General features: G+C 42.5%; 1 protein-coding gene across 3 annotated transcripts; it reads right to left on the bottom strand.

Moving 5' to 3' along the window:
- Window positions 1-34,377: 34,377 nt before the first annotated feature.
- Window positions 34,378-115,767, bottom strand: LOC135512445 (kinase non-catalytic C-lobe domain-containing protein 1-like). 3 transcript variants are annotated; one of them, XM_064934475.1, is made up of 30 exons: window positions 115,134-115,767; window positions 108,882-109,080; window positions 98,612-98,670; window positions 96,820-96,966; window positions 96,144-96,261; window positions 95,250-96,031; window positions 92,907-93,021; window positions 92,573-92,644; window positions 92,299-92,360; window positions 92,038-92,196; window positions 91,510-91,587; window positions 80,480-80,567; window positions 80,156-80,348; window positions 79,237-79,976; window positions 78,809-78,947; window positions 76,981-77,252; window positions 75,046-75,398; window positions 63,362-63,455; window positions 63,164-63,261; window positions 62,004-62,233; window positions 61,316-61,432; window positions 59,838-59,985; window positions 59,435-59,605; window positions 58,863-59,078; window positions 53,742-53,824; window positions 53,395-53,548; window positions 50,753-50,875; window positions 42,271-42,330; window positions 40,022-40,179; window positions 34,378-37,923 (listed from the first exon to the last, which is right to left on the bottom strand). In XM_064934475.1, exons 1-30 carry the CDS (start codon window positions 115,227-115,229, stop codon window positions 37,692-37,694), a joined length of 5,556 nt encoding a protein of 1,851 aa, XP_064790547.1. In that variant the 5' UTR covers window positions 115,230-115,767; the 3' UTR covers window positions 34,378-37,691. The 3 variants fall into 3 exon arrangements, with proteins under 3 accessions (XP_064790547.1, XP_064790548.1, XP_064790546.1); XM_064934476.1 differs by having other exon boundaries at window positions 62,004-62,203; XM_064934474.1 differs by lacking the exon at window positions 115,134-115,767 and adding an exon at window positions 110,704-111,183.
- Between the last annotated feature and the right edge of the window lie 28,412 nt (window positions 115,768-144,179).

The following is a 144,179-nucleotide window of genomic DNA, read 5'->3' as shown; positions in this document are numbered from 1 at the left end:
TCCTTTGTTTATGGTGATAATGCATAATGCATGATGATAATGTACATTTCGTAGCTGTCCAAGCTGTTGCTGCATTGCTGACTTTTGATATTGATTCATGTTTTGCAGTGTTTGTTGTCCACCTAGTGGGTGGAATTGTCTGTCTGTTGTTGTTCAGTAACAAAGTGTGTAAAATAAATAAACATGAATGATCTTCAAATGTTTGTCTTACTTTCTATTATAGGACAAATGTATCCCTTAAACTGAATGACTATGAATAGTTGGTGATAATAACATCTTTAAAAGATTTACATTGAAGTTATTCTATGACTTAAAATTAAATACCAGCATACCACCATACGACCTTGTATTCACAAGATGCCACTGTTGAGCTTTACTTATTTGGATTGCACTCTCAGACCAGCCGCTCTCATTCATAGACCCTGATTTATTACATGATCAATTATAGTAGCCCTAATATCACCTGAGACTACAGCTCTTGATCTTCCTCTCAGTCTTCTTCCACCACGGATACGTACTCCTCTCCCTCCCTCTCCCAGCCACTCTTCTCCCCCTGTCAGTCTATCTCTGGCTGGGTCCATGTTTACATTACAGTACAGCATTATTCCTAAGATATCCCCTTTTGTACAGATGGTAATGAAATTGAAAGACTAACACCTGGGTAGGTTTTCAGCTACAATGGGAATCAGCCGTGGTTGGTCTAATTGTTTTGGTAGTATTTCATTTTTTAGATTTGGATATATTTCAATATGGGTTTACTGTAGAAATGTAGCCGATTGCTGTCTTATTCAATGTTGTGTTATGTTAGGTTTTGAACTTAAGTTGAATAGTTTTGAAAATAGTATGTAAACATGTACAAATTAGCATGTAGGTACATAGAGTTTTGGTGGTGGTGTGTCTGAGTGAGAGAAGAATTCATGAAATTTGAAAGATGTAGTCATGAATGCATTTTGTGCAAAGCAATGAAAAAGGATCCACGGTTTAGCTCAGATAGACTGCTGTTGTGCTCGCTGTGTGAAGAGTTTTGAAAAAGTGACATAAGTATTGAGAAATGGGTCCTAGCGATTAAAAAAAAAAAAAAAAAAAAAAAAACTGGAATGCTGCAGTTTTTCCAGAGAATTTAACACTCGGCATAAGAGCAATGCTGTTATCCAGGGCTTGAAACTGCTGCCCCCCAGTGGTGATTGTGGAAAGCTGTGTCAAAGGTTGAACATTGCGAATGGTGGAGATTGAGTTCAGCCAAGTGGTTTTCACAACATGGTATATGTGTCTTATCATGGGTCTTATTAAGTTTCTGAGTAGACTGACACATTCATATCTGACACATTCAGATACAATGTAGGCGTATTATTCTATATGGGGATATTTTCCCAACTTGTCATGATACACACAAATGTCCACCGTGAAATCAAATATATCTACACATCACAACAATAGGCCTTAATATATTGACTTCAAGTCATGATATGCCCATAACTGTTTAAACCCTGTTCTTAGTCTGACAGAGTTCATTCTAAAGAGTTCCCCACACTGCGATTCAGAAGCTAAACTTGGACATACTTTACTAGACTGGTTAGGCAAGGATATGGTCATGTATATGGTCATGTATGACAGGACTCCCTTTACTTACTCCTACGATACATGACCACCTCTCTTAGTGGAAAATCAGAAGAGGAGTGTGGTTTCACACAGTTTAATTTCTAGCTGGTAAGAGGGTTTGAAACTGGCCTCTGGCCTTGGCGTGCCAGAACATCCCACTTTTACAGTGTGTGCGTGAGAGCCTCAGTGCGTGTGCAATGCATGTGTGTCTGTGTATGCTGGAGTGTACATTTGTCTGTGTGTGTCTGTGTACGCTTGTGTGTACTAAGTTGGTGCGTGAATGTCTCACTTCAGCACACCCTGAGAGTCCTTGTGTGAAGACCTTGAGGAGGCTAAAGCATGGGGCCCCTCCTGGGAGAGGGAGAGAAAGAGACCCTGAACCGATAAGAAACTTTTCCATGGTAGGAACTAGGTGTTCTAACTTTTTCCCTCTTTCCTCGCTGTGCTGTTGACATCTGAGAAGAAGATGGCAGCTTATTATGTAGCAAGTTCACCGTACGCTACAATAGTTTGCAACGACAGCCAATCAACCTTAGCCAAGACACTGAGGCTTTGTCATGCTTGTTGCTGGTTACTTTAATGTTTGGTTGTTTTTTTTAGAGGTTTGCGCCGGCCCCTGCAAGTGCATGTTATGCCATGGCCTGAAACCAAGGAGGTGGGCTGAGTGCTGACAGAGAACGAAAAAACAGATACTCTGTCTTTCTCAAACATCTTCAAGGTCTCTGGGGAGGAATAAAGGTGCATCAGTAGGTGATGGGTTTAGGGAGACAACTCTGGAGCTGTACAGGGTAAGTCCGTTGTTTTCTTATAGGATCTTCACCTGATACATTTCATCGAACTATAACCCCAAACAGGCTCACGCAGAATATAAAGTCTCTTTAATGTTTTTCACATTTTCTGTTTAGCAAATCATTTTTTTTAAGTAAGAATTTGTCAGTTGCAGTTATTGTCTTAGCCAAATGATTGAAGTCCTGAAAATATTGTTTTGTGTATTCTAAAGTATAAGTTACATGTGCAAAATCAGCTATACATGATAAAATAGGAATCACTTGTTTTTATGTTTTTCTTTAAATACCATTGTGTAAGGTTTAATATTCAAAGTGTTCATTCTGTGAGGTTGTCTGTGTCTCTCCCTTCCAGGTCCACAGAGCAGTGGACTCGAGAGGGGTATCTGCACTCGCTGTTCCTTTTTCCTATGCATATACCGCTTTGAGATCTAGCTTTAAAGAGGCATAGGGCATGGGAAAATGGGGCTGCAGAGGTATTTCTCCGACCAAACTACCCCTGGTTGTTCAACTACCACAGCCCTGAGTTCTCCCTGTTTCCCCATTTTGGACCTCGATCTAGAGAACCTCAACAAGACCACACCCTGAACTCAGTGGAGAGACCATACCTCGTAAGGAGAGACTGGATTTTACAATGTCCTGATGGCTCCTTTGTTTATGATGATAATGCATAATGCATGATGATAATGTACATTTCGTAGCTGTCCAAGCTGTTGCTGTATTGCTGACTTTTGATATTGATTCATGTTTTGCAGTGTTTGTTGTCCACCTAGTGGGTGGAATTGTCTGTCTGTTGTTGTTCAGTAACAAAGTGTGTAAAAAAATAAAATAAATAAACATGAATGATCTTCAAATGTTTGTCTTACTTTCTATTATAGGACAAATGTATCCCTTAAACTGAATGACCATGAATAGTTGGTGATAATAACATCTTTAAAAGATTTACATTGAAGTTATTCTATGACTTAAAATTAAATACCACCATACGACCTTGTATTTAAAGCATGCAGGAATTACGATATAAGGTTTTTAAGAGAACATTTCACCGAACAAGATTTCAAAGAATGGCAACCCTTTTAAGGTCAAGGGCTTTGCGAAAGATGGTTTAGAGCCCAGTAAAGTCTCCCAGTTGTTATTCAAACATGCCTAATGCATGCCTTCATACATGTGGATGGGAAATAGGGATTACTGTACCTTTTTTTTCTTCAGTGAGTGGCAATCAGGTGAGGATGTGCTAACTGCCCTGCTAAGAGCTCTGTGGCTGAGTGGCTGCAGACAGAGTGGAGCTGACAGGACTGAGGAGGGGCAAAATAAAAGGCCTAATGGCTCTTTGCTGCATAATGTGCACTTTTGTCCTTTTCCCATCATTCACTCTTCCATCTTATCCTAGGCGACAGATGCTCTGATACAGGAGACATTCTTCAAGTACAATCAACTTGTTCCATCGGAATTATCAGAATCAAAAGGCAAGATTCTTAGAACCCATGCATAGTTCTTAGGGCCTCGCATAGTTCTTAGGGCCTCGCATAGTTCTTAGAACTTCACATCATTTTGACAAATCACTGAAATTCCTGTTTTGTGGGAAATGTGACTGATAAGATCAGAATCACACTATTCCAAACCTGTCTCTTTACCATTACCTCTTTATGTGGATATGCTTCCTAAAATCTCATAGGATTGAGGAAAAATGTTTAATTATTCAAGTGTAACCTTTCCATAGCTAAGCTAATGGGGGACTTTACTGGGATCTAAACCATCTTTTGCCAAGCCCTTGACCTTAAAAGGTTTGCCATTCCTCAATCTCAAATAATATGTCAATGTTAAAAACCTTAAGGTCATTTCTGCATGCTTTAAGTACAAGGTGGTATGGTGGTATTTTAACTACAATGTATTGTCTGATTACTCCCTAACTATGGATCCCTGAAATAGTTGTTATTCAAACATGCCCAATGCACGCCTTCATACATGTGGATGGGAAGTACGGACTACCATATATTTTATTCAGTGTATGGCTGTGCACTAATCTGTCAATGAGTTATGTAAAATTGTGGTCAACATGTCCCTGCTTGGGGGGGTGGAGGGCAGTTTGTTGTATCTGTCATTTACTTCACTATATTGTAACGTGTGTGCAGGGTTGGGGAGTAATGGATTATGTGTAAGGGATTATTTATTCTGCAATAGTTTGTGTCGGGGGGGCTAGAGTCAGTCTGTTATATCTGGAGTATTTCTCCAGTCTTATCCGGTGTCCTGTGTGGATTTAAGTATGCTTCCTCTACTTTTCTCTCTCTTTCTCTTTCTGATTCTTTCTCTTGGAGGACCTGAGCCCAAGGACCATGCCTCGGGACTACCTGGCCTGATGACTTCTTGCCGTCCCCAGTCCACCTGGTCATGCTGCTGCTCCAGTTTCAACTGTTCTGCCTGCGGCTATGGAACCCTGACCTGTTCACTGGACGTGCTCCCTTGTCCCGGACCTGCTGTTTTGGATTCTCTCTACCACAGCTGCTGTCTCCTACCCTGAATGATCGGCTATGAAAAGCCAACTGACATTTACTCCTGGCGTGCTGACATGTTGCACCCTCTACAACCACTGTGATTATTATTATTTGACCCTGCTGGCATCTATTTTGAACGTTTGAACATCTTGGCCATGTTCTGTTATAATCTCTACCTGGCACAGCCAGAAGAGGACTGGCCACCCCGCAGAGCCTAGTTCCTCTCTAGGTTTCTTCCTAGGTTCCGGCCTTTCTAGGGAGTAATTCCTAGCCAACGTGCTTCTACATCCGCATTGCTTGCGGTTTTAGGCTGGCTTTCTGTACAGCACTTCTGTACAGTGACTTTGTAACATTGGCTGATGTAAAAGGGCTTTATAAATACATTTGATTGATTGATTGATTGATTGATAGATAGAAAAATACGGTAACTGTATCCGTTACGTTACCAGCATAATGTTGGTAATGTTGGAACTTCCGGTTCCGGTTGGAGCGAGCGGTCGCATCTACACTTCGGTCCGCAGGTAGTATAACTTTTCATTACATTACATTTTTCATTACATTTCGTTATAGTACAACGGTTTGATTTGTCTAATCTTAGCAATTTCTTCTTAGCTAGCTACATAGCCGTCTTTGTATCAACGATAATTGCATAATTATCGTATTTCGTCGTCCTAACGTATCTGCCCAGCAGCTAGCTAAGCAGCTAGCTAACATCCACTGTCCACCAGCACTGTAGAAACTATTACACTCAACTGAACGACTCGATTAGCGTAGTGTCAGCTAGCTACATAGTTGTCTTCGCTGTCTTCGTATCCAAGATAATTGTGCAGTTTAGAGTGTGTAGACTTAGAGTGATTATCTTAATTTACCGAGGTTAGCTAGCCAGCTATTTGTCGTCCTTAACGTAGGAAATGCTGCTAGCTAGCTAGCCAACAGCTAGCCAACCTCTACCGAATTGAACTCCAACTACCCGGTCAACATTCCGCGTCGCTCCACAGGTTGTATCACATTTTCATTTCACTTCATTACAGTACAACGGTTTGATTTGTTTGATCGTAGCTAGCCAGCTACATAGCCGTCTTTGTATCTAAGACAATTGTGTAGTCTAGAGCGATTTTCTAGGTTAGCTGGCCAGCTATTGTCGTTCTTTTAACGTAGCTAGCCAGCTAGCCCCCGAATAGCAGCACTGTAGTAACTATTACAGTACAACGGTTTGTTTTGTTTGATCGTAGCTAGCTAGCTACATAGCCGTCTTTGTATCTAAGACAATTGTGTAGCCTAGAGCGATTTTCTAGGTTAGCTGGCCAGCTATTGTCGTTCTTTTAACGTAGCTAGCCAGCTAGCCCCCGAATAGCAGCACTGTAGTAACTATTACAGTACAACAGTTTGTTTTGTTTGATCGTAGCTAGCTAGCTACATAGCCGTCTTTGTATCTAAGACAATTGTGTAGCCTAGAGCGATTTTCTAGGTTAGCTGGCCAGCTATTGTCGTTCTTTTAACGTAGCTAGCCAGCTAGCCCCGAATAGCAGCACTGTAGTAACTATTACAGTACAACGGTTTGTTTTGTTTGATCGTAGCTAGCTAGCTACATAGCCGTCTTTGTATCTAAGACAATTGTGTAGCCTAGAGCGATTTTCTAGGTTAGCTAGCCAGCTATTGTCGTTCTTTTAAGGTAACGTAACGCAATCAACCTGCTAGCTAGCCAGCTAGCCCCGAATAGCAGCACTGTAGAAACTATTACACTCGACGGAACGACTTGATTAGTGTAGTGTCAACATCGCAGCCACTACCAGCTAGCCTACTCCAGAAGTACTGTATCATTTCAATCATTTTAGTCAATAAGATTCTTGCTACGTAAGCTTAACTTTCTGAACATTCGAGACGTGTAGTCCACTTGTCATTCCAATCTCCTTTGCATTAGCGTAGCCTCTTCTGTACCCTGTCAACTATGTGTCTATCTATCCCTGTTCTCTCCTCTCTGCACAGACCATACAAACGCTCCACACCGCGTGGCGCGCCACCCTAATCTGGTGGTCCCAGCGCGCCGACCCACGTGGAGTTCCAGGCCTCCGGTAGCCTCTGGAACTGCCGATCTGCGGCCAACAAGGCAGAGTTCATCTCAGCCTATGCCTCCCTCCAGTCCCTCGACTTCCTGGCACTGACGGAAACATGGATCACCACAGATAACACTGCTACTCCTACTGCTCTCTCTTCGTCCGCCCACGTGTTCTCGCACATCCCGAGAGCTTCTGGTCAGCGGGGTGGTGGCACCGGGATCCTCATCTCTCCCAAGTGGTCATTCTCTCTCTCTCCCCTTACCCATCTATCTATCGCCTCCTTTGAATTCCATGCTGTCACAGTTACCAGCCCTTTCAAGCTTAACATCCTTATCATTTATCGCCCTCCAGGTTCCCTCGGAGAGTTCATCAATGAGCTTGATGCCTTGATAAGCTCCTTTCCTGAGGACGGCTCACCTCTCACAGTCCTGGGCGACTTTAACCTCCCCACGTCTACCTTTGACTCATTCCTCTCTGCCTCCTTCTTTCCACTCCTCTCCTCTTTTGACCTCACCCTCTCACCTTCCCCCCCCTACTCACAAGGCAGGCAATACGCTCGACCTCATCTTTACTAGATGCTGTTCTTCCACTAACCTCATTGCAACTCCCCTCCAAGTCTCCGACCACTACCTCGTATCCTTTTCCCTCTCGCTCTCATCCAACACTTCCCACACTGCCCCTACTCGGATGGTATCGCGCCGTCCCAACCTTCGCTCTCTCTCCCCCGCTACTCTCTCCTCTTCCATCCTATCATCTCTTCCCTCTGCTCATACCTTCTCCAACCTTTCTCCTGATTCTGCCTCCTCAACCCTCCTCTCTTCCCTTTCTGCATCCTTTGACTCTCTATGTCCCCTATCCTCCAGGCCGGCTCGGTCCTCCCCTCCCGCTCCGTGGCTCGATGACTCATTGCGAGCTCACAGAACAGAGCTCCGGGCAGCCGAGCGGAAATGGAGGAAAACTCGCCTCCCTGCGGACCTGGCATCCTTTCACTCCCTCCTCTCTACATTTTCCTCCTCTGTCTCTGCTGCTAAAGCCACTTTCTACCACTCTAAATTCCAAGCATCTGCCTCTAACCCTAGGAAGCTCTTTGCCACCTTCTCCTCCCTCCTGAATCCTCCTCCCCCTCCCCCCTCCTCCCTCTCTGCAGATGACTTCGTCAACCATTTTGAAAAGAAGGTCGACGACATCCGATCCTCGTTTGCTAAGTCAAACGACACCGCTGGTTCTGCTCACACTGCCCTACCCTGTGCTCTGACCTCTTTCTCCCCTCTCTCTCCAGATGAAATCTCGCTTCTTGTGACGGCCGGCCGCCCAACAACCTGCCCGCTTGACCCTATCCCCTCCTCTCTTCTCCAGACCATTTCCGGAGACCTTCTCCCTTACCTCACCTCGCTCATCAACTTATCCCTGACCGCTGGCTACGTCCCTTCCGTCTTCAAGAGAGCGAGAGTTGCACCCCTTCTGAAAAAACCTACACTCGATCCCTCCGATGTCAACAACTACAGACCAGTATCCCTTCTTTCTTTTCTCTCCAAAACTCTTGAACGTGCCGTCCTTGGCCAGCTCTCCGCTATCTCTCTCAGAATGACCTTCTTGATCCAAATCAGTCAGGTTTCAAGACTAGTCATTCAACTGAGACTGCTCTTCTCTGTATCACGGAGGCGCTCCGCACTGCTAAAGCTAACTCTCTCTCCTCTGCTCTCATCCTTCTAGACCTATCGGCTGCCTTTACTGTGAACCATCAGATCCTCCTCTCCACCCTCTCCGAGTTGGGCATCTCCGGCGCGGCCCACGCTTGGATTGCGTCCTACCTGACAGGTCGCTCCTACCAGGTGGCGTGGCGAGAATCTGTCTCCTCGCCACGCGCTCTCACCACTGGTGTCCCCCAGGGCTCTGTTCTAGGCCCTCTCCTATTCTCGCTATACACCAAGTCACTTGGCTCTGTCATAACCTCACATGGTCTCTCCTATCATTGCTATGCAGACGACACACAATTAATCTTCTCCTTTCCCCCTTCTGATGACCAGGTGGCGAATCGCATCTCTGCATGTCTGGCAGACATATCAGTGTGGATGACGGATCACCACCTCAAGCTGAACCTCGGCAAGACGGAGCTGCTCTTCCTCCCGGGGAAGGACTGCCCGTTCCATGATCTCGCCATCACGGTTGACAACTCCATTGTGTCCTCCTCCCAGAGCGCTATGAACCTTGGCGTGATCCTGGACAACACCCTGTCGTTCTCAACCAACATCATGGCGGTGGCCCGTTCCTGTAGGTTCATGCTCTACAACATCCGCAGAGTCGACCCTGCCTCACACAGGAAGCGGCGCAGGTCCTAATCCAGGCACTTGTCATCTCCCGTCTGGATTACTGCAACTCGCTGTTGGCTGGGCTCCCTGCCTGTGCCATTAAACCCCTACAACTCATCCAGAACGCCGCAGCCCGTCTGGTGTTCAACCTTCCCAAGTTCTCTCATGTCACCCCGCTCCTCCGCTCTCTCCACTGGCTTCCAGTTGAAGCTCGCATCCGCTACAAGACCATGGTGCTTGCCTACGGAGCTGTGAGGGGAACGGCACCGCAGTACCTCCAGGCTCTGATCAGGCCCTACACCCAAGCAAGGGCACTGCGTTCATCCACCTCTGGCCTGCTCGCCTCCCTACCATTGAGGAAGTACAGTTCCCGCTCAGCCCAGTCAAAACTGTTCGCTGCTCTGGCCCCCCAATGGTGGAACAAACTCCCTCACGGCGCCAGGACAGCGGAGTCAATCACCACCTTCCGGAGACACCTGAAACCCCACCTCTTCAAGGAATACCTAGGTTAGGATAAGTAATCCTTCTCACCTCACCACAGAGCGTCTGCTAAATGACTTAAATGTAAATGTAATGTAAATATAATCAGATTACAGATACTTTACAAAAACTAGATTATTTCGAGGATTACTTTTAACTTCAGAAAGAATGTTTGGGGGAAAAAATATTTGACACTTCTCTGTTTTCTCAGTGACATTCAAATCAGCATTGAAAAAAATCCAGAAGTTTAGATTAGTTTCACCTGAATGAGTCTTACCACAAGTCAGAGACCACTATGATGACACACCAAATGTGTTTGATGGATCACGGGAAAAGAGCAAGAATAGACCTTTGTAAGGTACAGTCCAAGCTATGTCTTCCAATGGTGTGACTGCTGTCGGCCTCCAAAGATTATCCAACTTGAATTAACGCTTGGAGGCGAGGATGACAGCAGTGGTGTGGTCTACGTCGATACGGAAATCACTTATTATTGATGTCTACATAGCACATTGATGTGAATCACACTGCTGCTCTCTCATTTAGCTATTTGCACTTTACGGATTGTGGTTGTTGTGGAATCCTATTCACAAATCTTAATGTGTATTTGAACCCAATGATGGTTGAATTCAAGTAGTTTAAGCTGCCTATCAATCGTTGTTTTTGAAACCAGTGGACAGCCAGTGAAAAATGCGCTCTTGCAACAGCTGCATAGTGCGGATCCCAGCATATGGAATAAAAGTGGGGATTTTATTGCTCAATCTAATTAATGCTGATAAAATAAAAAATCCATAGGCCTAATGGACAATGCTCAAACTCACACACTTTAGATAGACTTAAAAGGGGCAATCTGCAATTATAAGTCCATTATTGGATTTATATATTTATATATATATATATACACACACAGTTGAAGTCGGAAGTTTACATACACCTTAGCCAAATAAATGTAAACTCAGTTTTTCACAATTCCTGACATTTAATCCTAGTAAATTTTCCCTGTTTTAGGTCAGTTAAGATCACCACTTTATTTTAAGAATGTGAAATGTCAGAATAATAGTAGAGTATGTTTTATTTCAGCTATTATTTCTTTCATCACATTCCCAGTGGGTCAGAAGTTTACATACACTCAATTAGCATTAGGTAGCATAAATTGTTTAACTGAGGACAAAAACAGACTTACCCCCATCGCGACATCCCCCATAGGCTAACTTGCTAGCCCTGGTGTACTAACTGCTAGCTTGCCTGCCCCGGTCTGCTAACTGCTAGCCCCTGCTAACTGCTTGCTAACTGCTAACTGTCTGAATCGCCGTGTTCCCAGTCAGCCCAACCACTCACTGGACCCATATGTTCACTTGGCTACGCATGCTTCTCTCTAATATCAATATCCCTCGTCCATTACTGTCCTGGTTAGTGAGTACAGTCTTATTTCACTGTAGAGCCTCTAGCCCTGCTCAATATGCCTTAACCATCTCCTACATATGCGATGACATCACCTGGTTTAAAAACGTCTTAAGGTATAGGGGGCAGCATTTTCACTTTTGGATAAATAGCGTGCCCAATTTCAACTTCCTGCTACTCATGCCAAGAATATAAGATATGTGTTTTATTAGTATATTTGGATAGAAAACACTCTGCAGTTTCTAAAACTGTTTGAATCATGTTTGTGAGTATAACAGAACCTATGTAGCAGGCAAAACCCCGAGGACTAACCATTCAGATTTTTTTTTAGGTCTCTGTTCAGGGAATTCTCATTGGGAAACGATATTTCTTAGGCACTTGTTTGCAGTTTCTACTGCTTCCACTGGATGTCACCAGTCTTTGGAATTTGGTTGAGGTTATACCTTTGTGCAATGAAGAAGTACGGCCATCTAGGAACTGGGTAACATTGTTGAGAGTTGTGCAAGACTTGAAAAGTAGCATTGGTTTGTTGTCTTCCTGTATTGAACACAGATAGACCCGTCTTCAATTTGATCGATTATTAACGCTTAAAAATACCTAAGGTTGTATTACAAAAGTTTGAAATGTTTGGGCAAAGTTTACAGGCAACTTTTGAGATATTTTGTAGTGACGTTGCGCAAATTGGAAGCTGTTCTTTTCTGGACATTTTGGATATATATGGATGGAATTAATAGAACAAAAGGTAAGGCATGTTTTATATTTTATTTCTACGTTTTGTGTAGCGCCTGCAGGGTTGAAATATGCTACTCTCTTTGTTTACTGTTGTGCTATCATCATAAAATAGCTTCTTATGCTTTCGCCGAAAAGCCTTTTTATAATCTGACATGTTGGCTGGATTAACAACAAGTGTAGCTTTAATTTGGTATCTTACATGTGTGATTTAATGAAAGTTAGATTTTTATATAATTTTATTTGAATTTGCCGCGCTGCATTTCCCCTGGCTTTTGGCCAAGTGGAGAGGTTAAACATCTCTAGAGACTATATCTCTCTCATCATTACTCAATGACTAGGTTTACCACCAATGTAATCACATCCTACCTTACCTTTGTCTGTACACTATGTCTTGAATCTACGCTGTCGTGCCCAGAAACCTGCTCCTTTTTACTCTCTGTTCCGAATGTGCTAGACGGCCAGTTCATGTAGCATTTAGCTGTACATGCTTAACATCCCGGCCATCCTACAATCCAAACTTGATGCCCTCAATCTCACACAATTTATCAATGAACTGACCAGGTACAACTCCAAATCCGTAAACACGGGCACCCTCATAGATGTCATCCTAACTAACTCACCCTCCAAATACACCTCTGCTGTCTTCAATCAAGATCTCAGCGATCACTGCCTCATTATCTGCATCCGTAATGGGTCTGCGACCAAACGACCACTCCACATCACTGTCAAATGCTCCCTAAAGCACTTCTGTGAGCAGGCCTTTCTAATTGACCTGGCCGGGGTATCCTGGAATGACATTGACCTCATCATGTCAGTAGTTGATGCCTGGCTATTCCTTAAAAGTGCATTCCTCACCATCTTAAATAAGCATGCCCCATTCAAAAAAATTGAACTAGGAATAGATATAGTCTTAGGTTCACTCCAGACCTGTCTGCCCTTGACCAGCACAAAAACATCCTGTGGCGTTCTGCATTAGCATCGAATAGCCCCCGTGATATGCAACTTTTCAGGGTTGCATATCACAAACAAATATACACAGGCAGTTAGGAAAGCTAAGGCTAGCTTTTTCAAACAGAAAATTGCATCCTGTAGTTCTAACTCAAAAAGGTTTTGGGACACTGTAAAGTGCATGGAGAATCCTCCACCCAGCTGCCCACTGCTCTGAGGCTAGGAAACACTGACACCAACGATAAATACATTATAATTGAGAATTTCAATAAGCATTTCTCTTCGGCTGGCCATGCTTACCACTTGGCTACCCCTACCCCAGTCAACTGCCCGGCACCCTCCACAGCAACCCACCAAAGCCCCCACCATTTCTCCTTCTCCCAAATCCAGATAGCTGATATTCTGAAAGAGCTGCAAAATCTGGACCCCTACAAATCAGCCGGGCTAGATAATCTGGACCCTCTCTTTCTAAAATTATCTTCCAAAATTGTTGCAACCCCTATTACTAGCCTGTTCAACCTCTCTTTCGTATCGTCTGAGATTCCCAAAGATTGGAAAGCTGCCGCGGTCATCCCCCTCTTCAAAGGGGGTGACACTCTAGACCCAAAATGCTACATACCTATATATATCCTACCCTGTCTTTCTAAGGTCTTTGAAATCCAAGTTAACAAACAGATTACCGACCATTTCGAATCCCACCGTACCTTCTCCGCTATGCAATCTGGTTTCAGAGCTGGTCATGGGTGCACCTCAGACACGCTCAAGGTCCTAAACGACATCATAACCGCCATCGATTACAGACATTTCTGTGCAGCTCTATTCATCAACCTGACCAAGGCTTTCGACTCTGTCAATCACCACATTCTTATTGGCAGACTCAACAGCCTTGGTTTCTCAAATGATTGCCTCGCCTGGTTTACCAACTACTTCTCAGACAGAGTTCAATGTGTCAAATCGGAGGGACTGTTGTCCGGACCTCTGGCTGTCTCTATGGGGGTGCCACAGGATTAAAACCTTGGGCCGACTCTCTTCTCTGTATACATCAATGATGTTGCTCTTGCTGCTGGTGATTCTCTGGTACACCTCTACGCAGACGACCCCCTCTTTGGACACTGTGTTAATAATTAACTAACCTCCAGATGAGCTTCAAAGCCATTCAACTCTCCTTCCGTGGCCTCCAACTGCTCTTAAATTCAGGGAAAACTAAATGCATGCTATTCAATCAATCACTGCCCGCACCTGCTCGCCCGTCCAGCATCACTACATTGGACGGCTCTGACTTAGAATACGTGGACAACTACAAATACCTAGGTGTCTGGTTAGACTGTAAACTCTACTTCCAGACTCACATTAAGCATCTCCAATCCAAGATTAAATCTAGAATTGGCTTCCTATATCGCAACAAAGCATCCTTCAAATCATGCTGCCAAACATACCCCCGTAAAACTGACCATCCTACCGATCCTCGACTTCGGTGATGTCATCTATAAAATAGCCTCCAACACTATACTCAACAAACTGGATGCAGTCTATCACAGTGCCATCCGTTTTGTCACCAAAGCCCGATACACTACCCACCATTGCGACCTGTACGCTCTCGTTGGTTGGCCCTCGCTTCATACTCGTCGCCGAACCCACTGGCTACAGGTTATCTACAAGTCTCTGCTAGGTAAAGCCCCGCCTTATCTCAGCTCACTGGTCACCATAGCATCACCCACTAGTAGCACGCGCTCCAGCAGGTACATCACACTGGTCACCCCCAAAGCCAATTCCTCCTTTGGTCATCTTTCCTTCCAGTTCTCTGTGGCCAATGACTGGAACGAACTGCAAAACTCATATGGAGACTCATATCTCCCTCACTCGCTTTAAGCACCAGCTGTCAGAGCAGCTCACAGATCACTACACCTGTACATAGCCCATCTATCTACCTACATCATCCCCATACAGTATTTATTTATCTTGCTCCTTTGCACCCCATTATCTCTACTTGCACAATCATCTTCTGGGAAGACCCATTAGCGACCAAGCTTTAATTCCTGACTGATGTCTTGAGATGCTGCTTCAATATATCCACATAATTTTCCTGCCTCATTTTCCTGCCATCTATTTTGAGAAGTGCAACAGTCCCTCCTGCAGCAGAGCACCCCCACAACATAATGATTCCACCCCCGTGCTTTACAGTTGGTATGGTGTTCTTCGGCTTGCAAGCCTCCCCTTTTTCCTTCAAACATAACAATGGTCATTATGGCCAAACAGTTCTATTTTGCTTACTCAGACCAGAGGACATTTCTCCAGAAAGTACGATCTTTGTCCCCATGTGCAGTTGCAAACCGTAGTCTGGCTTTTTTATGCTGTTTTGGAGCAGTGGCTTCTTCCTTGCTGAGCGGCCTTTCAGGTTATGTTGATATAGGACTCGTTTTACTGTGGACATAGATACTTTTGTACCCGTTTCCTGCAGCATCTTCACAAGGTCCTTTGCTGTTTTTCTGGGATTGATTTGCACTTTCGGAATGAAGGCTGCCTGGTCCCGTGGTGTTTATACATGCATACTATTGTTTGTACAGATGTGGTACCTTCAGGCATTTGGAAATTGCTCCCAATGATGAACCAGACTTGTGGAGGTTTACAATTGTTTTTCAGAGGTCTTGGCTGATTTCTTTTGATTTTCCCATGATGTCAAGCAAGGAGGCACTGAGTTTGAAGGTAGGCCTTGAAATACATCCACAGGTACACCTCCAATTGACTCAAAGTATGTCAATTAGCCTATCAGAAGTTTCGAAAGCCATGACATAATTTTCTGGAATTTTCCAAGCTGTTTAAAGGCACAGTCAACTTAGTGTTTGTAAACATCTGACCCACTGGAATTGTGATACAGTGAATTATAAGTGAAATAATCTGTCTCAAAACAATTGTTAGAAAGATTACTTGTGTCATGCACAATGTAGATGGCCTAACCGACAATCCAAAACTATAGTTTGTTAACAAGAAATTTGTGGAGTGGTTGAAAAACAAGTTTTAATGATTGCAACCTAAGTGTATGTAAACTTCCGACTTAAGCTACATCTATATATTCTGGTCAGATAAAATTGAGGTTTTTGGCCATCAAGGAAAACACTATTTCTGGCGCAACCCAACACCTCTCATGTTTTTCATCAGCAGGGACTGGGAAACTGGTCAGAATTGATGGAATGATGGATGGCACTAAATACAGGGAAATTCTTGAGGGAAACCTGTTTCAGTCTTCCAGAGATTTGAGACTGGGACAGAGGTTCACCTTCCAGCAGGACAATGACCCTAAGCATACTGCTAAAGCAACACTCAAGTGGTTTAAGGGGAGACATTTAAATGTCTTGGAATGGCCTAGTCAAAGCCCAGACCTCAATCCAATTGAGAATCTGTGGTAATGACTTAAAGATTGCTGTACACCAGCAGAATCCATCCAACTTCTAGGAGCCGGGTCAGTTTTGCCATGAAGAATGGGCATAAATCCCAGTGGCTATAGAGACATACCCCAAGAGACTTGCAGCTGTAATTGCTGCAAAAAGTGGCTCTACCATGTATTGACTTTGGAGGGGTGAATAGTTATGCACGCTCAAGTTTCAAAGTGGTAGGCATGTTGTGGAAATCGAATGATACGAACCAAAAAATCTATTTTATTTCCAGGTTGTAAGGCAACAAAATAGAAAAAATGCCAAGGGTGTGAATACTTTTGCAAGCCACTGTACACTTGGTATTACTTTCTTAGATACAGTATCCATATCTCTCTGGCATCCTACATAATTTATGAAGCAGCATAAGACATTTTTGGACTCACGTTGTTGTGATGTGCTTGAACAGTAAAGTGGCGTGACGGTCCTTCGTGGGCAAATTTTGTAATCAAAGAATGAATGTTCAAAACCTATATTTCTCAGTCGTAGCTCGTTTTTCCCGAGTTCCCAGTTGTCTTGAACTCACAATTAGCCACTGATTCCTTCCTTGTTGTCTAATGTTTATGGCCGATGAGCACCGAAACGTTTTATCTCTAATTTCTATTCATATGACAAGGTTTGAAAATGATTTTCCAGTAGATTGTCGACTTGATTCATGGTGACGACTGCTAGCTTGCTAGCTAAGATATTGAAAGTATGATGTTGACATGTCCAGTCCAATCAAAGCTACTGTAGACATAACGTGATTTGATGTCATTCTGTGGCCAATGACCTTGAGCCTTCTTGGATGGGCACTTCTAATTTAACTCTTTGAGCTCTAACCTTAGACAATGGGGTGACAGAAAACAGAGCCAATCATGACAAAAAACAACGACAAAAAACAACGCTTTGTATTTTCTGCTGGCCAGATTACCCAAACTCAGTAACATAATCTGATTACATTCAGTTACTTTTAGATTACTTTACCCTTAAGAGGAATTAGAAGACAAAAATGTATGTTATCAATTGACCGACATCTATTGCAGGATAAATCAATGTTAAAGTTCACATAGCTGGCCATATATGGATGTACAATTTTACTTTATGGGCTTCTAACTCATTGCTTTCTACTAAATATAATAATACGATTCAATTATATATTTACATTAAAAACCAGAATTCCCGACATCCCAATAAATGTTATACCCCTTGATCTTCAAGAATAGGACTTGGAAATATGGAAGTATAGATTAGCCAAATTGTTTTACCTGAGCATAACCCCTAAACTAAGGGCTTATTAGCCAGCCCTACTTTGTTGTTTATGATTTTGTTGTCATGAAGGACTAATTAGGCTCATTGATTCGAGTTGAAAAATAAATGCTGCGCTCATGGAATGAAAAGTGCTATTTACATGTGAAAAATGAATGCTATATGCTGCATTTGCTATAGGCCCAGTGGCGACCCGTCATTCAGGGCCCCACCTATTTTGAGCCCCACAATTGTAGGTAAAGATTATACAAAAAATATATACTTTTTAATATATGTCACATATCAGTTTGCAAACAATGTAAAAAAATGCCATTGAGTTAATAAAGCTTCATACAAACATGGTCTCTTTTTTTTGCTTTCTTGAGTAAGGCAGGTTTTTCAGCCTAGTTCCGTGCTTTCATTTAGGCCTATTGTTTGGAAACATGAAACTCAACGTGTCTTTGTTTAACTGAGTGCACAGTCAGGGACTCAATACCAGAGCTGTGATTTTGCAGGACTGCCCACTTGGCCATACCATCATATGTAGACTACAATATGCACAGTGCATTCGGAAAGTATTCTACCACTTCCTTTTTTCCACATTTCACTACATTACAGCCATATTCCAAAATATATATTTTAAATCCTCATCAATCTACACATAATACCCCATAACGTCAAAGCGAAAACAGATTTTTAGAAATGTTTGCACAGTTATAAAAATAAATAAATAACTTAAATATATCATTTACACAAGTACTCAGACCCTTTGTTGTGAGACTCGAAATTGAGCTCAGGTGCATCCCGTTTCCATTGATCATCCTTAAGATATTTCTACAACTGGATTGGAGTCCACCTGTGGTAAATTCCATTGATGGGACATGATTTGGAAAGGCACAAACCTGTCTATACAAGGTCCCACAGTTGACAGTGCATGTCAGTGCAAAAACCAAGCCATGAGGTCGAAGGAATTGTCGGTAGAGCTCCGAGACAGGATTGTGTCGAGACACAGATCTGGGGAAGGGTACCAAAAAATCTCTGCAGCATTGAAGGTCTCCAAGAGAACTGTGACCTCCATCATTCTTAAATGGAAGAAGTTTGGAACCACCAAGACTCTTCCCAGAAGTAGCCACCTGACCAAATTTACGAATCAGGGGAGAAGGCCTTGGTCAGGCAGGTGACCAAGAACCCAATGGTCACTCTGACAGACCACCAGAATTCCTCTGTGGAGATAGATGGTTGTCCTTCTGGAAGATTATTCTACGCAGCACTCCACCAATCAGATCTTTATGGTAGAGTGGTCAGACCAGACGGAAGCCACTGCTAGTAAAAGGCATATGACTGCTCGCTTGGAGTTTGCCAAAGGGCACCTAAATAACTCTCAGACCATAAGAAACAAGATTGTTTATTCTGATGAAACCAAGATTGAACTCCTTGGCCTGAATGCCAACCGTCACGTCTGGAGGAAACCTGGCACCATCCCTACAGTGAGGCATGGTGGTGGCAACATCATGCTGTGGGGATGTTTTTCAGTGCCAGGGACTGGGAGACTAGTAAGGATCGAGTGAATGATGAACGGAGCAAAGTAAGAGAGATCCTTGATGAAAACCTGCTCCAGAACGCTCAGGATCTCAGACCGGGCAAAGGTTCACCTCCCAATAGGACAACAACCCTAACCACACAGCCAAGACAATGCAGGCTTCAGGACAAGTATCAATGTCCTTGAGTGGCGCAGCCATAGTCAGACTTGAACCCAATCGAACATCTCTGGAGAGACCTGAAAATAGCTGTGGAACAATGCTCCCCATCCAACCTGACAAAGCTTGAGTGGAACTGCAGAGAAGAATGGGATAAACTCCCCAAATACAGGTGTGCCAAGCTTGTAGCGTTATACCCAATAAGACTCAAAGCTGTAATCGCTGCCAAAGGTGCTTCAAAGTACTGAGTAAATGGTATAAATACTTATACTCTACGGGATTGGTGTCCCTAACCTGGGACAGTTGTTGCTCAATATGTGATAATGAGACTAGAATGATATTGTAAACAACAGCCAACTTTACAGGAAATAGACATGTATTTTATGGGCAGAAAGCATAAATCCTTGCTAATCTAACTGCAGTGTCTAATTTACATTAGCTATTACAGCAAAGAAATACCAAGCTATTGTATGAGGATAATGCAGAACAACAAATCACTTTTATCATGGAAACTGGTTTGATATATTCACCTCTGAAGGTAAATAATGTACTTGAATATGTAATTCAGTAATCTTGCTCTGAGGGTATCAAGGCACAAGGCGAGACCCAAATGCAGACACAGGAGGCAGATGGTTGAAGTCTTACAATGTTTATTAATCCAAAGGATTTGGCAAGAGAATGGTCGTGAACAGGCAAAGAAAGGTCAAAACCAGATAAGAGTCTAGGAGGTACAGAGTGGCAGACAGGCTCATGGTCAAGGCAGGCAGAATGGTCAGGCAGGCGGGTACAAAGTCCAGAAACAGGCAATGGTCAAAACCAGGAGGACAAGAAAAAGGAGAATGCAAAAAGCAGGAGAAAGGGAAAAACACTGGTTGACTTGGAAACATACAAGACAAATTGGCACAGAGAGACAGGAAACATAGGGATAAAATACACTGGGGGAAATAAGCGACACCTGGAGGTGGTGGAGACAATCACAAGGACAGGTGATACAGGCTTGGGCATGACAGAGGGTCCCAAAGATAAATTGTAGTGTTGTTCTGTTTTTTTTATTTATCCATTTGTAGCAATAAAATGGAGCAAAAATCCTTTTGAGTTTCCTATGCCGTCTCATCTTTTCCTACAAAAACCAGATAACCAAATAAATAAAATCATTTACCTTTGAAGAGCTTTGGATGTTTTCAATGAGGAGACTCTCAGTTACATAGCAAATGTTCAGTTTTTCCTGCGCTTAAAACGGGCACGTCTTTTTATCCAAAAATGAAATAGCGCCCCCATAGCATCAAGAGGTTAAAACCTCTTGATACTCCCCATCCCGGATCCGGGATCGTGAATAAAGCCTCAGGCTCATTAGCATAACGCAACGTTAACGATTTCTGAAAACCGCAAATAAAATTAAAATAATGCGCCTGCTCTCAAGCTTAGCCTTTTCTTAACAACACTGTCATCTCAGATTTTCAAAATATGCTTTTGAACCATAGCAAATCACTAATTTGTGTAAGAGTAAGCTAAGCTAGCTTATCATTTTGAGTAGCATTTAGCACGCAACATTTTCACAAAAACCAGATAACCAAATAAATAAAATAATTTACCTTTGAAGAGCTTCGGATGTTTTCAATGAGGAGACTCTCAGTTACATAGCAAATGTTCAGTTTTTCCTGAAAGAATTTTTGTGTAGGAGAAATCGCTCCGTTTTGTACATCACATTTGGCTACCGAAACGAACCGAAAATTCAGTCACCAAAACATCAAACTTTTTCCGAATTAACTCCATAATATCGACCGAAACATGGCAAACGTTGTTTAGAATCAATCCTCAAGGTGTTTTTTCACATATCTCTTCATTGATATGCAGTTCGTGGAAGCCTGCTTTCCCCTCAGAATCGCATGGAAAAATACCAGCAGCTGAAAAAGACGCACCAATTTCGACGGAGGACACCGGGTGGACACCTGGAAAATGTAGTCTCTTATGGTCAATCTTCCAATGATATGCCTACAAATACGTCACAATGCTGCAGACACCTTGGGGAAATGACAGAAAGGGCAGGCTCATTCCTCTCGCATTCACAGCCATATAAGGAGACAATGGAAAACGGAGCCTCAAAAATCCTGCTGGTTTCCTGGTTGTAGTTTCATCTTGGTTTTGCCTGTAGCTCCCGTTCTAGGGCAACCACAGACAATATCTTTGAAGTTCTGGAAAATTCAGAGTGTTTTCTTTCCAAAGCTATCAATTATATGCATAGTCGAGCATCTTTTTGTGACAAAATATCTTGTTTAAAACAGGAACGTTTTTCATCCAAAAATGAAATAGCGCCCCCAGAGTTTCAAGAGGTTAACGCAGGGAAACTTAAATCCTTCTTTCTATCAACATGTTAAATGTCAAATAAAATAAAATGTTATTGGTCACATACACGTGGTTAGCAGACGTTAATGCGAATCTAGCAAAATGCTTGTGCTTCTAAGACTGTGTGATCACGCTCTCCACAGCCCATGTGAGTAAGAATGGCACGCTGGTATAAAGGATTTTGGAGAAATGCGCAGGAATACACAATAGGAGTATTTAATACACCCAAAACAAACATTTCTCCTGTTTAACATATAGATCATGCTCCAATTGTATTCTCAGCACAGACCCGACTAATGAGACCTGCTAGATGCAGAATAGACCAAAATGTTGTCTATATAGACCAATACGCCCAGTCCCAACATGTCCCGAAACACTTCGTTGATGAAGGCCTCGAAGACTGAAAGAGCATTAGACAGACCAAAGGGCATTACAAGGTACTCGTAATGACCCGTGGTCGTGGAAAAAAGCAGTCTTCCATTCATCGCCAGCACGAATGCGCACCAGATTGTAGGCGCTCCTCAAGTCCAGCTTTGTGAAGTACTGCGCCCTGTGCATTTGTTCGATGATGGTTGGGACGAGGGGTAAAGCATAGCTGAAGTTGACGGTGGCCTTGTTCAGTGTTCGATAATCAATGCATGGGCACAGTCCCCCATCTTTCTTCTTGACTAAAAAGAAGCTTGAGGAGGCTGATGACTTAGAGGGGCGGATAAAACTCTGTTGTAGACTCTCCTGTACATAGTTCTCCATGGCCTCAGTCTTCGCATAGAAGAGGGGATAGACATGTCCTCTTGGGAGGGCGATGTCAGACAACAGGTCAATGGCCAGTCCCAGGGGCAATGGGGAGGCAAGCGTGTAGCCTGGGTCCTTGAGAAAACCCGATGCAGATCCTGGTAGTCCTCTGGTAAATTCACTTGAGGAGCACAGTCCGGACTTTCCACCATAGTGTTATTGACAGATTCAGCGAGACATCTCCCCTGACACTCCTGCGACCAACCCAGCAGTCTCCTCTCGGAGCAGGAAATAACCGTGTAATGCGAACTCAACCAGGGGATAACTAAAAGTGATCTGTTCTGAAGGATAGTCATGGGTCAGCAAAGAAACAGGAACAGTAATGTGATGTACGAACCCTGATTATCCAGGGCTCGAACTGGAATGGGTGACTGTAGGGGCCCAAAGGAATGCAGTAGCCAGTGCGCTATCTAAGAGATTCCCGGCAGCTCCGGAATCAGTCAGCGGTAATGGAAGTGAAGGGCTAGGGTTTTCAGGGAATTTAACAGGAAAACACACTGGTCGATTTGACAGACAAGGAGAGGAAACCTGGCCTTCTACCTGGGTTGGCACAGGAGAATTCCCTGGCTTGTCACCTCCTCGCCACCTTGTGGATAAATAGCAGGTTGGGGAGAAATTACTCCTTTTCTCCACAACAGAAGCAGAGGCCCAGATTCCTCCTTCTCCTATGCTCTGTCTATGCGAAATGTGCCACATCGGCTCTGGCCACAGAGCAGGGGTAGCCATGGGTTCTGAATTCCGCGCAGGTCTTCTTCGGGACCACAGGAGGTTGTCCAACCGGATCGCCATGCTGATGAGCTGGTCGAATGACAGCTTGTCATCACGGCAGGCTAACTACAGCTGTACCTCCTCCCTCAGTCCGCTGCGGAAAACAGTAACCAGAGCCAACTCGTCCCATCCGGTGGAGGCCGCGAGGGTCCAGAACTCCAGGGTGAACACCGAGGTGGTCCTAGATCCCTGGCGTTGTCGAAGTAGACGCTCACCCTCCACTCGGACCTTCACAGGATGATCAAACACCGAGTGGAAGAGGAGGGTGAGCGCTCGTAGGACTCGACCTCGGGTCCACCCGTCTCCCAGACCGGGACACTCCAGTCCAGAGCCCGTCCGGTCTGTGCTGAGATGAGTGAGATGACTGTGGTAACCCTGTTTCTTACGGAAACAGTCCCGGTGTAGTGAGCGAGGTACAGGTCACACAGGTCACATTGTAGAAGGAACCGCTTGCATCTTGCTGGTGTGCCGTCGAAGCGCTCCGGGAGGGACAAGGGTATTCCACGGACCGGCTCTGATGGAACGGATGTAGGTCGTGTTGTAGGAGCTGGTACCGGAATCGGTGCTGGAGACTGGAGGGACTGCACACTCCCCTCCAAGAGCAAGATGGTTGCCAGCACACTGTCCGATACCAAGTCTGGAGAGACAGTCCTCGTGGTGCTGTACTGTCCCTACAATGGTCGCCAGCTCGGTCTTTCCTGCTGTCTCCATTTTCGGGTCGGTTATTCTGTCACGCTGGTATAAAGGATTTTGGAGACAGGCGCAGGAATACACAATAGGGGTTTTTAATACACCCAAAACAAATATGTATACAAGAACACTGGGCTGTACTCAAACGAAAGAGCAAGGGTAAGCCTTGTTGACTGACACGGGACGATACCCGTAATACACAATATATATAGCACGCAGCATAACAGCTGCGCCATCGCATAGGTACTCACACAACCAACGGTCATGGGAACAATAACTGACAAAGACAGCGGGCACAAAAGACAGAGGGCACAAAAATGTAATGTACTAATCAGAGGAAATGGGAACCAGGTGTGTGTAACCAGACAAGACAATCCGGGGTTGATGGTAATGAATCCCGTTCAGTTAAGCCTAGAAATCCAGTGACGTAGACCTCCGGAACTGGTGAACAGAATGAGCATCGTGTAGCCACAGCTATCTGGAAAGGTTTTTACAAAACATTGTCAATAATCCAGAAATCACAAGTGCCTATTGGAACACACTCCAACATAAAATGCTCAAATCGATTGTTTTGACAAGGAAAGTGTACACTTACTGTTTGGAGATGATGGAGTGTAGTCTTTAGTTGACTCTTTAGCAAGTTCTTCCATGTTGACAAGAAGTATCACTTCAGTAGGTACTTTCGGCTCAACTAAAACCTCTTTAAAGTTTGACGGAGGCCGAGGAACAACTACACAAGGCATTCGAGACCTTGTTATGCCATGTCTGCCATATTGTCTGCCTTCTTCGATGTCCACTTGTTCCGTTGAAGTGTGGTAAAAACTTTGAGATAGCCATTCCACTGAGAATTTCGCCATGGTGTGCGGCGTGCACTCTAGTTAGCTCGCAGGTGGTCTGTTGTAGGCCTCTAGACTCGGGACTTCGCTCAATATAGGAGACACTCCACTGTATTTGCACATGTAAAGGGGCCTCAACGGAACGATACAAACTTAGTCGGTGTAATTTAAATGAATAGATGTTGCAGTTGTGTTTTTGATGTCCCGGCGCCACCATGTCCGAGTAGGCTATCAAACTCTGTCGTGCAGGTATGGCCTCTTAGTTACCAATCCGATAATTACATTATTTGTGTATGTCAATCATTTATTTAAGGGTATGACTTCATTATAGGTCTATACGAGATTAGAGTAGACTGGGGTGAACAAAGCTATATGTGATTATAATACATTGTTTCATTTGGAAAAGTAAATAAAATATGTCAATATCATTTTTTGCGACTTATTGATAGGCTACATTCATCTCATTTTTATAGGGAAGGTATACCCATGCCATGCAAATATCACCTAAAAATACATTGATTCATGTGACATACCCTTATGCTCCCATATTGCCTTTTTCTATATGTTAAATTCTCTGTTGCGACTGATATTCTATGGGACCAGGCCACTGTAACTATAATTTGTGAGACCATTGTTTCAGATGTAGACAGAAGCGCTCAGCGGTATGCTCGCCAAAGTGAAGCTGATTGCTGATGAAGACCAATTGACAAAGTCTGACAAAGGGGGTGTGATTGCTAGCAGCACGCCTAAACGGAAAGTGAGAGAACCACATTTGATCTCTGTTTACTTGTGAACTTGAATAGGCATTTGCTATAAGCCCCCGGCGCATTGTGAAACTGGTGACCATGTTCCATAGTAGGTTTTAATGCAGTTCCTAAATTTAATTAATTGCCGGTCTCATCAGGAGACCAAAATCACTATAATGTTTTATAATTGCATGATATAGCCTACTGTATTTGCCCTCCACATTTTAGCTATATGTCAGTATTTATCTGTATGGGTGGTTTTGTGATCCTAGCTCCTTAAAATGAACACACTTGAATTGATCCGTCCATGGTCAACTAGACAATGACTGGTTTTCACATTTATTTATATAGACAAAGGTGTCCTATCAATTCCCCATTTCAAGACACAGCAATCATATCACATAATCAAAGTGTGTCCTCGGGCTGAACATCAAACCTGAGATCTGGCTCTGCAGCACACAAAACCCCAGACTCTATGGATCCGGTCCCTATGACTCATGTGATAGGTGTAAACTCATCAATGACCGGCTCAATTAGAACTAATTGTTGAGCATGATCTTCCCGTTAGCTAACCTTTGAAGTACCGCATTGGAGACAAACAGACACGCACATTAAAGTGCAGTATGGTGCCACTGCTGTGGTGGATGAGAGGAAGGTGACGTGCACGCACCCACATCCAGTAGAGTTGCTGGGGGTCTGTCTGTGCATGTGTCAGGAAGGCACAAATGTATATAATTGGCTGCTTACATCACCAGGATATTGCATTGGATTGCGAATGATGGCTCACGATATAGGTATAGAATGTAAAGCATATTGTAACGATCCTCGCTATATTTGCCACTTTAATTAACAATGTTTACATATCTTGCATTACTCATCTCATATGTATATACTGTATTATAGGCTATTCTCGGTATCCTAGTCACTTAATATTTACATATCTGGCATTACTCCTCTCATAAACTCAGCAAAACTCATCTCATAAACCTCTCCCTGTCAACTGTGTTAATTTTCAGCAAATTTAACGTGTAAATATTTGTATGACCATAACAAGATTCAAGAACTGAGACATAAACTGAACAAGTTCCACAGATATGTAACTAACATAAATTGAATAATGTGTCCCTGAACAAAGGGGTTGGTGGTGGGGGTGGGGGTGGGGGGGGGGGGTCAAAATCAAAAGTAACAGTCAGTATCTGGTGTGGCCACCAGCTGCATTAAGTACTGCTGTGCATCTCCTCCTCATGGACTGCACCAGATTTGCCAGTTCTTGCCGTGAGATGCTACCCCACTCTTCCACCAAGGCACCTGCAAGTTCACGGACATCTCTGGGGGAATGGCCCTAGACCTCACCCTCCGATCCAAGGGGTCCCAGACGTGCTCAATGGGATTGAGATCTGGGCTCTTTGCTGGCCATGGCAGAACACTGACATTCCTGTCATGCAGGAAATCATGCACAGAATGAGCAGTATGGCTGGTGGCATTGTCATGCTGGAGGGTCATGTCAGGATGAGCCTGCAGGAAGGGTACCACATGAGGGAGGAGTATGTCTACCCTGTAACGCACAGTGTTGAGATTGCCTGCAATGACAACAAGATCAGTCCGATGATGCTGTGACACACCGCCCCAGACCATTTATTTCCCTGGCCACATCTGCAGTCCTCATGCCTCCTTGCAGCATGCCTAAGGCACGTTCACGCAGATGAGCAGGGACCCTGGGCATCTTTATTTTGGTGTTTTTCAGAGTCAGTAGAAAGGTCTCTTTAGTGTCCTAGGTTTTCATAACTGTGACCATAATTGCCTACCATCTGTAAGCTGTTAGTGTCTTAACGACGTTCCACAGGTGCATGTTCATTAAATGTTTATGGTTCATTGAACAAGCATGGGAAACAGTGTTTAAACCATTTACAATGTAGTTATTTGGATTTTTACGAATTATCTTTGAAAGATAGGGATGTTTCTTTTTTTGCTGAGTTTATGTATATACTGTTTTCTATACTATTCTACGGTATCTCATTCACTTAATAATGTTGACATACCTCGCATTACTATTCTACTGTATCTTAGTCTTGTGTGTATTGGGTATATGTTGTGTAATTTGTTAGATAGTACTTCTAGATATTACTGCACTGTCGGAGCTAGAAGCACAAGCATTTCGCTACACCCGCAATAACATCTGCTAATCACTTGTATGTGATTTATAAAATTTGATTTGATTTGATGAGCCACGTTACAATGTCACAAGTGGGATTTTTTTTACTTCAGTTTTATTAATTCAGGGAAACCCATTGAGACCAGGGTCTCATTTAAAATGGTGCCATGAAGACAACAATGCAAACATAATCTAAACGATCAATACAAATAAAATAAACTACAAATTACAGATTCAACCATACAGATTCAAACACCACAAATACAATTATTTACATTAAATCCAAACATTTGCAACTCTCATTCATTAATTCAACATTTGAGTACTAAACTGCCCTAAAGGCACCAGCGAGTCAAGATGTAGTGAGTTTTGTAGGCTATTCCAAAAATGGGGAGCACTAAAACTGAAGGCCGATTACCTAGATCGCTATGTACTGTACTAGTGGAAACTCGAGGTGTCTCATGTTTAAGAAAATGAAAAGTGAAGTGAGGTTTGTCGGAAGCTTGCAAAGCTCTGCTTTGGTGCGTAATAGGGCTTTGCAGGCGCTTTGCAGGCATGGATCCCTTGAGCGCACTTAATACGTTTAATTAATTCAACAGCTGAAAACCCTCCCACTTGCTGGTTTACAGATTATATCGTGGAGTTTTCATTCAGTAGGGGTTTCAGTACAATTATCTTAAGCCATCCTTTTAAACATGGTCCACCTTTTAATTCGAATTTTGTCAACAGACTCACTAGAATACATTGAGAGAAGGGGTTCAGAATGTAGGGATCAATGATATAAAGCCATCTAAATATATGCATATTCGTCTCCGATTCAGCACCAACTGGTAGATGTAAAAATACTTGGATCTTGTATATTATTACTTAGCCACATTTTTGGGTTAGGAAAGTATGTCTTGAATCATAAGGAAAAATGGTTTGAAGAGTCTTTACACAATAAATATATTGAGGAATCAAACTACAGTGGTTTGATTTATCCTGAAAGTTGTCACATTCAAGTTCCATGCATGAACTATTGGAACATGGAAAAAAGTGTTGGAACAATTGCCCTATAAATCTACCGAATTCTTTCTAATCATCAGTTGTATGACAACGGTCCAGTCATCATGAAACGTGCTACATATGGTCTGAATTCCATGATTCAAATAAGGCGACAAATTATTGCACAACATTAGCCTAATTACGATCCACTAATGCTAGCGACCCTCAGGAACAACTACACAGACTTGACAGAGGAAAGAAAGGTTAACGGAATGGAATGATACCGAATGTAAGCTACAAATGGAAGAATACTAACACTAAAGTGACAGCTATAAATGTGTGTGGGTACTACTGACGGTGGTTCCCATAATGGTTAATACTGAACATTATACAAATGGTAAAAAGGCCTGGCGTATAATTAAAACGTTCTAAAGCACAAACATCAATTTGGCAGGTTCAGCTCTAAAGAAGCCTATAGCTTGGGTCTCCAATTTTCATCAACGCAAATGATCAGGGTAGACAATTAATATTCGGGAATAATGGCACAACTATTTATAGCCTACTTCACTGTGTAAAATGGGCAGCAATTACATATCACGTTGATATATGATTTTCAGTTTGCATCCATATGGCTGGTTTCACATTCCTCACTAGGGATCACAAGGAAAAAGTATCTACAACCATTGCTATGTGTATTTATAAACGCCTTCCCCAAATGGATTACTAATTTACCTAGCTCTTATCAATAGTTCTTATCGACATATAATTTACAGTTCATGAATAATGCTATTATTTCTATCATAAAAAATAAAGTAGATGCTTTTCCCACTTAGAACAGGCATGTCTGCCCGACCTTATTCATGGTTCCTCCATGTCTAAAGGTGGTGGAGTTATGAGGGAATTAAGTCAATGTCACATGACTGGGAGTACAGACATGCAACAGATACCTTAAAACCAAGGTAGGGGCGTGGATCAGAAAACCCGTCAGTATCTGGTATGACCACCATTTGTCTCATGCAGCGCAACACATCTCCTTCCATAGAATTCGTCAGGCTGTTAAATGTGGCTTGTGGAATGTTGCCCCACTCCTCTTTAACGGCTGTGCGAAATTGCTGGATATTTGCGGGAACTGGAACACGCTGTCATACACATCGATCCAGAGCATCCCAAACATGCTCAATGGGTGACATGTCTGGTGAGTATGCAGGCCATGGAAGAACGGGGGCATTTTCAGCTTCCAGGAATTGTGAACAGATCCTTGCGACATGGGGCCATACATTATCATAAAGTGATGATGGCGGATGAATGGCATGACAATGGGCCTCAGGATCTCGTCACGGTATCTCTGTGCATTCAAATTGCCATCAATAAAATGCAATTGTGTTCGTTGTCCATAGCTTATGTCTGCCCATACCATAACCCCACCGCCACCAAAATTATATAGCCCTTCTTACATCAGCTGGTATCAAAGTGCTGTATAGAAACCCAGCCTAAAAACCCAAACAGCAAGCAATGCAGGTGTAGAAGCACGGTGGCTAGGAAAAATTCCCTAGAAAGCTCAAAACCTAGGAAGAAACCTAGAGATGAACCAGGCTATGAGGGGTGGCCAGTCCTCTTCTGGCTGTGCCGGGTGGAGATTATAACAGAACATGGCCAAGATGTTCAAATGTTAATAAATGACCAGCATGGTCAAATAATAATAATCACAGTAGGTGTCGAGGGTGCAACAGGTCAGCACCTCAGGAGTAAATGTGAGTTGGCTTTTCATAGCCAATCATTGAGAGTGTCTCTACCTGCTGTCTCTTGAGAGTTGAAAACAGCAGGTCTGGGACAGGTAGCACGTCCGGTGAACAGGTCAGGGTTCCATAGCCCCAGGCAGAACAGTTGAAACTGGAGGAGCAGCACGGCCAGAGAGCAGTCTATTCACAACATTGACATCAGCAAACCTCTCTCCCACAAGACGCCATACATGCTGTCTGCCACCTGACCGGTACAGTTGAAAACGAGATACATCTGTGAAGAGCAGGCTTCTACAGAATGCTAGTGACCATCGAAGGTGAGCATATGCCCACTGAAGTCGGTTACAATGCCAAACTGCATTTAGGTTAAGACCCTGTTGAGCATGCAGCTTTCCTTGAAAAGGTTTCTGCGGAAATGTTTCAGTTGTGCAAACCCACAGTTTCATCAACTGGTCTCAGACGATCCCGTAGGTGAAGAAGCCAGATGTGGTTACACATGGTCTGCGGTTGTGAGGCCGCTTTGATGTACTGCCAAATTCTCTAAAACGACGGCGGCTTATGGTAGAAGAATTAACATTAAATTGTCTGGAAACAGCTCTGGTGGACATTCCTGCAGTCAGCATGCCAATAGCACACTCCTTCAAAATTTGAGACATCTGTGGCATTGTGTTGTGTGGCAAAACTACACATTTTAGAGGGGCCTTTTATTCTCCCCGACACAAGGTGCACCTGTGTAATGATAATGACTGTTTAATCAGCTTCTTTATATGCCACACCTGTCAGGTGGATGGATTATCTTGGCAAATGAGAAATGATCACTAACAGGGATGTAAACACATTTGTGCACAACATTTGAGAGAAATTATATTTTTCTGTGTATGGAGCATTTCTGTGATCTTTTATTTCAGCCCATGAAACATGGGACTAACACTTTACAAGTTGCATTGATATATTTGTTTAGAGTATTTCTACTACTTTACATTGTATTTTAGTTAAACTGTATTGTACACACAGCATATGTATTTATATACTGGATTGTTGACATAACTCACTCTAATCGCTCTTGCACTGGCTCTTTGCACACTCACTAGACTCTACCCACACACTCACACATACTACACTGGCACTCCAACACACACTACATACGCTCAAACACACAATACACACTCACACATGCATATCGACGCCACACACACTTTTCACATATGCTGCTGCTACTTGTTTATTATTATATCGTGATTGCCTAGTAATTTTTTACCCCTACCAACATGTACATACAGTATTACCTCAATGACCTGAACTGCCTCCTACCCCTGAAATATCGACTTGGTACTGGTACTCATTGTACATAGCCTCGTTACTGTTATAGTATGCCGATGTACATACTGACAAGCAATAGGTTACATCTAAACCACACCATTTTGTGCATAAGCTAATTGTTCAGCTGGAAGTTGTTATGCAGTGTTGTAACATTACATACGAATAAGACTAAATAGAAAAGAAAGGTTGTGATATAAGATATACTTGAATGATAAAATTGACTTTAATCTCTGCACATCTTTAAAGAAATTATTTACAAACATCCCACCCAAGATATAAAAAAAAACTGGATTGCATTTTGGATTTGTAAGTGTTTGAGTCGAAAGTTCAGTCTGTAATATATAGTCTTTAGTAGAAATGTGCGTTGGACATCATTGGGTGGGGGTGCTGATGATAAGAAACCATCTGTTGCTGGGGGAACTGTTGCACCATGTGCAGGCACATCGCGTGGTTGGCAGCGGTGTATGACAGGTGCCTTCCACCGAAGCCGTGGTACTGAAATGGGCGAATGGGCTGGAATATCATCGGTGACTGGGCTGGAGCGAGGTACTCAGCGCGCGAGCCTTGGACTTCCCGTTTCTGTTTCATCCCCCTGTTCTGAAACCAAGTTCTCACCTGAAACACGAAACACAAGTTTTTAACACAAGATAAAAACCATTAGAAACAAACCAGCACTAGTATAATCGAATTAAATAGTCCTGCAGCACAATGTATAATGTGCATAAATTACATTTTGTAATGAGTTTTGTATTCTAGTCTGACCTGAGTTTCAGAGAGGTTTATCATACCCAGAGGACTACTCACTGTTTTCGGAAACTGGAAAAAATATCAGTCAATAAAATGCTCTTCAATAAAAAAAACACGATTTAAATGTGTTGCAACACCACGTTTTAACATGTAATATTAATATAATTGTTAAAGTATAGTAGCCTACATTTAACATACGATTTGGGGAAAAGTCAGCCTGACGGATGCAGAGGTGAGCTCAATCTGGATTCCAGATTTGTGAGTTTCTCAGTGGGATTCGTGAATTCAAACCTTGTGATCTTTGGCTTTGGCTGGAGGTAGACCTTGTTATAAGAGGTTGGCGGTCGAGGCTGGACCATGCAAGGGACATGGGGTTTGAAGATCCTTCTTTCTTGATGGTGTCGTGACGGCTCTTCGCCAACCAGTCTACAGTGAAGTAATTGAATATGTTTGTTCCATGAGTTCAGCAAACTATCCGAGGATGGTCAGAGAATATCGTGAGATGGCCCGCCATATATAGACCTGGCCCTCTCCAAGATTAGCATTTGCAAAAGCGCGTTAACGCCTGATCGATTCCCAATGATTAGGTCCTAAGGGGTCCTTATTGAAGTCTTCACATACTGTGAGTGTGTGAAAGCCTGGCGCCACCAAGTCTGTGAGAAACAGTAGAGCTCATCTCATTGGGCGAAGACGTCAGTTCAACGACTAGTTTTGATTTATATTTGGTTGTGTAGTCAACTAATGTGAAATCAACTAGTAAAACAACGTTGATTCAACCTGTTTTTGCCCAGATGGGTTACATTTGTCCACCCCAGCTGAAAATATACAGAAACGTCACATTAAGAGTCCATATAGAGGCATATAGGCCTACAATGACTTGACGTTTAAATTGTAGCCTATTACTCAACGAAGAAGATCACACTGAAAACAGCAGACCAATTAAAGCCACTTTCTAATCAAGATAACAGGCTTTGCCACAGACCAACTAAAACAGAAACCTAAAATATGATTAAACGTGTAACATCATGCTGCAGCATGTCAGTGTCTATAGCTGTACACCTAAAAAAAAAGGTGCCATCTAGAACCTAAAACGATTATTAGGCTGTGCCAATAGGAGAACCCTTTGAAGAACCCTTTTTTGGTTTAAGGTAGAACTATTTTGTTTCCAGGAAAAAAAAACGTTGTATTCCATATAGAACCAAATAGGCTTCTCTTACGGGGACAGCCAAATAACCATTTTGGAACCATTTTTTCCAAGTGTACCTTGTGATAATTGACCTAAACTTAATTTCCAGGCAATGACTGTCTGTAGCCTCTATTTACCTCTGATTTAGGATTGGAAGGGAATACTGTTTTATTGTAGTTGACCGTCCTGATATAATAATCAACATTGCCAAGCTTGTATAACCCCATTGTATGGAGTCTGATCATCTGCATGATGCCTTTCTAAATGGCAGCCCTTTCCCCGACAATAAAATCAAATGTAAAATAAAGGCAAGTACAATACTGCTCTTATGGTTTAGTATTAACACCTCTTTGATTCTCCGGTGAGCACTGGCGCCACTGGCCCAACAACCAGCATTTGGCGCAGTGGGTTGAAACATAACAGATCAAAGGTATTACAGTAGCAACACCATTGTTTGCCAGTTGAAATGTAAATCGTGGAGCGCAAGCTGTAAATAAGTCTGAAAAACGTCTATAATTACCACGTTTGGTTATGCATACTACTGAGTAAAGCATCCCCAAATAGGCCTATCCAAAATGGCATGTTCTGGAAAAAGAATGTGCCAAAAAAAACAAGAAAGGGGACGTTGAAGAAAGTTGGTCAACCCAAATGATCCAACCAGGCCAACGTTGCCGGGTGTCCTTTCTCTGTACCTGAAACCTTTCAAGTGTTTCAGCCTGTTCAGATGGAATTCCCCCAGCAGCTGTCGGACAATAACCCTAAAATGATCGCTTAGCTATGACAATGCAGATAAGGATATATTGAATGTCTCCTTTGTCGATGATCTGACTGTTCCTATGAAGGCTTGGGTTCTCAGCCTCCCAATTACGGCCCTATATTTATAATGCTGTATTTCTATAAATGCATACAACAACATAAGAGCAACACTTCTACAATACATCATTTTTAATAGATTGAGTTTGCAACACATTTTGAGCATAGTAGGTCACATTGTTGTCCTTGGTTGATTATTGATATAACACCGTGAAAAACAAATTTACGTCAGAAAATATATGAACATATGTGGAAAAATACAACAAATAGGCATAATCATATGAACATATTTAACGCATTGACATCTTATTAAGTTACATTGATTGCCATTAAAATGATGTATTTAACCTATATGGTAATTAGGTAAGTGCAGTAGTTACAAATGCACAATGTCAATGATGAAAAAAATTTAAAGTAATCTTTGATGTTTCAGACAATTAATTTCAATTGGTTTACAAATCACACAAACGTCATCTTTGCAAGCGTGCCTATTCAGCAGTTTGTAGCTTATACTGTAGTTTCATTCCAACATGAACAAAGTTCGTTTTAGAAAAACTATAGCAACTATTCAGGCATTTGTATTCATTTAAGTCCAGGGATGGGCAACTTTGATGGGGGTGGGGGCCATAAATAATCTGAACTCGTGGCTTGAGCACCCACATCCATGCCCACACGTAGTCAGAGCTGTCTTTAGCCGTCTTCTACACGTTTTGCTATAGGGTGGAGAGAAATGTTGGCAGTTTTTAATATATTTGAGTTAGAGTGAATACAAAAATCAATAGCTGGCCACTTAACTAATTTACCAATCACATTTTTGGGGGGCTAACATGGGTTAATTGAGTGACTGTCAGTTCCTGAGAAAAACTGCTGATACACAACCAATTTTTGAAATTGAACTTATCTATTCTAACTCTCAACAGTAACCAGAGACCCCGACTGAGTTCCAATATATATATTGATTTTTTATTATTTTCTACATTGTAGAATAATAGTGAAGACATAAAAACTATGAAAGAACACATGGAATCATGTAGTAACCAAAAAAGTATTAAGCAAATCAAAATCTATTTTATATTTAAGACTTTTCAAAGTAGCCAACCTTTGCCTTGATAACAGCTTTGCACATTCTTGGCATTCTCTCAAGAAGCTTCATGAGGTAGTCACCTGAAATGCATTCCAATTAACAAGGTGTGCCTTGTTAAAAGGCAATTTGTGGAATTTCTTTCATTCTTAATGCGTTTGAACCAATCAGTTGTGTGGTGACAAGGTATGGGTGGTATATAGAAGATAGCCCTATTTGGTAAAATACCAAGTCCATATTATGGAAAGAACAGCTCAAATAAGCAAAGAGAAACGGCAGTCCGTCATTACTTAAAGACATGAAGGTCAGTCAATCAGGAAAATTTCAACAACTTTTAAAGTTTATTCAAGTGCAGTCACAAAAACCATCAAACCCTATGAGGAAACTAGCTCTCATGAGGACCGCCACAGGAAAGGAAGACCCAGAGTTACCTCTGCTGCAGACGATGAGTTACCAGTTACAGAAATTGCAGCCCAAATAAATGCTTCAGAGTTCAAGTAACAAACACATCTCAACATCAACTGTTCAGAGGAGACTGTGTGAATCAGGCCTTCGTGGTTGAATTGCTGCAAAGACACCAATACTAAAGGACACCAATAAGAAGAAGAGACTTGCTTGGGCCAAGAAACACGAGCAATGGACATTAGACCGGTGGAAATCTGTTGTTTGGTCAGATGAGTCCAAATTTGATATTTTTGGTTCCAACCTCTGTGTCTTTGTGGGATGCAGAGTAGGTGAACGGACGATCTCTGCATGTGTGGTTCCTACCATGAAGCATGGAAGAGGAGGTGTGATGGTGACACTGTTAGTGATTTATTTAGAATTCAAGGCACACTTAACCAGCATGGCTACCACAGCATTCTGCAGCGATATGCCATCCAATCTGGTATGTGCTTAGTGGGACTTTCATTTGTTTTTCAACAGTACAATGACCCAAAACACACCTCCAGGCTGTGTAAGTGCTATTTGACCAAGAAGGAGAGTGATGGAGTGCTGCGTCAGATAACCCGGCCTCCACAATCACCCAAAATCAACCCAATTGAGATGGTTTGGGTTGAGTTGGACTGCAGAGTGAAGGAAAAGCAGTCAACAAGAGCTCAGCATATGTGGGAACTCCTTCAAGACTGTTGGAAAAGAGTTCCAGGTAAAGCTGTCATCAAGGCAAATGGTGGCTTCTTTGAAGAATCTAAAATCTAAAATATATTTTGATTGTTTAACTTATTTGGTTACTGCTTGATTCTATATGTGTTATTTCATAGTTTTGATGTCTTCACTGTTATTCTACAATGTAGATAATAGTAAAAATAAAGAAAAACCCTTGAATGAGTTGGTGTGTCCAAATGTTTGACTGGTACTGTATATATACTTTGAAATTGATCCCGGAACTACAAAAGGGTGCGGCACGCGACCCGCCAGTTTGCCCATCCCTGATTTAGCCGTAATAGCATATTACATCATGAGTTTGATCCATTTTTAATATCTTGAAATACTGTAATTATCATGTCAAGTAGCTATTGGCAATGCCAATAAATGGTCATTTAGACCATTTAGATGGTGCTCCGGAGAGTTGAAAATGGTAATCACCTATCTGTGGTTATATCAAAATATCTCACTTTTCAAATCTAATTGAGCTATAATACACGACACTCAGTGAATTAAAGACATCTCATCTCATTATGAAACATTATCAGTATTATGTTGTCTTAGAGACGAGCAATCAAAATGGTGTACATGAGAGAGAAATGTGATCCATATGCCTCCACCAGTGCTAGAAAAAGATGTGAAATATTCAAAATCATTCAGTCTGTTGTTGACATTTTTCACAAGTAAAAAAGCACATCTGTTCTTCCCCTTAAAAAGTCCATTACTGTTTTCTCCTCTTCTCACTCTAATAACACAATAAACAATTATATTTTTCAGATGACTTTGTACACTAATTTGGAGATAATCAAGGAGTTAGAGGTGTGCAGTACGTTGTCAGGCTATGGGGTGCAATGTGGGGGATTGAGCTGGACTGCTCACTGTATAAAATCAGAGTGAAGTCAAAATGAACCACCTTGGATGCCTTCATATGGCTCTGTCATTGTGTTCAAATAAGACCGTCCTCATTATGTCTAATCAAAGTTATTACCAATAAATAGAGACACCCACCCAGTCTCTGCTACCAAAGTAACTCAGTGGGGTATGGGGGGTTTGGGGTCTGTTGACTAGTTGTCTGACCAGGGCCCAATTTCATAAAGCATTATGAGTACTGATCTAGGACCAGGTCCCCTTTGTCCATATCATCGTATTCATTATGATCTAAAAGGCAAATCTGATCCTAGATCAGGCAAGGCTGTAGCTCATTGGAAGGTGGCCTTCACCCTCTTTAGTGTGTCCTGGATCCTGCGGGTGTGTCGCTCAGTGGGGGTGTGGTGGAAGTTGGCCTCGTTGTCTGCAGCCAGCAGGGGGATGTCACAGCCGCTGAGGTGGGCAATGCGTAGTCTTAGGTAGGCCTGCAGCTCCAGGTCAGGAGTGAAGGTGTACACTGTCTCCTGGAACGCATGCACTTGACTCACCACCTTCGCTATGGTCCTGGCGAGTGAGGAAGGAGAGAGCAGGAGAGAGATAAAGATATAGGGGGGGGGGAGATAGAGCGGTAAAAAAGGGAGACAAGAAAGTACATAAAATTAGGACAAAAGCAGAGATTGAAGACAGAGAGAGTGAAAATGAGAAATAGGAGTTTGCTGTTGTTAATCTGCGGCAGGAACATACTCATAATTTGGCACCACGTTACTAAACACTTGCATCATACACAGTACAATAAGTGACCTGATTTCCACAATAGTGGGGGAACCTAGGGTCTGTCATAACCAGCTGTGACGCTGCCTCTCACCGTGACCCTTTATGACCCCCAACATCTGTCAACATCAATGCATCTCAGAACACCTGGCGTGCCACATCTCCACACCATCTGGCTGTGTGCTAGCTTTAGTAGAGGAACCCAAATCCTACACGACTGCCATGGAATGAGCAGCTGTGTCATTACAGTCCACCACAAATTTCTGTGAACCCAGCATCTGGCCGCCATATTTGAGTGGGTAGAAGGACACAGGGAATCTCATTTGGTGGCAACTTGGCCCACTTCATTACATCAAGGGAGAAAGTTAATATCAAGTTTACAACATTAAAGAATGAGTGTCAGGTTGATATCCATGTCATTGCAAAAGGCGACCAGAGTAGATTCATTAAATCTCAATTGCAGATAAGTGCAAATGAATGCTATAGGCCAGTAGTTGGATGAGAGTATAAACCTAGTGTAGGCTATAAGATTTTCCAGACCCAAATCACAATGCATCTCAGAGTAGGAGTGCTGATCTAGGATCAGGTTCTCTCTGTCCATATAATTGACTTTGGTTCAATGAAAAGAGCTATATACACTACATGACCAAAAGTATGTGGACACTTGCTCGTTCAACATCTCATTGCAAAATCATGGGCATTAATATGGAGTTGGTCCCCCCTTTGCTGCTATATCAGCCTCCACTCTTCTGGGTAGGCTTTCCACTAGATGTTGGAGCATTACTGTGGGGACTTGCTTCCATTCAGCCACAAGAGCATTAGGGCTCCCGAGTGGCGCAGCGGTCTAAGGCACTGCGTCTCAGTGCTAGAGGCGTCACTACAGAAGCTCAGAATTGTCTAGAATTGCTGTAGAGTTAAGATTGTCCTTGACAAGGGGCCTAGCCCAAATAATGCAAAACACCCCCAGATCAATTTTTCTGGCACTACGCATTGTGGCAGCTAACATTCTCTTGACATCCACCAAACCCAGATTTGTCCAGTGGACTGCCAGATGGTGAAGCGTGATTCACCACTCCAGAGAACGTGTTCCCACCGCTCCAAAGTCCAATGGCGGTGAGCTTTACACCACTCCAGCCGAAGTCTTGTGTGCGGCTGCTCGGCCACGGAAAACCACTTCATGAAGCATCCGACGAACAGTTCTTGTGCTGACGTTGCTTCCAGAGGCAGTTTGGAATTCGGTAGTGAGTGTTGCAACCGAGGACAGACTATTTTTACACTCTACGCGCTTCAACACTCGGTGGTCCCGTTCTGTAAGCGTGTGTAGCCTACCACTTCGCGGCTGAGCCATTGTTGCTCCTATACGTTTCCACTTACAGTTGACCGGGACAGTGCTAGCAGTTCAGAAATTTTACGAACTGACTGACTTGTTGGAAAGGTGGCATCCTATGACGGTGCCACATTGAAAGTCACTGGGCTCATTACTAAGGCCATTCTACTGCCAATGTTTGTCAATGGAGATTGCATGGCAGTGTGCTCGATTTTATACAGCTGTCAGCAATGGGTGTGGGTGAAATAGCCAAATCCACTCATTTGAAGGGTTGTCCACATACTTTTGTATATATAGTGTAAGTCACATTTTTTTATATTATTCATTATGATCTAAAAGGCTAAATTTATCCTAGATTACCACTCCTACTCTGAGATAGTTTGTGAATACAGGCCCAGGAATTTATGTGCTGGTTTCCGCAGACTCTGAATAAGCCTAGTCCTGGACTTAAACCACGTACAATTCTCCATTCAAATTCTCCATAGAATATCCTTTTGACTCCAGGACTAGACCTAATATCTTTACAGACAACTGGCCCTGAGATGTTGCATTACGCTCATTCACCTAAGTTTTGGCCACTTATAGGCACCGCTGGTCAGAGTGAAGGCTCCTATCTCCAGCTGCTGGATGTGCATGGCCAGGATGTGGGCAGCAGGGAGGGTGGGTCTCCTCCTCACATGATCTCCTCCCATCAGACACAGGTTATCACTCTTCAGAAAGACCTGACAAAGAGGGAGGGAGAGGTGAGAGATAAAAAAGAGGGATGGAAAGAGAAAGTGGGGGAGAGATAGAGAGATGTCTTACTCTTCCCTTGATTTATAACATCTTGAAAGTTTCATCAAAAAACAAGCTATGAAGTTCAGCAAATTACTTTTCCTCATCTTTGCAAAGTTGGCATGTGTATTCTATGAATATATATTGTGAGAATATATGAGAATATATTGCATCAAGTTTGGTTCTACAGTTGAAGTCGTAAGTTTACATACACCTTAGCCAAGTACATTTAAACTCCGTTTTTCAAAATTCCTGACATTTAATCCAAGTAAAAATGCCCTGTTTTAGTTCAGTTAGGATCACCTCTTTATTTTAAAAATGTGAAATGTCAGAATTATAGTAGAGAGAATGACTTATTTTAGCTTTTATTTCTTTCAACACATTCCCAGTGGGTCAGAAGTTTACATACACTCAATTAGTATTTGGTAGCATTGCCTTTAAATTGTTTAACTTCAGTCAAATGTTTCAGGTAGCCTTCCACAAGCATCCCACAATAAGTTGGGTAAATTTTGGCCCATTCCTCCTGACAGAGATGGTGTAACTGCTCGCACACATTTTTTCCTTGCTCGCACACGCTTTTTCAGTTCTGACCACACATTTTCTATAGAATTGAGGTCAGGACTTTGTGATGGCAACTCCAATATCTTGACTTTGTTGTCCTTAAGCCATTTTGCCACAACTTTGGAAGTATGCTTGGAGTCATTGTCCTTTTGGAAGACCCATTTGCGACCAAGCTTTAACTTCCTGACTGATGTCTTGAGATGTTGCTTCAATATATCCACATAATTGATCTCCTCCTCATGATGCCATCTATTTTGTGAAGTGCACCAGTCCCTCCTGTAACAAAGCACCCTCACAACATGATGCTGCCACCCCCGTGCTTCACGGTTGGGATGTTGTTCTTCGGCTCGCAAGCCTCTCCCTTTTTCCTCCAAACATAACGATGGTCATTATGGCGAAACAGCTCTATTTTGGTTTCATCAGACCAGAGGACATTTCTCCAAAAAGTATGATCTTTGTCCCCATGTGCAGTTGCAAACCGTAGTCTGGCTTTTTTATGGCGGTTTTGGAGCAGTGGCTCTTCCTTGCTGAGTGGCCTTTCAGGTTATGTTGATATAGTACTAATTTTACTGTGGATATAGATACTTTTGTACCTGTTTCCTCCAGCATCTTCACAAAGTCCTTTGCTGTTGTTCTGGGATTGATTTGCACTTTTCACACCAAAGTATGTTCATCTCTAGGAGACAGAACGCATCTCCTTTCTGAGCGGTATGACGGCTGCGTGGTCCCATGGTGTTTATACTTGCGTACTATTGTTTGTATAGATGAACGTGGTACCTTCAGGCGTTTGGAAATTGCTCCCAATGATGAACCAGACTTGTGGAGGTCGACAATTTATTTTTCTGAGGTCTTGGCTGATTTCTTTTGATTTTCCCATGATGTCAAGCAAAGAGGCACAGTTTGAAGGTAGGCCTTGAAATACATCCACAGGTACACCTCCAATTGACTCAAGTGATGTCAATTATCCTCTCAGAATCTTCTAAAGCAATGACATAATTTTCTGGAATTTTCCAAGCTGTTTAAAGGCACATTCAACTTAGTGTATGTAAACTTCTGACCCACTGGAATTGTGATATAGTGAGATATAAGTGAAATAATCCGTCTGTAAACAATTGTTGGAAAAATTACTTGTGTCATGCACAAAGGAGATGTCCTAACCGACTTGCCAAAACTATAGTTTGTTAACAAGAAATTTGTGGAGTGGTAGAAAATCGAGTTTTAATGACTCCAACCTCAGTGAATGTAAACTTCTGACTTCAACTGTATATAGCCTCCAGCCGTTCTCAAAATAGAATACGGTGTGATGCCTGGCAGCATAATAAAAAAAAGCATATAACAAAATGCTGGCCAGCTGTGAGTGTGTCACAGAATTTCACACACAGATATGCTGCTTGAAGGTGTTTTTTTTGGCATATTTTGCTGAAGCCCCACACGTGTCTCTGGTACAGAAGGCACTCACACACACACAAACGCCTTACCTGCACGGCTCGCAGCTCCTCTAGGACCTCACACACCTTGGTAGACAGATGTTTCCAAGCCTATCAGCAAGAGAGGAGGTGTTTAATTTAGCAAGAACCAATACATCTGTCTCACGCTTACGGAAGCTTTACTCCCGTTAAGAGTTTTTTTTGTATCAATTTGGTACAACTTTCACAAGCACGTGGTACATTTTCACAGCTCTTAGTACACAACTCAAAACAGATAATCAAAAATACAGTTGTTTCAAAACTCTAAGCATATTTTTATCCCTTGTGTGGTGTTCATGTTTTTTGTTATCCATCCAATGTTTGCGGGTCTGATGGACCCACAACATTATTGGGTTTTTAAAACAATACAGCCAAACGTATTTTTGCGTGGATTCCGCGAGTGCTAGCTGGCTGTACTACAGACACCTGTCGTCATCCTGGGAAAGACTCAATGTTATCTTTTCGTAAAACAACTGGTTGCAGTAAAGAGCCAAACTGAATACTAAGGAGATCCTGAGGGAAATCAACGAGTACCAACAGCTTTACGCTATGGAGGAACAACATTCTCCATCATGGAAAGATCCGACTACCTCACAAAATAACTTTAACCCAACAAAAAAAAGAAAAACAAATTAATCTACAGACACGGACAATTTACTTACCGTTAAAGTAGAGGCTAGTGCTCTGGCTGGAATACATGCAACACTAGAAAAGTTGTGTGAGGAGGTAGCAGGGCTGAGGGGGAGTTTGGAGTTTAGCCAGAGTGAAATTCTCACGCTCCAAGGAAAGAACAAGGCACTCACAGGCAAGGTTAAAATCCACGATTTCAACATGGATTGTCTACATAGGGAAAACAGGGTGATGAAGGAGTTGCTGCTAAACATAGAAAGTCTAGCATGGGTGAAAATCTATTTTTTCTAGGATTCCTGAAGACGCATCCAATAATCTAGAGGGCCCGATCAGAGAATTCATGCCATCTGCCATTGAAACTTCCTATAGAGACTGTAAACAAGGTGGCTTTCCACCGAGTACACAGACTTAGAGCTCAGAGCGAAAAGACCAAGGGTCCCCAACTGATCGTCACAAAATTTGAACACTACCAACAAAAGTAGCTGATCAAAAGCAGAGGAACGGAGCTAAAAAAGGGACCAAATTCGGTCTCAATGACCAATTTCCAAGGGAGATAAACAAACGTTGTAAGAGACTGTATCCGGTACAGAGGCAACAGAGGGAGAAGGGTAAACGTGCCTTTCTTATTGTGGACAAATTCTTTATAGATGGACAGCTATTTCGAGACAGCTCCATAACACTACGGCTGTACTAAATTCTACAGGGACTTCAGGTTAAGAAAGTATGGGAACTGTAAAAATATCTGAACACTATGAAGTGGATATGAACACACACATACTCAATTACATGCTCGCTTACACATGGATTTATACATACACACACCTAATCTCGCTCTATTCTCTCACTCTCTCTCCCTCTCTTCTCTTCCTCTATTGTCGAGGAATGTTTTATAATTGAATATGTTTCTTGTTTGTCTATATTTTTTATGCATTTGTCTACAAGTTTATATATGTTTACAACAAGCAAGGGGAAGATATCAGAATCGGGGCATTGGGGAATAATAACATATTGTACGGAATACATTTGTACTGTGGTAAAGCCGTCTCTAAAGTAATGCAAGGCCTCTTTCATGATCATGTGAAACATCAATTGCTATGGAAATGCTGGGATGTGTTTTTTTCAATAATGTAATTATGATGCAACTTTGACGGTGATACGATATGGATACAATTATCATCATGAATATTAAGCCTATACGCACTACATGTTACACACATAGACACTCAACCTTGCAAATTGGCAGAGTTATTATTTATTTGGACAGCACACATTACTCTTATACAGACATCGTACAAACTCTCACTAAATCACATCCAGTATCATAGACATCAACCTAATCAGATTTACTACACACATAATACCTTGTCTCAATGTGCTAACATCTGTGACACTGGCTCACAGGCAAACAGGCAAGGGAATAAAACAAATATTGCTAGAACCTATTTGTTGAATTCTAAATATCAGACATTTGAAAGCTCTAATTTTGACCGTCATAATACCTCTCTGATGGTAGTAACTTTACAAGCACTAATTATGGTCAATTTAGGCTGAGAATAGTATCTAGTTAAGGAAAGGGGTGAAATAGGTGAAATAAGTATAGCCAGTAATAATTGTAACGGATTCGAAGGTTATAAAAAAAGACGATCAGTCTTTACATGGCTAAAAGAAAAGGAATATAACATACACTGTATACAGGAAACTCACTCTCCATCCTTAGATGAAGTTGTGTGGAAAAATGAATGGGGTGGTAAAATCATTTTTTGTCATGGACAAAGGAACTCAAAGGGTATGATGATATTAATTAACAAAAATTTCAATCTGAATGTGCAAATAGTCAGGAATGATTCACAAGGAAGGTGGATATTTTTGAATATGAAAGTGGACGGAAAAGAGATTAGGCTCATTAATCTATATGGTCCAAATCAGGATGAACCACACTTCTTTAAAAATATATACACCAATTTATTAAACTTACAGGCAACAAATTATCAAATCATTATGGTAGGAGACTATAACACAGTGTTAAGTACCTTAATGGACCGTAAAGATAATCACTCTACAAACTATTATCACTGCGCCCTTAAGGAAATCACAAATATTATGGACACATTAGAAATAGTGGATATTTGGAGACTAAAAAACCCTGACCGAGAGTGAGATATAAATGGAGGAGACTTAATCAAGCTAGTCGTCTTGACTCCATTCTTGTCTCTTTCATCAAAGGTTTAAAAAGTTTTAATAGGAGACAGAATGCAATCGGATCATCATCTAATTCACATAACTCTTATAGAATTTCCACATGGACCGGGATATTGGAAATTTAATCAAAGTTTACTGGAGAACAACTTATTTTTAACAAAGACAAAATCATTTTATATCTGATTTTTTCCATTATAATATACAGTTGAAGTCAGAAGTTTACATACAACTTAGCCAAATACATTTAAACACAGATTTTCACAATTCTTGACATTTAATCCTAGTAAAAATTCCCTGTCTTAGGTCAGTTAGGATCACCACTTTATTTTAAGAATGTGAAATGTCAGAATAATAGTAAAGAGAATTGATTTATTTCAGCTTTTATTTCTTTCATCACATTCCCAGTGGGTCAGAAGTTTACCTACACTCAATTAGTATTTGGTAGCATTGCCTTTAAAATTGTTTAACTTGGGTAAAACGTTTCAGGTAGCCTTCCACACGCTGGTGTAACTGGACATTTTCTATAGGATTGAGGTCAGGGCTTTGTAATGGCCACTCCAATACCTTGACATTGTTGTCCTTAAGCCATTTTGCCACAACTTTGGAAATATTCTTGGGGTCATTGTCAATTTGAAAGACCCATTTGCGACCAAGCTTTAACTTCCTGACTGATGTCTTGAAATGTATCCACATTTTCCATCCTCATGATGCCATCTATTTTGTGAAGTGCACCAGTCCCTCCTCGAGCAAAGCACCCCCACAACATGATGCTGCCACCCCCGTGCTTCACGGTTGAGATGGTGTTCTTCGGCTTGCAAGCCTCCCCCTTTTTCCTCCAAACATAAATCGTTATGGTCATTATGGCCAAAAAGTTATATTTTTGTTTTGTCAGACCAGAGGACATTTCTCCAAAAAGTATAATCTTTGTCCCCATGTGCAGTTGCAAACCGTAGTCTGGCTTTTTATGGCAGTTTTGGAGCATTAGCTTCTTTCTTGCTGAGTAGCCTTTCAGGTTATGTTGATATAGGACTCATTTTACTGTGGCTATAGATACTTTTGTTTCCTCCAGCATCTTCACAAGGTCCTTTGTTGTTGTTCTGGGATTGATTTGCATTTTTCACACCAAAGTATGTTCATCTCTAGGAGACAGAACACATCTCCTTTCTTAGCGGTATGATGGCTGCGTGGTCCCATGGTGTTTATACTTGCGTACAATTGTTTGTACAGATGAACGTGGTACATTCAGGCGTTTGGAAATTGATCCCAATGATGAACCAAAATTGTGGAGGTCGACAATTTTTTTTCTGAGGTCTTGGCTGATTTCTTTTGATTTTCCCACGATGTCAAACAAAGAGGCACTGAGTTTGAAGGTTGTGTCACGGTTTTCTTCCTCCTCTTCCTCTGAAGAGGTGAAACAGGGATCGGACCAATACGCAGCGTGGTAAGTGTCCATGGTTTTAGTAGGAAAACTCAAACATGAACACAACTACAAAACAAGGAACATGAAAACCCAAAACAGTCCCGTGTGACACAAACTGACACAGGAAACAATCACCCACAAAATACCCAAAGAAAATGGCTGCCTAAATATGGTTCCCAATCAGAGACAACAATAAACACCTGCCTCTGATTGAGAACCAATCTAGGCAACCATAGACTTACCTAGACACCTAAACTGAACACAACCCCACAAATCTACAAAAACCCCTAGACAAGACAAACACATAAATCACCCATATCACACCCTGGCCTAACCAAAATAATAAAGAAAACAAAGATAACTAAGGCCAGGGCGTGACAGGTAGGCCTTGAAATACATCCACAGGTACACCTCCAATTGACTCAAATTATGTCAATTAGCCTCTCAGAAGCTTCTCAAGCCATGACATCATTTTATGGAATTTTCCAAGCTGTTTAAAGGCACAGTCAACTTAGTGTATGTAAACTTCGGACCCACTGGAATTGTGATACAGTGAATTATAAGGCAAATAATCTGTCTGTAAACAATTGCTGGAAAAATGATCTGTGTCACGCACAAAGTAGATGTCCTAACCGACTTGGCAAAACTATAGTTTGTTAAAAAAACATATTTGTGGAGTGGTTGAAAAACGAGTTTTAGGTGACTCCAACCTAAGTGTATGTAACCACAACAATCAGAGGCTGGCACTAAGACAGCATTGAATGAGCTGTATCCGCCATAAGCAAACAAGAAAACGCTCACCCAGAGGCGGTGCTCCAAGAAGCCAGAGACTTTAAAGCAGGGAAACTTAAATTTGTTGTACCACATTTCTATCAGCATGTTAAATGTTCAACCAGAGGGAAAAAAACCTCTGGACCATCTTTACTCCACATACAGAGATGCATACAAAGCTCTCCCTCGCACTCCATTTAGCAAATCTGACCATAATTCTATCCTCCTGATTCCTGCTAACAAGCAAAAATTAAAGCAGGAAGCACCAGTGACTAGATCAATAAAAAATGGTCAGATGAAGCAGATGCTAAGCTACAGGACTGTTTTGCTAGCACAGACATGAAATATGTTCCGGAATTCCTCCGATGGCATTGAGAAGCACACCACATCAGTCATTGGCTTCATCAATAAGTGCATCGATGACGTCGTCCCCAAAGTGACCGCATGTACATACATACCAGAAGCCATGTATTACAGGCAACATCTGCACTGAGCAAAAGGCTAGAGCTGCCGCTTTCAAGGAACGGGACTCGAACCCGGAAGCTTATAAGAAATCCCGCTATGCCCTCCGACGACCAACAAACAGGCAAAGCATCAATACAGGACGACGACCAAATGGTACTACACCGGCTCTGATGCTCATCGGATGTGGCAGTGCTTGTAAACCATTACAGACTACAAAGGGAAGCACAGCCGAGAGCTGCCCAGTGACACGAGCCTACCAGACCGGCTAAACTACTTCTATGCTCGCTTCGAGGCAAATATCACTGAAACATGCATGAGAGCACCAGCTGTTCCAGACGACTGTTTGATCACGCTCACCGATGGCCGATGTGAGTAAGACCATTAAATAGGTCAACATTCACAAGGCCGCAGAGCCAGACGGATTACCAGGACGTGTACTGCTAACATGCGTTGACCAACTGGCAAGTGTCTTCACTGACATTTTCAACCTCTCCTTGTCCGAGTCTGTAATAACAACATGTTTTAAGCAGACCCCCATAGTGCCTGTGCCCAAGAACACTAAAGTAACCTGCCTAAATGACTACCGACGCATAGCACTCATGTCTGTAGCCATGAAGTGCTTTGAAAGGCTGGTCATGGCTCACATCAACATCATTATCCCAGAAATCCTAGACCACTCCAATTTGCATACCGCCCCAACAGATCCACAGATGATGCTCTCTCTATTGCACTCCACACTGCCCTTTCCCACCTGGACAAAAGGAACACCTATGTGAGAATGCTATTCATTGACTACAGCTCAGCGTTCAACCCTCAAAGCCCATCAATAAGCTAAGGACGCTGGGACTAAACATCTCCCTCTGCAACTGGATCCTGGATTTCAGCCACACTAATCCTCAAAACAGGGGCCCCTCAGGGGTACATGCTCAGTCCCCTCCTGGACTCACTGTTCACTCATTACTGCACGGCCAGGTATGATTCCAACACCATCATTAAGTTTCCCAATGACAAAACAGTGGAAGACCTGATCACCGACAACGACGAGACTTCCTATAGGGAGGAGGTCAGAGACCTGGCCGTGTGGTGTCAAGACAACAACCTCTCCCTCAACGTGATCAAGACAAAGGAGATGATTGTGGACTACAGGAAAAAGAGGACCAAGCACGCCCCCATTCTCATCAACGGGGCTGCAGTGAAGCAGGTTGAGAGCTTCAAGTTCCTTGGTGTCCACAGCACCAACAAACTAACATGGTCCAAGCACACCAAGACATGTGTGAAGTGGGCACGACAAAACCTATTCCCCCTCAGGAGACTGAAAAGATTTGCCATGGGTCCTCAGATCCTCAAAAGGTTCTACAGCTGCACCATCGAGAGCATCCTGACGGGTTGCATCACTGTCTGGTATTGCAACTGCTCAGCCTCTGACCACAAGGCACTACAGAGGTTGTGCGACCGGCCCAGTACATCACTGGGGCCAAGTTTCCTGCCATCCACGACTTCTATGCCAGGCGGTATCAGAGGAAGGCCCTAAAAATTGTCAAAGACTCCAGCCACCCTAGTCATAGACTTGCCTTGCGATAGCAGAGAGAACAGTCTATGTCCAAGAGGCTTCTAAACAGCTTCTACCCCCAAGCCATAAGACTCCTGTACACCGAATCAAAGTAGTCATAGTCACTTTAAAAACTCTACCTACATGTACATATTACCTCAACTAACCAGTGCACCCACACATTGACTCTGTACCGCTGTTGTATATAGTCTCGCTATTGTTATTTTACTATCGCTCTTTAATTATTTTTTACTTTTATTTCTTATTCTTATCCGTATTTTTTAAAACTGCATTGTTGGTTAGGGGCTAATAAGTAAACATTTCACTGTAAGGTCTACACCTTACTTGTATTAGGCCAAAAATAAAATTGTATTTAATATTACCTCATGTGAAAACAGTGTAATATACTGTAATTTACAGTACTGTAGCATACGACATTCAAGGGGCAATTTTGAAACATGTATCTTACATTTGTTGCTGTTGATTTAACTGGTTGTTAAAATTACTAAATTGAGAAGATATCATTTAAGTTGTGTTTTGGTGATTAAACCAATCTACTCATTATATTTCACAATGAACGCACAATGAATAGTTTTTAATGTAAGACTGGCATACTCCTTTAAAAGACCTTCGCTTGAAAAACGAGTAAATAGCAGCAATATTACGGTTTGTCCATTTTGAGACGCCATAGCCAGTATATACTAATCTCAAGAAATAGATGACTCAATATATCTGTCATTAATTTTGACATTTTTGCAGAAGAGATGTTCGTCTCACAATTTTACTAAGATGTTTGGTGCAGTCTCTCGTTGAATTAAAACAAATAATTTATTGAAGAATCCCTACTGTTGACCAATCACTGACAAAGGGGCATAGACTTCGGCTCCAAACTTCTTGTGCCCGAACAGCCCAAAAACCCTTTACCGAAGTCCAAAAATAACATAAATGTCATAATGTCACATAACATCACATAACATGTCACATAACGAGCTATACCAAACTGTTTTAACTGAGAAGCATGCGAACGCCTTAACAAGTGTTACCAGTTTGGAGTTTTGTAATAATAGTTTAGAAAATTCACCACATACTTGTGAAAATAGTACCAAAGCGATATAAAAAAACCTCTAAGTTCAGTAATGACAAGAACAGGAAGAGTATTATTAGAACATGGACAAACAACAAGAACACATCATTTCAGTTGTTACACTTTATGACAACCCATTTTAGGTGCTGTTATGTCCTCCGAAATTTGATTTGAACACAAATTCTGATGTTCATCTAACTCAGAAAGGAATCAAATATCCACTGGTCCCATAACAGCAGCAAAAGACATTTCACTTAAGGGCCTAAGAGTATGTTATTTATTTCATGGGTGCTCCCTACATGACTCTGGTCAAAAGTAGTGCACTACAGTATATAGGAAATAGGGTGCCATTTCAGATGCAGGCATGCAGACTTACGGGTAATTGCCTGACAAAAACATTCTCCAGACCTCCAAGGACCTGCATGGCCGTGGCGAAGTCTCTTGATTCATAGCAGTGTTTGGCAATTAACAGAAACTTGGTGAGCAAAGCCGCTTGTATCTGCAGCAAGAAAAGAAGAGGAGAGATTCTATGGTCAAGCATTCACACAAATCATTGTAGAAATCAATTAACACATCATAGAAGTGCATCTGATGGCTATCACGTAGTTCGATTTAACGGACAATGACTGACTTTGAAAATAAATGAATATTAGTGTTTTCAAATCAAATCAAATTTTATTAGTCACATGCGCCGAATACAACCTTACAGTGAAATGCTTACTTACGAGCCCCTAACCAACAACGCAGTTTAAAAAAATACAGACAAGAATAAAAGATAAAAAAGTAACAAGTAACTAAAAAGCAGCAGTAAAACAACAATAGCGAGACTATATACAGGGGGTATCGGTCAGTTGAGGTAGTATGTAAATGTAGGTAGGGTTATTGAAGTGACGATGCATAGATGGCAAAAACAGAGAGTAGCAGTGGTGTAAAGAAGGGGGGAGGCAATGTAAATAGTCTGGGTAGCCATTTGATTAGATGTTCAGGAGTCTTTATGCTTTGGGGGTAGAAGCTGTTGAGAAGCCTCTTGGACCTAGACTTGGTGCTCCGGTATCGCTTGCAGTGCAATAGCAGAGAGAAAAGTATATGGCAAGGGTGGCTGAAGTCTTTGACAATTTTTAGGGCCTTCCTCTGATACCGCCTGGCATAGAAGTCCTGGATGGCAGGAAGCTTGGCCCCAGTGATGTACTGGGCCGTTCGCACAACCTACTGTAGCACCTTGCGGTCGGGGGCCAAGCAGTTGCCATACCAGGCAGTGATGCAACCAGTGAGGATGCTCTTCGATGGTGCAGCTGTAGAACCTTTTGAAGATCTGAGGGCCCATGGCAAATCTTTTCAGTCTCCTGAGGGGGGAAAGGTTTTGTCGTGCCCTCTTCATGACTGTATTGGTGTGCTTGGACCATGTTAGTTTGTTGGTGATGTGGACACCAATGAACTTGAAGCTCCCAACTTGCTTCACTGCAGCCCCGTCGATGAGAATGGGGGCGTGCTCTGTCCTCTTTTTTCCTGTAGTCGACAATCATCTCCTTTGTCTTGATCACGTTGAGGGATAGGTTGTTGTCCTGGCACCACTCGGCCAGGTGTCTGACCTCCTCCCTATAGGCTGTCTCGTCGTTGTCGTTGATCAAGCCAACCACTGTTGTGTCATTGGCAAACTTAATGATGGTGTTGGAGCTGTGCCTGGCCGTGCAGTAATGAGTGAACAGGGAATACAGGAGGGTCCTGAGCATGTACCCCTGAGGGGGCCCTGTGTTGAGGATCAGCAGGAATCCAGGATCCAGTTGCAGAGGGAGGTGTTTAGTCCCAGGGTCCTTAGCTTATTGATGAACTTTGAGGGCACTATGGTGTTGAACGCTGATCTGTAGTCAATGAATAGCATTCTCACATAGGTGTTCCTTTTGTCCAGGTGGGAAAGGGCAGTGTGGAGTGCAATAGAGATTGTATCATCTGTGGATCTGTTGGGGCGATATGTAATTGGAGTGGGTCTAGGGTTTCTGGGATAATGTTCTTGATGTGAGCCATGACCAGTCTTTCAAAGCACTTCATGGCTACAGACGTGAGTGCTACGGGACGGTAGTCATTTATGCAAGATTTCTTTGTGTTCTTCGGCACAGGCACAGGTGGTCTGCTTAAAAAATCTTGATATTACAGGCTCGGACATGGAGAGGTTGAAAATGACAGTGAAGACACTTGCCAGTTGGTCAACGCATGTTCGCAGTACATATCCTGGTAATCCATCTGGCCCTGCAGCCTTGTGAATGTTGACCTATTTAAAAGTCTTACTCACATCGGCTGCAGCGAGAAAGATCACACAGTCTTCTGAAACAGCTGGTGCTCTCAAGCATGTTTCTGTGATATTTGCCTCGAAGCGAGCATAGAAGTAGTTTAGCTCGTCTGGTAGGCGCGTGTCACTGGGCAGCTCTCGGCTGTGCTTCCCTTTGTAGTCTGTAATGGTTTGCAAGCCCTGCCACATCCAACGAGCACCAGAACCGGTGTATTACGATTCGATCTTAGACCTGTATTGATGCGTTGCCTGTTTGATGATTCAAAAACAAGGACATTTCTAAGTGACCCCAAACTTTTGAACGGTAGTGTACATACGGTCACTATGGGGACGACATCCTCGATGCACTTATTGATTGAGCCAATGAATGATGTGGTGTACTCCTTAAAGCCATTGGAGGAATCCCAGAACATATTCCATGTCTGTGCTAGCAAAACAATCCTGTAGCTTAGCATCTGCTTCATCTAACCACTTTTTTATTGATCTCGTCACTGGTGCTTCCTGCTTTAATTTTTCCTTGTAAGCAGGAATCAGGAGGATAGACTTATGGTCAGATTTTCCAAATGGAAGGCGAGGGAGAGCTTTGTATGCATCTCTGTGTGTGAAGTATCGGTGGTCCAGAGTTTTTTTTCCTCTGGTTGTGTGTGTGTGTTGAATAAATGACATACATATAGATATAGAGATCAAACAGTAATGTCCAACAGAGTTGTATCCCCATTACTAGCAGATCTCACCTTTATCGAATCACAGATGACAATTTCAGCAGAAACCCAGTTGGAGACACTGTCAGCATATCTCAGTAGCTGTTGGAGGTAGCTGTCCTGTGGCATCTCCTCATTAACAAATAAACTGCTGCCCTCTACTGGAGGTATGCAGTGTGACACATGTCTGTGGGATAAGAGAGACAATCAGACTCGAGATTGAGCTGTGAATGAACGGTTGATTTTATGTCAGAGATTGTCAAGGATGCAATGGCTGACTGTCACATACGTCTCATAATCTAGCAAGTGATGCTTGTTTCAGATTATGCATTCTGGTATATGTCACTGAAATATTTGAACCAAAGGGAATATTTACTCACTTGGTGACACTAAAAGCTTTGTCCCCGACTCCTTGAGCTCTAGAGTTGAGGAAATTATTGGGGTGACAGCCTTGAAACATTTCCTGCATTTAAAAAAAACAAGAGCTTATGTTTCACATTTATATATACAGTTGAAGTCAGAAGTTTACATACACTTAAGATGGAGTCATTAAAAATCGTTTTTCAACCACTCCACAGATTTCTTGTTAACTATAGTTTTGGCAAGTTGGTTAGGATATCTACTTTGTGCATGACACAAGTCATTTTTACAATTGTTTACAGACATATTATTTCACTTATAATTCACTGTATCACAATTCCAGTGGGTCAGAAGTTTACATACACTAAGTTGACTGTGCCTTTAAACAGCTTGGAAAATTCCAGAAAATTATGTCATGGCTTTAGAAGCTTCTGATCGGCTAATTGACATCACTTGAGTTAATTGGAGGTGTACCTGTGGATGTATTTCAAGGCCTACCTCCAAACTCAGTCCCTCTTTGCTTGACATCATGGGAAAATCCAAAGAAATCAGAATATTTTTTATTTTATTTTTTTAGACCTCCACAAGTCTGGTTCATCCTTGGGAGCAATTTCCAAACACCTGAAGGTACCACGTTCATCTGTACAAACAATAGTATGCAAGTATAAACACCATGGGACCACACAGAGTTCGTACCGCTCAGGAAGGAGACGCGTTCTGTCTCCTAAACTGCCCTCCCAAGCAAAAAGGCAGTAACTGCTCATAGAGTGGAACTGAGAGAAATGTCTTCAAAGTTTTTTTAATTGTCCAGCCAAATTAATTCTAGGGAGATCATTAGAGATGTAATGATCTGTTGCCTTACTATAAGTACATTTCTTTTATTCATGTTGACCCTGACCTCTGACATGAACTTTGACCCTTAAACGGCAGTTACTGCCTTCTTCCTTGGCATGATATGTTATACATTTTCCGGCATTTTCATTTGTTAGTTTACTATACTTCTCATTTATGCTATTAATACAAGAGCAGTGTATTTAATGACAGTGTAACAGAGTTCAAACTGCATTCTTTGGGTGTCTTCCACTAAGATACCAGTGATACATAGAGATGTAGGTTCTGCGTCAGTCACATTACATACTGTGTGTGACAAGTAGCCCATGTTTTGTTATAAGAATAAATGTGAAAAGCAGCACTGAAATTGTTTGAATTACATGAAATGATTACCTGTTTTGTAATATATAATGATGGAACATAATAGAAGTATGACGTAGGGTAATACAAAATATAGAAAATGACCATGAGATTGCTAATAAACATTTTAAATACATATTTACATGTTCATATTCATATTCATAAGAGTACCCAAATGACATTTAGCTAAAATTGATAAAATGCTGAGTAGTTACATTTCATTTTTAAGTAAAACTTCTTCAGTGCTCTTCCATATCACTCCTCATCCTTAGCAAAGTTGTTCACAGCCAAGGCATTCCAGAACTGCCTTCGATTTGCAGGCGTCAGAGGACACAGCTTGGTGATGATGTCCATCTTCTTGGACTCTTCTATCATGTGTAAGGGAGTCTCTAGAGTGACTTTCTTCATGATAAAGTCGAGCTCTGTAAAGTCCTTTTCTTCATGAAGACTTTTTAGAAGTGGCTCCTGGATCCACGCCTCAACTGGATCTCAGCCATCTCTGCCAGCTTTGATGCTGCTGCCTTCTTCAGCTTGATGATGGAATGGCCAGCTTTCCATGCCAGGATGTTTTCCTTTTTCATTTCGACCACCTCCACCTTGCCTGCATTGGAAGTGGCGACAACATGGAGGAAGTCGTACACCACACCTCCAGGTCGAGCTTTCATTTCCTGTTCCACGCCATGGTGGAAACTGTCTGTACTCATGAAGGTGTGTCCTGGCTCAAAGAACTAGTGATGTTAGGAGGCACCAGTTTTTGTTTTGAGAAGTGCAGTTATCCACCCACTGCATGCTTGACATCTCTCTCCCTCTCCAGTGCTGTTACATAAGATGAAGTAATCTCCTCTGCCTTCCGACCAGCTGTTCCTTCACACCATACCACTGAGATTGTTTTCGTCTTCATTTGAGACTTCTTTCCAATGGTGGTGAATGTCTCGCGATAGGCAACGATTCTTCTGGTGAACAATGCTGTTTTCACACCTTTCATGCGAGGGAGCATGATGACTTTTTGCATATCAACGCTCCTCACAGACCAGTCCTCAGGCCAATCTTTCTGTGCATCAGCCTGGTAATGGCTTCTGCTCTGCCCTGCAGACTTCTTATGTTCCTCATATTTCCTACATTGCATGCAGTCAGGGTTGGGGATGGTGAATTTGGGTGCTGCATGGCTGTTGTCTTGGCAGGCTTGGGTTTCCATGGCCTCATTCTCCCTGTGCTCCATCTTCAGATGATGACCCTACACCAAACAGAGCTTGCACTCCTCCTCTCCAAGCTTCACAAAGCTGATGTTCCTAACCACAGCTGGCATCTTTGTTCTTCTCCTTGTAGTCATTATGCATGAGCCGAATATTGACATCACTAGGGAGGTAGATTTGTTGATTTTATCTTGTGCAAACATTATCATAATCATTTTCACTGTCATAACTCAGTTCATCTATTCATTTCATAACTGCTCCCAAAAAGGCTCTTAAATTTACAAATACAAAAAAATTACATGGATGGACATTAACAGGAATAAAACCTAGTATTGACGTGGGTGTACTGTCCTAATACACCCTCACATGGCAACTTTGTTCCACATGGATACTAATCATCTAGACCACATGGATTGGTGGAAGTCATGCCAAACTGTTTATTCTGCATTCATGTAATGAAGCAGACACATTGAAGCAGTGAAGCAGTGAAGCAGACACATTGAGCACACATTTGGCATGTCAAAGCTTGTAGTAATTACATATGTCACCAACAAAGGTGGTGGATACAATTTGGTATTTTAACTTTCAGTCGGGACAGTCACGCAATACTGGAATATAAAAAAGAACCAGAAACCCTGAACATGTGAGTAGATATAGAATTAATGAGCTAGCAATGCTGTGTGTGCGCTCATCCGGAAAACGAGTGTGCGTGGCATTTGACAATTCAGTATGGGTTGCATGTCCAACTGACCGTCAGCTGCTAAGAAGTCATGTGTGTGTTGTAACGTTACAGATTCAAATAACCCATGGAATGTCAGAATACAACTAGGGATTATATGAATTTGTCTCTTATGGGACCATGTAGCACAAATCTATTGCTTCATGCTAATGCTAGCTAGGTAGATTTTGATGTTTTGGTAGGGGCACGTCAGTTTTAGCTAGGTGGCTGTCACTGACTAGCAATCATGTGCATGGTGTACTGATTCAAAGAAACCATCAGATGAAATTTCAGAATATAATTCATTCTATGGCTAATAGATTGAAGTTAGTATCAATTGCAGATCTCCTCTCTGGACAGCAGGTAGCATTGTTAGTCTATGCTCACTAGCTAGTTAGATAGCTTGCTAGCAAGCTAATTAATTTTGATCTGAGATCTACTTGGCTAGCTAGTTCTTACCAGTGTCTGGATGTTGGCATTTCAGAGCAAGTTCAACCATCATTTTCCCCCGGGAATGCTGTGCCATGGTGTTGTATCCCTAGATTAACATTGTATGTGTGTGTGTAGCTGTCAGTCAGTTCCCTTGGTTTCACAGTAACTTTTTGCAGATACTGCTAATACGACCCCCATTCTCTCCAAAACACAATACGAGGCAGGATACTTGTCCACATGATTAAACATGCATTTAATGTAACAAAAATGACATTAACTAATTTTCGACCAAATGAGCAGTTACTGCCTTTTTGCTTGGGAGGGCAGTAAAGATTAACGTACTTTGGTGCGAAAAGTGCAAATCAATCCCAGAACAACAGCAAATGACCTTGTGAAGATGGAGGAAACAGATACAAAAGTATCTATATCCACAGTAAAAACGAGTCCTATTTCGACATAATCTGAAAGGCCGCTCAGCAAGGAAGAAGCCACTGCTCCATAACTGCCATAAAAAGCCAGACTACGGTTTGCAACTGCACATGGGGACAAAGATCATACTTTTTGGAGAAATGTCCTCTGGTCTGAGGAAATTAAAAATAGAACTGTTTGGCCATAATGACCATCGTTATGTTAGGAGGAAAAAGGGGGAGGCTTGCAAGCTGAAGAACACCATACCAACCGTGAAGCACGGGGGTGGCAGCATCATGTTGTGGTGGTGCTTTGCTGCAGGAGGGACTGGTGCACTTCACAAAATAGATGGCATGATGAGGCAGGGAAAATTATGTGGATATATTGAAGCAGCATCTGAAGACATCAGTTAGGATGTTAAAGCTTGGTCGCAAATGGGTCTTCCAAATGGACAATAAATCCAAGCATACTTCCAAAGTTGAGGCAAAATGGCTTAAAGACAACAAAGTCAAGGTATTGGAGTGGCCATCACAAAGCCCTGACCTCAATCCTATAGAACATTTGTGGGCAGAACTGAAAATGTGTGTGCGAGTAAGGAGGCCTACAAACCTGACTCAGTTACACCAGCTCTGTCAGGAGGAATGGGCCAAAATTCACCCAAATTATTGTGGGAAGCTTGTGGAAGGCTACCTGAAACGTTTTACTCAAGTTAAACAATTTAAAGGCAATGCTACCAAACACTAATTGAGTGTATGTGAACTTCTGACCCACTGGGAATGTGATGAAAGAAATAAAATCTAAAATAAATCATTCTCTCTACTATTATTCTGACATTTCTTAAAATAAATTGGTGATCCTAACTGACCTAAAACAGGGAATTTTTACTAGGATTAAATGTCAGGAATTGAGTTTAAATGTATTTGGCTAAGGTGTATGTAAACTTCTACCTTCAACTGTAGGTCTGTGCATTTGTTTTCAGTTCATAAAGTAGTGATTTGTCTATGAATAACAATGTGTTTGTGAGTGAGTGTGAATGCATGAGAGAGGGAGAAATTGTGCAAGTCTGTTTATCTGTTGCTGCAGGATGATTTGGTGGGCTGTGTATGCGTGCATGTCAATGTGTGTGTGTGTGTGTGTGTGTCTGTGTGCGTGTGTGCATGTCAGTGTGTGTATACACGTTCGTGCGTGCACATGTTTACCTGCTGCAGTAGAGTGAGTTGCTGTGCCGTGTGTTGGGCGCTGTGTTCACTCTGACTAAAAGGCTGTCTTTCCTCGCTTCTGAGGCAGGCACTGGAGATGTCATCCATAAGGGAGGTGTAGCAGGGCCGCGGCAGGGCTGCTGCTAATGAGTAGGCCTGGTCTTTGGTCTGGGTTGCCTGGGGCTCCACCACCCTGGATATTTTCCACTGGAAACTCTACAGAGATAAATCAACTTAGAAAAGTTCCGTAGAAAGGTTCCTATGAATACATATACTGAACTAAAATATGAACGCAATATGCAACAATTTAAACGATTTCGCTGAGTTACAGTTCATTTAAGGAAATTAGTCAATTGAAATAAATTCAGTAGGCCCTAATCTATGGATGTCACATAACTGGGCAAGGGTGCAGCCATGGTCCCACTCAATCAGAATATATATTAGTGTAAATGGGTTTCTTTTTGAGCCAGACAAACTTCCCGTATTTTGAACCAATCAGATGATTTTTGGTTCAGGTAAGACAAACAACATCACCAACTAAATAGTACACGTATAATAATGCTTATATGGACCTTCTTTCCAGAGTCCTCAACATGTGATTTTCTGCATATGGTATGAGAAGACAATGCATCATCTTCTTCCTGCATGCTGATTGGGCTCCCACAGCTTTGGCTCCACCTCCTCCTGGGAGAGCTCTGAAGAGTGGTCAGAAGCCTCTCTCCTCTGCTGTCTACTGGAGACACCTAAATAAGAACCAGACCATTAAAAAAACATTGTTTAAGAGTATTGTATTTATAAATACTCTGAAAAATTGACAACAAAAGCAACCACAATGACATCAACAAAAACAACTATACTGCTACAGATTTAGCTGGTCAGTTGAGACATTTATTGAATGATGAATTGACTTGCTTGAGTGATTGGTTTTATCATTTGATTGCTTTGTCATTTAATTGATGATTGATCTTTAATTACTTCATTGGTGAGGAAGTTTTCCAGTGTGATCAGCAGGATGGACTTGGGGCTGAAGTCCACCAGTCTGCAGTCAGTCAGCCAGGTTTGCAGCACATCCAGACTCCGGTGGTACACCTTAGCACGGTCCCCTGACACATTTGGACCACCTCTGGTAGAAAAAGGATAACCACAAATAACCACAGAAATATAATTACTAGACCTGACATTCAAATTTCACAGATTATGAGGTGAAAAATGAAAATTAGCTATATTCGAGCCTAATATATTTAAATATTTGGCATACTTTTACTCTCTCGGACATAGCTCAGTTGTGGTTTTTGAGAGAAAAAAGCTGTCATTTTTACAAAAGAGTAAAATAAATTCAGGACAGTTATTTTTCAGAATTCCCCTGGAAGTTTTGATTTTTATCCAGGGTCACGCCTGATATTCTGAGAACTGATTTGGGCCTGGGCTTGGATTATTCGACATCATTGCATGTTTGGAGACCAACGCTACTGTAGTAAGAAAGAAATGTGTGCCTGTAGCCTATCGCTCTCCCTCTCTGTGCTAGATATGAGCCTGAAAATCTCTCTCCAGCTATCCATCCAGCCCAGAACCCAACTTCCTGTAGACCAGTTTTCTCAATCCATTCCAAGGGGTGCACATTTTTTGTTCTTATCTATTCCAGGACCAGAACCCCATCTAGCTGGCATCACTATTGTCCGTTTCCGGAGTTAAAACTATATAGAATAGACTCCCTCCATGTGTGGTTCCCACTAAGAACAAACCAGATGGGATGGCGTATCGCTGCAGAATGTGTGGGAGGGTTAGGGAGGGTTTGGCCGGTAGGGATATACTTGTCTCATCGCGCACCAGCAACTCCTGTGGTGGGCAGGGCACAGTGCACGCTAACCAAGGTCGCCAGGAGCACGGTGTTTCCTCCGACACATTGGTGCGGCTGGCTTCCGGGTTGGATGGGCGCTGTGTTAAGAAGCAGTGCGGCTTGGTTGGGTTGTGTTTCAGAGGACGCATGGCTTTCGACCTTCGTCTCTCCCGAGCCCGTACGGGAGTTGTCGCGATGAGACAAGATAGTAACTACTAATAATTGGATACAACGAAATTGGGGAGAAAAAGGGGGGGTAAAATAAAATTTAAAAAAGGTAGCTTTCATGCCAATATAATTTTATGTGAACAAAAATGTGATCCTCATTTATACAGGCCCATGTTTACAGTTTTCTTACTTGACAGTTATAGTCACTTTGTTTTTGTTTATACAAGTGGCCATTCATTTTCTTATTGTTTCTGACAAATGCCAATTATATTATCTCAATTAACATTTTACCATAGAACCAGAATTACTTGACCAGACATTATAATTCCACAGAATCAAATAACCATAGAAATAGAATGACTAGAACGGACACCATCCAAAGAGCATGAAATTCATTTGTGTTTTATGTCTGTCTGTCTTTTATTTCTGCTACAGTAGCCTTACATACCCTGCTGCTACAGCACTGGTGAATTTTTCCATCAGGAACTGAAGGAGTTCTTGAGGGGTGCAGAAATAGCGGTATGTGTACAGGAACTGTTGGATGTAGCCCTCCAATGGAGCATTTCTGTCAAAGGAGATAGAACACAGAGTTTAGTTTGGTATCTGTTGAATGTGATCTCACTACACAACATGTCTAGAAGAATTAGGACAAATCACAATGAAACACATTTGGGCACAAAATAAACAGAAATGTCTCTTTGTGCCATATGTAGGATATCATGTAAAATGTTCTCAGCAATCATAGGCATGATGGTGGACAGTAAAATGTGGTGCTCAGTTTAATAACACATTGTCCACTAGAGGGACACTATTTAAACCGTACTTTAAAAATATTTTTTTTTAATTTTAACTTTATTTAACCAGGCAAGTCAGTTAAGAACACATTCTTATTTTCAATGACGGCCTGGGAACAGTGGGTTAACTGCCTGTTCAGGGGCAGAACGACAGATTTGTACTTTGTCAGCTCGGGGGTTTGAACTCGCAACCTTCCGGTTACTAGTCCAATGCTCTAACCACTACGCTACCCTGCCGTACGTGCTGATACACTGTTAATCACACTCATGTGTTTAATAGTTCATGTTTTACTGTAACCTAAACGTGTTAATGTAAGCTAATATATAGTGCATTAGTGTTACCTGGCATAGAGGTAGGACATGAGACCCAGGGGTGTGGCGGCCTGCAGGCTGCTCTTCCCTCTCTCTGCCCCAGACAAAGATACCAATCCCAGCACGGCAGGCTCCACGGAGGGCTGGAGATCCAGAGGGCTCCCTGGACCAGATGCTGCCAGAGAGGGGAGGAGGGACATATCCATACCCCACTGATCCACACTCAGAACCTGACCAAACCAACCAGGCAGAGATGCACACTAAAAACAAATGGTTCCATATAGTGCAAAATAAGGGTTATGTGGCTTGCAACCATAGCGGAAAACCTTTTAGTGCTATATGGAACTTTTTTTAAAGTTCTATAAAGAACCATGCTTATAAGGTTCTAAATGGAACCTGCATGTTGCTGTAAAGAACACTTTCCTAAGGTTCTATAAAAAAACATAAAAAAAGGTTCTATACTCCGCGATGGTCACAACCCTTTTTGGGGCTGTATAAACTATGCTACTTTATAAACATTTAATGAAGAATGGTTCTATAAATCTCAAAGGTTCTTTGTAGAACCATACATATTTTTTTATTCTGGTTTAATAGCCATATTATATTGTTAAAATTCCATAGGTTTTATTATTGTGTTTATTAACAATCTAATGATGGGTCATTCGCTCCCTGATATGTATACTGCTACTACCGTTTTTATAGCTTAAAACAACGTTTTTCTCCAGATAAGTTACAAAGTAATTCTCTAAAGAGGGTGAATCCTCACTGCAAAACAATAAATAGTGGGGAAAGCAGATACATCTGGTCCACGTAGATTGTTTCAGTGCGTTTTAAAAATTATTTTCATTTATTTTTGCAGGCCATCTAATAATTTGGCCAGGTAAAGAAAGCATTTAGGCAATTTTTTCATGGTTGTAGGTTGATTTTTAAGCATATTTTGTTTTAACTAAGAGCTGTTGGGGGGTCAAATGAGCCGGCTCTTTAACGTGAAGCCGACTCAACGAAAAGACTCAGAATGCCCATCACTAGTTGAATCAGGTGTGCTAGCTATGGAATGGTTGGGGTTCCCTGAGGTAAGAATTGAGAACTAGTAACTTAGTCAACCATTCTCTATTGACACAAGGCCATACATAAGTCTTTCACAAGACACAGGGCCGGATTAAGAAATCATCTGTTCAACCTGTCCGCACCTCAAGATATTTCTTTACACAGTCTAGGAACTCCACTTTGGACCTCAACTCCTCAAACTGGACCTTGAGTTTGGACAGCATCAATCTAGCCTCCGAACCTTCAGAAGAAAAACGCATAGAAATATTGCATTTCTTTCTCTATTTATCAACCAATAGTAGACATTGTGAATATAAAAGTGATGAGGGATTGATTTGTACCTTTATTTTTTCTCTCTTGGTGGAGCAGCTTTTGGTAGAAATTCCTGGTCTTTTTCAGATTCTTCATTTCGATCATGCGCTGCTGTTGAAGCTCCTATAAGGAGAAAATGCAATACATAAAATATAAAGTAGACACCAAGCCATTCAGATCACACACTCTATAAGGCGCCACTTGCCCGCCCACTAGTCATTCGCAAAACATGTCTCTCTTCCTTGCGCACTGCGAGAACGGAAATGTGGTGATACATCTCAGTCATATACTGTATGACCCGATTCAGGAAACTAGGTGTATGTCGCAAGTCATGACTTCACAGGAGAGCCATTTGAACTTAAAAAAGATTTTTGTTTATCAAAATGTGGGTTTTGGCAGAAATACCTTCTCGAACATGTGAACTTTCATGTGCCTTAATAACAAACATGTATGCCATCTGTAAATATGAATAAAATCATTAAATTACGAGCCTTGTTGGTTTAGCCACGGAAAAAGTCAGCAGCCTTCCCACTAGCCATGATTTGCTGAGATAATGAGTGGGCTGGACATGCCGAGAGAGGAGTGCGGATTGGTCTGCCATATGGAAGGCTTCTGTCTATTTGAGTTGGTCAGTCTGTGTTGGTAATCTGTCGAATGTATTGTGTAGTGGATCTGCAAAAGTGATGCTCTCCACTTTCTGGAGGATCAAGTTTTGAAATAAGTGGAATAGAGTATGATAGCTAAAGAGATGGAGAAAACACCTGTCTCCAGATTACATCTTCAAACTAAGGGCAACCGTGGCATGGCATTCGTGACAGGGAGACGTATGTAGATGACGTATACAGGTAAGATAGTCTATTGTTAGCTAGCTACATTTTCAGATATTACACATTTCTAATTTTGACAGAAAGTGGTTTCATTTGTAGCTAAAGTGTCCTGTTAGCTAGCTAGCTAACATTAGCTGTCTGGCTTCCTAGCTGATGCTATTATTTGTATCCTAGAGCAATTTGCTTTTCTAGCTAGAGCCTAATGTTAGCTAGCTAACATTGAACCTGGTTGGTTAGCTCCCAGCATATTCATGCAGGGTAGTAACGACATGATTTAGCACTGTGTTCATTGTTGTTTAACTATCTAACGTTAGCTGGATGGCTCGTTAGCCAACGTTACGCAACGTGTGTGATCTTACACAATGTTTACCTAGCTAGGTTCATTGTTTAGCTAGCTAGCTACATGTCTTAATCTAAAGTGTACAACACAAATTGAATATGACCGGTGTTAGTATACGTCTGCAAAAAAGCGTAATGAAATTGTTGCATACAGAGCTGGTTAGGCTGTTTTCATGTTGTCCATAGGTAAACAAATCATCGGCCAGAGCGTCAAGTGTGCACTCTGAACGCTCTGAGGGCAAAATGAGATGGGTGGGGCTAAAGCTTAAGAGGGTGTAAACAATGTTGAATGGGTGTAGACAAAGAGCTCCTCACTCGATACCAAAACATTCAAAGGCCAAAAGTGAGTTTACAAGTTTATCAACTTTCAAAGCAGAATTACTTTCCCATTGTTCCTCAAAAATGCAGTGTATGATATACCATTTTGTAGCTCTGAGTCTCTACTTTTATCCAATGTATAAAACAACATTTCAAATGATGCTACCTAAGACCGAATCCAAGTGGTGAGTAACATATCATATAACTGGGGTTAAGAAATTAACCTTGCGTTCTATTTCAAATATTTGTTGAGATGTATCACTTCTGGTATATGGCCAACTCTCGTATCATAGACATGCCTTTCGAACACAGCTAGTCATCCAACACATTTCTCCCTCAGAGACTCTGACACTGAGGACATCATGCACCCTCGAAGGTGCAGTGACATCCAGTCGGTAAAACTTAATAAAAGTATGAGGGGTAGCCCAACAAGCCATATCCCAAATGCCTTTAAACAGTGCCAAAGAGGTAGCCACGCCTCTGATGGAATGAGCACTCAGGCCCTCCAGGGGCTGTAAACCTTTGCTATTATAAGCCAATATAATAGCCTCCACTATCCAATGGGATAGTCATTGAGCCTTGAGGGGGGAACCCAGGAAACAAAGAGCTGGTCGCTCTTGCGTAGTGCTCTATATCTATCCAAGTAAATGCACAACGCGAGTACTGGACACAAATGGTGTGAAGGGCGACGGGTGGAAAACCACAAGCTCTAAGGCGAGACAATTCCACTTTGCAACGTAAGGGAAATTAGTAAAACAGTTTATACAAAAGATATTTCATCTCCATGCTTTCCAGCGGTTGCTGTGAAATAGCCTCAAACACAATAAACAGACCCCAAGACGGGGCTAAAGGTTTGGAGACTGGGTGTAAGCAACTTGTTCCCCTCATAAAACGACATAACAGAGGGTGCTGTGATCTTGTATAAGCCTATATGGCAGACCGAGATAACGGCTAAACAGACCTTTGCAGTGGAGAAAGCTTTCCCTCTGTCCAAAAGGTCTTGCAAAAAGCATCAAATCATGATACAAAGCACTGGTAAGGAATTACAGTTGAAGTCGGAAGTTTACATACACATAGGTTGGAGTCATTAAAACTAGTTTTTCAACCACTCCACAAATTTCTTGTTAACAAACTATAGTTTTTGCAAGTCGGTTAGGACATCTACTTTGTGCATGACAAGTAATTTTTACAACAGATTATTTCACTTAAAATTCACTGTGGGTGAGAAGTTTACATACACTAAGTTAACTGTGCCTTTAAACAGCTTGGACAATTCCAGAAAACGATGGCATGGCTTTAGAAGCTTCTGAAGGCTAATTGACATAATTTGAGTCAAGTGGAGGTGTACCTGTGGATGTATTTCAAGGCCTGCCTTCAAACTCAGTGCCTCTTTACTTGACATAATGGGAAAATAAAAAGAAATCAGCCAAGACAGAACATACATTGTAGTAGACCTCCACAAGTCTGGTCCAAACCAAACACCTGAAGGTACCACATTCATCTGTACAAACAATAGTATGCAAGTATTAACATCATGGGATCACGCAGCCATCATACCGCTCAGAAAGGAGATGAGTTCTGTCTCCTAGAGATGAATGTACTTTGGTGTAAAAAGTGCAAATCAATCCTAGAACAACAGCAAAGGACCTTGTGAAGAAGATGGAGGAAACGGATACAAAAGTATCTATATCTACAACAAGTCCTATATCAACATAACCTGAAAGGCCGCTCAGCAAGGAAGAAGCCACTGCTCCAAAACCGCCATAAAAAAGACAGACAACGGTTTGCAACTGCACATGGGGACAAAGATTGTACTTTTTGGAGGAATGTCCTCTGGTCTGACGAAACAAAAATAGAACCGTTTGGCCATAATGACCATCGTTATGTTTGGAGGAAAAAGGGGGAGGCTTGCAAGCTGAAGAACACCATCCCAACCGCGAAGCACGGTGGTGGCAGCATCTTGCTGTTGGGGGTGCATTGCTGCAGGAGGGACTGGTGCAGTTAATAAAATAGATGGCATCATGGCGAAAGAAAATTATGTGGATATATTGAAGCCATCAGTCAGGAAGTTAAAGCTTGGTCGTAAATGGTTCTTCCAAATGGACAATGACTCCAAGCATACTTCCAAAGTTGTGGCAAAATGGCTTAAGGACAACAAAGTCAAGGTATTAGAGTGACCATCAGAAAGCACTGACCTATAGCCTATAGAACATTTGTGGGCAGAACTGAAAAAGCATGTGAGAGCAAGGAGGCATACAAACTTGACTTAGTTACACCAGCTCTGTCAGGAGGAATGGGCCAAAATTCACCCTAAAACTTATTGTGGGAAGCTTGTGGAAGCCTACCTGAAACATTTCACCCAAGTTAAATAATTTAAAGGCAATGCTACCAAATACTAATTGAGTGTATGTAAACTTCTGACCCACTGGGAATGTGATGAAAGAAATAAAAGCTGAAATAAATCACCATTATTCTGACATTTCACATTCTTAAAATAAAGTGGTGATTCTAACTTACCTACAACAGGGAGTTTTTATGAGGATTAAATGTCAGGAATTGTGAAAACCTGAGTTTAAATGTACTTGGCTAAGTGTATTTAAACTTCCAACGTCAACTGTATCTGTCTCTGGTCACACCACTTCTCAAAAACACACCACTTGATTCAATACAGTGAGCATGTAGAAGGGGCTCTTGCACTCTAGATAGCCTCAAAGCCTGTTGCATTCAGATTCATCCTTTCTCGGGCCAGACCCGGAGGAACATGTTTACTGGGTGAGGATGGAAAATCTTTACATTTGCTTGGGTCATCAGGACTCTGCGTAACATTAGTTTCTCTGACTCTAGAGGGGCTACCAGAAGGAGGGATAAGCCTTGGTCACTCGTTCTGACCAAATGCCGACCGTATTATCTCTTTGGTTATTGTCACAGCCGCGTATATCCCCCCCTCAAGCTGATACCACGACGGCTCTCAAGGAACTTCACTGGACATTATGAAATCTTGAAACCATATATCCTGAGGCTGCATTTATTGTAACTGGGGATTTTAACAAAGCAAATGTGAGGAAAAGGCTACCTAAATTCTATCAGCATATCGACTGTAGTAATCTCGCTGGAAAAACACTCGACCATTGTTATTCCAACTTCCGGGATGCATACAAGGTCCTCCCCCACCTTCCTTTCAGCAAATATGACCACAACTCCATTTTGCTCCTCCCTTCCTATAGGCAGAAACTCAAACAGGAAGTACCCGTGCTATTCAATGCTGGTCTGACCAATCGGAATCCACACTTCAAGATTGTTTTGATCATGCGGACTGGGATATGTTCTGGGTAGCTTCCGAGATTAATATTGACATGTACACTGAAACGGTGACTGATTTCATCAAGAAGTGTATGGGAGATGTTGTACCCACTGTACTATTAAAACCTACCCTAACCAGAAACTGTGGATAGATGGCAGTATTAGCACAAAACTGAAAGCTTAAAACACAGCATTTACCCATGGCAAAGTGACTGGGAATATGGCAGAATACAAAGAGAGTAGTCATTCCCTCCACAAGGCAATCAAACAGGCAAAACGTCAGTATAGAGACAAAGTGGAGTCACAATTCAATGGCTCAGACACAAGACATATGTGGCAAGGTCTACAGAAAATCCCGGACTACAAAAGGAAATCCAGCCATGTCGTGGACACCGTCGTCTTGCATCCAGACAAGCTAAACAAGTTCTTTGCCCGCTTTGAGGATAACGTTTACATATCTTACAACAAAACAAAGGAGCTGATTGTGGACTACAAGAAACAGCAGAGGGAGCACCACCCCCCATCCACATTGATGGGACAGCACTGGAGAAGGTGGAAAGTTTTAAGTTCCTTGGCGTACATATCACTGACAAACTGAAATGGTCCACCCACACAGACAGTGTGGTGAAGAAGGCGCAACAGCACCTCTTCAACCTCAGGAGGCTGAATAAATGTGTCTTGTCACCTAAAACCCTCAAAACTTTTACAGATGCACAATTGAAAGCATCCTGTCGGGCTGTATCACCGCCTGGTAGCAACTGCAGACTGAGAACTAGCCATGTTTCAGGAACTAGCCATGGGCTCTCCAGAGACAGAATAGAAAATCTGGAATTCTACACGCATCTTTCCTTACAGTCAGTCATCACCAAAATAATAGGGGGTCGAACTAACTACCTGCCCTCAGGACACATAACACACTAAGCACCCAATGTCACAGAAATCAAGGAAAAATATATTCAAACACAGATCATCAAGGAAAATATGCAACCAAAGCAAGACAAGCATTTGTGTAGCCACTGCCTGTTCACCCCACTTTAAATAGTTTACCTTTGATGAGCTTCGGATGTTTCCAGACTCCCAGTTAGATAGCAAATGTTCCCTTTTTCCCCAAAAATTATTTTTGTGGACAAAAATAGCTCCGTTAGTTCTTCACGTTTGGCAGAGAAAACTTCCGGAAATTGCGGTCAGAAAAATATTCCAAATTAGCTCCATAATATCGACAGAAACATGGCAAACGTTGTTTATAATCAATCCTCAAGGTGTTTTTCAAATATCTATTCGATAATATATCAACCGGGACAGAGCTTTTTTCAGTAAGACCGGGTGGAAAAATGGCTACCTCTGTCTTTTGCTCGAGAAATACACAAAGAGCCATCAGGTGGACACTGACCCAATGTTGTCGCGCAGGCTCTTTTTTCAAAATAAAAGCCTGAAACTATGTCTTGTGATACTAGACACATTAAGGAAGCCATAGAAAAAGGAATCTCGTTGATATCCCATTCACTGCTCAATAGGGAAGCATAGGAAGGGACTCTTATTTAGAAACCACTGCGTTCCTGATTGGATTTTTCTCATTCTTTTGCCTGCAATATCAGTTCTGTTATACTCACAGACAATATCAGTTGTGGAAACTTTAAGGTGATTTCTATCCTAAGCTGTCAATTATATGCATATTTTATTTTCTGGTCTTGAAAATAGCCCGTTTACTTTGGGAACATTATTTTTCCAAAAATAAAAAAATGACCTCTAGATTCAACAAGTTAACCTCACGGTTCGACTAGGAACTGTTTAGCAGGAAGACAGGTTCAGGTCGTGCTGAGGAGAGCTTCAGGAGCACAGTGACTCTTTTCAAGGAAGAGAGCGCGAATGACTAGTCGGCGGGCAAGTGATGCCCTATTCACTACTCGACCTGTCTCCGACAGACACTATGTGATTGGTTTCTAACATTGTGGATCACTGCTCTTAATCCCATAAGTGATACATCGAAATAAGTATTTGAAATATAACTCTTTTTGGTTCCAGGTAGAACCTTTTCACCAAAGGGTTCTTAAGCGTTTTTTGTTGGGTGAAAATGTTGTCCTAGTAGGGATAGCAGAAGAACCCATTAGGGTGTAGATGCAGTACACAAATAGCCTTTTAGAGTGTCTCCAATGTATGTACAGGGCTGGCTCTCTGCTTGCATCGCTCACTATGGTAACAGAAATCAATAGATCTTTTGAAGTGAGAAAAAGGGCACATCTAATACTGATATGGAGCCATGGCTCTTAATGTGTGAGAGTGGGGCGGTCAGACTGTTCCATTGAAGGAGTAGATAAAAGCCCACATCATCACCATCAAAGCATACACAGACAAAGACAGCTCATTTGTTATTCTATTACACATGATAATGACCTGTCTGTCAAAGGTTGGAAATATATCATATTAATATTCAATAACAGTTTGGAGAACATAATGTTTCAATTACCCTAAAACCCCCAACTCCTTTCTTTCTATCCACCTCAAATCATGATCATACCATGATTTGCTTTAGCTATTAATGCTGTTTTGCTTGGTTTTTAAACAAATAATCTCGTAGACTTTTCATGAAATCCATGCACTTATCCAGTTTGACTGAAAGTGTAATTACTATATAATCATAAATATATAGTAATTTATTAAAAAATGTTATTTTATGCATGCTGACAATAAAACATAAGACTATAACATAACTCAAACGGAAGGAGTTGCAAGGCAGTGGTACATTCTCTATTATAGGTCATTACTCAATCCAATCAATTCAAATAAAGGCCGAGGCTGCGGATCTGAAGGTAACCGCCCCATTCCGCCTGTCCCACCCCCCGGGAAGCCTCTTCCCCAGAGTCGAGGATCCGAAATCACGTTCCACGCATCTGTTTCTATACCTCTACCTTATGCACTATTTTTATTTTTTATGGTCACCCTCCCTTCACACACTATTTTTTATGGTCACCCTCCCTTCACATTTCTCACTGTCAATCGTGAATAATAATTATTTAAGTTTCACCACTGAAACGTCCATGCAGCATCCACATGCCAACCATTTGATCTCAATCAGTGTCATGGGAATATGCATCGTCTTGAGTTATGTACAATGTTGTTTTGAAGTACAGTGTTGTTTTGAATTATGTACAGTGAGCGATGGTGTTAAACTGTAGCATTTTGTTTCAAACAAAGCACATATTTTGACTAGTTGCTCGTATGATGTTGAGTGTTGGCTGCTTGAGAAAAAATGCAACCACTCGCACAATGATCCCAAATTATTATAAGAAATTAAGTGGTGTTTTTGTCTTACATTATTGTTATATTGTTGTCTTACATTAATACTATGCTATTATAATTGATTCTGTTATGGAGAATATTATCCTTATGTGATTTTGCAGACATTGATTCAGCTTTAATATAACTTCTAAACAAATAACTAACTTGATTTGAATGAACTTTATTGGGTGTCTTGAAAAGTGCATTCATTACAATGTATTATTATTAAAAGGCCCCATTCTCCATTCATCACTGAAATTCGCTAGAGTAGCCTGTTTTCCGGGTAGCCGAAACAATTAGGACCCATTTCTCACGAATTAGGTCACTTCTTCAGTGACAGCAGTCTATCTGGGCTAAACTGTGGATCATTTTTTTCATTGCTTTGGCACAAATGCATTTAATGACTACATATTTCAAATTTCATGAATTATTTTCTCAGACACAACCACCAACAAAACTATATGCCAATTTGCACATGTTTACATACTCTTTTCAAAACAGTTAAACTTAAGTTCAAAACCTAACATAACACAAAATTGAATAAGACAGCAATCTGCTGTATTTCTACAGTAATACCGTATTGAAATATATTCCAAATCTAAAAAATGTAATACTACCAAAGCAAATAGACCAACCACGGCTGATTCCCATTGTAGCTGAAAACCTACCCAGGTGTTAGTCTTTCAATTTCATTACCATCTGAAAAAAAGGGGAAATATTCGGAATAATGCTGTACTGTAATGTAAACATGACCTAGCCAGAGATGGAGAAGTGGCTGACAGAGGAAGAAGAGTGGCTGGGAGAGGGAGAGGGAGAGGAGTACGTATCCGTGGTGGAAGAAGACAGAGAGGAAGATCAAGAGCTGTAGTCTCAGGTGATATTAGGGCTACTATAATTGATCATGTAATAAATCATGGTCTATCAATGAGAGAGGCTGGTCTGAAAGTGCAATCCAAATCTGTAACACTCAACAGTGGCATCTATTGTGAGAAATTTCCAGCAAAGCAACAGGTAAGATGTGCATTTTGCAAGGGCATCTGACTGAACTGCACATTACAGAAGTAAATTGAGCAAAGCCTCCAAACCCACTTGTGTGTAATTGTTTTTGCATTTAGGCTTAGGACCCAACGGTTACCTCCCATAGGTGGGAGAGGTAGGATTTTCACTGCTGTGCAGTAAACTGCAATCGTTGATATGGTCATCAGAAACAGTGGCATAAAACTCAGAGATTCGGGACAGAACTGGTTTTGAACAAAACCAAACAGGGCAGAGACATGTTTTTAGGTATAACGTAAACTACAATAATAGCCTAACTCATGTTGCCTTGTGTATTTATTTTAGAGAGTCGCAGAGATTGAAGCCAGGCAAACACCCCACATATTCATCTTTGTGGATGAGGCTGAAGTCAACTTGGCCAAAACACAGTGGCGTGGAAGGAATGTGATTGGGAAACGATTGCTGTTACACACACCGCTAATTGGGCCACCGAGTGTCTCATTTCATTCCTAGATGACCTCTATGGAAGGGTTGTGCCAGGTGAGAAAAGGGTTGCAGTGAGGCGAAATCGGCCAACGTTTGTAATTGTATGGGACAATGTGGCATTTCACCACTCCCGTGCAGTCACAGAATGGTATGCAGCCCATCCCAGGATGGTGTCACTTTTCCTCATGGAGGTGAAAGGTTTATGATCACCATCCACATGATCAAATGTCCCTCCTGGATGCAGTGAATGCCGGATGCCTGGACATATCTGCAGAAAATTGCCAGGGATGGACCAGGCATGCCAAAAGATTATTTCCTAGGTGTATTACCCAAGATTACATAAGATGTAATGTGGATGAGAACCTGTGGCCAAATGCAGAAGACAGGGCTGACTAGCATTGCTACTATATCTGTAGATGGTGTATATACAAATTTGTGTATTTTGGAATCCCTCAATGCCAAAGAATGACATAAAACATATTGAAGCATATTGTATCATGTATAATTAATTCCTGTAACATATACTACAATGCATTCTAAGCAGTAGAGAGGTTCCATTCTTGTTTTGTAAAGGAATTTGACAAAAGAAAACATTGTGTAATGCTACCTGTTTTTAGTGTTTTTTAGGTCATTGTTTAATGAATGACAAAGTTGGCTTGTTGGGTGACAACCTTTGCTAGTGTTATGGAAGAGTGTGTTGATTTGAGACATATGAAGTGTTTTGGTAGTTTTAGTGCATTTTGGAGGTGAAATTAACTTCACTAGGGTAGGGGGCACTATTTTCATCTCCGAATGAAAAGTGTGCCCAAAGTGAACTGCCTGCTACTCAGGTTCAGAAGCTAGGATATGCATATAATTGGAATTGGAATTGGTAGATTTGGATAGAAAACACTCTGACGTTTCCAGAACTGTTAGAATAATGTCTGTGAGTATAACAGAACTGATTTGGCAGGCAAAAACCTGAGAAAACCCATCCAGGATGTGGGATTTTTTTATATGTTTGTTGTTTTCTGACTGAAACCTACAGAGACCCAGAGATTTTTCATGAGCATGACCGAGAGCGCGCCTTTCTTGTTTACCTTTTATATTGACAACGTTATTGTCCGGTTGAAATATTATCGATTATTTAGGCTAAAAACAACCTGAGGATTGAAAAAAAACAACAACCTGAGGATTGATTATAAACATCGTTTACATGTTTCTTGAACTTTACAGATACTATTTGGATTTTTTGTGACTGCGTTTGAGCCTGTGGATTACTGAACAAAACGCGCAAACAAAACTGAGGTTTTTGGATATAAAGAGGGGCTTTATCGAAACAAAACAAACATTTATTGAGTAAATGAGAGTCTTGTGAGTGCAACCATATGAAGATCATCAAAGGTAAGTGATACATTGTATTGCTATTTCTGACTTGTGCAACTCCTCTACTTGGCTGGTAACTTTTTGTAATGATTTGTCTGCTGGGCGCTGGTCTTAGGTAATCGCATGGTATGCTTTTGCCGTAAAGCCTTTTTGAAATCTGACACCGTGGTTGGATTAACAAGAAGTTAATCTTTAAACCCATGTATAACACTTGTATGTTTTCAGAATTTTTATAATGAATATTTCTTTTTTTGAGTTTGGCGCTCTGCAATTTCCCTGGATGTTGACCAGGTGTGGCGCTACCGTCCCACGTCCCCTAGTGAGGTTAACTTCTGTGCCAAGCTGAAAGTTGGTTAGGAGAAAAGTGTGAAGAGTTTTGAAAAAGTAACCTAACTATTGAGAAATGGGACCTAGCGATTGTAAAAAAACAAAAAAAAAAAAAACAAACTGTAAAACAAACATGATTATGCGTTTTACTTTAGTCAGCTTGTTTTCTTGTATGTATAATAAGTACTTCTCATTTATGTCAAATGAATGTAATCAAACAACATTATGTACCTTTTTCATTACATACCATTTGGTAGAAAGTAGTACTAATTATGTTGTAATCTTTGAAGCATCAGACAGTATTCATTGTTGCCATATAATGTCTTCTAAAATGAGCTAAAATGAGAGTATAATATAAACACATTTACAATAAAGCACTATTCTAAACATTAAGACCATGGTATGCTATATGGTCAGTCATGACTCACAGCTGGTCTATTCTATTTAAGCTCAATAGCTTTTCCTCCCAGTTTACCCACCTGTGTTTTCAGCTCCAGGCACGGTGACTCACTGTGCTGTCCCAGGGTTACAGCATATTCCACCACATCATGACTAAAACAGTCTTCTCCATAGAAGGCCAGGCCCCAGGCTGGGCTGAGGTGGTGGCTAGACTCCTCTGCTCTGGAGCAGGGAGAGAGGAGACGCTCAAACACCAGTGATTCTGTGTCCTCCATGTCCTTAGAGCAGCTCATCTGGCCTAGGTGGCCCACCCTCAGTGGCTCGTCCATCCCACACAGAGAGTCAGCTTCAGGGGGGCTTTCATCATTGACCCCCACTGGATGCTCGGCACTCTTCATGGCCCCCTTACCCAAACACTCGGCAGCTCTCAATCCTGGACCAGGAAACAGGCAGATCAAGAAGAGAGAGAGAAAAAGGGATGGGTCAGGCAGTGTGCGTGTGTGTGTGTGTGTGTGCGCGCGGGCAGAGATTTTGAGAGGTGAAATTCTCTCATGGCTAAAGTTTTCTTTCGTTAAAAGGCTCTTTTAAATTTGTTTGTTGGCAAGAGGTTAAATGTTAATCTTGCTATATTATTAGATTCTGCATCACAGGCGTACTCCACCTACCAATGTGAGCAGCCTAATTTTGCTCTGATTAATCATCTAAAACATATCGTATTTTGTGTGAAACTGAAGAGTTATGTTTGTGTGTATGTGAGTGTGCAGTGCTTGCTACCATGTATTGGTGTGTGTAGATGGAGAGGAAGTAACTGTTTCCACAACAACCCTCTCCAGCTGAGGAGATCATTGTGACATCGCAACATGATTTGGGCTGTCTTGAATAAACTGTGCTCTTAACAATTTAATCCAACAGCCAGTCATTCCTCTAACAACTTTATCCAACTGCCATTCAAAGTTGGATTTGTCACAACATCTCGCTACAGTAGGCCTATACAACTTAATCTAACTACGTCATCTCACAGACGTTTATCATGATAATGGTAAAAGTGATGACAGTTGTGAAGTAATGCTAACAGCCCAGCTAGCACATAACGTTCTGACAACAATATGTTTCTTAGAGCTTGGTAAGAACGTGATTGTCCTATGGTTATTTTGCATGCAACCTTCAAACAATATTCTGGGAATGCTGCAGGATACCCAGCTAGCACATAAGGTTCTGAGAACCATATGTTTCTTAGGTGGGAATTTCAGTACTTCAGCATAACGTTTCCTACAGGTTTACTCATCGTTCTATTTGAAGTAATGATCTCAAATTCTTACGAAAACATTAAGAAACAACGTACTTCTGTGGGAATTTCAGTACTTCAGCGTAACGTTTTTTGCAGGTTTCGTCAGGGTTCTATTGAAAGTCATGTTCTCTGAACATTAAGAAAACTTTCCATAAAAACCACAAGAAAACATTAGTAACGTTCAAATAACCTTCTAAGAACGTTATTTAAAAACATACATTTCGTTCTCAGCATCAACAAAACTCTCTCTATTGTTAAAGGAAAAATCCACCTAAAACCAATCATTCCTATAATTTACAGTATTGCATAACACTAACATGTGGGAACAATATGATTTTTTAACACATTTTTCCTTTTTGCGTTATAATAAGGTTGGTGGCAAAATGTGAAAATCATTATTGAAATCTTTTGCAGCTCAAGTTGACTACAAAAGGAAGCTAGCTACCAAACATAGCTACACACAGTAATACCAAGGTCAATATCAGTATGTGTATGTAAGAAGGGCTTTATAAATGCATTTGATTGATTGATATTCTCGTCCGTCCTTTAAAAAACATTGTTTTACCAGTCAAGAAACGTATGGCTTTGTTCCCAGAACCAATGGGAAACCACAAAGGTAAGTTGCCACAAATTCCAAGGAACCAAATGTGCTTGCTGGGAGTGATGACAGCTGTGAAGTAAGGTAACAGTGATGCAAGTTGTGAAGTTAATATATTTTCTTTCCTACCTGTGCAGCCATTATGTTGAACTTCCTCTGATACGGCATCTCTATGTTCAGGTCTAGTCTTTGTTACTCTGTATGTAGACAGGGGTCTCTGGTCTCTCTGACATTTCTCCCATGCGTCTGAAGCTACAGGTCCACTGTGGTGCAGGTTGCCATTCAGGTCGACATGACCATGCCGGGGTGCGTCCCTCTCCTCCCCTCTCCAGCCAGCAGCACTCAGAGGTGAGATGGATGCCCTTTGCCAAGGCTTTGGTGGTGACTCTTCATTAGAGCCTCTGCATGTGGCACATCAAGCAGCCAGATAGAGAAAGAGAGGGATACAGAGATCACAACACAACAGTCAGCCAGTCACAGCTAGCCACAACCATCACAGCCACACACAGACAACTAGACAGACACATAACAAACACAGACAAAAGCACAAAGAACTCAGAAAACTTAGGCAACTTTCTTTGACAAAACACACTAATTCAATAAAACAGAAGGCAGACTACAAGAGCTCAGACTGAAAAGTCATTGAAGCATCACAGACAGTAATTAGACACAACATAAACAATTCAGACAAAATAGTGAGAATAACAACTCAGTCAATATGAAAACAAAGACAAATAATTATATTATGAGAAATCTAGACATACAATTGAGACTAGCACACTCCTCACAGGCATAATCAAAATAGTTAATTAGGCCAACACATATGAATGAATCAAAACAAACCAATCAATAATTAGCTATCAAAACAAACAAATCAATCCTTATTGTCTCGTTTAGCAGCTTCCTGACAACCTAGGTTGAGTTGTCCAAAATGGTTTGTATCCAAAGCAATGTTCCAGCAGCATCAGGACTTCGCCAATGAGCTACCCTAGTGGTGACAGTCTTCTCCAGCTTACAGTCTAGAAGTCCCACTCAGAGGCGAGTGTCTGTCTATTCGTCTGTCTGTCTGTCTGTCTCATTACCACAGAAGATTAAAGGTTCTTTCAACACACTGCCCCATGTGTTAAAAGCATGGCAACCATGGGACAAGCTGCACATCTCCTCAACACACTCTCATGTGCCCCTCCATCTGTCTTTGTCTGCAGATTAATTAACAAAAAGGGGCAAGTCCATATTTCACTTTTTCCTTCATTTAGGTACACTCCTCCAGGATCTTTAAGATTGTTTCAAAGACAAGGCAGGAAGAACCATAAGTAGGTCATCAATGGTGCCAAGCCAATATTCTTGAGACAAACAAAAAACACGAGATGAGCTATTACCATAGGGACCTTTCCTGCTGGAAAAAAAAGGAGCAACCGGAAGTGTGTCTGAAGTGAATCTTCTGTGAATGCTGATTATGAGTGGAGTGTCTGTGTGTGTGTCTGTGTCTGTGTGTGTGTGTGTGTGTAAGGGGAGGAGGGGTGGTATAATCTAAATGGTTTATTGTTGTTGAGGTCTCACATGAGAGAAATTAAAATTCTAAACCAAAACACTGCCAATTTTGCGCTTCTCCCCTGCTCATAGAGACAAACTAAGCTTGTTGACTGGATAAGCTTGTTGACAGAGAATACTTTTGAGGAGAGAAAAAAATCCTTCTGATACTATTGACAGTCAGCTAAAGACAGTTTTATAACACAGGTACTATTGCTTGTTTAACCAAGAGTGTAACTGTAAACTGTTACTAGAGATAAAGTGTTGTCCGAAAGAACAATCAGTGGTTGCTAATGCTTTCTGTCTATATAAATGAAAGTGTGACTTTCTTTTTTCACTTGTATCGTTTACCTTGTTAGGCTTCTGTTATTGAGAGAAGACCTGTGCTTGTATCACCAATAAAACAGGGAAACATTGACACACTCACAGAGAGAATTGGCTGTAGTTGACCACACAGTGAAGCACTCCCAATAAGTACTCATCCCAGGAAAGGTCACAGAACTTCTCTTTCACAACATTGCAGAACGTCTGGTACTGTAGGTCCTTCAGAGACAGGATATACTCCCCTTTGAACAACACATAAACATGAGAGACAGAAAGCCTGTCATACAAGTTCACAGCAGTGATCATACATTTAATGGCACAACTGTAGTATCTCTCTACAAACCAATTAACCAAACCAAATCCACCAGGGGGAAAAACAGAGATACTAGCTTGATGCCATATCTGTTTGTTCTGTCTTACCAACTGGCGTGACAAGAACGGTAGGAATTGGCAAAACAGCCTAAGCAGATCTGGGACCATAGGCTAAATGTGATGTTTGAGAGAGTGAATATTCATCTCTATGTTACTTACCCATTGCTAGATCCTCCAAACCATTCTCCAGATAGCCATCAATGGCAAACTCTGCCCTGAGCAGGCCAATAACTTCCTGTAGGGAAGGGTGCATCAGATGGAAGTCTCCCTGAGGAGGTCCATGGGACTCTGATAGGGCTTCATCCTCACGTTCTCCTGTCCTTGGACCTTCCTCTCCATTATGGGGTTGGGACATTGACACCATGGAGTCCAAGGGTTTGCTGCAAGTGCTTCCATTAAGGCAAGACAGCAGGGGTTCAGCTCCCTGACCAGGCGTCAGATGGTCTCTAGGGACCCCAGGATGTGTAGGTTGACCCTGGAAGAAGCTGGAGCTTGAGGTCAGGGGCAGATTGAGCTCCAGTCCATGGAGGGACTCAGCGACTGTTATCTGCACCGGCACCAGGGTTAGGTCCCCTGTTAGTGGGTCATGGCGCAAGAGGAAGTTGTTGAAAACACCACCACCAGTCAGATGAGAGCAGGATGACAATTGGCAAGAGGAAGACAAAGACAATTGGGTGGTCAGTTCGGGGGAGGCGGGAAGTGGAGAGTTGACCAATGTCCTGCTGCTGGAGGCAGTGGAGGAGGAGTGATGTGTGACCACATTCTTTTGATTTACAGGGCTGTCCTGTCCGCTGTCCTGTAGGTCTCTATCTGACTGAGGTAGGGGTAGGTCTTCAAGGTGTAAGGGTGTTTCTGGGTGCTTGGCCTCTTGCACAGGCTGGATCTCACTGCCTTTAGTCCTGCAACACAACGTGTGATAATTAAAAATGCATTCTTGAAATCGGTGAACAAATGGAATGACATTTCAATAATCAATAAATAAACTATGGTTGGATCCACCTTTCAAAAACATCAATGGTGCTTTAAATAATGCCATGACTGGTACCTTATCTCCATAGAAAGGAAGCAAATTACTTACCCCTCAATGTCTGAAACAGACAGGGGAGTTTCTTCCTCAGTGTCCCCCTCCCTGGTCAGGACGATGGGGGTGAAGTGTGTGGCAGGGGAGGTGAAGGCCTCTGGAAGCTGGGGGGCTCCACTGATTGGATAGCTATGGGGAACAGGGCCAGGTACAGGAGCCAATCGGCTCTCAGTAGCCATGGGCACAAACCCTACACACAGTTACAACAATCACAGTTAAAACATCAATACAATTTGATCACAAATCTGTATGTAGATGTACTGATAGTAAGGTCAACAAAATCGCTTGAGCATAATGTCTGAAAAGATTAATGAATCATACCACTCATGATATGTGTTGATTCCTGACTTGAGCTTCCTGTACTGTCCAATCCATTCTGATCCTCTGCATCAATGTCCTTTGTGAGTGGCTGAAAGGTAAGGAAGGGAGTTATCCTCAACAGACAAGAATGGAATAGCAATGTGTCCTCCCTTTCACTTTCAATGGGCAGTATGTGTCTCACTACCCCTTTCAAACAGTAGCTACAGTCCCAGCTAGCACATTGTGTTCCTTGGAAGTTGTGGGAACGCACATGATTGGTTTCCCATTGGTTCTGGGAACGAAGCTATAAGTTTCCTGACAGGTAAAATGTTTCCTGACCAGTCTCAACGTGAACAGTGAAGCGACGACTCCGGGATGCTGGCCTTCTAGGCAGACTTCCTCTGTCCAGTGTCTGTTCTTTTTCCCATCTCAATATTTTATTTTCATTGGCCAGTCTGAGATATCTATTTTTCCTTGCAACTCTGCCTAGAAGGCCAGCATCCCGGAGTCGCCTCTCCACTGTTGAAGTTGAGACCGGTGTTTTGAGGGTACTATTTAATGAAGCTGCCAGTTGAGGACTTGTGAGGCATCGGTTTCTCAAAGTAGACACTCTAATGTACTTGTCCTCTTGCTCAATTGTGCACTGCGGCATCCCACTCCTCTTTCTATTCTGGTTAGAGGTGGTTTGCGCTGTTCTGTGAAGGGAGTAGTACACGGCATTGTATGAGATCTTCAGTTTCTTGGCAATTTATCACATGGAATAGCCTTCATTTCTCAGAACAAGAATACACTGACGAGTTTCAGAAGAAAGTGCTTTGTTTCTGGCCATTTTGAGGCTGTAATTGAACCCACAAATGCTGACGCTCCAGATAATTAATAAGTCTAAAGAAGAACAACAGTTTTCATCTGTGCTAACATAATTGCAAAAGGGTTTTCTAACGATCAACTAGCCTTTTAAAATGATAAACTTGGAGTAGCTAACACAACGTGCCATTGGAACACAGGCGTGATGGTTGCTGATAATGGGCCTCTGTATGCCTACGTAGATATTCCATTTAAAAAATCTGCCTTTCCAGCTACAATAGTCATTTACAACATTAACAATGTCTACGCTGTATTTCTGATCAATTTGGTGTTATTTTAACCAGCAACATTTTTGCTTTTGTTTCAAAAATAAGGACATTTCTAAGTGACCCCAGACTTTTGAACGGTAGTGTACATACGGTCACTGTGGGGACGACATCATCAATGCACTTATTGATTAAGCCAATGAATGATGTGGTGTACTCCTCAAAGCCATTGGAGGAATCCCAGAACATATTCCATGTCTATGCTAGCAAAACAATCCTGTAGCTTAGCATCTGCTTCATCTGGCCACTTTTTTAATGATGTAGTCACGGGTGCTTCCTGCTTTAACCTGTTGAGTGTAGGGGGCAGTATTTTGATGTTTGGATGAAAAACTTACCCAAATAAAACTGCCTATTTCTCAGGCCCAGAATCTAGAATATGCATATAATTGTCAGATTAGGATAGGAAACACTCTAAAGTTTCCAAAATTGTCAAAATATTGTCTGTGAGTATAACAGAACTGATATTGCAGGCAAAAACCTGAGGAAAATCCATCCCGGAGGTGCTGTTTTTCCTGAAAGCTCCATTTAACCTCTTGAAGCTAGGGGGCACTATTTTTATGTTTGGAAAACCTACACACTCGGTTGATATATTATGTCGGTTGACATAATGTCGGTTGACATTATGAAGACTATTTGGAATTTCCGTCTGCGTTGTCGTGACCACTCTTTCCTGTGGATTTCTGAACATAACGCGACAAACAAACTGAGGTATATTGGGTATAAAAATCATCTTCATGGAACAAAAGGAACATTTGTTGTGTAACTGAGAGTCTCGTGAGTGAAAACATCCGAAGATCATCAAAGGTAAACGGTTAACTTGATTGCTTTTCTGATTTTCGTGACCAAGCTTCCTGATGCTAAGTGTATATAATGCTATGCTAGGCTATTGATAAATTTACACAAACGCTTGGATTGCTTTCGCTGTAAAGCATAATTTCAAAATCTGAGACAACAGGTGGATTAACAAAAAGCTAAGCTGTGTTTTGCAATATGGCACTTGTGATTTCATGAATATGAATATTTTTTAGTCATATTATTTGACCGTTGCACTATGCTATTCAGCGGTTGCTGACAAAAATGATCCCGCGACAGGGATGGGTAGCGTCAAGAAGTTAAAGGGATATCAACCAGATTCCTTTTCCTATGGCTTCCACGTGTTGTGAATAGTCTTTAGACATAGTCTCAGGCTTTTATTTTGAAAAATGAGCGAGAAAGATCACGTCACTGGATGGCTGGGTGCCAGCAGCATTTTGCATGCGCAACAGAGTGGAGCAGATATTATTGATTATATATTGTAAAAACAACCTGAGGATTGATTATAAAAAACGTTTGACATGTTTCTACGAACTTTACGGATACTATTTGGAATTTTCGACTGCCCGGTCGTGACCGCTCAAGCCTGTGAATTTCTGAACATAACGCGCCAACCAAATGGAGGTATTTTGGATCTAAAAATAATCTTTATAGAACAAAAGGAACATTTATTGTGTAACTGGGAATCTCGTGAGTGCAAACATCTGAAGATCATCAAAGGTAAGTGATTCATTTTATTGCTTTTCTGACTTTCGTGACCAATCTACTTGGCAGCAAGCTGTTTGTAATGTTTTATCTGCTGAGAGAGATGTCCTTACATAAACGCTTGGTATGCTTTCCTTGAAATCTGACACGCCAGGTGGATTAACAACAAGCTAAGCTGTGTTTTGCTATATTGCAGTTGTGATTTCATGAAAATGTGATATTTTTAGTAATTTAATTTGAATTGTGCAATTCAGAGGATGTTGATGAAAATTAACATTTGCATGCATTAACCTGTTGATGCTCTGAATTTGGCTATTTCATTTTTGGATGAAAAACGTTCCCGTTTTAAACAAGATATTTTGTCAGAAAATGTATGCATATAATTGATAGCTTTCGAAAGAAAACACTCTGATCCAGAACTACCAAGATATTTTCTGTCGTGCCCTAGAACGTGATGCAAAACCAAGATGAGACGGCATCCAGGAAATGAGCAGGATTTTGGAGGCTCTGTTTTCCATTGTCTCCTTATATGGCTGTGAATGCGAGAGGAATGAGCCTTTTTGTTTGCTTGTCTGCAAGACGTATTTGGAATCATTGGATGATTGACCATAAGACAATGTCCTGCGCAAATTGGTGCGCAAAAGTCACCTGCCAGTATTTTTCCATGGGATACAGAGAGGAAAGCAGCATATCAATGAATTTGAAAAAAAATGGATTGATTCCAAACAACGCGCCATGTTTTGCTATATTATGTAGAAAATTTTACGTTGTAGGTGACTGAATTTTCGGTTCGTTTCGGTCTGTAGAAAACAGAACGATGTCTCCTACACACAGACGCTTTCAGGAAAAACTGCGCATTTGGTATGTAACTGTCTCCTCATTGAAAACATCAGAAGCTCTTCAAAGGTAAATGAGTTTTTTTTAGTCACGATCCCGGATCCGGGATGGGGAGTTTCAAGAAGTTAAGAAGTCAATTTTTGCTTGTAAGCAGGAATCAGGACGATATAATTATGGTCAGATTTGCCAAATGGAGCGCGAGGGAGATGTTTGTACCGGTCTCTGTGTGTGGAGTAAAGGTGGTCTAGAGTTTTTTTTACCTCTGGTTGCACATTTTACATGCTGATAGAAATTTGGTAAAACAGATTTAAGTTTCCCTGCATTAAATTCCCTGGCCACTAGGAGAGCCGCCTCTGGGAGAGTGTTTTCCTGTTTGCTTATTGCGGAATACAGCTCGTTGAGTGTGGTCTTTAGTGCCAGCATCGGTCTGTGGTGGTATGTAGACAGGTACGAAAAATACAGATAACTCTTTAGTTAGATAGTGTGGTCTACATCTTATCATAAGATACTCTACCTCAGGCGAGCAAAACCTCGAGACTTGCTTAGATATCGTGCACCAGCTGTTGTTTACAAATATACTTAGTCCGCCCCCCCTTGTCTTACCAGACGTCGCTGTTCCATCCAGCCAGATGTATGTTGATAATGTCGTCGTTCAGCTATGACTCCGTGAAGCATAAGGTATCACAGTTTTTAATGTCCCGTTGGTAGTTTAATCTTCCTCGTATGTCATCGATTTTATTTTCCAATGATTGCATGTTAGCTCGTAGAATGGAAGGCAGTGAGGGTTTATTCAATCGCCTACAAATTCTCAGAAGGCAGCCTGACCACTGTCCTCTTTTTCTCTGTCTTCTCTTCACACTAATGAAGGGGATTTGGGCCTGTTCCCGGGAAAGCAGTATGTCCTTTGAATGTTAGTAATGTTTTCTTGTGGTTTTTATGGAAAGTTCTCTTAATGTTCTGAGAACATGGCTTTAAATGGAACCCTGAGGAAATCTGTAGAAAACATTATTCTGAAGTACTGAAATTCCCACAGAAGAATGTTGTTTGTTAACGTTCTCTAAACTATTTGAGACTTTCCCAGTGTCAAACCAGTTGGAGAACATTCCTAGAACATTACCAAAATGTTTTATTAAATGTAACCAGGTTTGAACTTTTAGGAAGCGTTCTGTTAAAAGTAAAAATAAAATAACATTATTTTGACAAGTTCCTTAAATGTGCTGAAAATGTTCCAAATCCAAGCAACTATCCTGCAACATTCCCTGAACGTTGTGGGAAGGTTGTATGCAAAATAACCATAGTACAACCACACTCTCACCATGCTCTAAGAAAAATTTGGTTCTCAGAACATTATGAGCATTGCTCCAAGATGGCATAGCAGTTCAGACGTCTTTTGTCCTCATCTTGTCGTGTCCCGTATATATATATATTTACAACTTTACAACTTTCTTCGCATACCTTTTTATATATATTTTCTTATTTTTCACAAACTCATCTTCAAAACACTCTCCTGCAACCCGCCTCACCAATTTATATTTAAAAAAAGAAAGTATTATTTACCTCAAATCTGTAATCCTCCATAGAAGCTAGCCAGAAGCTAACCAGAAGCTAGCCAGAAGCTAATCCAGAAGCTAATCAGAAGCTATTTAGCTTCTTTACTGGCTAATCATTAGTATTCAGCTAACCACGGTTTGTGGTCCTCAGCTATCCTTTAGTTCAAAATCTATCGCTAGTTTTGTATGGCGCGGCTCGGACCGGAACATACCAGACCTATTTTTCTCTCCATGTCCCCGGATTTCAACCGCTAACTCTGGACATTTAAACCTGGATCTCGCAGCTAGCTGCTATCCGTGTGACTATCGGCTTTCGTCGATTCAGGAGCAAACATCAATTATTCCGGAGCTAGCCAGCTGAAGAGTTTCATCAGTCACTCCTGGGCTACAATCACCTATCCGGACCTGTTTTACTGCCAACACGGAGCCCCACTGGGCCTTCACAACTGGACTACCGTCGTTATCTAACCGAGGGAGTTATCCGGTTGGCTACTCCGTCGCGACGTTACCTGGACGCCCATCTGCGGTCAGCTAATCGTTAGCTGTCTTATCGGCTGCTATCTGAATAGACCTATCGAACAATTTATTTTTTTATTTGATTCGATTTTTTCTTGGGCCTCTATAACTATATCTATTGTTTTCTTTTGTGAAATGGATTCATCCCCTCTACCACACGGAACCCCACTAATCCTACAGACGGAAATGCACAAGGTGGATAATAACAGACCTCCATCCTATGCTAGCTTGCTACCGATGGCCCGGCAAGCTGTCTAAATTGCCGTGACCCCAATCAACCTCACTACTCACTGGACCCTTTTGATCACTCAACTAAGCATGCCTCTCCTTAACGTCAGTATGTATTGTCCATTGCTGTTCTGGTTAGTGTTTATGGGCTTATTTCACTGTAGAGCCTCTAGTCCTGCTCACTATACCTTATCCAACCTATTAGTTCCACCACCCACGCATGCGATGACATCTTCTGGTTTCAATGATGTTTCTAGAGACAATATCTCTCTCATCATCACTCAATACCTAGGTTTACCTCCACTGTATTCACATCCTACCATACCATTGTCTGTACATTATACCTTGAAGCTATTTTATCGCCCCAGAAACCTCCTTTTACTCTCTGTTCCAGACATTCTAGACAACCAAATCTTATTGCTTTTAGCTGTACCCTTATCCTACTCCTCCTCTGTTCCTCTAGCGATGTAGAGGTGAATCCAGGCCCTGCAGTGCCTAGCTCCACTCCTATTCCCCAGGCGCTCTCTTTTGATGACTTCTGTAACCGCAATAGCCTTGGTTTCATGCATGTTATCATTAGAAGCCTCCTCCCTAAGTTTGTTTTATTCACTGCTTTAGCACACTCTGCCAACCCGGATGTTCTAGCTGTGTCTGAATCCTGGCTTAGGAAGAAAAATTCTGAAATTTTCATCCCAAACTACAACATTTTCAGACAAGATAGAACTGCCAAAGGGGGCAGTGTTGCAATCTACTGCAAAGATAGCCTGCAGAGTTCTGTCCTACTATCCAGGTCTGTACCCAAACAATTTGAACTTCTACTTTTAAAAATCCACCTCTCTAAAAACAAGTCTCTCACCGTTGCCGCCTGCTATAGACCACCCTCTGCCCCCAGCTGTGCTCTGGACACCATATGTGAACTGATTGCCCTCAATCTATCTTCAGAGCTCGTGCTGCTAGGCGACCTAAACTGGAACATGCTTAACACCCCAGCCATCCTACAATCTAAGCTTGATGCCCTCAATCTCACACAAATTATCAATGACTCTACCAGGTACCTCCCCAAAGCCTTAAACACAGGCACCCTCATAGATATCATCCTAACCAACTTGCCCTCTAAATACACCTCTGCTGTCTTCAACCAAGATCTCAGCGATCACTGCCTCATTGCCTGCATCCGTAATGGGTCAGCAGTCAAACGACCTTCACTCATCACTGTGAAACGCTCCCTGAAATACTTCAGCGAGCAGGCCTTTCTAATCGACCTGGCCGGGGTATCCTGGAAGGATATTGATCTCATCCCGTCAGTAGAGGATGCCTGGTTATTTTTATTTTTTTAAATGCCTTCCGAAGCATCTTAAATAAGCATGCCCCATTTAATAAATTTAGAACCAGGAACAGATATAGCCCTTGGTTCTCACCAGACCTGACTGCCCTTAACCAACACAAAAACATCCTATGGCGTTCTGCATTAGCATCGAACAGCCCCCGTGATACGCAGCTGTTCATGGATGCTAGAAACCATTATACACAGGCAGTTAGAAAAGCCAAGGCTAGCTTTTTCAAGCAGAAATTTGCTTCCTCCTGCAACACTAACTCAAAAAGTTTCTGGGACACTGTAAAGTCCATGGAGAATAAGAACACCTCCTCCCAGCTGTCCACTGCACTGAAGATAGGAAACACTGTCACCACTGATAAATCCACTATAATTGAGAATTTCAATAAGCATTTTTCTATGGTCAACAGCACTGCACCCCCCACAGCAACTCGCCCAAGCCTTCCCCATTTCTCCTTCTCCCAAATCCAGTCAGCTGATGTTCTGAAAGAGCTGCAAAATCTGGACCCCTACAAATCAGCCGGGTTAGACAATCTGGACCCTTTCTTTCTAAAATGATCTGCCGAAATTGTTGTCAACCCTATTACTAGCCTGTTCAACCTCTCTTTCGTGTCGTATGAGATTCCCAAAGTTTGGAAAGCAGCTGCGGTCATCCCCCTCTTCAAAGGGGGACACTCTTGACCCAAACTGCTACAGACCTATATCTATCCTACCCTTCCTTTCTAAGGTCTTCGAAAGCCAAGTCAACAAACAGATTACCGATCATTTTGAATCTCACCATACCTTCTCTGCTATGCAATCTGGTTTCAGAGCTGGTCATGGGTGCACCTCAGCCACGCTCAAGGTCCTAAACGATATCTTAACTGCCATCGATAAGAAACATTACTGTGCAGCCGTATTCATTGATCTGGCCAAGGCTTTCGACTCTGTCAATCACCACATCCTCATCGGCAGACTCGACAGCCTTGGTTTCTCAAATTATTGCCTCGCCTGGTTCAACAACTACTTCTCCGATAGAGTTCATTGTGTCAAATTGGAGGGCCTGTTGTCCGGGCCTCTGGCAGTCTCCACGGGGGTGCCACAGGGTTCAATTCTTGGGCCGACTCTCTTCTCTGTATACATCTTGCTGCAAGTGAGTCTCTGATCCACCTCTACGCAGACGACACCATTCTGTATACTTCTGGCCCTTCTTTGGACACTGTGTTAACAACCCTCCAGGCAAGCTTCGATGCCATACAACTCTCCTTCTATGGCCTCCAATTGCTCTTAAATACAAGTAAAACTAAATGCATGCACTTCAACGGATCGCTGCCTGCACCTGCCCGCCTGTCCAACATCACTACTCTGGACGGCTCTGACTTAGAATACGTGGACAACTACAAATACCTAAGTGTCTGGTTAGACTGTAAACTCTCCTTCCAGACCCACATCAAACATCTCCATCTCCAATCCTTCGGCAATGTCATTTACAAAATAGCCTCCAATACCCTACTCAACAAATTGGATGCAGTCTATCACAGTGCAATCCGTTTTGTCACCAAAGCCCCATATACTACCCACCATTGCGACCTGTACGCTCTCGTTGGCTGGCCCTCGCTTCATACTCGTCGCCAAACCCACTGGCTCCATGTCATCTACAAGACCCTGCCAGGTAAAGTCCCCCCTTATCTCAGCTCGCTGGTCACCATAGCATCACCCACCTGTAGCACACGCTCCAGCAGGTATATCACTCTGGTCACCCCCAAAACCAATTATTTCTTTGGCCACCTCTCCTTCCAGTTCTGTGCTGCCAATGACTGGAACGAACTACAAAAATCTTTGAAACTGGAAACACTTACAGTGGGGAGAACAAGTATTTGACACACTGCCAATTTTGCAGGTTTTCCTACTTACAAAGCTTGTAGAGGTCTGTAATGTTACTCATAGGTACACTTCAACTGTGAGAGACGGAATCTAAAACAAAAATCAAGAAAATCACATTGTATGATTTTTAAGTCATTAATTTGCATTTTATTGCATGACAGAAGTATTTGATCACCCACCAACCAGTAAGAATTCCGGCACTCGCAGACCTGTGAGTTTTTCTTTAAGAAGCCCTCCTGTTCTCCACCCATTACCTGTATTAACTGCACCTGTTTGAACTTGTTACCTGTATAAAAGACACCTGTCCACACACTCAATCAAACAGACTCCAACCTCTCCACAATGGCCAAGACCAGAGAGCTGCGTAAGGACATCAGGGTTAAAATTGTAGACCTGCACAAGGCTGGGATGGGCTACAGGACAATGGGCAAGCAGCTTGGTGAGAAGGCAACAACTGTTTAGCACAATTATTAGAAAATGGAAGAAGTTCAAGATGACGGTCAATCACCCTCGGTCTGGGGCTCCATGCAAGATGTCACCTCGTGGGACATCAATGATCATGGGGAAGGTGAGGGATCAGCCCAGAACTACATGGCAGGACCTGGTCAATGACCGAAGAGAGCTGGGACCACAGTCTCAAAGAAAACCATTAGCTACACACTACGCCGTCATGGATTCAAATCCTGCAGCGCACGCAAGGGGCCCTCCTCAAGCCAGCGCATGTCCAGGCCTGTCTGAAGTTTGCCAATGACCATCTGGATGATCCAGAGGAGGAATGGGAGAAGGTCATGTGGTCTGATGAGACAAAAATAGAGCTTTTTGTTCTAAACTCCACTCGCCGTGTTTGGAGGAAGAAGAAGGGTGAGTACAACCACAAGAACACCATCCCAACCGTGAAGCATGGAGGTGGAAACATCATTCTTTGGGGATGCTTTTCTGCAAAGGGGACAGGACGACTGCACCGTATTGAGGAGAGGATGGATGGGGCCATGTATCACGAGATCTTGGCCAACAACCTCCTTCCCTCAGTAAGAGCATTGAAGATGGGTCGTGGCTGGGTCTTCCAGCATGACAATAACCCGAAACACACACCCAGGGCAACTAAGGAGTGGCTCCGTAAGAAGCATCTCAAGGTCCTGGAGTGTCCTAGCCAGTCTCCAGACCTGAACCCAATAGCAAATCTTTGGAGGGAGCTGAAAGTCCGTATTGCCCAGCGACAGCCCCGAAACCTGAAGGATCTGGAGAAGGTTTATATGGAGGAGTGGGCCAAAATCCCTGCTGCAGTGTGTGCAAACCTGGTCAAGAACTACAGGAAACGTATGATCTCTGTAAGGTTTCTGTACCAAATATTAAGTTCTGCTTTTCTGATGTATCAAATACTTATGTCATGCAATAAAATTCAAATTAATTACTTAAAAATCATACAATGTGATTTTCTGGATTTTTGTTTTAGATTCCGTCTCTCACAGTTGAAGTGTACCTATGATAAAAATTACAGACCTCTACATGCTTTGTAAGTAGGAAAACCTGCAAAATCGGCAGTGTGTCAAATACTTGTTCTCCCCACTGTATCTCCCTCACTAGCTTTAAGCACCAACTGTCAGAGCAGCTCACAGATTACTGCACCTGTACATAGCCCACCTATAATTTAGCCCAAACAACTACCTCTTTCCCTACTGTATTTATTTCATTTAATTATTTATTTTGCTCCTTTTGTACCACATTATTTTTATTTCTACTTTGCACATTCTTCCACTGCAAATCTACCATTCCAGTGTTTTACTTGCTATATTGTATTTACTTTGCCACCTTGGCCTTTTTTTGCCTTTACCTCCCTTATCTCACCTCATTTGCTCACATCGTATATAGACTTGTTTATACTGTATTATTGACTGTATGTTTGTTTTACTCCATGTGTAACTCTGTGTCATTGTATGTGTCGAACTGCTTTGCTTTATCTTGGCCAGCTCGCAATTGTAAATGAGAACTTGTTCTCAACTTGCCTACCTGGTTAAATAAAGGTGAAATAGAAATACAAATAAATGTGCTATATGGGGTAGTACAATGGAGTGGTACCGGGTGAACTCTGTTGATCAGCTTCGTCCACACTGTCTCAGCGCTCTTTCCTTGGCATGATAGATAATCACGACAGCTCTGTAACAGCAGAAACATAATGAAACACATGAACATCTGTTTCCTCAGCACCCGAGCTACTTCATTCATTTGCTTATTTATTAATTCCTTTGTTCATCAAACTTGATTTAAAGTGCATTTAAAATCGAAACACACTTTACAGTAAAGACATTTTGCTAATTTGTTCATTCATTCAACTTTATTTCATTCACCAGGATAGTCCATTCAGTAACAATTGCCACTGCCTTCCTATAAATACTTTCATTTCAATGTGAGAATTGAATTATTAGTAGTTTCAGTACAATCACTTTTACAAATTAAAAGGTGAACAGTACAATATTTTGTCAGGATTGCTGTCCATTAAAATGCAAAGATGTTACATACATAAATAGTGTTACTAACACATTGATCAAAAGAAGAATAGATAGATGTGCTTTCAATAGAGTGGTTGACAGCTGAAACTATCAATACCTTTTTAGCTATGACAATGGAAGGTCTCTCAAAGGGCGTCTTCTTGGCCATCTCCAGCAGCAGCCTCTTCAACTTCCTGGGCATAGCCAGTTTTTGGTTGGCTGACAGATTGAACTTGGCAGTAGCCCATAGGATGGCAGCCACCCCATAGACACAGGCCTGAACATACATACAGATGAAACCCACTTAATCAGTATTCAGAAACATCTACTTGATGGAAATAAACATTTATTTTTTTTAAAGTCAGAAGTTGAGGCAAACCTTTTCAGTTATGATTCCATGCTCTTGGAATTCAGGCGCCAGATAAAATGCATCACAGGATCCTACAACAACATTCATGTTTAATTATTGAATGAAATAACATTTCAAATAAATATTTCCTCAGACACTTTGCGCAAGAGCACTTTTGAATATTTTAACTCAAAACAGTTTTAAATAAACAGAGACAAAGAATATATGGAAAGTGCTGAAGTAACTTTATCATTCCAGACAGAGACAATTGCTGACTACTGTGGATAAGCAAAAAGAGCCATACCTGTGTTTTTAGGTTTCAAGAAGAGAACTTCTCCCTCACAACCCACGTACACTGTGTCCAAGCATAAGTATGCTTTCAGAGAGGAAAATGAAGAAGAAAGAACAGTAGGCCTTAGAGGTTAATACATTTGTAAAATGTATGTCAAACTAAACAAAGTTTTGAATGATTTATTGCCACTGCCACTTTGATGTTTCTCATAATAATTTCATCAACAGAAAAGTGGTTTACAGAGACCAGACAAGGTGATGGATTGGATGCTTACTGCTTAGTAAATAATGTAATTGGTTTACACAGAGCATAGTATCAGTGGCTGGTAGACAGATGTGTCACTAACCTGGGTAGTTTATGTACGTCTGCAGTGTGGAGAGGCAGGTATGACACAGGGCCCATAGCTCATTAACAGACCATCTCTGCCCACTCCGTGTGAGTAGATCCCTCAGAGAGATCCACTATGTCACAATCAATCACAAACACTGTTAACATCTCCCTCCCTCCCAAAGGGCACACTACAGTAGAAAAATAAGTGCTGGTTTCCTTGACCCAGATTAAGCCTATTCCTGGATTAAAAACCATGCTCAATGGAAAATCACCACTGAAAGTTCTTTATAGTCCAGAAATAGGCTCAATCTGGGCTGGTAAAATCAGCCTGAAGAGTTGAAACAAGGCATTTTCTGAAACTAAGGCATTTTAAAACTATGTACAGTGTATTCGGAATGTATTCAGACCCCTTTACCTTTTCCACATTTTGTTACCTTACAGCCTATTCTAAAATATCCCTCATCAATCTACATACAATACCCCATAACGGCAAAGCAAAAGCAGGTTTATAGACATTTCTGCAAATGTATTATTTAAAAAAAACTTAAATACCACATTTACATAAGTATTCACACTCTTTACTCAGTACTTTGCTGAAGCACCTTTGGCAGCAATCACAGCCTCGAGCCTTCTTGGGTATGACACTAGAAGCCTGACACACCTGTATTTGGGGAGTTTCTCTCATTCTTATCTGTAGATCCTCTCAAACTCTGTCAGGTCGGATGGGGAGTATCGCTGCACAGCTATTTTCAGGTCTCTCCAGAGATGTTTAATCAGGTTCAAGATCAGGCTCTGGCTGGGCCACTCAAGGACATTCAGAGACTTGTCCCGAAGCTACTCCTGTGTTGTCTTGATTATGTGCTTAGGGTCATTGTCCTGTTGGAAGGTGAACCTTCCCCCCAGTCTGAGGTCCAGAGTGCTCTAGAGCAGGTTTTCAACAAGGATCTCTCTGTACTTTGCTCAGTTCATCTTTGCCTTGATCCTGGCTAGTTTCCCAGTCCCTGCTGCTGAAAAACATCCCCACAGCATGATGCTGCCACAACCATACTTCCCCGTAGGGATGGTGCCAGGTTTCCTATTTTGGCAAACTTCAAGTGGTCTGTCATGTGCCTTTTACGGAGGTGTGCTTCCGTCCACACGACCATAAAGGCCTGAATGGTGGAGTACTGCAGAGATGGTTGTCCTTCTAGAAGGTTTTCCCATCTCCACAGAGGAACTCTGGACCTCTGTCAGAGTGACCATCGAGATCTTGTTCACTTGCCTGACCAAGCCCCTTCTCACGATTGCTTAGTTACCCCAGATCTGTGCCTCACCACAATCCTGTCTCAGAGCTCTACGGACAATTCCTTCAACCTCATGGCTTGGTTTTTGCACTGACATGCACTGTCAACTGTGGGACCTTATATAGACAGGTGTGTGCCTTTCCAAATCATGTCCAATTAATTGAATTTACCACAGGTGGACTCCATTCAAGCTGTAGAAACATCTCAAGGATGATCAATGGAAACAGGGTGCACCTGAGCTCAATTTCGAGTCTCGAGGTGAAGGGTGTGAATGCCTATGTAAATAAGGTATTTATGTTTTTAATTTTTAATACATTTGCAAAGAACGTCTAGATTGATGAGGATAAAAAAATTAAATACATTTTAGAATGTAGGCAGCAACACAACAAAATGTGGAAATAGTCAAGGGGCCTGAATACTTTCTGAATGCACTGTTGTCACGCCCTGACCTCAGAGGGTCCCCAGTCCGGGGCCCGCGACGAGGGTCCCCAGTCCGGGGTCGGTGATGAGGGTTCCCGCACCAGAGGTGCCACCAAAGTGGGGTGAGTCAGTGGTGGAGCGGGATCTGCATCCCGCACCTGAGCCGCTACCGCGGGCGGATAGATGCCCACCCAGACCCTCCCCTATAGGTTCAGGTGTTGCGTATGGAGTCCGCACCTTTGAGGTGGGGTACTGTCACGCCCTGACCTTAGAGATCCTTTTTATGTCTCTATTTTTGGTTTGGTCAGGGTGTGATTTGGGGTGGGTATTCTGTGTTCTATTATTTGTATATTTTTGCCGGGTAGGGTTCTCAATCATGGACAGCTGTCTATCGTTGTCTCTGATTGAGAACTATACTTAGGTAGCCCTTTCCCACCTGTCTTTGTGGGAAGTTGACTTTGTTTATGGCACATAGCCTTTAGCTTCACGGTTTGTTTTGTACTGTTTATTGTTTTGTTCGGCGTCTTTTTAAATAAAGAAAAAAATGTCACCTCACCACGCTGCGCCTTGGACCAGTTCATTAAACAGCCGTGACAACTGTAGATGCTCAAAGCAGATCAATTAAATAATTTAGTGTAATTTACACTTGAACTCACCTCATCTTGTGATTCTTCATTGAGGCACAGCATGCTTTTAGTCATGTGATTATTTGGAGTGTAAAGGTTTGAGTTTAAAGTCATGTTGCAGGCAGAGTCAAACGACACTTCTGGGTCTTGAGCTGGGCGGGCCAAAGTGGGATCATCACGTGTTCCACTTTGACCGTCTGAATCTGTTTTATCACCACATATGGGCATGTGAGAATGTGTGTCCCCTTCTGACATCTCATTGTCTCTCACTGAGCCCCATTGCTTGGAGTCACTGCACTCATAAGGGGCTGTCTCTCTATCCCCTCTCTTGCTCCAAACAGACCCGTGCCCCATGCATTCCTCAGCTCCTATCTCCGTGAGGTCCGATACATTGACACTGATATCCTCGTGGGGCGTTGGCGGGTGTGTGGGGGGATTATTGGAGTCTGGGACAGAGCAGGAACGATTCAGAACCCCCCTTACCCTCCCAGCCCTCTCCTGAGCCCTCCTTCGTACAGGGGAACTGTTCTGAGATCTGCTATCCAACTGCGAACCAAACATGTCCTCCTCTACGACACATCCATCCTCTTCCACATCCCCCATATCATCAGCCCACAGGGTGGAGTCCCAGGCCCCACATACGTGATGCCGGTGAGTTCCATTGGGATCGTTTGGGTCTGGATTATCAACAGTGGTGTCTGAGACAATGCACTGGTCTTTGAAGCTACTGTCCTCAGAGCTGATGCTCTTGTGGAGCTGCCAGTTAGGTTGGGGCTGCTGCCATCGAGCCTCCCAAGAGCCATCCCACCCATCTATGGATTGTGGATGGATACACAGTTAGTATGGTTATGGCCACAGCGGACTACAATAGAAATTGATGTTTAAATAGAAATACACAAAGATATCTCATGCCTAAAGGCAAACCTTGAAATGTTGCAACGGATTCAATTGACAGGACTCTTCTTCCTATAGAAGAGAGTTTCCGGCACAGGACTGTGGAAGAGGAATGTTCTAGCTTTTCCTCTGCAAGGGATAGGATGTCCTGAGGGTGAGATACATATAATATTGTAGCGATATTAGCTAACACAAACATACGTATTCTATGACGCAACTTGTCTTTATTACGTTTCATTTCATCGTTGATGCTTCAATGTTGAGGACTCAGTGTTGAAACAGTTTCATTTGTTTCTCAAAAGAAAATACATCCTGTAACTGGTATACACTTAATGTTAAAGTTGTATCCCCTGTGTAGAATTCTGGTTTCATGCATGACTGTGACATCATCCATTCTTTATGCTTTTCCCTATCTGCATTGCACTGTCATTGCTCTTCCACACGGTGCTGCTCATGTTCACTGTCTGTGCACATCTACAGTATTACAGTTGCATATCAGTTTGCCATGTCTCTTGTATCTGTTTGCCAAAGGGTCTATAGTAGGCCTGTTACTATTCATACTACTACTACTATTGATAGTGCTATCATTACTACTTGAGAGAAAATCCTTTCGGATATTTCTTACACCATATTACCTGTAATAATTTGTATAATAAGAGTGTAAAGACAGCACTCCATTAAAGGTCATCCATGATAGTGACCTTACCTGGGGGTGTGGCCTGTCCTCTGGCCCCTTCTCCTGCATCTGCTCCAGCAGTCTCTGAATCTCCTCCCCCAGCTCTGCCTCCAGTTCTGGCTCAATGACAAAGTCCAGCGCAGCAGAGAGGGTGGAACCTAGAGAGTACATGTGTCCCTGGAGGAGACACAGAGAGTCATTGATCTTAAACTGACCCCTAGAACCAGACACATGCAATTGTTTATCATAAAATATAACGACTAGACACTGCTTAGACATGTTGACACTGCTTGGACATGTTTGCCTTCAACCATATGGGATTTAGAACATAAACTATGTGTAATTTATGATCTCATGTCAGCACCTTGTGTACCAAACAAACAGCCAGAAAGCACTACTGTATCCCGTGATCACTGTAACCTCACATTATTAGTGTAGGTAGCACAAGTCCTTTGGGCAACTCTGTGGGGTCTTACTGGAAACCGAGCCTAGTTGGCATGCTGTTGGTTGAGGAAGTAATTCATCGGGCCATTAAGAAGTAAATAAAACTGTGGCAGGCCAAGGCCAAGTTGCTCCCTCATTTGACCACCCTCAGATTAATCATGTCTGGCAGGCAATGTATTCTGGGGCCTTAACTAACAAACACATAATCATCCCTCTATATTGCCTTGGATCTCATCTCATTGGATGAAAGGCTGCAATACCAGGAGTCAGTGGAGATGAAATTACAGCGCGTAAATGGGAAATTTCACCAGAGCCTGTCTCTTTGTAAGTCGTGAGAGTTCCCTTTTCTTGTGTTTTACTTGGGGGAATGGAGCTCTTTGTTGCAATTATGGCTTACTTGTTGGCTCCTGAAAGAATCCGAACTAGGTGTTTTCTAGGCCAAATCTCAGACAAGATACAAGATTCCAAACAATTAAAAGGAATGCGACCCGTACTTATGTGTTGGATATGGGAAAGGCAGAAGATCCAGATCTCAAAGTGTGACACATAACAGAAATAGTTAGCTGAAGCCTCTCTAAGTCAAAATGTCTGTCTCACATAAAGAGAGCCAACATGTTAAATCCACCAGCTGCGGTAAGGACATGTTAACTTCCTGTTGTGTGTGCAAGCAGGTCCCAGCGATAGAAATAGAATTACTATAATTAATGACATTTCTAATGCCTCAGCTTCTCCCACTTGGAGCACATACATTGGAAGACCAGATAAATTAGACAAACATAGACACACATTGGTTTATTTAGTACTCAATGACACACACATTAAACCTGCAATTGATCAACTGATAAATGTAGACTAGGCAGGAAATCAATTTATAGGACTACATGGTTACAGTGAGTGACAACGCAGAGGGAGAAATTACAGACAATTACAAAGAAGATTGAGGGAGATCTGAATTAAAATAAGTGAACACGAGACGAGAGCGAGAAGAGATTATTATTTATTTCCCCCCCCTTATTAGCACTGACTTTGCTTATAGCTACAGTACTTTATTGAGGGAAACAATGTACTTACTATGACTGCGATATGTGGTTGTCCCACCTAGCTATCTTAAGATGAACACACCAACTGTAAGTCGTTCCGGATAAGATGACTCAAATGTAAAAGTAAATGTAACGAGTTAATGAGACAGAATGAGAGTGATACTAAAAAGAGTGAAATCATTTCTTAGTGAGACATATTGTTATCTTCTGTATTTGCTGCTAAACATAGAGAGGATATAGATTTCTTTGATTTCTCCCATGTTTGTTTTGAGCATCCGCTACAGTGAGAGGCAATACAGACTGCGAAGTAGCCATTCATAGTGAAATAATCCACTTACCTCAAAGGTACTGCCAGTCTTATCAAACTCTGGAGGTATAAACGATCCCTCAGGATCATCTGCAAGACAAGCATTCAAAAGTATGTCTACATTTTTATTTAATTAATTTAAAACCACTTGTAACCAGTCATCGACATAATTCTGGCCAGCAGAATTAGCACACAACAACACAGCTCATTAAAAATTTTAATAAATGTGTTATTACATGTGGTGTTGGTATCGGTCTTAATTGACAATACGTTGCCTATTATAAAACCATGTGCTAAGCCACAACACATTAAGAACACCTGCTCTTTCTATGACATAGGGTTTTTCACGCTCAACAGTTTCCTGTGTGTATCAAGAATGGTCCACCACCCAAAGGACATCCAGCCAACATGACACAACTGTGGGAAGCATTGGAGTCAAAATGGGCCAGCATCCCTGTCAAACTATTTAGAAACAACTCAATATTAGGAAAGTTGTTCCTAATGTTTGTCAACCCAGCAAAAAAAGAAATGTCCTCTCACCGTCAACTCTGTTTATTTTCAGCAAACTTAACACGTGTAAATATTTGTATGAACATAACAAGATTCAACAACTGAGACATAAACTTAACAAGTTCCACAGACATGTGACTAACAAAAATGGAATAATGTGTCCCTGTACAAAGGGGGGGGTCAAAATCAAAAGTAACAGTCAGTGTCTGGTGAGGCCACCAGCTGCATTAAGTTAAGTACTGCAGTGCATCTCATCCTCATGGACTGCACCAGATTTGTCAGTTCTTGCTATGAGATGTTACCCCACTATTCCACCAAGGCACCTGCAAGTTCTGGGGGGGAATTTCTGGGGTGGAATGGCCCTAGCCCTCACCATCTGATCCAACAGGTGGGATTGAGATCCGTGCTCTTCGCTGGCAATGGCAGAATACTGACATTCCTGTCTTGCAGGAAATCACGCACAGAATGAGAAATATGGCTGGTGGCATTGTCATGCTGGAGGGTCATGTCAGGATGAGCCTGCAGGAAGGGTACCACATGAGGGTGGAGGATGTTTTCCCTGTAACACACAGCGTTGAGATTGCCTGCAATGACAACAAGCTCAGTCGGATGATCCTGTGACACACCGCCCCAGACCATGATGGACCCTCCACCTCCAAATCAATCCCACTCCAGAGTACAGGCCTCGGTGTAACGCTCATTCCTTCGACGATAAACGCAAATCCGACCATCACCCCTGGAGAGACAAAACCGTGACTTGTCAGTGAAGAGCACTTTTTGCCAGTCCTGTCTGGTCCAGCGACGGTGGGTTTGTGCCCATAAGCGACGTTGTTGCCAGTGATGTGTGGTGAGGACCTGCCTTACAACAGGCCTACAATCCCTCAGTCCAGCCTCTCTCATCCTATTGTGGACAGTCTGCACACTGATGGAGTGATTGTGCATTCCTGGTGTAACTCGGGCAGTTGTTGTTGCCATCCTGCACCTGTCCCGCAGGTGTGATGTTCGGATGTACCAATCCTGTGCAGGTGTTGTTACACGTGGTCTGCCACTGCGAGGACGATTAGCTGTCTGTCCTGTCTCCCTGTAGCGCTGTCTTAGGAGTCTCACAGTACGGACATTGCAATTTATTGCCCTGGCCACATCTGCAGTCCTGATGTCTCCTTGTAGCATGCCTAAGGCACGTTCACGCAGATGAGCAGGAAACCTGGGCATCTTTCTTTGGTGTTTTTCCAGAGTCAGTAGAAAAGCCTCTTTAGTGTCCTAAGTTTTCATAACTTAATTGCCTACTGTCAGTAAGCTGTTAGTGTCTTAACGTCCGTTCCACGTCCGTTCCAAGCATGGGAAACCGTGTTTAAACCCTTTACAATGAAGATCTGTGAAGTTATATGGATTTTTACAAATGATCTTTTATTGCTGAGTTTATATTATTCAATAGCTCAGAGACAAACCCAGACTAATGAGACTGCAGCTAACTCCTGATCAAAGCCTTGGTGTCACGATGCGGAGCCTTTTCAGTCTTAAGTAGGCCATTGTTTGTGCTGGGTTGAAAGTAGGGATAATGCCTCTTCCCACAGCTAGAGACTGTTTAGTAGGTCAGGTCTAGATTTGGGGCTTGTGAAGTGAGGAGTGAGGAGGTAACAATGCAGATCTGGTTCTTTATGCCCAGAGTGAGACTTTTTATTAGCAAAGTGAGGATTAGACTTAGCATAGCCGACGAGACTGTACAAGACAGTGGCAAGAAAAAGTATGTGAACCCTTTGGAAATACCTGGATTTCTGCATAAATTGGTCATAAAATTTGATATGATCTTTATCTACGTCACAACAATAGGCAAACACAGTCTGCTTAAACTAATAACACAAACAATTCCACATTTTCATGTCTTTATTGAACACGCCGTGTAAACATTCACAGTGCAGGGTGGAAAAAAGTAAGTGAACCCTTGGATTTAATAACCGGTTGACCCTACTTTGGCAGCAATAACCTCAACCTCAACGTTTTCTGTAGTTGCGGATCAGACCGGCACAATGGTCAGGAAATTTTTTGGATCATTCCTCCTTACAAAACTGTTTCAATTCAATTCAGCCTAACATTCTCCTGCAAAATGTCTTAAAACTTGGGAATTCATTTTTCCGTTGATGATAGCAAGCTGTCCAGGCCCTGAGGCAGCAAAGTAGCCCCAAACCACGATTCTCTTTCCGCCATACTTTACAGTTGGGATGAGGTTTTGATGTTGGTGTGCTGTGCCTTTTTTTCTCCACAGATAGTGTTGTGTGTTTCTTCCAAACAACTCAGCTGTAGTTTCATCTGTCCATAGAATATTTTGCCAGTAGCCCAGTGGAACATTCAGGTGCACTTTTGCAAACTTCAGATGTGCAGCAATGTTTTTTTGGAGAGCGGTGGCATCTTCCATGGTGTCCTCCCATTCTTGTTGAGTGTTTTACGTATCGTAGGCTCATCAACAGAGATGTTAGTATGTTCCAGAGATTTCTGTAAGTCTTTAGCTGACACTCTAGGATTTGTCTTATCCTCATTGAGCATTCTGAACTGTGCTCTTGCAGTCATCTTTGCAGGATGGCCACCCCTATGGAGAGTAGCAACAGTGCTGAACTGTTCTCCATTTACAGGCAATTTGTCTTACCGTGGACTGATGAACATCAAGGCTTTTAGAGATACTTTTGTAACCTTTTCCAGCTTTATGCAAGTCAACAATTTTTAATCTTAGGTCTTCTGAGATCTCTTTTGTTGGAGGCATAGTTCACATCAGGCAATGATTCTTGTGAATAGCAAACTCAAAGTTGGTGAGTGTTTTTTATAGGGCAAGGCAGCTCTAACCAACATCTCCAATCTCGTCTCATTGATTGGACTTCTGGAAAAGTCATTAGCCTAGGGGTTCTCATACTTTTTCCAACCTACACTGTGAATGTTTAAATTATGTATTCAATATAGACAATAAAAATACAATAATTTGCGTGTTATTAGTTTAAGCACACTACGTTTGTCTATTGTTGTGACTTAGATGAAGATCAGATCAAATTGTATGACCAATTTATGCAGAAATCTAGGTCATTCCAAAGGGTTCACATACTTTTTCTTGTCACTGTATTTACAAACAAAATAACAAACTGGTGGTTGATCAAAGCCAAACTGAACTGAATCAGTATATTAAAGAAAACCCAGGCTCAATAATGCCTGTCAACGGCAGCATGCCAACCTTACCCTCCTCTCTCTCTCAAACAATGAAAGGACAGGGTTTAAATAGGACTACCCATCATGCCTCTGACCAATGAGAACAAGATGTCATTTCACATCATGAAAACTAGCATTCATAAGGAATAAAATACAGAGACATTTTCAGATCGAACTCGATCAAAGTGCTAAACCATGCTTAATGCATAAATATAACATAGGGCTTCAAAGATGACCTTCCCCCCGGGAATTAGCAACTTCTGCATTACCCATACTCCTGAATAAACTATGCACTCTTGAACGCAACCACCGTTTGAAGGTGGAAACTCTGACCAGGTAACGGCCAGATAACCCTCTGTATTAAACAAGTAATACAAGGTAATAATTTACACTTCTACCTTCACATTTGAATTGTTACACATTATCCAATGTAGTAGTAACGTTTTTTCATCAATTCCATGAACAGAAAGAGTTAGGCTATATTCACTGGAGACGAAACAGCAAAAGATTTTAGCTCCAAACCATCTGACTGAGTTCGACCATCAACTCTAAACTTGTTCCTTTCCTTTCACAGGTGATCAACAATCAAGACATTGGATTACATGACTACCCCCACATTTTTTACAATAAATGGACTTCTCATAATAGCTTGATTTATATCATGTGTGTATACAGTACATGACCAGGCAAGACTTTAGACTATGTGATGGACATTGACATAGGCCAATCGTCACAGGGCCACCTCTGACTTCTGGAGTTATGACTGAGGTGCTCCCAACCCAGGTGGAGGGCAAACCAGAGACACTACAGAGGGTACGAACGAACGGCCAAGGAGAAGTGAACACTACTGGGTAGAGACAAAGACAGAGGGAAGAGAAGAGAGGAGAGGTCAAGATGGAATTGTGGAGAGGAAGAAAGAGGGGAAAAGGATGTGAAAGGGAGATGGTGAGTGAGGAGGGAAGGAAAGAAATGGAAATATGAGTGGATTGTACTACTGCAAAATGAGCAATCCATAGGAAAAGAGGGAAATACCTGTATAAAGTGCTGTTAATTATTTGGTTATAGAAAATATTTTATTTATTTATTGAATAATGGCAATTGCAAATTCACTCAATCTGAAATAGCACTTTACTCTATTCCAGGTGCATCAACAGCTACAAGGTAAGGCCAAATCACAAGTTAGCTCGGTCTATAATATAACAAGAGAGGCAAACACATACATATTGTAGAAAGGAGACTACAGTGAATTCAATGGGTGAAGGAATGTACTCCCTGCTGTCGTGACGTTGTATTAGTTAAATGTGACGACTATTGTCTGTCGAATGATTAAAAGTTTCTGAATCAAGCAATTATTAACTCATTAACCTGGGGCACCATGGGAAAACTAGTTTTTATTGAGTTTCTATTTCCCAAATTAACTCAGAATATCAGAATATCGATTTTACAACAGCCGCTAATTAACCAACTCTACCATTTTTGTTCTGAACATCTGTAACGGCGTTCTTCTTTTGTTGAATGAAAGTCGGACCGAAATGCAGCGTGTAAGTTACTCATGTTTAATGTGAAAACAAACAAACGAACTATACATGAAATAACTTAATAAATACAAAAACAACAAACAGAACGTGAAACCTATACAGCCTGACTGGTGCACACTACACAGAGACAGGAACAATCACCCACGAAATACAAAGCAAAAACCAGGCTACCTAAATACGGTTCCCAATCAGCGACAACGAGAATCACCTGACTCTGATTGAGAACCGCCTCAGGCAGCCAAACCTATTAAACACACACACCCCTAATCAGCTACAATCCCAACTACTACAAACCCCAATATGAAAATACAATACATAATAAACCCATGTCACACCCTGGTCTGACTAACTAATAAACTAAAACACAAAATACTAAGACCAAGGCGTGACAACATCATATAGCCCGTCAATCTGCACGGACCCGGGTCTCACCAATGAGTTAGTACCACACCAATCTTAGTTGAATATTTATTTACCAAAAAGCTAAAATGATAATAAAATATACATATAGACAAAACACATTATAGGCTATTGATTAGAACTTAGTATAACGGGCCAATACACTATGGCGCGTGTTACCCAAAATGGGAACTTCAAAGGGAGAGAGAAAAAAGAAAGTACACAAGAGAAATATACATTTGGGTGAATTTGTCAGTAATGCTTATTCTAACCCTAGCCTTGCCCCAAACTGCCGCTCTTATGGGTCAGAATATAATGATGTAATTACGTGGGGATTATCTCAGAGGATTCTCTGCGTGGACCGTTCAGCTGCTCGATGACGCACTTCTCCTGCGCACCTCTCTGATCGTCCTCCCGATGTCAGTGTCCTTTTGGCTTAGGAGTCTGTTCCCTCACCCTTGCTATGGAAGGGGTCTTCTGAGGACAGACAGCTCTGTAGCTCAGAGCACAGCATAGGAATGAAACTTTTAAATACCACAATTTGCTGAGATTGGATGCTAAGGGGGTCCGGCTTGAATTCACCCGCTTAGACACAGCTACTCATCCGTAGCTTGGGTAGAAAAGGATTTCTTTGTCTTCAAACTTGTGTTGCATTCTGGATTCATGGACTTTTTAGACCTTGGCTGCAGCTTGGGTCACATAGTCCTCTCTGTAAATTCTATACTGGTTTTATACCCTTGGGTCAGAAGTGGGTGTAACCGCCTTTAAGGAAATTCTCTGGGCGTACCAAGTTAATGAGGGAAGGTCTAGATTTTACTCAAATCCAATTTTAAACAACTAACTTAACATTTAATCTTTACCAAAACATTCCCTTTGATTTGGACATTTTCCACACAACGTACAATGTATAAACATCAAACATATACTAGGAAAACTCTTCACGTTACAACGTATTCGTAATAACGTCATCTATTATCCTTTAATATCAAAACAAAAATGACATACATTCTCATACTGCATCTATCGTCATGACCACCATTGTGGCTGATGGAAACCATTGTTCCAAAGTCCCTTTATTTCATGTTTAAAGTTCTGAGGCTGGTTCTCCATAGTAACAGGACAAAGGAATTTGTCTGTGGCCTGAGATTTACCAGGGGCGTGAGGGGTCATAAAACCCCACATCTTCAGACCCCTAGATCTCTCCTCCTCTGTTGGGGTTGAGAGATAATCTGTAGGGTTGTGGTCTCCTGTAACCTGACCTGATCAGGACAGTCATGACACTGCTAACAATATGATTGCAAAAAACAACCTACCCTCAGGGGTGCGTGCTTAGATCTCTCCTGTACTCCCTGTTCACCCATGACTGCGTGTCCAAGCACGACTCCAACACCATCATTAAGTTTGCTGAAGGCACAACAGTGGTAGGCCTGATCACCGACAACGATGCAACAGCGTATAGGGATGTCAGAGACCTGGCAGTGTGGTGCCAGGACAACAACCTCTCCCTCAATGTGAGCAAGGCAAAGGAGATGATTGTGGACGACAGGAAAAGAAGGGCCGAACATGCCTCCATTAACATCGACGGGGCTGTATTGGAGCAGGTCGGGAGATTCAAGTTCCTTGGTGTCTACCTCACCAACAAACTATCATGGTCTAAACACACCAAGACAATTGTGAAGAGGGCACAACAACACATTTTCCCCTTCAGGAGAATGAGGAAACTGAAAAGATCATCCGACCGACTGGCGCCAAGCTTCCTGCAATCCAGAACCTATATCTCTCTGCAACCACACGGCAAGCGGTACCGGAGTGCCAAGTCTAGGTCCAAAAGGCTCCTTAACACTTTCTACCCCCAAGCCAGAAGACTGCTTAACAATTAATCAAAAGGCCACACGGAATATTTGAAACGACCCTCCCTCCTTTGTTTTAACACTGCTGCTATTCAGTGTTTATTATCTATGCATAGTCACTTTAACCCTACCTACATGTAGAAATTATCCTGACTAACCTGTACCCTCACACATTGACTCGAATTGGTCCACCCACACAGACAGCGTTGTGAAGAAGGCGCAGCAGCGCCTCTTCAACATCAGGTGGCTGGAGAAATTTGGCTTGTCACCAAAAGCACTCACAAACTTCTACAGATGCACAATCGAGAGCATCCTGTCGGGCTGTATCACCGCCATGTACGGCAACTGCTCCGCCCACAACAGTAAGGCTCTCCAGAGGGTAGTGAGGTCTGCATAACGCATCACCGAGGTCAAACTACCTGCCCTCCAGGACACCTTCACCACCCGATGTCGCAGGAAGGCCAAAAAGATCATAAAGGACAATAACCACACGTTAACATCCAGAAGGCGAGGTCAGTACAGGTGCATCAAAGCAGGGACCGAGAGACTGAAAAACAGCTTCTATCTCAAGGCTATCAGACTGTTAAACAGCCACCACTAACATTGAGTGGCTGCTGCCAACATACTGACTCAACTCCAGCCACTTTAATAATGGAAATTGATGGAAATTGATGTAAAAATGTATCACTAGACACTTTAAACAATGCCACTTAATATAATGTTTACATACCCTACATTACTCATCTCATATGTATATACTGTACTCTATATCATCTACTGCATCTTGCCATCTTTATGTAATACATGTATCACTAGCCACTTTAAACTATGCCACTTTATGTTTATATACCCTACATTACTCATCCCATATGTATATACTGTACTCTATACCATCTACTGCATCTTGCCTATGCCGTTCTGTACCATCACTCATTCATATATCTTTATGTACATATTCTTTATCCCTTTACACTTGTGTGTATAAGGTAGTAGTTGTGGAATTGTTAGGTTAGATTACTCGTTGGTTATTACTGCATTGTCGGAACTAGAAGCACAAGCATTTCGCTACACTCGCATTAACATCTGATAACCATGTGTATGTGACAAATAAAATTTGATTTGGTACCGGTACCCCCTGTATATAGCCTCTTTATTGTTATGTAATCTTATTGTGTTACTTTTTATAAAACATTTGACTAGTTTATTTAGCAAATATTTTCTTAACTCTATGTCTTGAACTGCATTGTTGGTTAAGGGCTTGTAAGTAAGCATTTCACAGTAAGGTCTACGAATACCTGTTGTATTCGGCGCATGTGACAAATAAAATTTGATTTGATTTGAATGGATACTGCTCCATGAGTAATAACACTGCTGCATACTGAGCATTAATTGGTCACGTAAGGTCACTCTGAATGCTCAATTCCTAAGGGAACACGTGATGATGTCCCACACACATCAGTATTCAAAAAACTGCTTGATTAAACCTAATCAGTGCAGGGGAGAAAAGTAGTAGTATAAGTGCTGGTTAGTATTCCAACATGTGCACAACAAAGGACATCTGACAGCACATCTTATTGTGTCTTAACCAAATTATCTCAATTAGCAAATAGCAATAGATTCTAATGTGAATCCAGGGTGAGTCAAAGGCACTGATAGCCAGCTGACCGCCAGAATATCAGTTACCAGGGAAACAATCCCCTTGGCAACACGGACACTGTTGATCTCATCAATGCTTATCAATTACTGATGTTGCCAAAAAAAGAGAAAACGGGAGGCTATCCCTGAACTGATATGTGTGTGCGTGCGTATGTGTGTGAGCGTCCGGTGTGCATGTACGTCTGTGGATCCATGCATACGTGTGCCTGCCTACCTGCCTGTGTATGTTTGTGTGGAAGGGACAACAGGGGTGAGTATGACAGGCGGTGACGCAACCTTGTTTGGTAAAAGACAGATGATTGCAGTTCCCTGAGAGGAGAAGAAGCTAGCCTGTTGGCAGAGTGGATTTCTCAGTATGTCGGAGGGACACGGTGAGACAGAGGCATACTATCCTGAACATGAAGGATATGACTGTTTCACCAACCTTTTCCATCCAAATGAGATGAGGAGCTGCAGACGACTGCAAAATCACATCACACAGATGTAATCACACAATAGCTCAACATTTTAAGAGACATCCCTCTTTTGCAAAAGCAGCCGTTTTGCATTTTTATTATTTTGGGAACAGGTGGAACTTTCTAGTTTGAAACATATACTGCTGACCAAAAGAGAATATGATGAGGTTTGTAAACAAACTTTTCAAGGGGAGAATCTGAAGCCCTATTCATTAAGCATCTCAGAGTGGGAGTGCTGGTCTAAGATCAGTTTGACCTTTGAAGTCAAAATAAATAGAAGGGGGGACCTGAATACGGGCCCTGATCTTTATGACCCTTTGACCTCAGATAGGGAGGACAGATTGACCTGTGACCTCAGGATGCCAGTGTTTATCAGATCAGACTGATTGATCAGTGGAGAGAGTGCTGCCTCAGTCGTTTACAATAGCAGACAGCATTGACTAACAGATTAACTGTAACTGAAACGAAACACCATAGAATCCACTGAATAACTGATAGACCTAGGTTGTGTTCAATATGCACTAAATGGAAGAAAATAAAGTGAAGCAGGGAGGAAGTACTTGGACTACTGCAAAAAGGAGAACTATTTTTTGTTTCTTCTTACAAAACTCTTTTAAACGTTTTTGTGTGCCCTAATGAACATGACCCTGAATGGACAGGGAGACTGGATCATCTCTGAGGTAGAGAGGGCTGTGTTGACTCACCACTGAGTTGCTCCATAAAGCACACATTGCCATGGGCATTGAAGGCCAGGGTGTCGGGTGTGATGCACAGGGTGTGGAAGAGGGTCGATGGGGCGATACTCTGCAAGGCCAGGACACACTCCACACACACCGCCCACACCTCCTGCTCCGTCAGACAGGTGTCCCGCAACGACAGGATATCTGCCAGGGACACGTTCTCCTGCGGACACACGCATGCACACACACACACACACACACACACACACACACACACACACACACGAGTAACACACATGCACACACAGGCACAATTAATACAGTATGTGTCATGCAGCAATACACACATTTACACCCACACCCTCGTATGTCATGCTGCAAACTGTGCAAAGCCAAGCGGGCACATTTTGTCTTATGAAGAAGCTTTATTACATCAATGAATACGAAACAATTCATGGCATGTTTGACATTTTCAGTGCTGGACTTGTGTGTGAAGAAGAGAGGATCTTTTGTTGGCTTTGCACATGAGCACAAAAGCCAGTCTTTGATGGCACTGAGATAGAGAGACTCCATTGTGATGATGTGTCCAGTACTCTGCATTTCCATTACATGCATGTGACTGAACAGTGGAACAGACCACTCTTTTCTCAAAAGTCTCATGGAAGTCTTATGGAACATGGGCATTCAGTTGTTGTAATTTTAAACACTTTGCACTTTTTTTCTATCTAGAACCTAAAAGGGTTCTTCAGCTGTCCCCAGGTAGAACCCTTTTGGGTTCCATGTAGAACCCCTTCCACAGACAGTTTTACACGGAACCCAAAAGGGTTCTCCTATTGTACGGCCGAAGAACCCTTTTTTTGGAACCCTTTTCTTCTAACATTTAAAAAGATGGAACTGGGGTGAAGACAGAATATTCCTCTTTAAAGTACCTCTTCAATTGATCTGAGAGAGATCTAAAAGATGGTTGCCTGTCAGTTACAAAGTATTTGTTTCAGGAAGGTGAATAAAGCGCACCCACAATGCTGTAGAATATGGCACAATAATAGGGCAGAATACTGTCACTTTAAGCAGCAGCAAAAGGCCATAAATAGACTGTTTCCCTTGAGAACAGTGCAGAGAAACATTGAGTCTCTCCCATTCTCCTCAAGTTAAAATGTGCAGGTCCACATAACTTCCCCTCTCACTCCAAGAGCTCTAAATGCGACCAAATCTGCACTGGTTGGAACTCCTCAAAGGTTTAGAGACGGAGAGAGGATAAGAGGGAAAGAAAAGAGTGAAGTAGTGAGTGATTTATTTTCTGGTTGGGCTTCTAAGTGGGTGACTAAGTAATCACGGGAAATCATGAGTTGTTTAATTCATCCCATAGTACTCAAAGGTCAAATGTGACTAAGTTTACACTTGTTCCCCTTGTGTGTAGACTACAGCTGAATGCATATGGCAGGCTGACCCCACACATACCGCCTTCCACTCAAGATTACCCTGCAGTGTCTCTGTGGAGTCTCCACACTTGCAAAAGCCCCTGCAGCTACAAACTTCCAAAGTGAATAACTGTGTCACGCCCTGACCGTAGAGATCTTTTTATTCTCTGTGTTTGGTTGGTCAGGGTGTGACTCGGGTGGGAAACTCTATGTTCTGTGTTTCTATGTTTTGGCCAGGTATGGTTCTCAGTCAGGGACAGCTGTCTATTGTTGTCTCTGATTGGGAATCATACTTAGACAGCCTTTTTTCCTTTTGTATTTTGTGGGTAGTTGTCTTTGTTAGTGGCCTGTTTAGCCCTAGTAAGCTTCATGTTAGTTTTTGTTGTTTCTTGTTTTATTGCCTACATTTATAATAAAGAAAAATGTACCCTCACCACACTGCACCCTGGTCTGGTCATTTCCACGAAGACGGCGATCGTGACAAACTTTGAATAACTCTTCTGCACTGAATCATATTGCACACTGTACATGGTTAAACATTGGAATTATAACTACTTACAATACGAGTGAAATAGTTGTTTTCTTTCCAAACAATGCTAGTGAAGTATGTTAAAAGGTAGCTTTTCTGTGTTAGAATGGTGTATGCGTACGCTGGGGCGGCAGGTAGCCTAGTGGTTAGAGCGTAGAACTTGTAACCGAAAGGTTGCAAGATTGAATCCCCAAGCTGACAAGGTAAAAATCTGTCGTTCTGCCCCTGAACAAGGCAGTTAACCCACTATTCCTCAGTAGGCCGTCATTGAAAATAAGAATTTGCATTGTTAAATAAAGGTAAAAAAACAAACAATTTAAACAATAGAATGGCGTGGACATACAGTACCAGTCTGAAGCTTGGACACACCTACTCATGCAAGGGTTTTTCTTTATTTTTACTATTTTCAACATTGTAGAATAATAGTGAAGACATCAAAACCATGAAATAACACATATGGCATCATGTGTCAACCAAAAAAAGCGTTAAACAAATCAAAATATATTTAGCATTTTAGATTCTTCAAAGTAGCCACCATTTGCCTTGACAACAGCTTTGCACACTCTTGGCATTTTCTCAAACAGCTACACCTGGAATGCTTTTCCAACAGTCTTGAAGGAGTTCCCACATATGCTGAGCACTTGTTGGCTGCTTTTCCTTTACTCTGCAGTCCAACTCATCCCAAACCATCTCAATTGGGTTGAGGTCAGGTGATTGTGGAGGCCAGGTCATCTGATGCAGCACTCCATCACTCTCCTTCTTGATCAAATCACCCTTACACAGCCTGGAGGTGTGTTGGGTCATTGTCCTGTTGAAAAACAAATGATAGCTCCACTAAGCGCAAACCAGGTGGGATGGCGTATCGCTGCAAAAAGCTGTGGTAGCCATGCTGGTTAAGTGTGACTCTAATTCTAAATGAATCACTGACAGTGTCACCAGCAAAGAACCCCCACACTATCACACCTCCTCCTCCATACTTCACGGTGGGAAACACACATGCGGAGATCATCTGTTCACCTACTCTGCATCTCACAAAGACACGGCAGTTCGAACCAAAAACCTTAATTTGGAACCCCTCAGACAAAAGGACATACTTCCATTGGACTAATGTCCATTGCTAGTGTTTCTTGGCCCAAACAAGTCTCTTTGTCAGGCGGTGGGTGTAGCTGGTGCATGAAGTCAGGCGCAGGAGAGCAGAGATGAGTGAACAATGCACTTTACTTAAGAAATAGCACAAAGTAACAATACCAATGTGCGAACAATAACGGTTGCCACAAAGCACGGGTGAAAACAGCACCCAGGAAAAAACAGCCGGAAACATACCGACCTGAACAACAAACAATCACACACAAAGACATGGGGGAAACAGAGGGTTAAATACATGACCAGTAATAGGATTGGTGATGGCTAGAAGACCGGTGATGTCGACCGCCGAGTGCAGAGTGCCGCCCGAACAAGGAGAGGAACCGACTTCCGCGGAAGTCGTGACACTCTTCTTATTATTAGTGTTCTTTAGTAGTGGTTTCTTTGCTGCAATTCAACCATCAAGGCCTGATTCATGCACTCTGTGAAGAACTTATTTGGGCTGCAGTTTCTGAGGCTGGTAACTATAATGAACTTATCCTCTGCAGCAGAGGCAACTCTGGGTCTTCTATTCAAATCAAATTTTATTTGTCACATACACATGGTTAGCAGATGTTAATGCGAGTGTAGCGAAATGCTTGTGCTTCTAGTTCCTACCATGCAGTAATATCTGACAAGTAATCTAACCTAAAAATTTCGCAACTACTACCTTACACACACAAGTGTAAAGGAATGAATAAAAATATGTACACGAAAATATATGAATGAACGATGGCCGAACGGCATAGGCAAAATGCAGTGGATGGTATAGAGTACAGTATATACATATAAGATGAGTAATGTAGGGTATGTACACAATATATAAAGTGGCATTGTTTAAGGTGGCTAGTGAATACATGTATTAAATCAATTTGTATTATTAAAGTGGCTGGAGTTGAGTCAGTATGTTGGCAGCAGCCACTCAATGTTAGTGATGGCTGTTTAACAGTCTGTTGGCCTTGAGATAGAAACTGTTTTCAGTCTCTCGGTCCCCGCTTGATGCACCTGTACTGACCTCGCCTTCTGGATGATAGCGAGGTGAACAGGCAGTGGCTCGGGTGGTTGTTGTCCCTGGTGATCTTTTTGGCCTTCCTGTGACATCGGGTGGTGTAGGTGTCCTGAAGGGCAGGTAGTTTGCCCCCTGGGATGCGTTGTGCAGACCTCACTACCCTCTGGAGAGCCTTACGGTTGTGGGTGGAGCAGTTGCCGTAGCAGGCGATGATACAGCCCGGCAGGATGCTCTCGATTGTGCATCTGTAAAAGTTTGAGTGTTTTTGGTGACAAGCTGAATTTCTTCAGCCTCCTGCTGCTGCGCTGCACCTTCTTTACCACACTGTCTGTGTGGGTGGACCATTTTAGTTTGTCCGTGATGTGTACGTAGAGGAACTTAAAACTTTCCACCTTCTCCACTACTGTCCCGTCAATGTGGATAGGGGGCTGCTCCCTCTGCTGTTTCCTGAAGTCCACAATCATCTCCTTTGTTTTGTTGACATTGAGTGTGAGGTTATTTTCCTGACACCACACTCCGAGGGCCCTCACCTCCTCCCTGTAGGTTGTCTCGTCGTTGTGGGTAATCAAGCCTACCACTATAGTGTCGTCTGTAAACTTGATGATTGAGTTGGAGGGGTGCGTGAACAGGGAGTACAGGAGAGGGCTGAGAACGCACCATTGTGGGGCCCCAGTGTTGAGGATCAGCGGGGTGGAGATGGTGTTACCTACCCTCACCACCTGGGGGCGGTCAATCAGGAAGTCCAGGATCCAGTTGCACAGGGCGGGGTTGAGACCCAGGGTCTCGAGCTTATTGACGAGTTTGGAGGGTACTATGGTGTTAAATGCTGAGCTGTAGTCGATGAACAGCATTCCTACATAGGTATTCCTCTTGTCCAGATGGGTTATGGCAGTGTGCAGTGTGATTCCTGTGGCGGTCCTCATGAGAGCCAGTTTCATCATAGTGCTTGATGGTTTGTGACTGCACTTGAAGAAACTTTCAAAGTTCTTGAAATTTTCCGCATTGACTGACCTTCATGTCTTAAAGTAATGATGGACTGTTGTTTCTCTTTGCTTATTTGAGCTGTTCTTACCATAATATGGACTTGGTCTTTATCTTCTGTATACCTTGTCACAACACAACTGATTGGCTCAAACGCATTAAGGAAAGAAATTCCACAAATGAACTATTAATAATTGAAATGCATTCCAGGTGACTACCTCATGAAGCTGGTTGAGAAAACGCCAAGAGGTTGCAAAGCTGTCATCAAGGCAAAGGGTGGCTACTTTGAAGAATCTAAAATATATTTTGATTTGTTTTAACACTTTTTGGGTTACTTCATGATTCTATGTTCATTATTTCATAGTTTTGATGTCTTCACTATTATTCTACAATTTAGAAAATATTACAAATAAAGAACAACCCTGGAATGAGTAGGTGTGTCCAAACTTTTGACTGGTACTGTATATCAGTCATAAAAAATATTTGTGAGAGTAGACCGCTGATTGGCCTGCTCATCCTCTTCAGGGAGATGACATCATGATCTGTGAGGAAATAGCAAGCATTTTTTTAAACGGTTGGTTTGAGATACAAGGTAAAGGTAGGGTTTTTGTGTGGGGGGGGTTCTCAGATTTATGCTTTGGCCACAAATATGAGTATAGGACGAGTCAACAACATTATTTGGATATGAGCAGAATATTAACTTTTAAAAGATAGATTTTCACCGGGCAGTTACTTTAAAACTCAAACTGGGAGATGAAAACAGGACAGGGTAGTATTTTAATGTTGTAATGAATCTCCAGATTATCAATTTAAAGCCATGAGGGGACACAACAGGGGTCATTACCTATGTCCCACAGTATAAGTATGGTCCTTGATCACCTTGAGAGTTATAAGGAAAGATCACAGACATTAATCTGATGTCCTGAGACAGACAGCATGATGTTGATTTGATAGACCTTATAAAACAACATGTCTTCTTCAATCATTAAATCCCTTGGTGAATAGCATATATATTAGCCTATCTATTGGGACTGCACAAGTAACATAGCCATAGCCCAGGTGCATATATTTCACAGACAATAAAGTCAGTCCCTTGGGGACCCTCAGTACACAATATTGTTGGTAGCCTACAATATTCAAGCTTGGTTAATATATGCCACTGAGAGAACAATAATATTAATGATGATAATAATGTAAACATAAATATTCACTCTCACCTCATCTTCAAGGAGTGCAGGTAGATGCTCAAATTCATAGTATTCCTCCTCTTCTTCCCCTGAGAATTCGACTGCATCAGTTCCAGATGTCCCCATTGTATTTAGTTTTGAACAAGACTGTGGATATTTGAAGAATTGGGTGCGTGCAGTTTCATACTCATAGCTCTTAGCCTAAAGCCTAAAGCCCTTAGCCTAAAGCTTTTCCTCCCTTGGTGTCCTGGCAAAACTGTATTGAGTCAGGAAAGATTAAATGCCTGAATACGTGGTCCAAACACGAACAGTGCGGGCTACTTTTTAGAATGTTACCCGTCCTTCCACTACCACCAGCAACATGATGCGTCATTCAACAAAACGGCAGTGGCGGTGTCACAGCAGTTCTTCTCATTCCTAAACAAGCGAAAAACAGCGTTTGAATGTGTACTTCCTATAATCAATGACAACAAGGGAGTTTGCCAACTATGTGCTGTCATGGCAACGACTGCCACACCTCCACAAAAATAACCGACATTGCGACAATAAACGGCAGTTCCCAAGTCCTCCTAGTAAAGGCTACGAAGCTACACTATGTACCATAATTTGTTTTGAAGAAGGGTAGCCTATTTACAAGATTCCATTCACGTACAGCGCCGCGATCTGCATCAAAGCAATTCTGGAATAGCGTGCCATTGATTGACTTAGAACGGTGTAGCCTTTGCTGCAAATTCTGTCCTACATTTTTTTGCACTCATTCTCATGAGTGACATTAATTGCAAACTGCGTTGTTAAGATTTTACTCATGTATTACCAAGTGCAAAATCACACCTGCTTGCACGAGTTACTTATGCTGCACTAGTATATGTTATCATTATAATTAATCTATTTACATCAGGCCTTATTTTGAGCCCAAGCTTTACCCTAATATGGTGGCCTGAAACTCGTGGTTTACACGTCACATCAGGCCTGTAAGTGGGGTTGCAAAATTCCCACATTTTCAGAAAATCGTGGTTCCAAATCAAATGAAATGTTCAAAGCAACATTTTATTGTTCACATACATATATTTAGCAGATGTTACTTCAGGTGTAGCGAAATGCTTGGGTTCCTAGCTCCAACAGTGCAGTATCTATATACAGTGGGGCAAAAAAGTATTTAGTCAGCCACCAATTATGAAAGTTGTCCCACTTAAAAAGATGAGAGGCCTGTCATTTTCATCATAGGTACACTTCAACTATGACAGACAAAATGAGAAGAAAAAAAATCCAAAAAATCACATTGTAGTATTTTTAATGAATTTATTAGCAAATTATGGTGGAAAATAAGTATTTGGTCACCTACAAACAAGCAAGATTTCTGGCTCTCACAGACCTGTAACTTCTTCTTTAAGAGGCTCCTCTGTCCTCCACCTGTTACCTGTATTAATGGCACCTGTTTGAACTTGTTATCAGTATAAAATACACCTGTCCACAACCTCAAACAGTCACACTCCAAACTCCACTATGGCCAAGACCAAAGAGCTGTCAAAGGACACCAGAAACAAAATTGTAGACCTGCACCAGCCTGGGAAGACTGAATCTGCAATAGGTAAGCAGCTTGGTTTGAAGAAATCAAATGACTTAAATGTAAATGTAACTGTGGGAGCAATTATTAGGAAATGGAAGACTTACAAGACCACTGATAATCTCCCTCAATCTGGGGCTCCACGCAAGATCTCACCCCATGGGGTCAAAATGATCACAAGAACAGTGAGCAAAAATCCTAGAACCACACGGGGGGACCTAGTGAATGACCTGCAGAGAGCTGGGACCAAAGTAACAAAGCCTACCATCAGCAAGGGCATTGAATATGAAATGTGGCTGGGTCTTTCAGCGTGACAATGATCCCAAAAACACCGCCCGGGCAACGAAGGAGTGGCTTCGTAAGAAGCATTTCAAGGTCCTGGAGTGGCCAAGCCAGTCTCCAGATCTCAACCCCATAGAAAATCTTTGGAGGGAGTTGAAAGTCTGTGTTGCCCAGCAACAGCCCCAAAAACATCACTGCTCTAGAGGAGATCTGCATGGAGGAATGGGCCAAAATACCAGCAACAGTGTGTGAAAACCTTGTGAAAACGTTTGACTTCTGTCATTGCCAACAAAGGGTATATAACAAAGTATTGAGATAAACTTTTGTTATTGACCAAATACTTATTTTCCACCATGGCTGACTAAATACTTTTTTGCCCCACTGTATATATGCAGTACCGGTCAAAAAATTGGACACACCTACTCATTTCAGGGCTTATCTTTAGCAGGGAAAAGAGGAGCAGGGAAAAGAGGAGTGGACATGGGAAGATGTTTTGGAAGGCAAGGGTTGTTACACTTGGGAGGAGATACTGGCTGGAAGAGATCGCCTCCCATGGGAACAGATGGAGGCACTTAGGAGAGCAGAGGCAGCCGGAGAGAGGAGCCGGCGATACGAGGGAACACGGTTGGCTAGGAAGCCCGAGAGTCAGCCCCAAAAATGTCTTGGGGGGGGGGGAGGGGCTTAGGGAGAGTGTGGCAGAGTCAGGAGTCAGGCCTGAGCCAACTCTCCCTGTTTATCACGAGGAGCCAAGGAGGAGACCAGAACAAGAGCCGGTGTTGGAGGTGAGCGAAGCAGAGACTGTGAAGGAGTTAATGGGGAAATTGGAGGAGAGAGAAATTAGGGAGTTGCAGTGTTGGTGCTTTTTGCATGGAATTCACCCGACGGAACGTGTCAGGGATTTGATGGCACCTGGGTCAGCGTTTCATACTCGTCCTGAGGTGCGTGTTAGTCGGCTGGTGAAGTTGGTGCCAGCCTCACGCACCAGGCCTCCTGTGCACATCCCTAGCCTTGCACGTCTTGTGCCAACACTGTTCTCAAGATCTCCAGTACGCCTTCACGGTCTAGCCCATCCTGTGCCACCTCCACACACCAGCGCTCCGGTAGCAGCTCCCCGCACCAGGATTCCTGTGCGTGTCCTCGGCCCAGTACCACCAGTGCCAGCACCACGCATCAGGCCTACAGTGCGCCTCGCCTCTCCAGCGCTACCGGAGCTTTTCTCCTCTCCTGCGCTGCCGGAGTCTCCCGCCTGTTCAGCGCTGCACGAGCCTTTCTCCTCTCCTGCGCTGCCGGAGTCTCCCGCCTGTTCAGCGCAGCCAGAGCAATCCTCCTCTACAGCGCTGCTGGAGTCTCCCGCCTGTTCAGCGCAGCCAGAGACTTTCTCCTCTACAGCGCTGCTGGAGTCTCCTGCCTGTTTAGCGCAGCCCGAGCTGTCAGTCTGCATGGAGCAGCCAGAGCTGTCAGTCTGCATGGAGCAGCCGGAGCTGCCAGTCTGCATGGAGCAGCCAGTCTGCAAGGGGCTGCCAGTCTGCAAGAAGCTGCCAGTCTGCAAGAAGCCACCAGAGGTGTCAGTCTACATGGAGCAGCCAGAGCTGCCAGTCTGCATGGAGCAGCCAGATCCGTCAGTCAGCCAGACTCTTCCAGATCTGCCAGTCAACCAGACTCTTCCAGATCTGCCAGTCAACCAGACTCTTCCAGATCTGCCAGTCAACCAGACTCTTCCAGATCCGCCAGTCAACCAGACTCTTCCAGATCCGCCAGTCAACCAGACTCTTCCAGATCCGCCAGTCAGCCAGAACTGCCAGTCAGCCAGGATCTGTCGGATTCAACTACCTGGCTGAGCTTTCTCTTAGTGCTGGGCTTCCTCTCAGTGCTGGGCTTCCTCTCAGTCCCGAGCTGCCCCTCAGTCCCGAGCTGCCCCTCAGTCCCGAGCTGCCCCTCAGTCCCGAGCTGCCTCTGTCCCGAGCTGCCCCTCAGTCCCGAGCTGCCCCTCAGTCCCGAGCTGCCCCTCAGTCCCAAGCTGCCCCTCAGTCCCAAGCTGCCCCTCAGTTCCGAGCTGACCCTCAGTTCCGAGCTGCCTCAGTCCCGAGCTGCCCCTCAGTCCCGAGCTGCCCCTCAGTCCCAAGCTGCCCCTCAGTCCCGAGCTGACCCTCAGTTCCGAGCTGACCCTAAGTTCCGAGCTGACCCTCAGTTCCGAACGGCGTTCTTCTGTCGAAGGAGAAGCGGACCAAAATGCAGCGTGGTGGTTACTCATGTTTTTTGATGAAAATAGACTAGACATGAAATAACTGAAATGTACAAAACAACAGACGGAACATGAAAAACTATACAGCCTATCTGGTGAACATAAACACAGAGACAGGAACAATCACCCACAAAATACTCAAAGAATATGGCTGCCTAAATATGGTTCCCAATCAGAGACAACGATAATCACCTGACTCTGATTGAGAACCGCCTCAGGCAGCCATAGACTATGCCATACACCCCACAACCCCCCCAAGGTGCGGACTCCCGGACGCACATCAAAACAATAGGGAGGGTCCGGGTGGGCGTCTGTCCATGGTGGCGGCTCCGGCTCCGGCGCGGGACGTGGACCCCACTCTATAAATGTCTTAGTCCCTCCTCCTCGCGTCCTAGGATAGTCCACCCTCCCCGCTGACCATGGCCTAGTAGTCCTCACCCAGAACCCCACTGGACTGAGGGGCAGCTCGGAACTGAGGGGCAGCTCGGGACTGAGGGGCAGCTCGGGACAGAGGCAGCTCGGGACTGAGGGGCAGCTCGGGACTGAGGGGCAGCTCGGGACTGAGAGGAAGCCCAGCACTGAGAGGAAGCTCAGCACTGCGAGGAAGCCCAGCACCGAGAGGAAGCCCAGCACTGAGAGGAAGCTCAGGCAGGTAGTTGGATCCGGCAGATCCTGGCTGGCTGGCGCTTCTGGCAGATCCTGGCTGACCTGGAAGAGTCTGGTTGACTGGCAGATCTGGAAGAGTCTGGCTGACTGGCAGATCTGGAAGAGTCTGGCTGACTGGCGGATCCTGGCAGACTTACGGATCTGGCTGCTCCATGTAGACTGACAGCTCTGGCGGCCTTTTGCAGACTGGCAGCTCCTTGCAGACTGGCAGCTCTGGCTGCTCCATGCACACTGGCAGCTCTGGCTGCTCCATGCAGACTGGCAGCTCTGGCTGCTCCATGCAGACTGGCAGCTCTGGCTGCTCCTTGCAGGCTTGCCGCTCTGGCTGCTCCATGCAGGCTGGCATCTCTGGCTGCGCTGAACAGACAGGAGACTCCAGCAGCGCTGTAGAGGAGAAAGGCTCCGGCAGCGCTGAACAGGCGGGAGGCTCCGGCAGCGAAGGCTCCGGCAGCGAAGGCTCTGGCTGCGCTGAACAGGCGGGAGACTCCAGCAGCGCTGTAGAGGAGAAAGGCTCCGGCAGCGCTGGAGAGGCGAGGCGCCCTGTAGGCCTGATGCGTTGTGCTGGCACTGGTGGTACTGGGCCGAGGACACGCACAGGAAGCCTGTTTGCGGGGAGCTGCCACCTGAGGACTGGTGTGTGGAGGTGGCACTGGATAGACCGGACCGTGCAGGCACACTGGAGCTCTTGAGCACCAAGCCTGCCCAACTTTACCTGGCTCGATGCCCACTCTAGCCCGGCCAATACGAGGAGCTGGTATGTACCGCACTGGGCTATGCACCCGCACTGGAGACACCGTGCGCTCCACAGCATAACACAGTGCCTGCCCGGTCTCTTTAGCCCCCCGGTAAGCACAGGAAGTTTGCGCAGGTCTCCTACCTGGCGTAGCCATACTCCCTGTGAGCCACCCCCAAGACATTTTTGGGGCTGACTCTCGGGCTTCCAACCGCGTCGCCGTGCTGCCTCTTCATACCAGCGCCTCTCCGCCTCCCGTTCTTCCTTGGAACGGCGATATTCTCCAGGCTGAACCCAGGGTCCTTTACCGTCCAGTTCGTCCTCCATGTCCATTCCTTCTCTCGCTGCACCTTGAGGCGGCTACACTCCCCTGGTTTAGCCCAGGGTTCTCTCCCATCAAGGATTTCCTCCCAAGTCCAGAAAGTCTTGTTACGCTGCTCCTGCTGCGGCTGTTGCCTGTTACCACGCCGCTTGGTCCTGTTGTGGTGGATGATTCTGTAACGGCGTTCTTCTGTCGAAGGAGAAGCGGACCAAAATGCAGCGTGGTGGTTACTCATGTTTATTGATGAAAATAGACTAGACATGAAATAACTGAAATGTACAAAACAACAGACGGAACGTGAAAAACTATACAGCCTATCTGGTGAAACTAAAACACAGAGACAGGAACAATCACCCACGAAACACTCAAAGAATATGGCTGCCTAAATATGGTTCCCAATCAGAGACAACGATAATCACATGACTCTGATTGAGAACCGCCTCAGGCAGCCATAGACTATACCTGTCACGCCTTGGTCTTAGTATTTTGTGTTTTAGTTAATTAGTTGGTCAGGCCAGGGTGTGACATGGGTTGATTGTTTGTTGTAATTCTTAGTGGGGTTCTTTAGTTATTGGGATTGTAGCTGATTAGGGGTGTGTGTTACATAGGTTTGGCTGCCTGAGGCGGTTCTCAATCAGAGTCAGGTGATTCTCATTGTCTCTGATTGGGAACCGTATTTAGGTAGCCTGGGTTTCGCTTTGTATTTCGTGGGTGATTGTTCCTGTCTCTGTGTTAGTGTTCACCAGTCAGGCTGTAATAGGTTTCACGTTCCGTTTGTTGTTTTTGTATTTATTCGTTATTTCATGTATAGTTCCGTTATTTGTTTAATTAAAAAGTATGAGTAACCAACACGCTGCATTTCGGTCCGACTCTCTTTCGACAAACGAAGAACGTCGTTACAATACCATACACCCCACAAAACCCCAAGACAAAAACACACCACAATAACCCATGTCACACCCTGGCCTGGCCAAATAAATGAAGATAAACATGATATATTTCGACCAGGGTGTGACAGCTTGATGGTTTTTGCGACTGCACTTGAAGAAACTTTCAAAGTTCTTGAAATTGACTGACCTTCATGCCTTAAAGTAATGATGGACTGTTGTTTTGCTTTGGTTATTTGAGCTGTTTTTGCCATAATATGGACTTGGTCTTTTACCAAATGGGGTATCTTCCTTATACCACCCCTACCTTGACATATCATATCTGATTGGCTCAAACACATTATTAAGGAAAGAAATTCCACAAATTAACTTTTAACAAGGAACACCTGTTAATTGAAATGCATTCTCGGTGACTACCTCATGAAGCTGGTTGAGAGAATGCCGAGGGTGTGCAAAGCTGTCATCAAGGCAAAGGGTGGCTACTTTGAAGAGTCTAAAATGTAACATACATTTTGATATGTTTAACAGTTTTTTTGGTTACAACATATTTCCATATTTGTTATTTCATAGTTTTGACATTTTCACAATTATTCTATAATGTAGAAAATTGTACAATTAAAGAAAAACCCTGGAATGAGTAGGTGTGTAAAATATTTTGACTGTTAATCTATATATACACTTAAGAAAAATATGAATGTAACATGTAAAGTGTTGGTCCCATGTTTTAAGAACAGAAATAAAAGATCCCAGAAAAGTTCCACACGCACAAAAAAAACGTATTTCTCTGAAATTGTGTGCACAAATTTGTTTTCATCCCTGTTAGTGAGCATTTCTCCTATAATCCAGCCACCGGCCAGGTGTGGCATAGAAAGAAGATGATTAAACAGCAGGATCATTACATAGGTGCACTTTGTGCTGGGGACAATAAAAGGCCACTATAAAAAGTGCAGTTTTGTCACACAACACAATGCCACAGATGTCTCAAGTTGAACGAGCATGCAATTGGCATGCTGACTGCAGGAATGTTCACCAGAGCTGCTGCCAGAGAATTGAATGTTAATTTCTCAACCATAAGACGCCATTGTCATTTTAGAGAATTTGGCAGTACGGACAACCGGCCTCACAACCACAGACCACATGTATACCACATGTATTACACCAGATACTGACAGGTTTTCTGATCCACTCCCTTACATTTTTTTAAGGTATCTGACCAACAGATGCATATCTACATTCCCAGTCGTGTGAAATCAAAAGATTAGGGCCTACATTTCCTTATATGAACTGTAACTCAGTAAAATCTTTGAAATTGTTGCATGTTGCGTTTATATTTTTGTTCACTACAGAAACTAGTGATGTTACGTTTGATACCGGGAGCTCTGAGGCATGTGTCGAAATTGCTAAGCAGTTTGCTTCAATGCAGTATGCCAATGCCTGTATCACTTTATCAGAATCAGTGATCAATGATGTCCTTATTGGTTTGGTATTGGTATGGTAGAAGATAATAAGGCAACAATGTTCACCTGCTACGGTGTCAACTATAATAATTTGGTTGCTTTAAATTCTTTTGACCAGCAGGTGCCACTAGTGTGCGTTATGTTGATCAACTCCTCGAGTAATGAACCTATTAGACACAATTGTCAGGAAAGCCTCAACGCTTCAGAAAGTTTCATTTCCCCGTTACTATTTTCTACCCTACCTGCAAGTCACATTATGATGGCTTGCAAAATGTTGTGTAATTCCTATTGGTATCCAGACAGTTCCAGCAGTGTAAAAAAAATCACCCACAACCTGCGTTCTTAATTACTGCCAGAGTTAGGAAGAGTGTGAGGAGACTTCCTAAGCCATTTAAACTGGAACAACCATTTCAGTAACAGGTGCAAAAAATCAAACAAAAATATTGGATTTGTTCAGAAAATGGTAGGTTATTTATCTTTGTGTAGCATAAGATTAATGAATCAATCACTCAATGTACATGCAAAAACACACACTGCAGTAGGGATTTTGGCCCACTCCTCCATACAGACCTTCTCCAGATTCTTCAGGTTTCGGGGCTGTCGCTGGGCAATACGGACTTTCAGCTCCCTCCAAAGATTTTCTATTGGGTTCAGGTCTGGAGACTGGCTAGGCCACTCCAGCCATTCCTCAGTTGCCCTGGCTGTGTGTTTTGGGTCGTTGTCATGCTGGAAGACCCAGACACGACCCATATTCAACACTCTTACTGAGGGAAGAAGGTTGTTGGCCAAGATCTCGCGATACATGGCCCCATCCATCCTCCCTTCAATACGGTGCAGTCGTCCTGTCCCCTCTGCATAAAAGCATCCCCAAAGAATGATGTTTCCACCTCCATGCTTCACGGTCGGGATGGTGTTCTTGGGGTTGTACTCATCCTTCTTCTTCCTCCAAACACGACGAGTGGAGTTTAGACCAAAAAGCTCTATTTTTGTCTCATCAGATGACATGACCTTCTCCCATTCCTCCCCTGGATCATCCATATGGTCATTGGAAAACTTCAGACAGGCCTGGACATGCGCTGGCTTGAGCAGGGGGACCTTGCGTGCACTGCAGGATTTGAATCCATGACGGTGTAGTGTGTTCCTAATGGTTTTCTTTGAGACTGTGGTCCCAGCTCTCTTCAGGTCATTGACCAGGTCCTGCCGTGTAGTTCTGGGCTGATCCCTCACCTTCCCCATGATCATTGATGCCCCACGAGGTGAGATCTTGCATGGAGCCCCAGACCGAGGGTGATTGACCGTCATCTTGAACTTCTTCCAATTTTCTAATAATTGCGCCAACAGTTGTTGCCTTCTCACCAAGCTGCTTGCCTATTGTCCTGTAGCCCATCCCAGCCTTGTGCAGGTCTACAATTTTAGCCCTGATGTCCTTACACAGCTCTCTGGTCTTTGCCATTGTGGAGAGGTTGGAGTCTGTTTGATTGAGTGTGTGGACAGGTGTCTTTTATACAGGTAACAAGTTCAAACAGGTGCAGTTAATACAGGTAATGAGTGGAGAACAGGAGGGCTTCTTAAAGAAAAACTAACAGGTCTGTGAGAGCCGGAATTCTTACTGGTTGGTAGGTGATCAAATACTTCAGTCATGCAATAAAATGCAAATTAATGACTTAAAAATCATACAATGTGATTTTCTTGATTTTTGTTTTAGATTCCGTCTCTCACAGTTGAAGTGTACCTATGATAAAAATTACAGACATCTTCATGCTTTGTAAGTAGGAAAACCTGCAAAATTGGCAGTGTATCAAATACTTGTTCTCCCCACTGTATGTACACCTGTTGTGACATACACTACCGTTCAAAAGTTTGGGGTCACTTAGAAATGTTCTTGTTTTTGAATGTAAAGCTCATTTTGTCCAATAAAATTACATCAAATTGATCTGAAATACAGTGTAGACATTGTTAATGTTGTAAATGACTATTGTAGCCGAAAACGGCTGATTTTCTTATGGAATATCTAGATAGGCATGCAGAGGCCCATTATCAGCAACCATCGCTCCTGTGTTCCAATGGCACGTTGTGTTAGCTAATTCAAGTTTATCATTTTGAAAGGCTAATTAATCATTAGAAAACAAACCCTTTTGCAATTATGTTAGCACAGCTGAAACATTTTGTGCTGATTAAAGAAACAATAAAACTATCCTTCTTTTGACTAATTGAGTATCTGGAGCATCAGCATTTGTGGGTTCGATTACAGGCTCAAAATGGACAGAAACAAAGTACTTTCTTCTGAAACTCGTCAGTCTATTCTTGTTCTGAGAAATTAAGGCTATTCCATGCGAGAAATTGCCAAGAAACTGAAGATCTCGTACAATGCTGTGTACTACTCCTTTCCCAGAACGGCGGAAACTGGCTCTAACCAGAATAGAAAGAGGAGTGGGAGGCCCCGTTGCACAACTGACTGAGCAAGAGGACAAGTACATTAGAGTGTCTAGTTTGAGAAACAGACGCCTCACAAGTCCTCAACTGGCAGCTTCATTAAATAGTACCCACAAAACACCAGTCTCAACATCAACAGTGAAGAGGCGACTCCGGGATGCTGGTCTTCAAGGCCAATAGACCTCCACAAGTCTGGTTCATCCGTGGGAGCAATTTCCAAACATCTGAAGGTACCACGTTCATCTGTACAAACAATAATACGCAAGTATAAACACCATGGGACCACGCAGCCGTCATACCGCTCAGGAAGGATACGCGTTCTGTCTCCTAGAGATTAACATACTTTGGTGTGAAAAGTGCAAATCAATCCCAGAACAACAGCAAAGGACCTTGTGAAGATGATGGAGGAAACAGGTACAAAAGTATCTATATCCACAGTAAAACTAGTCCTATATCGACATAACCTGAAAGGCTGTCAGCAAGGAAGAAGCCACTGCTCCAAAACAACCATAAAAAAGTCAGACTACGGATTGCAACTTCACATGCGGACAAAGATCATACTTTTTTGGAGAAATGTCCTCTGGTCTGATGAAACAAAAATAGAACTATTTGGCCATAATGACCATCGTTGTGTTTGGAGGAAAAAGGGGAAGGCTTGCAGCCGAAGAACACCATCCCAACCGTGGAGCATGGGGGTGGCAGCATTATGTTGTGGGGGTGCTTTGCTGCAGGAGGGAATGGTGCACATCACAAAATAGATGGCATCATGAGGCAGGAAATCCATGTGGATATATTGAAGCAACATCTCAAGACATCAGTCAGGAAGTTAAAGTTTGGTCGCAAATGGATCTTCCAAATGGACAATGAGGCGGCACCGGCCTACTTGCTGCCACCGATTGATTTTCCCTTTTCTGTTGTTTTTGTCTGATTAGTAACACCTGTTTCTTGTTTAGGTTTAGTTGGGTTATTTAAGCCGGTAGGCTCGCCTGCTCTTTGTGCGGACTTATTTATTTTCCCACTGTGTTATTGTGTGGTAGTGCGTGTTGTTTTTGGGGGGTTTCCCTCCGGACTGGTTAGGTCCTGGTTTGGGGCATTTGTGTATGTGCGCCCAGTACCTTGGCGAGGACAATTATTACGGTGCATGATAAAGCGCTATTCTGTACCTTCTGCCTCCTGCGCCTGACCCCGCACCCACTACGCCCACTGCGTTACACTTGCCAAGAAGTTTCCTTTGTTTGGAAGTCTGTTTCTTAAATCCTTTGTTGTTTTAATGAATTGTTTACAGTCAGGATTTAAACAAAGTTATGACCATCATAATCATATAAGCCAGATAGGCTTATCACAAACATGCCCTTATATCAGTCAAAGAGAGGGTGTCTTCTCCTGCTACTGAAATCTACTCCTGCGTTCATCCCAGTCATCAGCAACAGAGCATTGGGGTAGGTGCATGTCTGACATCCATGTGTGCGCAATTACAAGGATAATTTAATATGGAAAATGTAAAAAAATACAACATAAACATACTGTGGATACATAGGCTATGGTGTAATGGAATGTTTTGTCTTGTGTGATAGGTTTTGTGGGGTTTTTACATTCTTATGTAGGTGTCATAACCAGCCATAAAATAACCTAACAGGTCTAAATAGATGTGTAATGACAGTGTTATGACACATATTTTAACATGTTATGTTGGCTTTTATGACATGGTTATGACTGCGTCATAACGTGTTATGGTGCTGGGTGTCGAGGAAAGTGTTACCAGTTCACTTGTATAACTGCTGTCACCTCACTGAAACAGTAGCCTACATCAAAAGTCTTCATTATGCCATATCATCAGACCCCGTGGTATGATAACTCCCTCCCTCTCTCTCTCTTCCTCTTTATTGTCTCCATCTCTCTCTCTCTCGTCCTCTGTCTCCTCTCTCTCTTTCGCACCCTCCTTCTCTCACACATCGTCCCCCTCCATCTAATCAGCTCTGCCAACTGCCTCCCTAAGCAACTCATCCCGTCAGTCACGGCTCACCCTCACATTGCACTAAACAAACACACCAGTCCCTCTTTAGAACACTGCCTTTTCAATATGAGTCATGGCTCTGAAGCAGATCTGAGCCTGGCTGGGTGTATTCATTACTCACTTATATACTAGTCTTGCGGAACCAGTCATCACACCGAATTCTCATTCAAGAAGCAGGGAATACCAATGCTGTAAGCACCTGACACCAGCCACCGGCTGATATGACAAAGTCTACCATGATTTGCCCTTCATATCTAACCAGTGGTACATTGTTTCCCAAACCATTGCGGTGCATGGCATACATTGTAGAGGTAAAATGCCTTTCGCAAGATCATGATAGCCAACATCATTACAAAATCCATTTGAGCATAATCCCGTGCCTGTTCTAGTGGATTGAAGTCGGAGTCCGTGCCTTCCGAGATGGGGGTGGCAGGGCAGGTGGCAGGGAATGAGATTGCTATTATGTTGGCAGTGCCCTGTAGCTGCTCAGCAGTGATGTATAGGTCTGCCCTGGCTGGACCGGGGAAAACACTATTAGATTTGTTGACTGTTCACCACTCTGGCATGTTGAGATATTGGGGCAACACTTTTTACGAGGTTAGCTGCCAGACAATTAATGGGGAACACACACATCCGCACATTACATTAACTGGGTAATTCATATTTTATCATAGCTGGCACCCCTCCGGCAACAAACTCAAGTCTCATATTCACCGGATATTTCCTCATAGGGATTATGGCTGTGAACCTAGGAAATGCTTCAGCTGCTCCCTTTGGGAGCCACAGTATACAAATGAGCCAATACTTGGCAGGCCTGAATTCAACAATGGCAGCTGGAGGCATCTGATAACACTGAGGCAGTCTATGGTGACCTTTCTGATATCCTAACCAGGAATACATACACCACATCCATCCAAACACAAAAGATGAGCCGGTGTAATTGTTATGTTTTTGTGGTTATGCACGGGCACGCATGCATGTACCCTGCGCGTGTGCGCGCACACAAATCTATTGAACCAAAAGGAGAAGAGCAGATACATTTTAAGTAGGAAAGATGAGTGATTAGCTGACCAGAACTCTCAGGTTTAGTATTTGGAGGAAGAAAAAAAAGGAATGACTGCTCATGGCATTCAGACCAAAGCTAAAACTATTTCCTATCCTTGAAAATATGTGCTGTGAGTTAGGACAAGTAATCTAGTCCACAAATCAAACCATACAGAAACATCTGGTTTTCAAACATCTGGTTCATGTAAACAAGGGAAATGTGAATGAAAATCCATTCTGCTTTCTTTACTGCAAGACCTGTGGTGGGATATTGCGTTACAGACAGAGTCTTGAGGCTCCCTAATGTTTTACGCAGTATACTGAGCTGTGACTATAAACTTGTAGGGCTCCAACTTTCACTCACTGTGATGAGATAGCTCACGGTAGCATCTTGGGTATTACATAATTAAAACTGTTGAAACTAATTAAAACAATTACATCTGCCAGACTTGATCATTCTGGGAGTTGGCTCTCAAATGTGAAATTCAGGTCAAATCACATCTTGCTTCAGGGTTCTGGCTAACATAAGATGGTGAGGATCAATGAACACAGCCCCTCCATCTGTATATCCATCTTATCAGAGTGTCATCACCAGTTATTTCTACATATTCCCAATAACTCTTGTGTAGCCTCTAATAAACCACACATAATGTATAAGCATGATAGCTTCTCTGTTTAACTGAGTACTACTGATGTTTTGCTCTGTTTAGATCAGCTGTGCCGATGTTAGATGTGTGTGAGTATATTCTGTGTCTGTGTGTGTTTTCCTCTGGGGTGTTTTTACAGCTTTAAAGTCATGCTAGCATGCAGGCAGAAGAAACCGAGAACAAGGCTACATATTCATCAGGCCTTCCAGAAAAATCTGTCGATGTGCCCTTCAGCAAGGTACTTAACCCTAATTGCTCCTGTAAGTCACTCTATATAAGAGCATCTGCTAAATGACTCCAATGAGATGCAACAACCAACTGCAAGCTGCCTTGGGGATATTTTACATGGGGACAAACATGTTGTTTTGCGGAAGGCCCTAGAATGCCCCAGCCACAATGTAACGCTGGAGGAGAAGGAGGGAAGAGGAGAAGGAGGGAAGAGGAGGAGAAGGAAGAGGAGGGAAGAGGAGAGGGAGGGAGGGAAGGGAGAGGAGAAGGAGGGAAGAGGAGAGGGAGAGGAGAGGAGAAGGAGGGAAGAGGAGAGGGAGAAGGATGTAAATGAGTCTCAGCAGCAGCCCCTGGAGGTGGTTCGGGTCCCAAATTGTTCACATTCATCTGAACACTTAATTACTTCAGCTAGCTAATCTTTCACTTAATAAATCTATTAAATTAGGCTGTCAGTGTCGTTAGTGGGCAGTAATTTAGAGAACTGGAGCACTGCCCTGGTTTTTCTGCCACACTTGGCCAAGACATATTTAATGTGTTCTAGTAGCTGCTGCATTTGCCACTGGAGTCGTTTTACCTCAACAAGCACAAGAGGATTTTGACAGCCACCATCTCAAATCAGACCAGATTACCATTCCTGAAACATTACTTTGTTGAAATATTATTTGATCTATTAGAAATGAAGCTAATTGTTTGCACCCAAACTGGCCATTTAATTTAAAGGATTCATATCATATTCAATAAATATAGTACCTAACATCCAATTTGGACGATAATTCTTCCTAACAATGAGTAAGACAATCAAAATAATACAATATCAAAAGCCACCCATGGGCACCTCACACCCCACGCCTATCCCACCCTAACAACCAGTATACAATATCTGTTCTCAATGTCTGACAAGTAGTATGGAGCTGCTGTTTGGAGTATTTCTTATTTTTTCTTATTTTTGTTTTATTTTATTTAACCTTTATTTAACTAGGCAAGTCAGTTAAGAACAAATTCTCATTTACAATGACGGCCTACCAAAAGCCTCCTGCGGGGACGGGGCCTGGGATTAAAAAATAAATAAATACCATATTAATATAGGACAAAACACACATCACGACAAGAGAGACACACAACACTACATAAAGAGAGACCTAAGACAACATAACAAGGCAGCAACACATGACAACACAGCATGGTAGCAACACAACATGACAACAACATGGTACAAACATTATTGGGCAAAGTCAACAGCACAAAGGTCAAGAAGGTAGAGACAACAATACATCATGCAAAGCAGCCACAACTGTCAGTAAGAGCAGCACCTGATGTCACAGGAAGGCCAAAAAGATCATCATGGACAACAACCACCCAAGCCACTGCCTGTTCACCCCGCTACCATCCAGAAGGCGAGGTCAGTACAGGTGCATCAAAGCTGGGACTGAGAGACTGAAAAATTGCTTCTATCTCAAGGCCATCAGACTTTAAACCGCTATCACAAACACAGTGAGGCTGCTGTCTACATACAGAATTGAAATCATTGGCCACTCGAGCAAATGGATCACTAGTCACTTTGTTAATGCCACTTTAATAATGATGTTTACATATCTTGCACTATTTATCCCAGATGTATTTACTGTATTTTATACCATCTACTGCATCTTGTCTATGCATGTCGGTCATGGCCCATCCATATATTTATATGTACATATTATTTTTCCATCCTTTTACTTAGATTTGTGTGTATTGGGTAGTTGTTTTGTGGAATTGTTAAATTACTTGTTAGATATTGCTGCACTGTCAGAGCTAGAAGCACAAGCATTTCATTTCGCTACACTCGCAATAACATCTGCTAACCATGTGAATGTGACCAATCAAATTTGATTCACCATAAATTAATGTGAAAGTATCACATTTTGCCCACTAGTTGTCACTGTTCCTGCTACTGCCACCACACCCTTATATCCATGTTGCTGGTCTCTTGGCTGTAGCAGAATAGCAGCGTCAAAATGGCATGGTGGCAGTAGCAGGAACAGCGGCATCTAGTGGGCAAAAACTGGTACTTTCACAGTAATGTATAGTAAATAAAGTCACTTAAATGGGTCATTTCTCTGAACAGAGGGAAAAAACATCTCCAGATTTACAGGGAAGATATTACAAAGGGTGATGAAGCACTACTCCAACCGCAACTCCATTACTACTTTTTTTTTTTTTTAGGGGTTAGCTCCATACTACTTGTCAAACATGGAGAACTGATACTGTAAACTGGTTGTTGGGGTGGGATAGTTTTGCGGTGTGGTGTGGGGTGTCCGTGGGTGGCTTTTGACCATTTTATTTGAATCCTCATGTCTTACTCAATGATCGGAAGATTTTTTGGTGCAAATTGGATGTTTGGCACTATTTTGTTGAATCTTATGTGAACCCTATCAATTAAAAGGGACATTATTGGGTACTATCAATTAGCTTAAGTTCTCAGAGATCAAATTACATTTCCACAAAATGATGCTTGAGGAATTGATAATCTTCACTGTTTCGAACTACAGAAATGATTTCAGGACAATCTGAGATGGTGTATGTCATGGCTTGCTGAAATGACATGGAATGACCCATTGTGTATTATGAACAGTATGTTCACTTTTTACTGTTAATCAAAGCGCTTTGCAGTTACCGGCGCCAAATGTAAATGGAGATGTTTCTGAATTATATGACTATTGCATACGCATATAGAAGAAGAAAACAAATGTATTATTTAATTGCTGTGGCTGGTCATATATAATTGTAAGCTGACCCGAGTCCCACCACAAGTTATACCCAACCCTGGTCTTGTGCCCTGCCTGTTAACCTCAAGTCAAACCCACTGCTGCTGATGTATAAGTGACGAAAGATACTGTAAAAAAATCATTGACAATACTGTACTGTACCAGCATGTTATTGTGCCGCTTCACCACCAGAGGGAAGCACATCACAGCTTTTACTTTAACATACGTGTTTTACCAAATATGCAGGGTTTTTATGCAATGTGTTTTATGCAATGTGTTTTATTTGAACTATTCAAAACCCATCTTTGCCTACTGACATCATTGGTAATTTCATAATTTTGACTGATAATATGAATCAAAGATTGTGTTTGTTCTATGATTCCTATGAAGGACCAAAAGGATATCAGGTTATTTAGCCATCCCTGTCTCCAAGAATGCACTTAAAGAGTAATAATACCTCTGTATGAAACTCACTGAGACTGACTTATCTCCCTACAGCCATGTTGACATGACCTCTATACATCCTTTAAACCCACCAGTAAGAGCAAGATTTATGGAAAGAGAGATGGAAAAAGAACAAGCGAGAGAGAGAGATTGACAGTCAGAGAGAAATGGGTAGAGAGAATATGAGAGAGAGAAAGAGAGAGAGAGAGAGAAGAGAGAGAGAGAGAGAGAGCAACAGCAGCACAATTAGAGCCAATCAAATCATGAGAAAACGTAAAGATAATTACTTGACACATTGGAAAGAATGAACAAAAAACAGAGCAAAAAAAAATAGAGAATTCTATTTGGCCCTAAACAGAGTACACAGTGGCAGAATACCTAACCACTGTGACTGACCCAAACTTAAGGAAAGCTTTGACTATGTACAGACTCAGTGAGCATAGCCTTGCTATTGAGAAAGGCCACCGTAGGCAGACCTGGCTCTCAAGAGAAGACAGGCTATGTGCACACTGCCCACAAAATGAGCTGCACTTCCTAACCTCCTGACAAATGTATGACCATATTAGAGACACATATTTCCTTCAGATTACACAGATCCACAAAGAATTCAAAAACAACCCCAATTTTGATAAACTCCCATATCTACTGGGTGAAATACCACAGTGTGCAATCACAGCAGCAAGATTTGTGACCTGTTACCACAAGAAAAGGTCAACCAGTGAAGAACAAACACCGTTGTAAATACAACCCATATTTAGGTTTGTTTATTTTCCCTTTTGTGCTTTAACCACTTGAACATCGTTACAGTATATATACATAATAAACTCAGCAAAAAAAGAAACGTCCTCTCACTGTCAACTGCGTTTATTTTCAGCATACTTAACATGTATAAATATTTGTATGAACATAACAAGACTCAACAACTGAGACATAAACTGAACAAGTTCCACAGACATGTGCCGAACAGAAATTGAATAATGTGTCCCTGAACAAACGGGGGGTCAAAAATCAAAAGTAATAGTCAGTATCTAGTGTGGCCACCAGCTGCATTAAGTACTGCAGTGCATCTCCTCCTCATGGACTGCACCAGATTTCGGGGGGAATGGCCCTAGCCCTCACCCTCCAATCCAACAGGTCCCAGACATGCTCAATGGGATTGAGATCGGGGCTCTTCGCTGGCCATGGCAGAACACTGACATTCCTGTCTTCCTGTCTTGCAGGAAATCACGCACAGAACAAACAGTATGGCTGGTGGCATTGTCATGCTGGAGGGTCATGTCAGGATGAGCCTGCAGGAAGGGTACCATATGAGGGAGGAGGATGTCTTCTCTGTAACGCACAGCATTGAGATTGCCTGCAATGACAACAAACTCAGTCCGATGATGCTGTGACACCGATGATGCTGTGACGGACCCTCCACCTCCAAATTGATCCCACTCCAGAGTACAGGCCTCGGTGTAACACTCATTCCTTCGCCGATAAACGCAAATCTGACCATCACCCCTGGTGACATAAAACCACGACTTGCCAGTGAATGGGGCACTTTTTGCAAGTCCTGTCTGGTCCAGCGACGGTGGGTTTGTGCCCTTAGGCAAAGTTGTTACTGGTGATGTCTGGTGAGGACCTGCCTTACAACAGGCCTACAAGCTCTCAGTCCAGCCTATCTCTGCATATTGCAGACAGTCTGATCACTGATGGAGGGATTGTGGGTTCCTGGTGTAACTCGGGCAGTTGTTGTACCTGTCCCGCAGGTGTGATGCTTGGATGTACCGATCCTGTGCAGGTGTTGTTACACGTGGTCTACCACTGCGAGGATGATCAGCTGTCCGTCCTGTCACCCTGTAGCGCTGTCTTAGGCATCTCACAGTACGTACATTGTAATTTATTGCCCTTGCCACATCTGCAGTCCTCATGCCTCCTTGCAGCATGCCTACGGCACGTTCACACAGATGAGCAGGGACCCTGGGCATCTTTCTTTTGGTGTTTTTCAGCGTCAGTAGAAAGGCCTCTTTAGTGTCCTCATAAGGCCTCTTTAGAAAGGCCTCTTTAGTGTCCTCACAGTTTTCATAACTGTGACCTTAATTGCCTACCTCTGTAAGCTGTTAATGACCGTTCCACAGGTGCATGTTCCTTAATTTTTACGAATTATCTTTGAAAGATAGGGTCCTGGAAAAGCAACATTTATTTTTTTGCTGAGTTTATGACATTTGTAATGTCTTTATCCTTTTGGAACTTTTGTGAGTGTAATGTCTACTGTTCATTTTATTGTTTATTTCACTTTTATTATATCTACTTCACTTGCTTTGGCAATGTTAACATATGTTTCCCGTGCCAATAAATCCCCTTGAATTGAATTGAGAGGAAGAGAGGGAGAGAGAGAGAGACAGAGATTGATAGTTTGAGAGAAATTAATAGAGAGTCAGGGAGAAATAGATAGAGAGAGACAGAGGGGATGGACACCAGTCCATGGCAATGCTGTCAGATTGCCTCAGCACTGCTAACACACTAGAGTAGTAATCTCCTGTCCATTCCCCCCACCCAACCACATGGTTCCCAGCTGCCCAGGGTCCCCTCAATGACATGGCCCTGGCTGGCCCTGCGGCTCACTGGACATTATTGTCTATTAAAACACACTGCATGATTAATACGTTTAAATGATATGTTTACATTAAAAACCAAAGTCTATCAGAATTCCAGTTGTACCATGTGTTGCATCACCACATAGTTATAAATAACATGGGTAGGGATGAGGGAGGGAGGAAGGAAGGGTGGGGGAGGGAAGGAAGGGGCTAAGGCTCAGACAGTGCAGCAGAGACTGAGACTGGCAGACGATTGGTTCAGCGGTAACCCTGCTCACAGGCTTTAGGTTAGATAGCAGTATTCACATGTGCATGCATTTGCATAGGCTTACATAGCAGTATTCACATGTGCATATAGGTTTTGGCTTACATAGCAGTTATATAGCAGTATTCACGTGGATTTGATATACTAACTGTCTGTATAAGGTAATACAATAGCACAGTAAGAGCCACCAAGTGCTCTGTCAGGACTGCAATGACGAGAGAACGTTTGAACTTGTTACCTATTGAGACTCCCTTCATCCGAAGTGAAGTTCGTCACCTTGTTATGTCATATAATAAAAGAAAGATAAGGTAATGCGTTGCGAAACAGACACAGTTAAGAAGTCAAATCTGACACAACAGTGAAGGGTAAGTGAGCAATGTAAAATAGGTTGGGTAGAATTATGAATTTGGTTCATTCCTTTTGTTCACTGGGGGAGTATCTCTCTACTGAGGTCCCCTCAGGGTAAGCGAGAGACTAACTGGGAGGCAAAGGCTGCCAATAAGAAATACTGGGGAAGAAACCTAACAGAAAACACATTTTATCACATTTTTTACGCGAGTACAGTAATACTGTATATAAAAAAAGCATAACAGCTGTGGTGGAAACAAACAGAAGCCCTGAAGCCCATGCCCCCCCCCCCCCCCCCAAAAAAAAAAAAAAAAACACTTAAAACCCCCGGCATTATCTCGTTTGAATGATTAAGTATCTTGTTTGAATGACTTAGTATAGCTCAAACGAGACACTAAGTCGTCCAAACGAGATACTAAGTCGTTTGAACGACTAATCATCTTGTTTGAACAGCGTAATTGTTATTTTGTCTTGTTTAGCCTCATTTGTTATGCAGCTTGTCAGACTGTGTAATGGTTGCTGTAGCCATTAATTCAGTGATTCCATCTATGTATATGATTATTCATTGGCGTTCTTTGATAGCTTAAAGCGGGGCTGCTTTTGAATGCCAGAGCATGTAAGAGAGTGTGGAATGAGGACCAGAATGTAATTCAAGCAGATTTTAAAAATTGTGTTGGCCTTCTCTCCCACTCCAACTTCACTCTGGTACTGCTAAGCCACAAACTCTGGGTATTTCCTGTCTAGTATTTTTGTTTCCTTTATCCACAATAGCCTATATGTAGTTTATATTCTACTTTCTAACATTAGGATATTTAGTTTCTATTTACTTTTGTCTTTCTTGGAGTTGAAGCACCATAATATAAATACATTTAATTAACATAAAAGAGTGGTCAAATGTAACAGTCAAATGATTTGCCCCACAGAAGCAAGCATCAACAAGCTTCACATGTGCATTGAGTGTGGGAAATGCACTCTACAAATTAAATAGTATTAGAAAGACCCCAAAAAATACACATGTAAAATCTTAATTACCGGTACATAAAGGAATATTAGTGAAATATAGCCATAAAATAAACAATAGAAAAGAAAATGGAATATATTTGAAAATCCTTGATTTAGAATTGACTATTCTTTACGATGGCTCCAACAGATATGGCAGCTCTGCTTCTAGCTCCTAAGAAACTTTGCAGTATTTTTTTTGTGTGTTATTTCTTACATTATAAACCCAGAATTTTGGGGGGACTATTACATTCATCAGGAAATAACTTTTGGATATCAGAGCGGCGGTAACTCACTAGCATTACAACCAGGAATATGACTTTCTCGAATTGGATGCTTTGTTCGTACCCCCCAGGGCAATTTAACTTATTCCAGAGGCTGCTCCAAAACACCGCCTGCGGAGAAAAGGTATTCGGAGTGGACTCCTAGTCCGACTCAGGTGGCGTTCACACCATCCACCGCTTCCGAGTAAATTACTTTCTAATGTTCAGTCTCTGGATAATAAAGTAGACGAGCTCAGGGCGAGGATCTCCTTCAAGAGAAATATCAGGGATTGTAACATACTCTGTTTCACGGAAGCATGGCTCTCTCGGGATATACTGTCCTCGTCCATTCAGCCATCTGGGTTCTCAGTACATCGACAGGAATAAAGAACTCTCTGGGAAGAAGAAAGGCAGGGGTGTATGTTTCATGATGAACCACTCATGGAGTGATTGTGATAACCAGGGTTGGGTAGGTTACTTTATAAATGTAATCTGTTACAGTTATTAGATACCTGTCCAAATTGTAATCAGTAACGTTACTTTTGGATCACCCAAACTCAGTAATGTAATCTGATTGGGCCACTCCATAAGGCGTATTTTCTTTTGTTGAAGCCATTCTGTTGTTGATTTACTTCTGTGTTTTGGGAACATTGTCCTATCGCATCACCCAACTTCTGTTGAGCTTCAAGAACTAACATTCTCCTGCAAAATGTATTGAGAAACTTGGGAATTAATTTTTCAGTCGATGATAGCAAGCTGTCCAGGCCCTGAGGAAGCAAAGCAGCCCTAAACCACGACACTCCCTCCACCATGCTTTACAGTTGGGATGAGGTTTTGATGTTGGTGTGCTGTGCATTTTTTTCTCCACACATAATGATGTGTGTTCCTTCCAAACAACTCAGCTGTAGTTTCATCGGTCTACAGAATGTTTTGCCAGTAGCGCTGTGGAACATCCAGGTGCACTTTTGCAAACTTCAGACGTGCAGCAATGTTTTTTTGGGACAGCAGTGGCTTCTTCCATGGTGTCCTCCCATGAACACCATTCTTGTTTAGTGTTTAACGTATCGTAGACTCTTCAACAGAGATGTTAGCATGCTCCAGAGATTTCTGTTAGTCTTTAACTGACATCCGAGGATTCTTCTTAACCTCATTGAGAATTCTGCACTGTGTGTTGCAGTCATCTTTGCAGGACAGCCACTCCTAGGGAGAGTAGCAACAGTGCTGAACTTTCTCCATTTACAGATAAATTGTCTTACCGTGAACTGATGAATATCAAGGCTTTCCAGCTTTATGCAAGTCAACAATTCTTAATCTTAGGTCTTCTAAGATCTCTTTTGTTGGAGGCATGGTTCACATCAGGCAATGTTTCTTGTGATTAGCAAACTCAAATTTTGTGAGTATTTTTTGTAGGCAAGGCAGCTCTAACCAACATCTCTAATCTCATCTCATTGATTGGACTCCAGGTAAGCTGACTCCTGACTCCAATTAGCTTTTGGAGAAGTCATTAGCCTAGGGGTTGCCATACTTTTTCCAACCTACACTGTGAATGTTTAAATTATGTATTCAATATAGACAAGAAAAATACAATACTTTGTATGTTATTCGTTTAAGCACACTATGTTTGTCTATTGCTGACTTAGATGAAGCTCAAATCAAATTTGATGACCAATTTATGTAGAAATTCAGATAATTCCAAAGGGTTCACATACTTTTTCTTTCCGATGTACTGTAGTCTTGAAATCACTGGCCACTTTAGTAATGGAACACTAGTCACTTTAATAATGTTTACATACTGCTTTACTTATCTCACATGTATATGCTGTATTCTATTCTACTGTATTTTAGTCAATGCTACTCCGACATTGCTCAATCTAATATTATATGTTTCTTAATTCCATTATTTTACTTTTAGATTAGTGTGTATTGTTGTGAACTGTTAGATACTACTGCACTGTTGGTGCTAGGAACACAAGCATTTCACTACAACCAAAATTATATCTGCTAAATATGTATGTGACCAATACAATTTGATTTGATTTTGATTTTTATTGATTGGAGAAAGAAAACAAGTAGGCCCTCAGGTCATGATACAATACTGCCATCTGCAGGAAGATAACGAGATTCCACCATACCATAGTACAGTAAGTACTCCATTACATTTAAGTAGGGACTGGCACAGAGTCCAAAGCTATATAGTCATAGGCCTACACTTTACTGCTGGAGGGAATATACAGCCACCCTTGATTGTGAGCTACAATTAAATGTTGAAATAAATGTTTGCGATACAGGTAAACAAGATAGAGGTAAACAATGGTTTTCCATCAATAGAATCAATGTAGTGAGGTAAGGGGATATCATAAGGGAATCACTTAGACTTATCAGTAGGACTAGACCAATTATCTCACGCGATCGGGTTGAGAAGTAGCCTATAATAGCGCTTCAATAGTAGCCTAAACATACAATTAAAGTCTCCATCACCAATAAATGAATGAACTTCAGAGGTAATAGGCTGGTTTATGCTGCGAACAACATGTTTTTATTAGCCTACTAGAATCGTCTACAAAATAGGTTTGTGATAGGCCTTCAATTGAGAGGTTTAACTTGTTATGTATGTAGCCTACAGTTCACAATAACAGGAAAAAATAAATGTAATCACCAAAATACAATTAAGAGATAATAATTAAGAGATAATAAACTTTCATGATGACACTTCGTTTAATCTTTTAAGTGTTGGCTAATGTTTTACTGAAACATAAGGAAGCTATCCGATTTTCAATAGCACCGATGACAACAATCTATTAATTTGATGAAAAGGAAAAGCTACTCAAGAAAGAAGCGCTTGACAGAAAGAACTGTGTGTAATGGATGGATTTGGCAGACGGGTTGCAAATTAAATCCTCACAATGCAGGGATAAACTTGCTGTGGCAGTTTTATGCTGTGCAGTTTTAAAGCCTCATGCACGAGTAGCAATAATAATAATAATAATAAACGATTACTACCTTACATGCTGACCCCACCGCTTGTGTCGCGTGCGCTCGCGTTGCTAAATAAATGTACACAAACATGTTATTCAATTGCACCCACACTGCTCGCGCGCCCGCTAACGGGCATCTGCGTTGCCAAGCACTAAAATAGAAGTCAGTTCTATTTGTGTCGCTGAACGCGGTGCAATTCCTGTCTCTCTCGTCTCCTCATTGGTTTATAGAAGCATTTACCCATGTGCCATCTCCTCATTGGTTATACCCACGTAGGTGATTGAAAGATAAACTGAGGTCGGTCGTGGTAATACACCTTATTATGAAAGTAGATGCCAATCACCATATAAAGTCCAAAGAAGAAAAGATCTGGAAAGAGGATGTAACGGCTGTCATCGGAAGAATGAGACCAAGGCGCAGCGTTCCTTGAGTTCCACATAATATTTATTGTGAAGTTAAACAAAACAATAAACAAAACAATTAAGACAAAACAATAAAGAAAACAACGACCGAAAAGCTTCGTAGTGCAAACTACCTGGTCACAAATGAAGAACAAGATCCCACACAGAAGGAGGGAAAAAAGCTGTCCCTGATTGAGAACTGCTGTCCCTGATTGAGAACCAAAGCTGGCCAAACACAAAACCATAGAAACATGAACATAGAATGCCCACCCAAATCACACCCTGACCAAACCAAAAATAGAGACATAAAAAGCTCTCTATGGTCAGGGTGTGACAGAGGAGAGATGACGAGAAACGATTTGGTTGACCGTTTTGTGTGGATTAATTGTCAGAGGAGAGGACCTTGTGTAAAAATAACAACACAATGTTTATATCCCAGGACAAATTACTAGCAGCAGCAAGCTAGCTAAATAGTACAAATTAGCTAGCAACTGCAAGATAGCTAGCTAAATTGCCATAAATGTTTAATGCTTTTCAACCTGTCCCCAAATTAATATAATTGGTTCAGAGTTTGTGTTGATATTTCAACCTGCATGTCATGATCGCGTTTTGGTGTGGGGGGACAAAATAAATGTTCGCAAGATGGTGCGCGTCCGGTTTGGGCATGGTGTGAAGCTATTATTAGTCAAAAGCCACCTACTGGGCAGAAATGTCTGAGGTGCTATTACATGGCCAATTCTGTTGTGTGTAGTCGTTTTTATTAGCGGGAAGAAGTTTAACTAATGTCTAATTGTGGGGTCTTTGGTAAACAAAAGTGTCACAATACATATTTATTAATCAGGGCTTTTGCAGCCTAGCAGAGATGGGGGCAGCTTCATCTCAATGCATGTTTTGATTTTAGTATTTTCAAATATATTACATTCTCCTTTCTGTTGTTTATATTGATGGCTGTATTCTCACTGATATTCCTTGATTAAGCTTTCACATATGTATTTTTCTGTCTTTATAATAATAATTCAATCTAATCATATAAAATTTGTAGACACATAGGTTGAATCAATGTTATTTCCACGTAATTTCAATTAAATTACTTGACCCAACATGGAATAGACATGGAATTGACATCTATGCCCAGTGGGAATCTTGTTGGTGCTTTCCTCTGTGAGCAAATCATTTGTGTCACGCCCTGACCATAGAGAGCCCTTGTTACTCTATGGTGTATGAGGTCAGTGTGTCACTAGGGGGTATTCTAGTTTATAATTTCTATGTTGTGTTCTAGTTTATATTTTCTATGTTGGTGTTTTGTATGATTCCCAATTAGAGGCAGCTGCTAATTGTCTCTAATTGGGTATCATATTTAAGTAGCTATTTTTCCCACCTGTGTTTGTGGGATATTGTTTTGTGTTTGTGCATATGCACCACGTAGTCACGTTTCGTTGTTCGTTTTTTGATATATTTTGTTTTGCTTAAGTTTCACATTGGAATAAAGATGTGGAACTCTACATCCGCTGCGCCTTGGTCTCGTTCATATGACAACCGTGACAATTTGACAGCTGCCGTTTGAGATGATTTATTCCCTTTTATGTATGAAAATAAGTTGACAATCGCCTTTATTATATAAGAAATATATAAAAATATATATTTTAAAAAGCTTATTTAAATGTACTTATATTATGGTGTCTCTATTCCAAGAAAAACAATAATACATTTTACAGTACCCTATGTATTGCCTACATAGCGTTATTTTTTTTAAATAGAAAGACATATTCTAATGTTACAAAGCAGAATGTAAACTAGATCTAGACTACTGTGGGTGGTATAGGAAACATGATAGAGGAAAATAAAAATGCTCCGCAGAGCATGCCCAGAGCTGGTGGCAGAGCAGTACCAGAGCGAAATTGGACCATTTTTTCCCGCTTGAATACTGCTCTGTTCCTCGCTCCACACTCGCCCACTTACATACTCAGGCATTCAAAAGCAGCCCTGCTTTAGGCTATCTGTCACGCCCTGGTCTAAGTATTTTGTGTTTTTCTTCATGTATTGGATCAGGCCAGGATGTGGCATGGAGTTTTTGTATTGTGGTGTGTTTTGTCTTGGGGTTTTGGTGTGTATGTATTTGGGATTGTAGCTAGTGGGGTTATCTAGCAAAGTCTATGGCTGTCTGGAGTGGTTCTCAATCAGAGGCAGGTGCTTATCGTTGTCTCTGATTGGGAACCATATTTAGGCAGCCATATTCTTTGAGTTTGCCGTGGGTGATTGTCCTTGGTGTCTTGATGTCCTTGTGCTGTGTTAGTTGACACCAGTTTAGGCTGTTTTGGTTTTCATTTTCGTTTATTTGTTTTGTATTGTTTTGTATTGATTCGTGTTACGTTTGTTTTATTAAACATGGATCACAATAGACACGCTGCAGTTTGGTCCGACTCTCCTTCCCCATATGAAAACCGTGACAGAATCACCCACCATAAATGGACCAAGCAGCGTGTCAACAGGCAGGAGCAGCCCAAAGAGGAGCTGCGTATTAAGGATTTCTGGACATGGGTGGAAATCCTTGACGGGAGAGGACCCTGGGCTAAACCAGGGGAGTGTAGCCGCCCAAAGGTGAAGCAGGAGAAGAGGAAACAGGAGCAGCCCAAAGAGGAGCTGCGTATTAAGGATTTCTGGACATGGGAGGAAGAACTGGACGGAAAAGGACCCTGGGCTCAGCCTGGTGAATATCGCCGCCCCAAGGAGGAACTAGAGGTGGCTAAAGCGGAGAGGCGCTGGTATGAGGAGGCAGCACGGTGACGTGGATGGAAGCCCGGGAATCAGCCCCAAAAATGTCTTGGGGGGGCTATCAGGGAGTATGGCTACGCCAGGTAGGAGACCTGCGCAAACTCCCTGTGCTTACCGGGGCTAGAGAGACCGGGCAGGCACCGTGTTATGCAGTCGTGCGCACAGTGTCCCCAGTGCGGGTGCATAGCCCGGTGCGGTATATTTCAGCTCCGTGTATCGGCCGGGCTAGATTGAGCGTCGAGCAAATGCCATGAAGCCGGCTCTACGCATCTGGTCCCCAGTGCGTCTCCTTGGGCCGGCTTACATGGCACCAGCCTTGCGCTCGGTGTCTCCGGTTCGCCTACATAGCCCAGTGCGGGCTATTCCACCTCGCAGCACTGGCAGGGCAACCGAGAGTATTCAACCAGGTAAGGTTGGGCAGGCTCGGTGCTCAAGAGCTCCAGTGCACCTGCACGGTCCGGTCTATCCAGTACCACCTCCACACCCCAGCCCTCCGGTAGCAGCTCCCCGCACCAGGCTTCCTGTGCGTGTCCTCGGCCCAATACCACCAGTGCCAGCACCACGCATCAGGCCAACAGTGCGCCTCGCCTCTCCTGTCCTGTCGGAGCCTTTCTCCTCTCCAGCGCTGCCGGAGCCTCCTGCCTGTTCGGAGCAGCCTGAGCTGCTAGTCTGCATGGAGCAGCTAGAGTTGCCAGTCTGCAAGGAGCTGCCAGTCTGCATGGAGCAGCCAGAGCTGCCAGTCTGCATGGAGCAGCTAGAGCTGCCA

This window comes from Oncorhynchus masou, chromosome 24 (assembly GCF_036934945.1).
Source record: "Oncorhynchus masou masou isolate Uvic2021 chromosome 24, UVic_Omas_1.1, whole genome shotgun sequence".
In the NCBI taxonomy this organism is placed as follows: domain Eukaryota; kingdom Metazoa; phylum Chordata; class Actinopteri; order Salmoniformes; family Salmonidae; genus Oncorhynchus; species Oncorhynchus masou.
This window is presented reverse-complemented; position numbering and strand designations above follow the sequence as displayed.

Bases quoted from the DNA above. Each gene is read 5' to 3' on its own strand.
- LOC135512445 (XM_064934474.1), bottom strand. From the start codon at position 110,805: ATGTACAGTGTGCAATATGATTCAGTGCAGAAGAGTTATTCAAAGTTT. The intron at 98,671-108,881 runs GTGAGTCAACAC...CTTGTCTTGCAG, and splicing joins CTTTATGGAGCAACTCAGTG to ATGATCCTGAGGGATCGTTT. The intron at 78,948-79,236 runs GTAAGTAACATA...TGTTGTTCAAAG, and splicing joins TTTGGAGGATCTAGCAATGG to GGGAGTATATCCTGTCTCTG.